Source organism: Pituophis catenifer, unplaced genomic scaffold (genome assembly GCF_029215685.1).
Source record: "Pituophis catenifer annectens isolate HBS135680 unplaced genomic scaffold, rPitCat1.0.hap2 SCAF_2, whole genome shotgun sequence".
NCBI classification, from domain to species: domain Eukaryota; kingdom Metazoa; phylum Chordata; class Lepidosauria; order Squamata; family Colubridae; genus Pituophis; species Pituophis catenifer.
The window spans coordinates 72,100,061-72,242,730 of NW_027256882.1; the positions used below are offsets into that span (position 1 = coordinate 72,100,061).

A 142,670-nucleotide genomic window follows, 5' to 3' on the forward strand; every position below is an offset into this window, starting at 1 on the left:
TTTGAGTAGTTCGGAGAACTGGCAAATACCACTTCTGGCTGGCCCCAGAATGGGGTGGGAATGGAGATTTTGCAGTATCCTTCCCCTGCCACGCCCACCAAGCCAGGCCCACAGAACCGGTAGTAAAAAAATTTGGATTTCACCACTGCTTCAAGAGCAGCATGAATAATCATAGTAGGCATCAATGTCAAAAGGAATAGAAGATGATTTGATGAAGGGATTTTCCTCTCCTTTGCTTTTTCCTTTTTCCCATAATAATTATCAATCAAGAGTAGAAAAATCTGCTACCAGTCTTTGTCCTTTTCTTCCCAGAGGAGGAAAAAAAAAAGATTTTATCCTTTCTCACTAAAATACCTTCAATTGAGGTTTTACCATGGATGTTATTTATTTATTAATTAATTTTATTTCTATACCACCCTTCTCCCGAAGGACTCAGGGCGGTGTACAGCCTAATTAAAAACACAAAGACAGACAAAATTTAAAAATAATTAAAATTATTAAATAATAGGCCCAATTTATAAAACCCCAAATTTAAAATCCCATTTAAAACCAATTAAAATCTTTACATTGATAGCTTTTAATTCTCTTAAATATGAGTGCAAATCAACAAATGCCTTGCCTCAAAACGTATATAGCTGCATTCATAAAAATGAAGGTGTTTGCATGTTGTCAGAAGGACAAATCATGCTCCAACTACTCTTTATCAGGTTGCTCTTGGGGCTTTGCAAAGGTTATCCTTATTACAAAAAAGTGGGAAATGCGTTATCTCTTGCCGCTTTGTTGAGTCCAATAGTTGACTCGATAAGGCTGTAGCCATCCTGCATTTGTCTCTCTCATGGTCAACAATCCTGTGTTTGCTTTTTGCATCACATAGAAATTACCAAATGTAGGTGTTCTGCTCTAAGACCCTTCACAGGAGGAAGGTGGTTTTACATGCTGGGGCTACATTATTGGAGGGTACATACCAGTGGTGGGTTTCAATTTTTTTTACTACTGGTTCTGTGGGCGTGGCTTGGTGGGCATGGCTTGGTGGGCGTAGCAGGGGAAGGATACTGTAAAATCTCCATTCCCACCCCAATCCAGGAGAAGGTTATTGCAAAATCCCCATTTCCTCCCAATCAGCTGGGACTTGGGAGGCAGAGAATAGATGGGTGTGGGGCCAGTCAGAATTTTTACTATCGGTTCTCCAAACTATTCAAAATTTCCGCTACCGGTTCTCCAGAACTGGTCAGAACCTGCTGAAACCCACCTTGGTCATTGACCCTGTTTTGGTTTCTATTGATTTTTTTTTACCTAATACAAAGAGCTGGAATTATTTCCAGTTTTCTTAATGTAAGATTGCACATTGATCTAGCTCTTGTTTCCAGTCATCAAAACAAAATGTAGGATTTTGACCGGAAACAGTGTTCATTTTAAAAGCTGGATTTATGTTTTGAAAAATGGAAGCCAACAATTATTTTCTTACTTCAATCTCAGAAGCCAAAAATTCCTGTCACTCTTGTACTTGAGCAGATTGAATGTTTGTAGACCTTCCTCTAAAGCTGTAATCTGATAGGCTTGCATACCAGCCACATGTTATCTTTTTTTTAACATTCTTTTTAAGATTATTCTTAATCTTGGCAACTTGGCAATTTGTTCATTATTTTGTAAACCTTCCTAAATCTTAAACATGCTTTAGTTTTGTCAGGTTTCCCTTAATCTGAATATTGTAATATTTTCTTTCTCATGGTCGGAAATTGTTTTTGCTTTTTCCTGAAGATCTCATGCTATTTTAAAGTCACCAAGAAACATAATACTCCTTTTATACTAGATCGTTGCTTATCTTACAAGGTCAGAACTCGATTTTTTTCAATTCTGTGATGAAAACTGGGTCTATGTCTCAGCTACCAAGGCAGAAATGTATACCCAACATGCATTCTCTCCCCTATAATTCACTAAGATTGCTAAACAACAATTAAGGAAGATCCTATTTTACTCCCCACACCTCATTCAGGAACAAATTAAATCATATAGTATCTGCAAAAGGACAAACTGATATTTAGGAAAAGTAGCCTATGATGAGTGGCACAACCATTCTTGGCATGTCGGGAATGATGATTAAAACTTACAAGGGAAGCATGGAAATAAGATGGGAATGGGAGCAGAAATCATGGAGCATCTGGGATTATGGCATGCTACAAATATAACCTGGATTGCAGTATTTTGTGAATCCCACTTGTACAACATTCGACATAAGTATGCATCACAGTAAGCTTTAGAGTCCATTCCAACTCTTCGGACAGGTGGCCAAATTTCTCATTTATAGTATTAATTTTTAACATTTCTGTTACTAAACTCAAAGGAAAATAATTTTTAACCCTCAAAGAGTTACTAAATTCTTACCTCCGTCTCAGCTCTTTACCACTATCCCAACTACCCCAACAGAACTATTTCAATTTTATGCTTATTTATCTGTTAATTACAGCTCTACCTTTTCTCAGGTGCCTTTGTAAGGAAATGTAAGGATTGTCCTCCCTTACCTGATAGATGTCAAACACGACTGCTGAACTGATGACACATGTTACACACAGACAGCTTTATAACTGTCTGTTTGGGCTCTGCTTGGCTCAGAATAATCCCTGACAGTGATCTTTGAGACACCACTCCCTCCTTGCCTTAATGTCACTACACTGGTCCTGCTGCTTCTCCGCTTGGTTGAGGTTCCAGAGGCATTTTGGTTGTGCTTCTTGGATCAGAGCCCTGGCTTAGCTGATGATTTGGCCCAGGACTCTGGGACTTTATCAGAGTCAAGACCGATGGATGAGGGTGACCAAATTTGAGAGGCTGCCAGTTCTTTTTCCCTGTACTTTTAAAGAAGATGCAGGCATTATGCATTTGGCTAGAAGGGGCCATCCAGATAACCTTTCCCCTGATCAGGGATAGGCTGGGCTTCTCATCACTAGCACTTATGTTACTTAATTTGGGTAATGAAACAACTGCAAGAAAACAACCAAGCTCAGATAACACGAAGGACTCTTCATTCTCAACCTTTGCTTGGATTAAGACCAGTGGTGAAATCCAATTTTTTTTACTACTGGTTCTGTTAGTGTGGCTTGGTGGGTGTGGTGTGGCTTGGTGGGTGTGGCATGGGAAGGATACTGCAAAATCTCCATTCCCACCCCACTCTGGGGCCAGCCAGAGATGGTATTTGCCAGTTCTCCGAACTACTCAAAATTTCCGCTACCAGTTCTCCAGAACCTGTCAGAACCTGCTGGATTTCACCCCTGGTTAAGACCAATCATAGCTTAGGGTGTAGCAGGAAAAGTGATGGATCACCTGACAGAATAAAGCCTTTTGCAGAGCCAAGGCAAAACTCAACGTTACTTAAAAAGAATGAAAGAGAAGAAGTCATAGATATTCAGGATCACCACCATTTTGATTCAGAAGCCTGCTAGGGAGTGAATTCTCTTCCAGAAACCTGAAAGGTGTCAGTTTGGGGAAATTGTTGTGTGGAGATTAATGGAAAGGAGCGGGGAAAGTTCAGTAAAAGAACACTCTCCTGGAAGCAGGATGGAAATGGGTTTAGATGAGAGGAGGAGGAGGATTTAGAGCAGATCTCATTAATCAGGGTGCCCACAGGCAGAAAGAGAGATGGTGGCAGTAGGGGGCAAACCACACTTGGGGAAGGGTGATTGGCTTCAAATATTTATGAGACAATCCAGTCTTGATCAGTCTTTGGCATATTTCCGGGAGGGTTCCTTACTTCAGCTAATAATCAGCATTCTCAAATATTCCCATGTACTATCTATCAGAGCAATACAATACATTTGCTAGTCATGAAAGTGAAGTACTATCTCAGCAATAGTTATTTATTAAATTTAGCCCCATCTCGCTATCCAAAGTGACTTTATACTGATACATGGAAGGCTAAGTTGCATTTATAACTATCCACGAGGAAAGGCAGGCAGGCTGAAGCACAATACAATTTACTCACCTTGACTCTTTAGCAGATAAAGAAGGAAAATGGGGATTATTTTGTGATTTCCTTTTTTCCTATTCCACCCAAGGATTTTGTTAGGGCATTGAAACATTCCAAAACAAAAGATGGAGCAGATATAAACTATTTTATTCAGTTATCTTGAATTGCCTATTGACTTCCCATTGCTTTTCTTTATCTGCTTATTTTGTAGATTAAAGGCTGCCTTTGCCACTAAAGCAAGATGGAAACATCTCTCAACTGAGCTATAAAAATGAATGTTGCAAACTCAGAGTGAAACTCAACATTTAATCTTATCTCTTTTCCTAATATCCTTCACTTTTATGTCATACTCATTTATGCATATATCTATACATCACTTTCAGACATCTTCTCTAGTCCCATTTATTGATATAAATGTGAATTGCAGACTCTGTTCAAGTTTTGACTGTCTATTATTTACTTTCTCAACTGTTGCTGCTACATAGCAGCATTTCCTTTGATGGCTGTTTTGCTATTCAATTATTTTCCATATAATTAATACTTTTAAGAATTGATCTTCTGAGTAAAATTGCTAGCAATACATTGAGAAAGCTCAGTTAGATTGTAATATCTAGATGGTTATTACCTATGATACCTATATGGTTTCTCCTGAATACTTCTCTTAGGTTTTTTAAAAAAAGTTTGGCCTTTTGACATGCTTCTGTAAGCACATTGAGATATTTGACTGGCTTTTGTTGGAAATGGGACAGAGATAAATAAAACTTCTTGCAATCTGTTCAATCAGGAATAAATTAACATTAGAATAGATGAGGAAGAGATAGTTTAGAATGATTTATAGGGTAATGGAGGGTGGATTGCATTTCTAATTGTGCTCATTAAAGAGAAATTTGTAGTGGAACAAATGGAGTAAATGAACATGGTTGCTTCTGAATAATTATGAGGGATCCTAGAGATCATCTAGCTCCTTTGCCCAATGGAGGATCTGTGATGTAGAATGCCTTTACAGTATTCCTGATGCATAGCTTCCCATTCAATATTTCAAGCAAATAGGAGTACTCCATATTCTTCATAATGGATTCATAAATACTAAAATAATTCATTACATCTCTGGATGTTAATTGTTTGTTTGCACGGCCTGGTTTCTGGCATGCTGTGGCCGGGTGCCGGTCCATGGACCAGGGGTTGGGGACCACTGATGTAGCTGTTATTTGTAATTGCAGCACACTCTGAGGAAGGGGAGTGCTTGGTTTAAGGAGTTGCCAACAAAGGGTTCCAAAATGCCCTTTTCCCTTTGAATCTCAAGTGTTCACAGATTTAATAATTAAGATCAAAGATATAGTGAATCACGGAGGAATGGAAAATGTAAAGTGTCCCATCCCCCCCCCCAAAAAAAAGAATTGTAAACCATCTTTCTTGAACTCTGTGTAATAAGTAAAAGAATATGGACTCTGGTTTAATTATATATGCAGTGGTGGGATTCAGCCAGTTCGCACCACTTCGGGAGAACCGGTTGTTAACTTTCTGAGCAGTTTGGCAAACTGGTTGTTGGAAGAAATCATTAGGGTAGAGAACCGGTTGTTAAATTACTTGAATCCCACCACTGTATATATGCATATATAGATTGGAAAAAAAATAATGTAAAGAAGCTTTTTCTAGGTATACAGTTGCTATGGCAAGGCTTGATGGACACACAATAGGACTTTTACATTCAGTACATGTGCACTTCAACAAAAAAGAAATGGATTTAATTGTCTGTATATTGCTTGGCCCAGATTTCTACTCTCTCTCATGTAGGACATAAATACAATGGCTATAAAAATGAGACACCTACCTTTTTAAGGGCTTGGTGAATAATGATTGTTTTTCTCCATTCTGGAAGGAGCGTTCAGAACAAAGACAACTCTGATCAAAGGCTACAGTGACCCACCTTTGCTCAGGGATTGAATGGAAGACTGAAATGGAGCCCTTTCCTTCCCAAAACTACAGACTGTGGAATGCATTGGAGAATAATTAAAATCTTTCCCTTGTCTCCTTTTTTTTGTCAGTGGTGGTAGGAATAGATGTTATCCACCTCTGACATTCAAAAAGTGTAAACATTGATAGTCCCCAGTATAAACATTAAGTCTACTTTGTTTAACAATTAAGCTACAGAATTCTATCATTACAATGAGACAGTAAATGGGATAGTATTACTGCTGCAAATGAACAAGAGCACACAACCAAGGAAGACTGAAACTTGAGGAACCTTATAGTCAAATCATTATAATTATAGTTACAGTTCTACTGTAAATTGGGTTCTCTCAGAGCTGGCATTCTAGACAACCATTCAGGTAGACATCAGTAGTGGGTTCCTCTTACCTTCGCTACCGGTTCAGAACCGGGAGCGTGTGTATGCGCTTTGCTTGCACATGGCGTTTCTGCACATGCGCAGAACCTTCTTCACATGCGCAAAGCATCCATAATGACATCCAGGTGGGTGAGCGGAGCCTCCCACTGCCACCACTATCGGTTTGCCCGAACTGGGCCGAACCGGTACAAACCCACCACTGATAGACATGTTGGTACAGCTTCTGTGCAAGGTTGGACTTCCTCAGGTGGCTAAATTGAAAAGCTAAATACTCTTGTGAAGTATTTGGAAAGAAAATACTTTAGGGCAGTGGTTCTCAACCTCGGCAACTTTAAGATGTAAAGACTATAACTCCCAGAATTCTCCAGTCAGTATGCTAGCTGGAGAATTCTAGGAGTCAAGTCAATACCCCTTAAAAGTCACCAAGGTTGATAAACCCTCAGTCCCTCCCTCCCCAAATCTTTTAATCAAACATTTATGACTGGTTATTTCATATACAGCCATGAAAAAACCTCTTTGTATGAGTATTGGTATCTACTCTCTGATGGGAAAGCGGGAAATGATTTCAGAACCAAACCGCAATTCTTCTCAAGAAAAGGTCACATATTCCATATTATATAATGTGTGTAATGAAAAAGAACAAATGCATTGTTGACTTCCTGGTGAAATTATGTGTCCATGATAGAAACCAGAGGAACTAATTAGATGTGATAAATTTACCTCAGTGGCATGTTGTTATGATAATCTGCATTTGTGGTTCTGGCAACTCTCCAATAGAAGAGTCAGAGCTGAAGAAGATAATAATCCAGGAGTATCTGAATGGGTACATAGTATTAAGCTTTTATTGCCTATAGTGTAACACCTTCATTCTCCACAACACAAGTATGCTCTTTCATACTGCACAGTAGCTTTCATTACTGTATTCACCTTTGTGACTTGGATGTATTCACCCTCCCAACATAAGTAAACTTCATTATCTTGGCCCATTCAGAGGTGGTTAAGACTGTAGTACTCTCTTGATGAAAAAGAAATAAATTCATGGTCATTGAAAAAAGCAGTGGTGAGAAATAAAATGCAGGAACCCATTTTAATTTCTTTCTTTCTTTCTTTCTTCCTTCCTTTCTTTCTTTTTGTACCTCTTTCATTTTGATTTTAGCTGTAATATGCTAGGAGTGCAACAATAATTTCTTCTGTTACAGTAATACAAGGAGATAACATCAAAGTTGACTTTGGCTACAAATCTTATTTTCTCCTTGTTTTTTTTTTTTTTTAATAATTATAAAGCCAAATCAAAACAGGTTCTTGAGAGACATATAATTTGCTGAAGCACCCAGAAATGCATTTGGTCTAGAGCAAAATGTATTTATCCTTCTGTAAAGGGTATGGATATAATGATTTAAATATTTAGTTTGTTTCACACGGGAAAATCTTTCATTCCAAAGAATCAACAAAAATAAATTGTGAAAAAGCACAGAGAAGTTTATCCCCCAAGGCATCTTTTTGAAGTAAATATTTTCTAATGATCCCTATTTAAATAGTAAGAATCTCAGTAGATGTGGGTTACATTGACAATATACACCACTGCAATGTGTCAAGAACCTTGGCCTGGGGAAAAAAGGGGAACATTATTTAAGGACTCCTTTAAAAGGGAAGTTTGGAAACTCATAGAAATTTCTTCTTTCTTCATTGGTGAGACGGGGCATACAAGTATCCTGAAAGAGTCAGATGAACTGAGGTTCTTCTTTGTACAGGTACTCCTCAACATACAGCCATCCATTTAGTGACTGTTCTAAGTTACAATGGCACTGAAAAAAACTGACTTACAACCAGTCCTCACACTTGCGACTGCCACCACATCCCCATGGTCACATGATCAAAATTCAGGCACTTGGCAAACTGGCATGTATTTATGACAGTTGCAACATCCTGGGGCCAGGTGATTGCCATTTGCTTCCTTCCCAGTCAGCTTCTGATAAGCCAAGCCAATGGGGGAAACCTGATTCACTTAACGACTTCATGATTCATGGAACTGCAGTGATTTGCTTAACAGTTATGACAAAAAAGGTTGTAAAATCAGGCAAAACTCACTTAACACCTGCTTTGCTTAGCAACAGAAATTCTGATTCCAATCGGGATCATAAATTGAGGAATATCTGCATGGAATTTTGACACCTTGACTATTACTTCAGCAAGATCCCCATTTAAAGCAGCAAACTGGCATGTATTTACTGGAGGCCATTTTGCTTATACATTGAGAGAAAAATCCCAATCTTACAGCTCCTTGCTGGTTATATAGCGCTATAAAAATGCACCATCAAAGGGGAAAAAACTCAATGACTGTAGCTTCAAAGATGAGTTCTACACACACACACACACACACACACACACACACACACACACACACGGTTATCAGATGCAGGCATTTGTTTTGGGGGTAAAAAGTTTGCTGGAGAGGAGGAGGGAAATAGACTCAAATGAAAAATTATTTTTAAAAAACTTACTTTCATATGTGTTTCACAGACAGCATCCAGTGCCAAAACAAATTTCAACTAAGGCCAAGTTCAGAAATATGCCAGATTTCACCCTGCTAATACAATGGACACTCCAAGGAGAGTATCAATACAACTCTGTTAGAATATATAAATACATGAGGTTCCCAAAATGTGTAACTGTTCTAGCATTAGAAAGTATACAAAGCTGTTTCGGATCCCAGGCTTGTTAGACTGGGGATATATGACAAAGCAAACGAGATCTTAGAGCCCAATTACAAATGCGCTGACTTAATTTGGTAGTAAGAATACCCTTGTCCCAGCACAATACTTGCCACTTACTGCTGGCTCATGAGGAGATAAGATACAGACATTCAACAAGACCAACCTAACACACAACCTGAAAAAAGTCTGCAAGAAAAGGTCCCTCCATTTTTCTGCCTTGAGCCTTACCGGGAAAGGCTGCATAACATTGCCTCATGCCACAATCCAAATGCATCATGGACAGCTAGAAAATAAGATTAGCATCACAGCAATGGGAACAGAAGAACCGTAAAAATAACCATAGAAATTTCTCTTCTCTCTGATTACAAAGATACAAAAATGTATAAAACCCTTCCCGCACCCATGTCTTGCAGCCATCCCACCCTGTCGTGTTTGCACGGAGTACAGAAAAAAAAAAAAAGGAAGATTTCAGTTGGTCCAGTTTGGAGATGCTATTAATGGTGAGTAGCTCCCCTCCTTCCCATTAGGGTGTCCCTTTGAATGGGGAGAGGGGCCCTGTAGCACCCAGACACCTTTCTTCCACAGTCCGGTGAGTCCATCGTGCTGATTCTCATCCCACCAAATTCTCCACCACCGAATGCTGGAGGAGAGCTTTCACAAAGCTTCCCTTCTTTCTTTCTTGTAGGCCCTCTGAGGGATCCTGGTCCTCTGCTGGAAGTGCCTGGTCCTGCAGTGCCTCTTGGTTCTTCTCACAACAGCTGGGCCCCTCAGGAATGACCCTCACTTCTTGTTAATCTTCTCAGGGAGGAAAAAAAACAAAAGGTATAACTGAGACAGCCACTTCTCTTGAGGAAGTAAAAAAAAAAATCAACACTGCATTCAAAATGAGCCACCCCTCCACTCCCACAGAAACCCAATGTGGTGACAAACATGGCGGGAAGATAATAAACAGAACTAAAGAAGAATTAAATAAGCATGCTGTGGGAACATAACCCGGGCCACTCATTCTTCTTCAAACCACATGTCAAAATAAGACAAAAGCATGACATTGTGCATTGTCAATGTGGCTTGAACTACAGTCAAATGGGCTGAAATGCACAATAGCCTCATACAATAGGGAACATAAACTGAACACCTAAGAATGGCCAGAGGTTTTTCTTATCTCGTGGTCAGCTGGAAGGACAGCCTCTCTCCAATCACATCTACCATTCCATCAGGCAGGGGAGGCATGCTCTGGGTCCTATCTGCCAGGGACCATTGCCTAGCAGGGTCAGGAAAGAAGGACTTTTCTACTACGGCATTCCCCCCCTCCCCAGAAAATCATCCTCCAAGGCATCCAATTGACCCTAGCCTTGCTGACTTTCCATAAGCTCTGAAAATTGTGTTTTGCCACCAGGCATGAGGATCTGGGAATGAGGGAGATAAACCTGGTTGCATTGCTGGTTATTGTTAGAATAGCTCAGCTATGAATTTTGCTGCATGGTTTTTATTGTTCTTCAGTCATTATTTTTACATTATTTTGGTGGTGTTTTATTATTTTGGTGTTTTGTTTCGTAATTCTTTCTGAGCCACCCAGAACCATATATTGAAGATAGACAGCTTTGGTAGTCATTGAGTTACAACCATAATTGGGATCAGAATTGTGATTGCTAATTGATGGGACATAAAATGAGACATCATGTGACCACATTACTTAGCAATCACTTAGCAAGTGGAATCCAATTTTATTGATCATTAGCTGAGATCTGTCCTCAATCCAAGCCATTTCAGGCTTGGGTCTTCCCAGCCCCAAGACCCAATAAGGTAAGGGATTGCCTTCCCTCCAACTCCCCCCACCCACCAACTTCTTCCCCAAAGTGCCGTTTTGGCTGCTCTGCATCCTGTCTTGCCCAGTCCCAGCCACCATTGCCACCCTGCATTCTAAAAAATGGGGGCAGCCAACTCACTGCAGGCAACTTGTCACAGCCAACTTGCCATGACCAACTCATCACAGCCAACTCACTGTGGGACCATGGCCAGCTCGCTGCAGGACAACTCGCAGCAGGACAATTTAGCAATTCAATTTAATTATTTAAAAACATTTTAATTTTTGTCATTCACATTTCATTCTGTCCCTCCTTTTACGTCCTTTCTTTAATGATTCTATCCCACCATTTTTTTTATATTAGTGTAACTCTTTTCCTACAGAAAATTGTCCCGTGGTGGGTTGACCATGATTTGTTTTCCCATGGTATGTTGGCCATGGCAAGTTGGCTGTGGCAAATTGTCATAGACCCCTGCCAGGCTGGGTATGTCTTGTCAGGGGCAACAAGATGGCAAAGCTGAGCTGGGGCAATGGGACACAGAGTGGCAGGGGGTTAAAAGGGCATTGATGGGGGGGAAGATAGGTGGGTGGGTGGGAGTTGTGGCACCCCTGTGGACATAAGAGTGGGCAGGTTGCCAAGTGCCCACATTTTGATTGCTTGGACATATGGGTGCTAAAATGGCTGTAACGTCAGGCACAGGTTGTAATTCCCTTCAGGACTGTCATGAATGAATGGTTGTAAGTACAGGACTACCTGTAAACTGAATGAATGAATAAATAAATGACCAAGTATTCAAGCTGCTTTTAGTTAATTTACATCCATAAACATAAACAGGTAGGTCTCAGAATTCTCCCAGGGCATTTTCTAAGGATGAACAATCTATTTAAATTTATCAGTGAGATTTACTATCAATGTGTATGCTGGATTCCTTTCTAGTATTTGTTGTTGCCAACTACTTTTGGCATATGTCTATGGCGATTTTCAGTCATCCATGTCATGACTGTCCCAAAGGTGCTTTTTTCAAGAGGCCATTGGACTTTCTGCTTTTTTTTTAGGACGTTTTGCTTCTCATCCAAGAAGCGTCTTCAGCTCTGACTGAATCCTTGCATTCCCCACCATCCCATCACAGCTGAAGACGCTTCTTGGATGAGAAGCAAAACGTCCTCAAAGAAAAAGCAGAAAGTCCAATTGCCTCTTGAAAAAAGCACCTCTGGGACTACTTTTGGCATAGCTATATTAGTTTGAGGGCATTTAAAAATGTGGCTATAGATCACAGGAAGTTAATTGAGGTTTTATGGACCAGCCAGTGGCGTTATTGAGCATCTTTCATTGTGTCAGGTCACAAAGCCTTGCAGTCAAAGCAAGAAGGAACCAGGAGCTGACATGCTAGACAGTGCTCAGCAACAAGATAGAGACACATGTGGATTTAGGGATCCACATAGAGATGAAAGGACATCTAGTAATGTCCCAACTATGAATCCCCTGAATGGGTCTCTAGGAACTGTAGTTAGTGGTGCTGGAGCTTAGCATTTCACTAATTATAATTTGCAATATTCTTTGGAGGAAGTTATGACAGATATAATGAATTATAAACAGTTGACATTTACACTGCACAGTTTGCTGACTGCTACTGGTGACTGCAGATTGAAAATTCCCACCAGCAACTAATTTTTTGTTTCTTTGTTTTTATTCTGTTTATGTCATATTATAGACATTGGCATTGGCCACCAAATTATATCATTTTCAGAAGGACCCCCCCAAAGGGAAACTTGGCAGTACCCATGCCATTCTCTGCTTATCTCTCCCCAGGGTGTAAATGACATTACATTATGATGTAGTAGCATTATTTTAGTATGTTCTGGAGGGAGTAATTAGATTGTATCCATAAAGTGGAACACTACAGACATAGTGGCAGCAAAGAAAAAAAAAAGCATTGCTGCTATGCACTCCTTTGCATAATTTTGCAGCAAGCATCTGAGGAACCATCTCACCCCAATAGAACTAATCTATCTCACTCGCACTGGTGAAAGAGGCCTGTTATGGACCTCTTGTACTAAGGAATTCCATTGGACAGGGCCAAGGAAAACAGACTTTTCCACAGTGGCCCTGACCTTGTGGAACACTGTATCATCGGAGGTGAGAATTGCTTCTACCCTTTTGGCCTTCTGGAAGGGAATTAAAACTTGGTTTGGGTGGTTGTCTTGGGATCCCGAAGGCAGTGCTTTCTGCTGAAGGGGATTTTTGGGTAAGAAGACCTCTTCCCTGTAGTGTCTCTTGCTTCTGATTTTTTGCATAGTTTTAAAATTCTAAATTGCTTTTCTATTTATCTTTTCATGATCTGTAAGATGCCCTTATTGGGGAGATGGATGGCATATAAATTTAATAAATACATAAATAAATTTATTAGATCTTGTGCTGAAAGCTTCCCAGCAAGAACTTTCAGTCAATCCTGGTTTGTGTTAGACCGCTTCAGATCATGGTGAACTTCAATTATGATCGGCATACTGAATACAGGACACACACAGAGAGAGACCTATGATAAAACCAAAGACCTTGAAATGCAATTACCTTTGCAAGTCCTACAGCCAGAAAATTAAGCTTCTTCTAATTCAGCATGTCTGTTCTTCTACAGGAAGGTTTACATTTCTAAACATACTCATTTTACTTGGGTAGTCAGTAGAGGGGAAACACTTACTCAGAATCTGGTGACAGCTCGGAAATACTGTGGGATGTTGCAGACCGAGGTGGTGAAGTGCACGGCATGGAAGGTGTAGAAGATGCCTGTGCCACAGAAGGGGTGGGGGTGGTCTGTGGGCCTGAGGGGGTACTGGATGACTGCACTGACGACAAAGCTGAAGAGTTAAAAGAGGCTAGGATAGAAGAAAGGATGTCTAATTGCTCTGTGGAAGGGTGACGGCTAGGGATTGCTTCTAGATTTTCTCTAGAAGTTGGTCTTCTGGAGAGAAGTTCAAGATTTTCTCTAGATGGTTGCTGCCTAGAAAGAGGCTCAATATTTTCCCAAGGAGCCTGCCTGCCAGGCACTATGTCCAGATGCTCTCTTGAAGTATGCCTAGCTGATGTTAGTTGGTCCCTTGAAGGTTGCCCTCTAAAAAGCAGATCCAACTGTTCTCGAGAAGTATCTCGGGCTGGCAAGGTGTCCATTCGATCTCTAGAGGCCTGCCTAAGCGGCATTGTATTAAGCCATTCTCTAGAGATTTCTCTTACTGCCCCACCACAGTCTAGCTGTTCTCGTGACCCAAATCTACAGGGTAAAGAATCCAGATGGTCTCTAGATGTCTGCCTTCTGGGTAGAGTGTTCCTGTGATCTCTTGGATCATGTTCAGTAGCTATTTCACCTATTTTTTCTCTGGACCCATGCCTGCTGGGTATGCTTGCAAGGTGTTCTCTAGATCCATGTTGATCGAGGATTGTGTCCAGGTGTTCCCTTGACCCAGGCCTGTTCATAAGGGCATCCAATTGCTCCCGGGACCTGTGCCTGCTTGCCATATTTTCTAGGCATTCTCCAGAGGTGTTTCGGCTCAGTTGATCTCTAGACATCTGCCTTCTCATTAGCAGATCAAGCTGCTCCCGGGATGAGTAACGACTTGCTGGCTGTGAGAGGCTGCCTGTTCCTGAATAGATTCTGCCATAAGAAGCAGCCGGGACTGCCCTGTGACCCAAGGTGGAGGTTTTATACCAGGAAAGATCATTGGTCATTCTGCCCACAGATGACAGGCCTTGCAAAGTTGGAGGGTACTGGAGCCGATTCTTCAGGATGCCTACATAACAGAGTAGAAGCAAGTGAGAAGTCTAAGGCCCTCTCCTCTTGGAATTATTTCCAGGTTTTTTGTATTGATGTGATACACATCCCTACAACAATTCTTTCTCTCCCATTTCTGTAACAACACTCTTTTCCTCCTTATTCTGGATCAACTTTAGTCTGAAATGCATACATGTTTTTCAGTGATGTATTCCTCTTCCTCTTCCTCTCCCTCCTCCTCTTCTCTCTCTCTCTTTGGAAATCCTTGTCATCACTGTCAGTCCCAATCACTTTTTCTGACTCTTGTTATCAGGCTCTACCTTGTTTGGAATAGCAATAGCACTTAGACTTATATACCGCTTCATAGAGCTTTTACAGCCCTCTCTAAGCAGTTTACAGAGTCAGCATATTGCTCCCAATAATCTGGGTCCTCATTTTACCCACCTTGGAAGGATGGAAGGCTGAGTCAACTTTGAGCTTGGTGAGATTTGAATTGCCAAATTGCAGGCAGCCGCCAGGCAGCAGAAGTAGCCTGCACTCTAACTGCACTCTAACCACTGCACCACCATAACTCATAGTTGTCTTTTCCCAAACTGTTTGTTTCTCTTGTCTATTCAAACCCTTATTTAAGACCTCCTGCTTTAACAGCATTTTTAAAAGATGATTCAAACCAATATCTATTCCTTTGCTTCTCTTCCTTAAAAAAACAAAGGTGAGGAGGAAGGAAGGGAAAGGAAAGGATTCCTTGTGGATTTTACTTTGCAAGTCATTTCTGACTATAGGGGGTGGCACTCGTCTCCCACTGAAGGTGAAAAGGAAAAAAACAATAAATTCACCCTGATTTCTTCCTGCTACCTGATCAACAAATGACTATTGCTGTTTTGCTTTAATATCTCAACAAACATAAAACCATTCGGCCATTTTATATGCAAAAACAAGATTTTTTAAAAAAATCAGAGCGAACATTTATTAAGGAAGGAAGGAAGGAAGGAAGGAAGGAAGGAAGGAAGGAAGGAAGGAAGGAAGGAAGGAGCAGTAGCATGATGATTCAGATTCTAGATTCTAGCACCTTGACGTAAGAAGCAAGACAAAGGAAAAAAACCTTGGTGCCTATTTCCATATCTGAGAAAATGTTGTTCTGGAGCTTCAAGCTATAAGGAAAAGTGTTTTTCACAATGATGCAGTTCAGAATTAAAGCTCACATAGCAACTGGTAACTTTATCCATTTCTGGGGTGGGGGTGGGGGTGTACTAGCATGTACTTTCCCTTCCGTATTAGTAAACTGATGTGCCAGTGGACCTGAAGAACTGGTGTTCTGCATCTATGGGCCTCTGAGAAGGGGGATTTCTGAGCATTGTTCTGCAAGACCCCAAGTGACTACAGATAGTCCTTATTTAGTGACTGCTTTGTTTATTGACCAGTTATGACAGTGATGAAAAAGTAACTTTTCAACCGATCCTCATACTTCTTCACAGTTCTTTGAAGAAAAGCTGAAATAAGATTATAAATATAGTCATGGTTTTACTTAGCAACAATTTTGGTTAATGACTGAATTGTCGATCCCGACTGTGATCACTAAATGAGGACTACCTATAGCATAGCAATCTATTTGTTGTATGAATGCTGTTTTCAGCCACTCCTTCTGCGTACATACACACTTGAAGCAATGATTCCAAATGTGGAGACACAAAACAACACTCTCTGGAACCTCTGGTGCCAGAGTTTGAACATATTCACCTGCACATTGTTATATGCTACCAAATGTAAATAAACAATGGTGTGCCAAATAATTGTTTTGGAAGCACCACTTCCATGCTGGGGTGGGTGAGGAGATCCTGTCTCTGCTGTCTTGTTTTCCTAGGCCTGGCTGTGTTTCCTGGATGTCAGGGAAGAGCCAGAAGTAGTTTCAAGTTCCAACTGAGTTGTCTTATGACACCTATGGTATTTGCTGTGAGAGGGACATTTGTCTCCTATGTTGTTGCTTTCCTCCCTTTGTTTAGTTCTGGAGGATACTTTCTTCTCACAGACCTTCTTTGCAGGGAGATTGGTAAGAGGAAGGGAATGGCTTTATAGCCATGGTGAGACAGATAGTGGGGCTAGGGTGGACATCAGTGAAGCTGATGAGTAAAGAACTTGTGGAAAATGGAAGATTGTCAGAAGGGAGAGAAACTTCAGGGACAAGCACCTTAAGAGAGAAGCTTGTAAATTTTGATGCAAATCATGGCTTGGATCCCTGACTATTTATCATTTCCTCCCTTTGCTTTCTATACCCTCATTGCTGCCTGCTCCACAAATGGGGGAAAGACTGCTGATGACACGAAACCTTGTCAGTGTTTACCTGGTCCAACGGCTCATGGGATATCATGCATTACCTGGAGAAATTGGTGGGGGTTCTGCATTCCAAGAATAGTAACTTGTTACTCTGTTGATGAATGACTGATAGTTGTTATTGAGCTGTATTGTATAGACAGGTTCCTTGCCCACACATTTACAGCCGGCACACCTGCAGTGATGGTCACTGCTTCAAAATGATAGGCATGATCAGGTGACTGAGTGGCCACTCCTTTTTATCTGAAAGTGACTGCCTACCTCAGTCATGCATGATCAGGAGCCTGAGTGGCGTAAGAGGCTAATGCCTCCTAAGGCAGCATTTAACATCCAGCTGCCTGCAATTACTGCGAGTTCAATTCTCACCAGGCTCAAGGTCGACTCAGCCTTCCATCCTTTCTAAGGTGGGTAAATTGATGACCCAGTTTGTGGGGGCAATAAGCTGACTTTGTATAAATATACAAAAGTATGAAGGCTATTGCTTAACGCATTGTAAGCCGCCCTGAGTCTCCGGAGAAGGGCGGCATATAAATCAAATTAAAAAAAAATTATCCTGCAAACAGCCGTGTAAAATAGGTTAGTCTAAGAGAGAGTAACCCCAAATTAATTGTAGGCTGATTGTGCTTTAAGTCATCTCACCTTTTCTCTGCCGTTGGGTCTGAGTGAGAGAGTTCTCATCCCCACTGGTTAAAGCCAAGTCTGGCTGGTTATTGTTGGCTGTATCCTTATTAACATCAAATCCAAGCTTCCTCTCTGAGCCCCATTTCTGAAGAGAACAGGGGTGTACCTCACATTCTCCCAGTGCTGGCCAATAGGACATCAGATCATTACCATCAACATCTAGGGAAGAACATTGCAGATGTACAGAGGGAGAGTACAGGACATCTCATAAATTAACATAACACTTTGCCATAGTATATTCTCACTCTTGAGTTGATCAAGTTGTTTTCAATGGGTGGAATGAAATTATTAGGACCGTAGCATGCTAGCATATTATGCTTCAGAATTACTAATTGCCCAACTGTATATTTCACACTTATATTACAAATAATATACTGGACATCTCCTTGAGAAGATCACAACCTTTTTTTGCAAATTTCTATAAAGTTTTTATGAATTCTATATGCAAAGGAGCCATAACTTAATCAAGTTTATTTGAATACATACTTATATTTTGCCTTGCAATAAAATGGAGTTCAGGAAAATCCGCTTATGAAAAATATACGTATTTATTTTTAACTAATTTCCAATATATTTTATATATTTAATAATATACCCTTAGTCAATGTTGAGAAAGTCATCATTCTTTCTGCTTCTCATGTGATGTTTTGCAAAATGGCCCCACAATGTTAAAAGGAGCACCAAACAGAGAGCTTTGCTTCATCATAAATGTCAGGAGTGATACATTCTAGTGTTGCTCTAGACCAGGGGTGTCAAACTCGATTTCATTGAGTGATTAAAAAAAGACAAAGAAGTAAATGTGATCTTGAATTATGAATTCCAAAATTTTGGAACCTATCAAAGCATGAAGAAGTTTGCATTTATTGTACTTGTGTTGCAGCAGTTAAAAAAGATGTTTGCTCCAATGGAATACCTATTTACATCTTCTATATATGAGCTTGCTTCCTATCAATGCTCTGGGAAATACAGTCAATGGGATTCCATTTGGCTGAGATTTGATTGGCTGTTAAAGACTTGATTTTATTATACTATTTACTTAATAGTCTTAACACACATTATCTTTTCATTTTATTTTTTGTTCTTCCTTTGCTTTTTGCTCTGCATTTTTGTTTTCCGATTTATCATAAATATACTGTGTTACTGCTTTCCTTTTCTTAATAGATGAAAAACAAATAAACACATAATTATACATATATGTATGTTTGTGTATATTGTTGTTATTGTAAAATATAGAGATTAAAATGTAAAAGCCTCATACAACACAACAAAGTGAAATCCAGATGAACAAAACGCAGCTCCTGAGCTCATATACCATGCTATGTCTAAACAGGTTGATTGCGACAAGAAGCTAAGGCAAGAGGTGAATTCCCTCTTCAATTCCCACAATCAAGTGAACCTTGACCTTCCTACTCTGATGTTAGCTATGCTATCATGTTGTGTCAACCCAGCCCCTGGCCATCCTGAGCCCTGCTCCCTCCCACCCACCCCAAATCCCCCATGACTCAGCATGTTCTCTTAGTCCTGGGACTTGCCTTTGGGTGCAGTGTCGCTAGGGTTGGTAAGGAGCCTCTCACTGTGGGCTGCCCTTTTGAACGGGCGCTGGAATCTGCCCCGGAGATGCACATTTTCCTCACTCTCTGAAGAGGGAATTGAGAGGCTGCGTTCTTCATCTAGGGAGAGGTCACTGTCGGAATCAGAGTCTTGATCTGGATAAGATAGGGGATATTTGAAGAGGGGGAAGAAGAGTAAGGAGGAACAGCTTCCCAGGATATGAATCACCCAAAAGTTAAATAGCTTGCAAAATGGAAAGGGTGGGTTGACTTTATAATCTACATTATAATCAACATTCAAAATCACAAAGCATGTCATCAGTCACAATGATGTCAGGTCAAGTCAGTGTGCCCACAAGATATTTCAGTAAGAAAGACCTAGTTAGGCATAATAAACCTGTCCTTCCTTAAGAAAACCTGCGGATACTCACAGTCTTTGGTATCAGAAATATTTGATAGTCAGCATCAGTGATATTTCTTGTCAAGTTGGGACCTCTGCTTTAGATCCTGGAGCGAGAGCCCTCTCTTTTATACCCATTAGAAGCTACCCTTACCTGGACCTGCATCACGATGGAACATGGCTACGTCAAGGTCAGTGGGGCCAGCATGGTTGAGCAAATTGTGATCCAGAGCCGAGCCTTGATGTGCTATCATGTTCTCTCTGAAACTCAAAACACAGAACGTACATAGATCCACTGAGAGCTGGCAAAACCTAAAGTCCCAGGCACTTCTGAGAAGTTTCAGAGCCAGAATCTATTCTAAGCCCTAGTTGGGCCTTAGATAAATACTGTTCAAAAGCAGCAGCTACCATTCCATCAGAACAGGGAAGGCTAGTGTGAGGAAACAACAGTAATCTTACCTCTGCTGCATAACAGCAAAGGAAGCTGATTTGTAGCACACTACCTATAGTTCTATTGTTTTTCATGAATTGGCACTGCAATGTGTCACCAGTTGGTGACTTGCTCCCTTCCTCCTTCTGAACTCCCATCCTGCCCCTCTTGGGGAGGGTGGAGGTCAGGCGTGAAATCCAGCAGTTTCTGACAGGTTCTTGAGAACCGGTAGCGGAAATTTTGAGTAGTTTGGAGAACCAGCAAATATCACTTCTGGCTGGCCCCAGTGTGGGGTGGGAATGGAGTTTTTGCAATATCCTTCTCCCAGGAGTGGGGTGGGAATGGAGATTTTGCAATATCCTTCCCCTGCCATACCCACCAAGCCACACCATGCCCACCAAGCCACGCCCACCGAACTGGTAGTAAATTTTTTTGAATTTCACCACTGGTGGAGGTAGGCAGACAATTAAGCCATATTTTAAGTACATATGTATCATCTTTTAGTTTACATTATAAAAACACAGGGCATATCATAATACCACTCACACAAATCCTATTGGTAGAACAATCATATCTGTGTCAGTTTTCAAATGACCATGAATAAAAAGATTTTCAGTATATGGTTCAATGTGCTTTCTTTCTGGAGAGAGATGTCGATGGAGATTGCCAGTCATCCAGGTTGTCCCAAAGGTGCTTGAAGAGAGGGAATTCCAAAGAAAGGGCTCTTTTCTTGATTGAAATCAAGTCAAAGTCAAAGGATGTAGAGCACGTGACATCGTTTGGAGAGCCAAATTCTCCAACTTAGTGGTTAGAAAGATCAATAAAGGAGCTGGTAAAGCATTCTCCTGCATTCCAATCCTAAATTGTTTAGGGATTCATAAGTAAATGTCAAATATGTAAATGTGACATATTTGTAAAAATGGATTATAGATGTGATGATTGATTTATAAGGGGGATTTGACATAATCATGGTCATAAAGCTACCTATGGTTACAGAAGAGTAAATTGGCTTGCTACCTTCAGGGGCTACCTGACATTTTGTATAAATTGATGAGAAACGACAGCAGGAAAAGACTGCCCCTCTGCTTATTAGCTTCCAAAGCCATCTGCCTGGTTAATGCAGGGAAATGAGATGGCTCCGATAAGCTCATATTTATTATCTTTTAAAGAGTGAAAATATATGTGAATGGGGTGGGGTGGGGTGGGGTCGAGAACTTTTTTAAAACCATTGGGTCAGAATCACAAGGTTTGCTTCTTTGTACAATTCATCTCCCTCTGTCAACATCCATTTTGTATACCTACTGTTAGGATATGGTTTGAGCCTAACTATGTTGTACAGGCAATATAAATGTACTGTTACTTTAAGCTGTAACTGTATTATGTGGCTTTAATGCTGAGTCATGCTGTAATCACATAATTACTGGTTGTGAGAATATTTAAGCAAAGCTTCTGTAACGTGTTCAGTTGCTGCTATGATCTGCTGTTGATGATGAAGCTGCAATGATGAAGCTGCCGTTGTGTATGAAGATGATGAGATGATGAAGCTGTGATGATAAGCTACCATTGAGAGGAGTTGCTATCTGTAATCATTGTTTGATGGATCTGCAACCATCGTGGTTTGAACCAGAGTGAGTTTGTTATTCTAACCAACTACTGTTTGTTGAGTAAGAAGATTCTGTAACTACTGGACTGATTTACTGGCAAAGACTTGGAATTTGTTTAAAGACTATGAGACTGTTTTTCTACTATAAAGTAAGCTTTTGATAAACCAGTTTGCTTATCTCTTATTCATTGCTCTCAGCAATGTTTCTCTGTGCAATCTACTCTGCTGGTTGGTAACACAACAACAATAACCTTAACACCTACTATGCCTCAATGAAACTCTAGCTGAGTATATATTGGGGAATGGAGGGAAGAACCATCAATAGAGCTCGTAATGATGGTATTACTGCATTATTATCTAAGTGGCTTTCAAACACTTGCTCACATGCAAAACACAATATTTAAGGCCCAGGAATCTGCTATGGACCCTAGAAGAAATGGTACTCTTACTAAGCCACAGTTAATTCTCCTTAGATAAATTTATTTATTTACTTATTAAAACTTATCCCACCTTTCCGTAGGAAAAAAAACCCCGTGCCAAATCATGCATTCAGACATGCCTTGGAGAAGCTTCCTACCTGAGGTAGCCCCGCTGGCTAGAATGAGTACGGCCTGAGCGCACACTGCTAACAGATGAGATTGTGGAGGCTCCCAGGGTGATACGAATGAGCCCGCTCTCCTCAAACAGGGCTGTGTTGTTGTAGGCATTGTGGCCCTGACATGGAAGAAGAACATAGGAAAGTGACAAGAGGCATCTATTTGACTGTCTGTATATTAAGATGACAACCTGCCTTGAGCACCAGCTTCAATAGTAGGAAGAAGGCCTGAGTCGCTCAGGAATATCAAAGCACTGGCCTATAGTAATCAAGTGAATAGATAGAATAAAGTGTGAAGAATAAATAGTAATCAAGTGAATAAATAAGGCACTGCTTAAGGACTCATTAGGGGAAAGGTCTATTTGAATGGGGAGACGTGCAACAAATGAATCTCTTTTTATCTCCACCCAGTCCATACCTGGCCACTTCTGGGAGCTTCTTCGCCTTTCTTGGCCAGGCAGGCCCCTTTCCAGGCTTCTAGGAACTCCTTGTTCAGTGCACAGAATAGAATCAGTGTTGCCAAACCCTGCAGAGAAAAAGAGAGAGAACCACTCAGGATCATGGGAAATACTTCCAGACACTAGCCTCCACTGGATTAGTAAACAAGTATGCTTCTTGTCTATGGAGATTCTCAATCATCAGGTCAGGGTTGTCCCAAAGGTGCTTTTTTCAAGAGCCTTCTTGGATGAGAAGCAAAATGTGTTCAAAGAAAAACCAGAAAGTCCAGTTGCCTCTTGGAAAACCACCTTTGGGACAAGTATACTTCTCCCCACCTCTAAATAGATTTCTTTAGATAGGAAAAGATTCAGGAAATACATGGGAGAAGAAGACTTGATTGATTTTTTTTGTTTAGTTTACTTTATTGTATTACTTTATTGTCATTGCACCTCATACAACGAAATTAAATGCCATCTCCAGTGTATATTATAACTATAAAAAATAAATATAGAATCCTTCACATTCTATACAATTCAACTAATAGTGGGTTTCAAAACCCGGTTTGCTCATGCATGCGCGGAAGCATCCGGGTGGGTGGGCAGTGTCTCCCGCCGCCACCGCTACCAGTTCGCTTGATCCAGGGCGAACTGGTAGCAACCCACCATGAATTGAACTGAAAACCCGATATTGCATTAATATTGCACTATTGTAAATAAAATAGTGGTCACCCTAAACCACTAACATAAAGCATCCAGATCAGATTGCCTATATCACCAGGCACAGGGCCATGTATACTCATGGCAGTCATTCTCCAGGGTCTCAGGCCAGGATTTAAATTTAGCTCAGCCTTCCAGCCAATACCATTCATGAGATACAGAGGTGGATTAACAAAACTGATCATCTAGCATCCTATTGTATGAATGTAACAATCAAAATATTCTTCCCTATTATATAACCCACATATAGGAATAAGAAAACTCTAGCCCTCCAAGGGTTGTTGAACTCAATGCTCAGCAACTAAAGGTGAGCATAGATAACGGTAAGAAAAGCTGAAATTTGTAATTAGGCAGTTTCCAGAGGTTATCTTCCCATCCCCATGTGTTTAAGCTGTGTTATTCTTAAATTCTGTAGCAAAAAGAAATGTAATGATTTATTTTCCACTAGAGGGAGAAATTGGTTTATTTATGAACAATAAAAAACCCAGAACAGAAGCATCTTAATCTCCTGTATGTCTGTAGCACTCAGTAGAGTCAAAGAAAGTCTTAGTAAATTAGCAAATGAACAGTACTGAAAGAAATTGACAGCCGGTTACCATCAAGTAACTTACTGTAAACTCAATGTTTACACTAATAAAAGCATAAAATGCATGCTAAAATAACAAAGTAAATAAAAAAAGCTAATGCAACAAATAAAAGTGCAATAAAAATGCAGATGGGTGCAAATAATGGCATGCCTCGATCCCCAAATGTCCTCTGAAATACTTTGGTTTTGAATGATTTTGGGAATGTCGACAGAGAGGGTGCTAATGTAGTTTCAAGAGGGAAGGTATTCAGAATATGGGGACTGCACCTGCAAAGCATTGCCTCATTTATCTCAGGAAACTGGAGGACTTTTCTAGGGTACATATAAGAGGTGTATAAGTCACCTCTATGGGGAGAAACCATATCAGGTTTTATAGATTAAACTCTTTGAGCTATACCAGAAATATACTGGCAACCAATGCAGTGACTTTTCAGTACAGTATAGGTGTTATATGATTAGGGTGACTCCTGTCTAGCAACGTACAAGCCATTGCATTTTGGACCAATTGGAGTTTGGAGTGAACTTCAAAGGTAGCCCTCATGTAGAATGTAGTGTTGTAATCCAGCTAGTGGTGTTAAGTGCATAAATCACTGTTGCCGGGGCTTCCCCTGGTGCAGCAGTTGAAGTTGGAAGAAGTCCTTTTGACCACAGCTTCCCACCTGCCTGTTTAGCAATAGCCCTGAATGCAGGATGAAACCCAAGTTATGGACTCTCTTTTTCATAAATGGAAGTTATAACTGGAACTGACAGAGAAATCCTTCTACATGACCAAAAGCTCTGCCTTGCTTCATCCCCATCAGTATTCAGATATAAAGTCAAGATTTCCAGAGCATTTCCAGCATTTTATGGGATGAAGATGTAACGCTGTGTATCATCAGTGTGCTGATTATGTCTTGCCCTAAATTAATAGATGATCCCTCCCAGCAATCTCATATAGATGCTAAACAGGAGAAGAAAGAGCCCACATGTGAACATCCCTTGGGCTGATCTTTCTTTGCTACCAGCTGGATTTTTTTTTAATTAAATAAATTTTTATTTGTTTAAAAGTAAAACAAAACAGAATTAGTGACAACAAAACATACAGAACAAAACATGTAAACAAGATTTCAAATATACATTTTGTCAAATATATATTGTCAAATAAACAACAGTAATGTATGTTCTTATTTGTTATTTCTTAAATAACAAATCTTCCTTGTTTGATCTTACTCATATATCTATCTTTATGAATCATTATTAATTTATGTTAGTGATTTATGTTCCTGTTTCTGTAACTCCAATTACTCCCTATTCTTTTTTCCTTTTTCTATTTTTCAACCAGGTATACCACTATCCCCATACTAGATAATAATCATGTTCCTCTTTATCTTGTAATTCTTTTGTAAGTCTGTCCATTTCTGCACATTCCATAATCTTATTAATTACTCTATCTTCTGTTGGTGTGTCACTACTCTTCCAATTTTGTGCAAAAATTATTCGTGCTGCTGTTATTATATGGATGATTAAATATTTTATTTCCTTTTCATATTGTCCATTTATTATACCTAGAAGAAAGGTTTCCGGTCTCATTTCTAATCTTGGTTGTGTGATTTCTTCTACTTGTGTTCTAATCATTTGCCAGTATTGTTTTGTTTTTGGACAGGTCCACCACATGTGGTAATAAGTTCCTTTATAAAATTTACATTTCCAGAAAGTTGGAGAAGTGTTGGGGAACATTCTTGCCAATCTGGCTGGAGGGAGGTGCCACCTATAGAACATTTTGTACATGTTTTCTTTATATGGTACAGACATTGTTAATTTATAATTTATTGTCCATAATTTTTCCCAATTGTTTATTTGAATATTGTAGCTGAAATTCTTTGCCCAAATTATAATATTTTCTTTGACCACTTCTTCTTCTAATTTGTATTCTCGTAAATAATTATAAACTTTTTTTTATCAATTTATCTTGTGATCCTTGTAAAATTCTATCTAATTCATATTGACCATTTTGGAATCCAAATTCAGCTAAATCTTTCTTATATTTTGATTTTATTTGTAGATATGGCCACCAGTCAATATCCATACCCATCTCCTTCAATTCTTCTCTTATTCTTAGTTCCCCTTGGTTGTTTATATAAATCTTTATATGTTCTCATTTTGGTGATGTCCATGTTCAGCTACCAGCTGGAATTCTATCCTCTCAGGAAGTTGTGGACCTATTGAAGTACAGTGCCCCCAGCTCCAATGTTTCACGGGATATTATGGTTGACAGTATGCACTCCCTCAAACCAGAACCCAACAAATATAATCAACTACACTGACCAATGTCATATCTACCTCTGGCTTGAGTTTGAATCTGGACTGATCCAGTCCAAATAATCTGCTTCTTCAAGAGTGTTCTATATCTGGCTTCTCACTAAGAGCAGGTTGGAGATCAGACCAGAATTGTCCAAAATTGGTGGATCCTCGGAGTGAGGGTACCACCCACACATTCAAGGAAGATGGCAAAGCATCATCCCTCAAAGAGTGTTGGCCACTTTGGGGGTCCCACCCATTACATTCCTTCCCACCCATTACATTCCTCCATGATACCTTAAAGGAGCCATGAGAACATGAATCAAGTTTTTCAGTGGCAGACATAACAATTAGAAACCACCCTCTTCATTTCATTATTCTTCATAGGCTGAAATGAATTTCAGACAAATTGCAACACCAGATGCTGTCAATGAAGAATTGCTAATAAGTGAATGAGAGCAATTTTATTGCCACAGTATAGTCTCAGTGACCTGGCTACAGCTCTTTCTAGCCGTCCTTCCCCAATAGGGAATGGGCAACCCTAAACAAGGCCACTGAATGCAACCCACTGATGCAATAAAAATGGAGAAGCATCTGCATTTTACCTTTCCTATTGTCAGGGTGCAAGTTCAAGCATGAATTCATACCCACATTCAGTCACATTCACATTTCATTTTCCCCCTGCTGGCTTCTGCTATTTCATCTCTTAGAGATTCTCCATTATGACTGTTACTTTTTAAAAAGATATATAGATTTTATTCTTCCCTTCCTCTTCACTTAATCCTCAATTGCTCTTTCTAATGATAATTAAATACAGTATATTCAGCATTTTTATTTCCAATTGATAGACTATCATCCTTCATCATTCCATTTGCTATGTGATTGGTGCTTGTTGTCTAATGATACTTATGAAACTAAAAATTAATAAATATTGTACTCTTTGCTGTCTTCTGCAAATATCCAGCTCAGTTTGCAAAGTGGTCATACTGTACATCATTAGCACAGAAAACTGGAGCAATCAGCCTAGCTCAGTACAGAAGACCACCCATGAAAACATGCAGGGAGATTTGCAGACACAGTGCCTTGGACCCAGGAATATTTCAATATCTTTAGCATAAGTGAAGGAGAAATGTTTCTCAGACAGCAGCTTCAAGGTTTGTCTGGAGAACTGCTGAGGATTCGTGAGCTCTGCAGGATAGTTGCCAGCAGAACAGAGACACCTTCCTCTCTTGATGGCTTCATAGTTTTCACCCAATCATCAACCTAGTCCAGAGAGTTACCTGAAGACTGCAGAGGATAGTGTAGAGGTAGTGGAAAGCCAGGACACTGTTGTTGATAGCCAAAAGACCAAAGAGCCAAGCAGTGCTAATAACTAGAAGCAGAACGAAGGAGCTTCGCATCGTCATGCTGGAGACAGACAGAGAGAAAGAACCCCCCAGAGAGGCAGACATGGAAGTTAGAATATGTGGTTAAACTACAGGTTGAGACACTGTTGCAGAAAGATCAGTAGCGTTAGCCCACTCATCATAGTTCAGACATGGACCCATAAAACACACCAGGAAATGGCTCCAACATACGTGGCTCAAGCAATAAGCGAGCAGTGTTAAGACTCACAGTTCCTGCCTCCAGCAACATCATTTTTTGAAGAGGCAGAGGACATCTGGAAGACTGGAAAGCAGAATTTCTCAAGACTGACAGCAGGCAAAGTGTTTTATATTTTTAATTAGAAGAGGAAAAAACACTTAAGGAGAAGGTGAACTTTGATGAACAAATGTTTGCAACAAAGGTTAAGCTGCAGAGCAAGTTTTTGCCTTAGCAGATAATTGTAATGACTGTAGTTAATACTCACAGCACAGCTTTCTTCTTGGCTTCCTTTTGTCCTGGTGAGCACAGCATCTTTGCCACCAGAAGAAACATAACCCCATTCATCTGGAAACAAACTCAGTGATTAGTGACAGTAGCTTTGGCACTAAGCAAAACAGATCGCTCACCAACTTTATCCTCCCTATGCCATTCTCCTCCAGACATACTTTCCTTGGCAGGATAACTAACTAGCTGGTGTAGCTAACATGATCAGACCCTGAATACAAGCCTTCTTGCACTAATTCCTTTCTAGAATTGTGATAGACCCCAAAAAGTGCAGAAAGCACAACAGAGGAGTCCCCCAGTCCTCCCAAAAGATTCATTAGTGCTAGTCTCCAGGAGTAGCATGAGAGAGATATTAAAAGGAAAATAAAGACTAAGTGGTAGAAAGTTGAAAAAAAAAGAGCATGGTGTAAAAGCCCACGTAGTCATGGCAAAGAATGGAAGCCCGGGGATGGCAAATCAGGGAGCAGATATGCTGAGAATGGAAAAGGAAGGGCTTCAACCTAGCATCCTGGCTAAGCAACTGGACACACTTGCATGGCTCCAACTATTCAGGAGTTTTGCAGAACAGATTAATATAAATCAGTTACGAGAAGTACTTACCAGAACGACAAGAGCTATGGGCCCTGCAAAACTCCAAATCAGTTTGTCATGGATGGAAATCCAGCAGAAATCTGGGTTCCCGTAGCCTTCTGGATCCAAACCAACTGATAATCCTGAATAACAACAACAAAAAAAGATAAATTCTATACTAAATTCTATACAATTTACATGCCCCTGATCAAGGTATGTTGCCTCTGGAAATGCCCCCCCCCTGGATTTTCTTGGTTCTGATGAAGAAAAAGCTGGAATGTTGCAAGCAGAACTATCTACAACTCTTGCTTAAGATTTCATTTATCTGCATAGATACTGAGATACGGTTCCTAATCACCTCATAAAAGTAAACTGGATCTTGAACTGTGAAAGTTGAGAATACAATAAAGAGTCTTTACATATTTTAAGGACTGGCAATCAATAAAATGTAATTTGGGAATGACGGATTATATGCGGTTTCTCCTAAATTTGGATAGCTTTCCAGCTGCAACATCTCTCTCTCTCTCTCTCTCTCTCTCTCTCTCTCTCTCTCTCTCTCTCTCTCTCTCTCTCTCTCTCCTTCTCTTTCTCTCTCTCTCTCCTTCTCTCTCCTGCCCTCTCTCTCTCCGCCCCCCCTCTCTCTCACACACACTACAACTGGTGTCATCTTCAACCAACCATGCTGGCTGGGAGGATAATTAGGAGGGCAGTCGAATATATCTTGACAACAGAAGCAGGTCAGGAGACCACAGCTTTACACACTATGCAGGTTTAACATATCTACTGAAGGACCTATACTGCCTTTCTGAATCAACCTTTTCCAATCCAATGTTGGGACTGTAGCTACCAATTTTCCAGAACAGGATTTTGAGGATTACTAGATGAGCTGTGGCCTGTGACTCATTGTTTTAGATATATTTCCTTACCGAATTTCTCAATAACCTTCAACAATGGCAGAGCTTCTAATGCACTTGAAAAGTTCTTAAAAATTCAGTTGAAAGTAAGCCCATGTTGAACTGTAAAGCACAGTCATTGACCATAAAACAGGAAATATTTTGTATTAAGTCATAACATGCTTTACCATAATCTTATGTCATAAAACATTTCATAAAATTTGCCAAACTTCAATTCCATAGGATTCATGGGTCCTGGATTTTGCACACATTCTGTATGTTAACCATTTTGAGTTATCTTGGTTAAAAAAAAATTGCTCTGTGATGCACCGTTTCACCAAGTTAAAGGTTACAGACACAGGAGCTTTAGTAGCATAGAGATCTGTGGAGTATGCTAGAGAAACTCTTTTGTTTTAAGCACATCTGTACTTACCAGTGATTATGGCAGGGACTCCCCAGCCAATGGCATAATAGAACCTCATAGCTCCATAGTTAATGTTGCGAGCTTCAGTCTGCATGCGGTAAATATGAAGGCCTTGCACAAAGAGCCAAGCGAAAGTAGAGAGAAAGAAGTAGTGCAGCAGGATAGCGATCACAGTGCAGAGGAACTGAAAAAATAAAATCAACACCATCCAAACAAAGTCCTCTACAAATTATGCTTCTAGATGACTAATTTGTTCTGGAATTAATATTGCAAAAACACTTTTCTTAAATTCTTCTTTAAGTTTGGGGAGGGGCTCTGTCAGATTGCAGTGCCACATTCCCTCTGATCTAAATTGTTTCATTGACATGATTACACTGGTTCACAGAGTGTGATGTTTAGTACTGACATCTACAAGAGGAGAATCAGGAGCAAGAGTCATTTCTTGCTAAAGTATACATTTGCTAAAATAATAAACAAGTAAGTAAAATGATCAGACGTGTATCATGATTTACATCCTTGTGTCAAACAACAAACTGCAAGTACATAATCACAACATTTATGCATTATATCACCATGAACATTATATTTTGGACATCACCACAGCTAGCTGCAGAGACTGCTGGATACTGAATGAGGGTTTCAAAATATCCAATAAAATGAATGTTTAATAAGTTTATATCCACAATTTGGGGAATGTGTTGATAGATTTATATACCATGTTTCTCAGAGAATAAGACTGAGTCTTATTTCCTTTTAGACTTGAAAATAAGCACTTGGGCTTATTTTTGAGTTGGTCTTACTTTTTTTGAGGTGCAGCAGGCCAGACTCGGTGAGCTTGATGTGCCATGGATGCACCATTGCCTCCATTCCGAACCTTCAGCATTCGGAATGGAGGCTTTTGGCGAACTGGAGGAAAATGGGGAGAGGTTTTTTTCCTGCCTGTCATCCATTCCTCAAGCTCAGCACAGACTGAGGGAAGGATGGCAAGCAGGAAACCCCCCCTCCCCATTTTCCTCCCGTTTGCCAAAAGCCTCCTGCATGCCTCCCAAAAACAGGGAAAAAGCAAAGCAGCTGGCCACAGGGCTGCCAGCTTTTGGGAAGTGGCCCCCAAGCCCACACCGCCATTTGTGCTGGCCACGCCCATCCCCCCAGGCTTATTTTCAGGGTAAGGATAATATTAGGCCCACCTACCCAAAAATTACGGTTGGGCTTATTATTGGGGTGGGTCATGTTTTCGGAGAAACATGGTAGATATTTGAATATATGAGCAATTTGTCCAGTCCCAAACTCACTAATTTTATAACCCCAATTTCCTACTTTTCAAGTTCTGGGAGATGAGGTCTTCTTAGGCCTATTGTTTTCCATCTAATGAAGCTCCTATTTGCTTCCTAAGATGTTACCCACCAGGGCTCTTGCTTCTCTTCTTTGTTCCATCTCACCTGATTTTCAGTGCGATTAATACCGAAGAGGAACAGTAACTCAGAGAAGAAGAGAGTGACAGAAATGTTGCAATGGATTCCCCGAGTATTGGACTTGAGACCTTTCAGGCATATCAGAAAGAAGAAGGTCAGCAGTAGACATAGAAGAGAAATAGATGTCAAGGAATAAGTCACAATGGCCAGCGTCTCCAAGTCACCTTCCAGTTGCTGTAAGAAAAAAACCAAGCACAAGAGGAAAAAATCAGGTAGCTTGTTGGCATCATAGATGTCTATTACACCAACATCTTAAAATCATTATTCCTTCACAATGAAGAAAACAGTCCATCAAACTCATTAAAAATAAAGCTTTGTATTAAAAGGTAATGCTTCTTTCAAGTCAAGTTTGACTAATAGTAAGTTTGTGAACACCTCCATGTTGTTTTTTTGGCAATGATGTAGCAGTGGTTTGTTACTGTCTTCTCACAAGGGGTGTCTTTTTGACTTATCAGTCTAGCTTTTAATCTTGATGTTTCCTGGTAGCTTCTCACCCAAGAATTAATTAGGCTTGAACTAGTTCAGGGAAAGGACCTAGGAAAGGCCAGGCAGGTGCTGCCACCTGCTGAGGCATAAATCCATATACATATTTTGTTTAAAATATTTCTATCTCTAATTTCTGCCTGATAACAACTCTGCAAATGAAAAATACATATGTATCACATAGCATGATAAATGGTGATGGTTGCAGCAAGAAGAACAAAAGTTTTTTAGAATTTAGAATAAAAGAGTTGGAAGGGACCTTGGAGGTCTTCTACTCCAATCCCCTGCTTAGACAGGAAACCCTACACCACTTCAGACAAATGGTTATCTAATCTCTTCTTAAAAACTTCCAGTGTTGGAGCATTTACAACTTCTGGAGGCAAGTTTTTCCACTGATTAATTGTTCTAACTGTCAGGAAATTCTTCCTTAGTTCTTAATTAATTTCCACCCATTGCTTCTTGTCCTACCCTCAGGTGCTTTGGAGAATAGTTTGACTCCCTCTTCTTTGTGGCAGCCCCTGCTGTGTCAGTTATGATCTTTCTAAGAAATGAATTAGACATAGAGTATGCATTGCATACTCAGGTATATGTCCTATCCAAGAATGACAAACAACATATATAGTTAAGACAGATCAGAACACACACACACACACCAATTTCAAAAGAAGAAAACCCAGGCAAAAGTCTAATTCCAGATTTAAGTTTTAATAAAACAAATTGAGCAAGTGTGCGAGTACATCTCTTATTTCTCCTCATAACGATAAGGCAAAGTTGTTTGCTGGGTTTTTTTCACACTTACATCCATCGTCCATTGGATAACCATTTGTCTGAAGTGGTGTAGGGTTTCCTGCCTAGGGAGGGGGTTGGACTAGAAGACCTCCAAGGTCCCTTCCAACTCTGTTATTCTGTCCTTATTTTTTTTTTTTAAACTGTCATTTATCTAACTACCAGTATGTCCTTTTTTCAGCTCTGTTCTTTCAGGACCAAGTGAGATGCAACATAACATTCAGTGTATATACAAAAGTTCTGATTTTATAACCAAAAATGAAAATTGTGAACAGAAGTGAATTCTGTTTTGCCCAATGATCTTCAACAGCAAATGCTGTTGAAGCAGGTTTTTTTCTCCCCATCCTGTAATAATACAAGATGTAAACAAGGTTTTAGGGTGAAAAAATGGTTCAATATTACATGGTAAGAGGAAGAAGTTACACATTTTCTCATCCTATGTAGTAAATTTAGTTCAACCTCCAATCAGCAAGCACATGAGGGACCAAATACCATATTTTTCGGAGTATAAGACACACTCCCCCCCAAAAGTAGGTGAAAATTTCTGTGCTTCTTATAGACCAAATAGGGCCTGTTTTTGGCCTCCCATCCCTCTGTGCATCGCATTTTTGCCCTCCCCAGGCCCTGGAAGCACTCTGTAGGCCAAAAATGGGCCTGTTTTTTGTGAAAATGGATCATGCAGAGCACTGCAGAGTGCTTCTGGGGACTGGGGAGGGCAAAAGTGTGATGCACGGAGGCCAAAAACTATTTTTTTTTTGTTTATTTTCCTCCTGTAAATCTAGGTGCATCTTATAGTCTGGTGCATTTTATAGTTGGAAAAATACAGTATATTCTATGATTACAGGTAGACCTCAACTTACAACCACAACTGAGACCAGAATTGTTGTTGTTAAGCAAGTCAGTTGTTAAGTAGCTTATGATTGATTTTATTATCTTTTTGCCATGGTTGTTGAGTGAATCATTGCAATGGTTAAATGAACCATGCAGTCATTAAGAGAATCAGGCTCCTCCCATTGACTGCTTATTGTGAGCCAGTTGGAAAGGTCACAAATTGTAATCTTATGACTCTGGGATGCTGCAGCCATCGTAAATGCAAGCCAAGTGCAATTTTGACCATGCAACAGTGGGATGTTGCAACAGTTTTAAGTCTGAGGACTGGTTGTAGTCACTTTTTTCAGGACCATTGTAACTTTGAATGGTTGTAAATTAAGGTGTACGTCTACTCCACTGGGGTATTTTCTTCACTGGTGTCTTCACTTCTATAAAATACTTTTTCATGTGCTGCTGAAGAGCAGATGCTCTTTGCTTGAAGAAACCCAGTTACCTCTCGGTGGGAGCTGTCCATCAGCACCCCAAAAGTACCAAATTGGGAGCAATGGCAGCGGACATGAGTGGTGTTTCGGTGCACAAGTTCACAATCCCGTGCTGTCCAGAAGCCAGTGGGCTCAATCCTGCAGTTACAAAGAAATTCATAAAAAGATACAGTTCAAAGGAAAGATTGTTAATGTTTGGGGGTTTTTTTAGAGACAAGCATACATCGCAGTACAGATACTGTGATGAATGTAAGACGATGACCGTACAGTATTTATGCCAGATGTAGCTTTCATTAAATGTAGGTTAAGTCAGGGTTTCTGAACCTTAGCAACTGGGTAGACCTCAATTGGCTGGGGAATGCTGGGAGTTGAGTTGAGGCCTCTAGCAGCAGATGCCTGAATTTGATTAATTTCATTCTCAACAGGTGAGACCAAAGAGAATCAATAATCTTGCCACTATGCTATTTTAATTCACTCCACACCTATAGTCCATAGCAGACAAAATTCCAAAACACACCTTAAAAAAGATAAAAGAAAACAAATCTATCTCCTTTTCTATTGATAAGTAATTGTTATGATGCAGACTGAAATAAAACTCACTTTTCAATTTAATTCATTATATTAATTAATGAGTTTGAAATCTGTATAGACATTTCCATCTGCATTCCAAACGAGTGGTATAATGTTGAATTATGTCACTGGTTTAAATCTAGAAGCCAATAACTTGTTAGGATTCTCTCCCTTTTTCCAAAATTGTTTCCACGTTCAGTGCAATCCAAATTGTTTTAGAAACTCTAAATAGACCAAAGATCAATATCAATCTGGAAATAGATAAAATATATAAAGTGATTATATTTTTTTCATTTTGAGCTTCAGCCTCCTTAATTTTGTCCTTACATACTTGGCCTGACAATTTGTAATCCTTAATTATTAGTGTCTGTTTCTATATTATATGCAGGTAGTCCTCAACTTACAACTATAATTGAGGTCAAGATTTATATTGCTAAGTGAGAAGTTTAAGTGAGCTTTGCCTCATTTTATAATTTTTCTTGCCACAGTTGTTAAGTGAATCATTGCAGTTGTTAAATTAATAACCTAGTTGTTAAGTATAAAAATAAAAAAGCTGGTGATTAATAAATTCTGAATCAGTACATCTCATTAGCCTGAATTCCAGAAATATTTTCCATTGTTTTCGTTTCTTCAACTTGTAATAGTTTTCTTGCCAGATTCCTACTATTTCTGTTTAGTACTTTTGGAAAATATTCTAATTGTTCATCATGGAATTGCCTCATCTTCTGTTTGTAGTAAACCTGTGTAACAAATTACCTCACTGGTATTCTACTTTAACTCCTTTTGTTCTTATCCAGGTGTATTCAATAGGATTCCAATATTCAGTGACCTGTATTTTTTCACAGATACATAGTACCTTCACCTACCATGCCCTCCCACCTCCTTATATCTTGGGTCTATTTTTTTAACAGATAATATTCTCTATTAGTTATAATTCCAAGTAGTATCATAATTCCCATTAAATTTCTGCAATATCTATATGGCCAAAATTGTCTATCCACGTTGGGATTTCCAACTCCTTATCAGTAAAATGTTTACACTCTGGAAATCAGAAATGATACTGTTTGTACTGCTGTGAGTCCCAATACATAGTGGTTCTCATTATTCAAATTTAATGTTTTTTTCAACTTGGAAGTTATGAATTACCTGGTCACTGCAGTAAAGGAGAACTCAGTGAAAGCATTTTCCATATACTTGCTACATCATACCCATTCAATATAGCGATCAATGAGTTAGCTGTCAGCAATGGGATTTGCAGTCCAATTTATTTGGAAAAGACTAGCAGGGGGAACAACAGAGTAGAACTTATGTTTTCTATCTTGAAGGACAACAACCTGGACCATGGCTTCCATAAGTCTTTCCAGAAGCCTGAAGATACATGGATACGTGGCTCCATTGAAGAGGGACTTGACTCACAGTCAACTTACTGGCTAGAGTGATTCCATTGAACGCAGAGGGGCTTGCTGCGGTTGGCTGTCTCAAGCAGGCGGAATTCTAGCATGAGTGGCTCCTCCAAATTGTTCTGCAGAAAAGTGTGGTTGCTGAACAGAGATATAGTCACAATGGGGGAGTTCATCACAGGGTTTTTGGGCAACCTGTATGGAACCAAGAAGCCTTGTTATTTGGCAACACCATCAAGGCTGGATTGTTTCAGACAGCGATACTGATATCCAGTGTCACAACAATCCGATTGTGATATTGTTGATCACAAACAAGTTTGCCTTTATCCATAAAACAAATCACAGGCATTTAAAGTTGGTAGGAACATGCCAGAGTTCTGCAAAGAACTCAGTAGAGAAGGAAGACTAATACCTAAGGTTGCGCCGATCCACCTGATAGCGGGCAGGCAAAAGTCCACCCAGGGTGCGATAAATGATGAGAATGAGGATGGTTACAGCAGGCTCAGATTCTTGCAGAGAATGCTTTGGGGGAGGACTTTCCATTGTGACATTGTTTTCAGTATTAATTGATGCCGCTATTGTCATGGTGGGAGCTGGAATCGAGACAGCAAAACAAGAAGGAATCAATAGCACAGTTGCCCTTGAAGAAAGACAAAGGCCAAGGAAGGAAAGACCTGAAACTATCAGCGTGTTATTTCCCAAGAATCTTAAATCAACCTTCCCAATCTGCCTGCTCCTGATGTGTTGGACTGGGGAAGATGGGAGATCTAGTCTAATATATCTGGAAGGTAGTTCCAGATGGGATAAGTTTGTTGTATATTCAGATCTCAGCTGTATCCTGGGAGCATAATAGGCCACATTTAGTCATTCTGAAGTAAAATGAGTCCCCCCAAAAAACTCTGGAAAGCCATCTTGCCAGATAAATGCTATAAAGCTGAGTAGGTGGTACTGATCCCAATCAGGGACCAGCAGTTCAATTAGGACCTTCTCTAATGGCAGACAAAGCTTCTGGCTCATGAGCTATTAATCACCTATGCAAGAAGTTAAGTCACAGCTCATTCTTGGTATCCAAAAGTGACATGAAAACCCTCAACTTTACATTTTCTTTCCTCTATGGCATATCTCAAAGAACAGCAAAAAAAGACAACAAAAAGGAAAAGAGAGTTTCTAAAGGAAATTTTGGGAAGGATGGGGAAAAAGATGCTATTTCTTTCAGGGTTTTTTTTTTTTTGAACCAGGCCTGGGGGAGTTCATAAAATATTGTCACTTACCTTCTGTTTTTGGGGGGGTAAGGATGGAGTGAGGGAGGACTATATGTGTGTGGGGATCCCACATGGCCTGGCCACGGAAGAGGGTACTGTGATAACGTGGATAGCGTCTTCTGAGATGGGTGTGATTCTCCATGCGATCAATACTGAGCACTGTGAGGGGGGAAAGGAAAAAAGAGGCCTCAGGCATTAGATCTGACAGACAGTGCCATCTTCTGATTTAAACAGAGCTTAATTGTATCTAAAGCTGGGGGTAGAAATGACTGGCTTCTTTCCTTTAGGAAGAGCAGGCAGTCCTTGCTTACAGACTGCTTTGTTTAATGTTCAAAGTTATGAGGGTATAAAAGAATAGCTTTGCAACTAATCCTCACAAGCAGTCACATGATTTCCATTCAGGCACTTTGCAACTGGTATGCATTTACAACCATTGCAGCATCCCATAGTCATTTGATCTTCATTTGTGTGCTTTGCAACTGGCTTGCCACAATCAGAGTTAATAGAGAAGGCGGAAGTAAAATTTAAAGCTTTGGGTCCATTCAGCAACCAAAGGGGAAGTGAGATCATAAGCCTCTCACAGCCATGTGATGCTTTGTTTAACAAACACAGCGCTTATCAACAGAGTTGCTGGTCTCAGTACTGGGCACTAAGTGAGGATTATTTATATATTTTATGTTCTCAGGCTACTTTTCAAAGTGCTTTTTTAATCGTAGAAAGCCACACAAAGAGAAAATGCACTGCATCAGGATTATTATACAACATAACATACCTAAAATGTAGATGGGAACACTGAACTGAACACTGAACACCAAACTGAAGAGGAAGATGTTCATTTCAAAGCTTAGCTATTCAGTTCACAGCTCCAAAAATAGGAGAAAAATGTCATTTAAAAAAGTGCCTAGAACAAGAACTTTCAAGAAGTGTGCAGACTTGAAAAATTGCACAAAAATATTTATATTTCAGGAATTTACATAAGCATGTGTATGAATATTTGTGTTGATTTTTTAAAAAACATATTTTATTAATTTTTAAAGAAACAAAAACATAAATACAAAAATACAAAAAAGAAGATTTTTGTGCAGAACTGAGACCTTTTACACGACATATCGCTACTAAGTTCTTATATGCACTTTATTTCATCAAATTCTATTATATCTGAATCTATTTTATTTTTCTGTTTTCAATCCATTTGTACCATTTCTCCCACGATACATAATACTCCAAGTCTGTCATTCCTTTCAATTCCAATGTTAGTTTGTCCATTTTAGTGCAATCAAAGATTTTTTTGATTATTAAGTCCTTGGAGGGCGTCTTTGCATTCTTCCAGCATTGTGCAAAGGCCAATCTTGCTGTGGTTGTTATATGTAGAATCATATGTCTTGTTTTCTTATCATAAGTTTTTTTCATTATCCCCAGAAGGAACAGTTCTGATGTATATTCCAGGTGAGCTCCGGTTATTTCCTGCAACCAATTTTTTATTTTTTTCCAATATTTTTTCAATTCTGAACACAGCCAACATGAGTGATAGAAGGTACCCTGCTTCGGTCCACATTTCCAACAATTTGGAGTTAAATTTGGATATATTTTTGCCAATCTTGAGGGAGCCAAATGCCAACGGTAGAACATTTTGTATTGGTTTTCTTTATATTTTGCCGATCTTGTTTTGTGTTGATTTTTTAAATGGGCCAAACAGAAGTCCTGTGGTCAAATATGTATTTCGATAAAAATAGAAATGAAAGAATTTCCAGTCTGTTTAATGCTCTTTAGGCATTCGTCCAAGTGCGTGGTGAGAGAGCAGGGCTATGCACCAAACCTGTGTACTCTAATAATCTCGATCTCCATATGTTCAACCAGAAGCCTAATGGATAACAGTATTTGTATTGCTTGATCCTGAGGATAGCTTTCTACTCAGATTGCAGAGTACAGTGGAGGCATTTAGATTCATACAAATTGCACATTTGCACAAGGCCAGGGAGAGTCAGGGACAGGGATAACATTTTTGCATAAGATTCTTGTGTGAGATTGCAGTTTGCTTAGGAACACTTTACATATGAGTATGAAGTTACCCCTGTGAGGTATGAATATGTACACATCTATATTTAAAAATAACTCTGGAAGTGACTCTTTGCAGAAGCTTGTCCGCAACACTGTGAAGAAATATGTTATTGTGCAGCTTAAAAGACATGTCCATTTCTGATCGCAACTGACTGAGCTTTATAGGCAATGACAGAAGCGTCTATGCTAGGATTGGAAGCATTCATCAAAACCTTGTACCACTCTAATGCAATCTCTGCCCCTTTCATGCATGTGTGCAATACCTCAATGCCAACACGAAAGGAGTGGAGTTTGCATTACAATGGTACAGTGCTGCATTTGTCATTTGGCTTCCTTCCCTCCTCCAGGTTGATTCCTTAGGATCTTGTCATGAATTCAGGAATGTCTCGTCTAAATGAGGGATGCATCTGCCTTGCAGCTTCTGAAATCAAGCATTCTTGTGCTACAGTACAAGTGTGGGGAGCAATTCCCTAAAACAAAAGGGCAAGCAATGCCCTGTGGAATCTATTTATACAACATCACTTTGCAAATAATCAGGCTGGCAGTCTCATGTGGACCAGCATAGTCGCAAATTGTAAATTAGTATCTCTGATCTGTGCCAGCTGACTGGAACCATCACCATTTTGCTAGTTATTGTATAGAAAGGGTGGTTGTCACTTTTCCTTTCCTACTTCCTCCTTTTTCATCTTTTTCAGGCCCTTCTTCCTCCTGAACGTCTAACGGCTCCTTCATCCCATGTGCTAGAAACAGATGGAGATGCTTCTTCTTTCCAATTCCATTCAAATAATAACCCTGTCTGCTCGCTTTTGATAAAAGTGCAAGACAGCAGAGAATCCTTGATAATACTTTAAAAAGGCCTGTTGTATCCTAGCATTGAACAGTTCAGCAAATCCATAGCTGCCTGGCAGCCAAGAGTTCCACAGTCATGGATTGCTAGAGAAGCACGATCAGTTCATACTGACCTCAAGAGGGATCCATGAGGTATTCTTTCAAAGTTACGAGGTGAAGATTTCCTCCTGGATTCTACTTACCAATATTGGGGGTCACCACACCAACAGGATTGAGGTAGGTGAGCTTCATGTTGCTGGCCAAAGTGCCTGAATAGTCTTTCAGTTGTTCCATCAGAGCAGCTGTTCCCTGATCATTTTGCAACAACGTGTCCCAGTGCTCCTGGTTTTCCAATGCAAGCACTGAGCTGCCAGCTTGGAGGAGGTTCTAAAGAGAAGATCAACATTTAGGTGGATTTCTCAATCAATCTAACCACCCTCTCCACCGCCTTTAATCACACCTAAAAACACAGAGACAATACAGACCAGAGTTTCTCAACCTTGGCAAAGTTAAGATGTGTGAACTTCAATTCCCAGGATTTAAACTTAGGGTCAGGGTGCCTAGTCTAATCAATATTTTCTTGGGTTTCATTCCAAGTGAAGCCTAGAATGAAGCTACTAGATAAAGAGTGTGAAATGCCTTTTCCAAGTTAATTTGTGGCACCTACAATGTGCTTGGGATGGGGCAACAGGTATTCCTAGGTTAAAAATTTTTCTGTTCTTTTTAGATCTCCTATATAGATTTTGCTATTTGGATTTTTCCTTGATTTTACACTGTTTGGATTTTAGTTGCATTTTATATCTTTATATGATGACTTGTACTATATTGTAAACTACTCCAAAACTATAAAAACTATATTCAGCAGCACAGAAATATTGTTCACAGGAGAAAAAGCAAGATGTTGGGGAATCATAGGGCAGCAATTGCTGTAGCTAATGGCCACTAGTTTAATAACATACAGCAGGGGTGTCAAACTTGTGTCATCATGTTGTCATTACATGATGTATCGCAACTTCCCCCCTTTGCTAAAACAGGGGTGGGCGTGGCTAGTGCATAACGCACTGGCCCACGGGCCACGAGTTTGACACCCCTGTCCTACAGGATTCATCTATTTATATGTATATAAATAAATGTTATCATAAGCATTTCAATACAAGCCAAAAAAGGTAATGTTTTTTTTCTCAAGGATTCTTAAGGCATTAGAAATAACCGCCTAGCACAGCTGATAGGACACATTATTTTGAATTCCTAGAGGTCTTCTATCAGTAGCATATCCTGGGCTCACTTTACTAAAATTCTACATAAATATCCACACTGTTCTTCAAGGGAGAAGCCTACTTAATAGGATTCTGTGCCACTTTGACAATAACACAACTGAAAAGGAGTTTCTTACCTCATTGAAGTGAGCATCCTGGGTAGCAGTCAGCCCAAAACCATGTTGTCTGCTCTCAAAGGCCATCAAGTGGGAAAGCAGGCGGTAAGTAATATGAATATCATTCCCAAAGTAGGATTCCATCTGTTGCGTCACTGCCCGTAGTTGATGGGCCAGCTTTTTTGCTTCTATGGTGTTCAGCTCTGTTTCGTTCTTCTCCAGGCTTTCCAGCTATCAGAACAGAAAATAAGAAGAGGGTATTCTCTCTTTATAGGGAACGTGGTGGCTCAGTTGGCTAAGACGGTTGGCAGTTCAGCGGTTTGAATCCCTAGTGCCGTGTAACGGGGTGAGCTTCCATTACTTGTCCCAGCTTCTGCCAACCTAGCAGTTCGAAAGCATGTAAAAAATGCAAGTAGAAAAATAGGGACTATCTTTTGTGGGAAGGTAACAGCGTTCTGTGAGCCTTAGTCATGCCGGCCACATGAACGCGGAGACGTCTCTGGACAGCACTGGCTCTTAGGCTTTGAAACAGAGATGAGCACTGCCCCCTAGAGTCAGGAATGACTAGCACATATGTGCGAGGGAAACCTTTACCTTTATTCTCTTTTTGCCTCGCAGAAGTGAATTTTTGTCTCCATCTACTCTGTTAAACAGGGGTACATTAAACAGAGATAAAGGAAACTTCTCAAGTTACTGATGGAAATCTGAAATCTGGATTCTGGACTCTGATATACATCATTGGCAGAAAGTACCATGGGAACTGCACTTATTATCAGTTGGCTTCTGAGATGCTGGTCATCACTTTTCAAGCCTTCTATCATTCAGGGCCTGAATATTTTTGCGATTTCATTATCTGAGCTGAACTTCTTTGTCTAGTAATTTTTGGGAGAGATGTTTTGATGATGGTCCCACTGTCAAGGAATCCAATCAATAAGGACTCTGTGGTTGAACCTTCTTGGTAATAGCTTTTTCTGTTGGAACCATCTAACTTTAGATAGCTGGGCCATGCCTACCTTTTTGGAAAACCATAAAAAAAATTCTTCAGAATGGAATTTAGGAGGAGTTCTGGCATCCCCATGGACATATGATCAAAATTCAGATACTTGGCAACTGACTCATATTTATGACAGTTGGAGTATCCTGGGGTGATGTGATCCCCTCTTGCGACCTTCTGAAAAGCAAACCCAATGGGGAAGCCAGGTTCACTTAACAACTGGGTTACTAACCTAGCAACCGCAGGGATTCACTTAACAACAGTGGCAAGAAAGGTCGTAAAATGGGGCAAAACTAACTTAGCAAATGTTTCACATAGCAACAGAAATTTTGGACTCAGTTGTGACTGTAAGTTGAGGACTACCTGTATTGCTATTAAATACATTTATTTTTGTTACTCTGGCCCTTCCTCTTACTAATTCAGTAAGCATTAATAATCTGACAAATGATACGTATGTTGTTAATATAAATATTAGACTTTCAAGGGGTATCCACAGATAATGATTTCATTGTGGGAGCTAAATTCCCCCTTATTACTCAAACGCCCTCACCCAACATAAATATCTGGCTAATTATACAAAAGAAATAGAAGAGGCTCTCTGCAAGGAGACAGTTTTCCGCTTTCCTAATTTCAGATTAACTGCCTTTTGGGACTCAATTGAGTGGCGAATTTGTTTTCCCAAGAAGACACATTTATAGCCTCATTCATTTTAATCTCAAAGACAAGCTTTGTACTTTGAATGCTCTCTTTGTACTAACAACCACTGCTTGGATTGCTAATAGAACCGATTTGCCCAGTTTTCCCAACCTTGGTTTTACAGAAAGAATTTTCACGTTTCCTACCTAAATGAGGGTGTTTTTGTACTGAATTTTCAGTAGACCATCTCATATAAATACCACATTTCTGGAAAAGCACGGTATGAGGGAAAACAGGTGAATGGAGAGAAGGAAGGAGAGAGGAGAGAGAGAGAGAGATGTACCAATGTCGAGAGCTCCTTGAAAGCAGGTGAAGTGCAATTGAACAGATCCGGTTCCAGCCAGCCTCTCTCCTGGTCACAATATCGAACCGCTGCACCTGAGTCAAGACAAAATGCCAACTTAAATATGGAAATGTACAAGTGCTAATTGGAAAGGCTCTTTTCCTGTGGTTGCTGCCCAGGAAAAGATCATCAGGGCTCAAACAACAGCACTAGACCAACAGTGTGGTTTTGGCAATGGCGTTTTGGCAATTTTACTAATCCTAAAGACCAACTAATGAAGGGAACAGATCCAGAGGAGGATTGAAGGACCACACACTTCAGCAGCAGCTATACGTTGCTCGCTATAAAGGCAGCTTTGATTTCATTTCCACTAATTTAGGTTTTATGAGACTCTCCCAAATGCTGGGTTTAATTATTATCATGCTGGGAGAATTTCTGGGAAATGAACTTATTCATCATGTTACCAACATGATGTGTCTAAGATATGATATAGCACAATACCTTCTAAGTATTTGGTGGATGAAGAAAGAAAGAAAGAAAGAAAGAAAGAAAGAAAGAAAGAAAGAAAGAAAGAAAGAAAGAAAGAAAGAAAGAAAGAATATCATGTGATATGTGAACCTGCTATTTCCTATAATTTTGTTTCAAACTGCTGGAAGCTTTACTGAATACATATATATTTACTTGCTATTTTTAAAATCAGTCTCTGATTGCTACCTTTCTTTTTCCAATTTGTGTACGCTTGAGAATGAACTGTATCTTACTGAAATTGGAGTTGCCAAAAGAAAACTTGCGTTCCCTACATTTACATCAAGGTCAAGGGTTACTGAAATTCAAAAAACACATATTCCACATATTCCATAGCAAAAATATTTGGCTGGAATGTTTTCCTAAAATAGCATTAGCAATATTTCATTGCTGATGTAGCTCATTGTATGGAGTAAATATGGTGAACACTCTCTTGATTTAAACTTAATCTTTGTCTAAGAATGAGTAAATTAGGGGAGAAATTATGTAATATATTCAAAAGGAATTATGCAATAGAGTGCTAGAAATCTGTCTCTAGATGTACATAGCTATGGGATTTTTAAAAAAAGACAAACTCACAACATCTCTTCCTATGCGTCCCTCTATCTCCCTACCCTACTTTTGCTGTCTTGGCATGTTATACCAGGTGACAAGATCTGAAGAGGGTTATATTCACTTTAACATGAATAGAGTGCCTGCTGCAAGTACCAACATCACTAGAGTTCTGGAGAAAATGACTCCGGATTCTAAACTTCGCCATCCAATGTAGGAAGTCCAATGACTGAACAGATAAGACAGGTGCACATGACAGGTTAGCATCCATACTGTGAGTGCAGCCTCATATTTCCATCCATAAGTATAAATGGGTCAATAGAACTGGACAATTTGAAGCATAAGATGTTAAGCACAGAAAAGTTTAGCATGATTTTTTTACAGTTACTCTTCCGTGCCACATCACGATCCTTGGAAGTTGCTTTTTATGCAACAAAAACATTACAACAATGAAAATAATGTGAGATATTTATGAAGGATTTAACCAAACCAGTGCCTGCATTCTTCTTTTTCTTTTTTGAAAGGGCTTAACCATTCTACAGATTCGGTATATATGAGTCTAAAACAAAGAAATGTGACAGTCCCAAATATTGTTTAAGATATAGGACGCAAGGGTGCAAGTGTCCATATCTGTGACATTGGCCCTGCAGCTTTCTAGAATATTTAAACACCACCAGGAGCACAAAAATAGAAGATGCACCCCTTCTATATCTATCTATAACTACACGAAAGTAGCACAGGTGCCTAATGGGGGCACTGTGGCATCCGTAATGCTAAAATCAGTATCTGAAACAGCAACATTTTGTGCATGATCTGCACCATCTGCTATCCCATCAGGGGTGCTAGAAGTGTGTTCGGCAATGATCTGGATGGGAAAGATATTTATACAAGAAGAGTTGAATGCTTGTTAATTCCAAACATGGCAGGTCACTTCGCTGCTTTACAAGATGAAATGTGTATGTTCTGCTAGGGCCAATAATCAATAAATGATGAAATCCTAAAAAGGCTGAGAGATGATGGATAGAGATATACTATTTTGCAATATAGTAACAATAGAAATAAGTGGAAAGTTTAAACTGGGAAAATAATAGTATATATATATATATATATACACACACACACACATATAATGGAATTTATTATAAATACAGATACATTAAGATTAGGAGAAGACTAGGATTAGGTATATTTAAAGGTATTATTATGATCAACAGAATGTAAAAATTATACTGGAAAATATAGTTTTTAAGGATTATAAATCCAGGGGATTTAGAGATATACCGTAATCCTGGGATTGATTAAATCTTATTGATAACTGGTTCTATTGGTATTTATAAAAAGTTGAGATATTGAAAATGTGGTGGAACACCGAGTGATAAATTGGGAAAATAGTAGAATATTTATTGATACACAAAATAATATATTATAATTATAATGAGCACATTAAGGTTAGAAGTTGGAAGATAAAAAATTTGTATATATAATTGTATTATTACTGTGAGCACTGTGTGAAAAATATGTCAACCCAGTCATTACACTGTCCACAAAAAATGTTGGTCGTTAAACAAAAACTGTAAATAAAACATACAAAAAAGAAGAAGAAGAAGAAGAAGAAGAAGAAGAAGAAGAAGAAGAAGAAGAAGAAGAAGAAGAAGAAGAAGAAGAAGAAGAAGAAGAAGAAGAAGAAGAAAAGAACTGATGAGACTTATTCTGAGATTTTAGAGAATCAAAACTTGTACTGCGCAATTTGGTCGCAAAACAATGCCCAACAATTTTTAAAGAAACTTTAAAGAAAAGAAACTGTTTGAGCAGAAAGACATCATCCCTCAATTAGCCAGCCTGATTATCTGAAGAAAATATCCTTGTTGTTAAAATATGAAAGAGATAATGGTGTCCAAAACTGAGTTTACAAGCAGACAAACTTCTATTTGTTCTTGGAGGAAAAAGAATTGTCAGTGTGCAGGCTTGTTCAATTTTTTTTTCTTTCCTTCTTCACTGGAAAGTGGCACCTATGACAATTTCATTTGTGGTTTTCAAAGGTAAACCCTACAGCAGGGATTGGTAGAATGTATAATATTTTGATGAAATGAAACAGCAATTTCTCTACTTTTCGTAATCAGTTGAACTCAAGATACCCAATACTATAGAAAGCTGTTCACTTCCTCATGAAGGTCTTACTTAGTTTCTTCAAGTTTTCAACAACATATGAGTGCCAAATGTCACTCTTCTCTTAACCAGAGCCCATAAACAAGCAGGGGAACCAAATGCATCCGCCACCAAAATATGACATCTGTCTATTAGAACTCCAGACTTCCCCAGCCAATTAAAATTTCTCTAAATCCATAAAAAGCATCAAGGCACTACAAATAAGCGTGAGCAGGTTGCAGATGACTACAAGGGATTTTCTGCAGATTAGTGTTTTGTGACAAGGTAAAGAAGCTGAAGGTCAGGCAGGATTACAAAGAAACCAGAGCCAGGCAAGGCAATCAAAACAGAGCCAGCAGCCCGTGGAGCATCTGAGGGAAATGTGGATCTGATGGTGCCTTAGGCAGGAGCAGGGAATGGAAAAGCCACACAGAGCAGTGCTGACAAAGCAGGGAGGGGAAAAGAGGAGAGCCACAGGCCTTACCTGTACCTCGCAAACCTGCACAAAAGAAAAATGTGGAGAAAAGGGACAACATTAAAAGCTTTTAAGCAATATATTTGATGGAGAATGACCTTCCCTGGAATGGGTTTCTGTACTGTAGGAAATTCCGATTTTTTGGTCACATTTAGTGGTGTGAACCAACATGGGATTCCAGCTCCCAAATATTTCTTGATTCAAGCAAGCAGTGGGTTAAACGAGATGATTGTACTACCTATTCTGTTGGTAAACATTCTGGAGAGTGTGTGTTTTTGGGAGCAGGGGATGGAATATCATATCCTTGGGCCTAATAGACCAAGTTAATCTAAGGCAGTACCAGCACACCCAGATTTGGGAATGCATATAGTGTGTTGTTCAATTGTCCAATTAACTGCAGCCCAGGAGCAGTGGTGGTGTGATGGTTAGAATGCAGTATTGCAGACTAACTCAGCTCATTGCCAGGAGTTCGATCCTGACTGGCTCAAGGTTGACTCAGCCTTCCATCCTTCTGAGGCCAGTAAAATGAGGACTCAGATTGTTGGGTCATACGATGACTCTATAAACCTGTTAGAGAGTGCTGTAAAGCACCATGAAGTGGTATACAAGTCTAAGTGCTATTGTTATTCCCTCCACACCATGGCTAAGAACAAAAGGAAGACAATTAATAAAGGATCACTTCCTGGCACAGGAAGGGAAAAGATGTGAAAATTTGACCCATTTAGAGGTCAAGATGGCATCATGTTGCCAATAATAACAGCAGGAATATAAAAAAATCTAGACAAATAAATCCTTTTACCACCAGTCTTCCTTGCTAACCATGACTGGTGCAGTGGCTTTAATAGGGGCTTTGATGGCTAGTGCCATCTCACTCTCTGCTTCTCAGAGCAAAGTTTTTTAGACACTTCATTGCCCACAGTCTACCAGGGCTTGAAGGTTGCAGAAGCCCTAATTGGCTCCCTTTGTACTGCTATCACCATCACCAGTAAGGTAAGAGAGCTTACCAGGGAGCTCTCTGTTACTGAGAGCTTATTAAACTATTAGTTAAATTTAATCCCTGTGAGTTTTAGCATGAGTTCATAATCTACAATATGGTACCATTGACTATAGCAATCAATCAAATAAATTGACAGGAAAACACCTTGGGTTTTACTTCACAAACTCCAAGGCCTTCAAACCTCTCTTAATAATATTAATTCTGACAATCGGGCCAGTGCTGAAAGAAGAAGCTGTGTGGAGAGAAGAAAGACATGGAGTGCCTTAGTGAAAAAGGAATGTGTACTGTAGTTCCTTGACAAAGCTGAAATCCAATGGGATACAGCTCTTCTGTCCATAAACTTTATTACAACAGGAAAGCACTTACCTAGTGAACCTTTTGGGCAAGGCAGTATAGCTGGCAGGCCAAACTTGGTTTGAGGCCACCATACTCCAGCTTTCAGAGATTTAGGACAAGCATCATAGAGTACTGTGGAATGAAACAGAGAAAGCAAATAAATTGTGATCCATAGAATAGCATTCCGTGAATAGTCTCTCACAAGGCAGGGACAGGGAGAAACCTCTTCAAAACCAACATGCAGTGATGGGCTGCTGCCGGTTTGGACCGGTTCTGGTGAACCAGTAGTTTTGACGATCAGCTGGCCCCGCCTACCCGCCCCTTCTCTATCCTGTCCTATATTTCCTTCTTTCTGGCTCAGCTGATTCACGCGGCACAGCTGATTTCCACGCCTCCACTGTTCTACTTACCGGGGCTGCCTTAGAAGGTAAGCAGCTGAGTTTCAAATTGCTGTATTCTGAATGCTCTGCACAAGTGCGTTAGGCGCGCACTCACAGAACCGGTTGTTAGACTGGTTGCAGCCCACCACTGAACTAATGTTATATTGAAAAATGTATGGAGACCTTATGATTAAATCCAAAATTTATTTGGGAAAGTTTTAGAATAAATTAAGTAATGATTAGGATGCAAAAAAAAGTGATGTGTTCTACTTTGAAACAATGTATAGAAACATAAATTTTTTATGTGTATATTTCTTGCAGCTAGAACATGTATAGTATCCTGTTTTCCCCAAAATAAGACATCCCCTGATAATAAGCCTAATCGGGCTTTTGAGCGCATGGCAATAAGGCCAAGGGCTTATTTCAGGGTTCAAAAAAATATAAGACAAGGTCTTATTTTTGGGGAAACACGGTAAGTGAACTGAAGGACGATTTTTTTTTTAATACAAATGAGTTTTTCAAAAATAAGATTGTTGGGGAAATGGTTAAAAATAGTTATTTTTAAAGAGAGGCATATATTACAAAAAGACTAAATTTTCTGTAATTTGGCCTCAGGAAACGAATGTACTGATTCGGTATGGTGTTCTGTGTTATCTTTATTGAAAGTACATAGCTAGAGTAGATGACTTTGTTTTAGAAAAGCCAGCCTCCTATTTTAGATCATTCCCATTTTAGAAGCATGGAACTTGTAGCTTCTCAATGTTGCTGAACTCCATCTCCAGCATCCCTTATCTTGTCTACGCTGGCTCAGACTATCTCGGGTTATAATTGAGCTACATGTAGAGAGTTAGCGATTTCTAACCTTTGCCCTAGCTGAAGGGCTACCCAATGCACATTATTAGTCAATTTACTAGTCTAACGAAGAAGAGAAGGATGGGGGTATGACACGTTAGCAATCTTCCCAAATTTGAGGAGCTGTCCTTAGAGAGGAGGAGTCAACCTATTCTGCAAAGCACCTGAGGGCAAGACAAGAAGCAATGTATGTAAACTTAGCAAAGAGAGATCCAACCTCTCCATCCAAGAATTAAGGAGAAATTTCCTGGGAGTGAGAACAAAATTAGTGGAATGGCTTGCCTCCAGAAGCTGTGGGTGTTCCATCACTGGAATTTTTAAAGAGATTGGATAGTGATTTTTCTGAAATGGTATAGGGTTCCCTGCTCCAAGGTCCCTTTCAATTCTGTTATTCTGTATTTTAAAGATTCCCAAAGAATGGAGAATAGGAGGAGTCTCAAAACCCTTCATCAACACACCCAGAGTACTCGCACATCTGAGCAGATATCGTATTACATTCATATGTTGTATTTTAATGTCAGTTATAGCAGTTATGTCATATGTATGTCCATGAATGTATTTTTTAAATTTGGTTTTTCAAATTTGAGGCCACCTGACTCTGCAGAAATTCTGGGCATCTTACAATCCTTCTTTTGGGTAATGTGATTCTTTTTTTCTGACAATGTGAAAATAGTCTTCAACTATATTAATTATTGGGTCTGGTTTCCAGAAAAATGAAATACTAAAGACAGTACATCAGATATTTTAGACTTAAAAGGGAATAGTTGATCTCTAAGATTGCTTCCAACCCTTTCATTCTATGTTTTAATTTTAAGATGAATGACTAAAGCTGTTCTTTTGAAGAGCCATTCTAAGATAGCTTGTGTGGCTCTACTATTTATATGTGCCAGAGCCATTGGCTCATGAGAGGAAAGGAACCACGCATTGTTCCTTCTAGAGACCTCTACCAACTGCTAGGTCCCAGTCCTTTTTTCCACTGATATGGATTTCTGACCTTTAGGTCATAATGTTAGATGTTCTGGAATTTCTTGCTCCAGAAAAAGTATAGCAATGTCCTCAATGTCCTAGGCAAAGCTGCTTATTTGGTAAACTCTCCTGTTTGATAGGGAAGGCTTCTCGCTCACTACCCTACTGCAATAGTTTGTCTGCCTGTCTGTCTGTCTGTCTGTCTGTCTGTCTGTCTGTCTATCAATCATTGTCTCTATCTATTATCATTGTCTCTATATCTATCTATCATTGTATCTATCTATCTATCTATCTATCTATCTATCTATCTATCTATCATTGTATCTATCATCATTGTATCTATCTATCTATCATTGTATCTATCTATCATCTATCTATCTATCTATCATTGTATCTATCTATCTATCTATCTATCTATCTATCTATCATTGTACTATCTATCTATCTATCATTGTATCTATCATTGTATCTATCTATCTATCATTGTATCTATCTGTCTGTCTGTTATCTATCTATCTATCCATCCATCCATCCATCCATCCATCCATCCATCCATCCATCCATTCATCTATTTATCCATCTTCAGTGCACACTCACCCCGGCAGCCACTGGGAGTCACCTCTGCAAAAGGATTATCACAACTGTTGCATTGTCGGCCGATCACACCTGGCCGACAGTGACACTGGCCCATTTCCTGATCACAGGACCGTGAGGAAGAGCCAACGGGATAGCAGTCACAAGGCAGGCAGGTGTCACTCCCTTTAGGGTGGTAATGGAATTCCTATTGGAAGAAGGGAGAGGGGCGGGGAAGGTGGTTAGAGAGCTGGGTCATAGGAGGAGGAGCAGTAGGGGAGAAGGATTGACAAGACTGCAGGCAGGGGGAAAGGGCCAAAACAAGGAGCCTAGTGAAACAGCAGGAGAAATGGGGAGGCCTGGTGGGATAAAAAGAGGGCCATTATTAGGAAAGTAATGATAGCCAATCCAACCAGTAAAATTAGGAAGATATAAAAAGCAGCACAGACAGATTTTTCTTATATTACAAAACAAAAAAAAATTCAGTCCCTTTGGAGTTCCTACAGTGCTTTCAGATATCTTCTGCTATGGCTCTTCCCCATCCATCACTATTTTGAGGCATCAGAATGAAAACCATTTCCCTAAGGATTCATTCCCACAGGACACTCAACCACTTTAGACCTCTTTTCTGAGTCCTGCGACATTGGACTGAGGACAAGGAGTAGTGTGCTGACATGGCTGGGAGAAGAAGGAAGGAAGGAAGATGGACAAAACCCCGTATGGGTTCTGAAAGGAGAGCAGAGAAGAGACAGAAAGTAAACATCAGGGAAAGGTGTAGACCCCAAAGCCAGGTATGAATGGAAGGTGAATGAAGAGCCAAGAATGGAGATGAAAGGCAATACTGCAGGTGACCGGCAAGTGATTCGTATGTTGCATCAGAATCTATCGATGGCAGAGAGTTCCAGAACAGGCATATCTCTCCCCTCACCTTACAATGACATTGCCCGTTGGTTTTATTACAGTCCGGGTCAAATCCCTTGGCCGCATCGCAGTTGCAGGGCCCACATGTTGGATTCCCCCACCAGCCCTTGGGACACTGTTGATCCATCCTGCAGGGAAAAAAGTCAGGTGGATGGATGTTCACATCCATGCCACTAGTTCATCATTGGTCTTGCAGCAAGTGGAAATATACTGTACTATGATATGTTTGCGATGGGATGTTTGATAAATTTCAATTTTTTTTTATTGTTATGGGCATTGTACTTTGGCAAACTTCTAGAATGCAAGGGAATATGGAAAAATCATCCCTTTCTGTGTTTGTCTAAGGCAGTGTTTCTCAACCGTGGAAGCTTGAAGATGGGTGGACTTCAACTCGCGCTGCTGGCTGGGGAATTCTGGGAGTTGAAGTCCACCCATCTTCAAGCTTCCAAGGTTGAGAAACACTGGTCTAAGGGGAGGGAAGCAATCACAAAAAATGCCCTGTTGAGGCCAGGAGTTCTCAAACAATGCGGTTCTATGATCATGTAACATTTTTCTGACACCTCCGACCACATGAATAAAACTAGTGATGGGAGTGGGCTAGGACTAGACAAGAAAGGAATGCAGGTAGTCCTCATTTAGCAACTACAGTTGGCACCAGCAACTTGGTTGTTAAACGAAGTGAAACTGTGTTTATGGTCTTACTTCAGCTTTGGCTTGCTTTTGACAGACCTGTGAAGGTTAGAAATGTGAGGACTAGTCACATGGTTTAATTTTTCATCACCGTTGTAAAACTGTGAAAGGTGAAAGGTGAAAGATGAAAGGCCGCTAAGCAAATCCAAGCTAAACAAGGATTACCTGTATACTTTTCTAATAATTGAATCTGATATATCAGATAAACCAAGGATAGAGCTTCACAGTTTTATAAAATATTTTTTCATTGAAAATTAACAAAGTAATTAAAATTCAAACCATATTTGAAGAGTGAGCTTGCTTAGTTTTTCATAATTCCTAAAATCTGGATTTTTGAGATGCTCCTGTGCCCATTCCATATTTGCTTTGGACTGATATTTGCTTTTTATAGAAGCAACTGTAAAAAAATATTGTAATTTTACTGTGGGCTTTTCCAGGAAAATTGGGAGCGACTTCTGAAAAGGATGCAGCACTGCATGCGCAAGCACAAAAATATCTGCAACTTCTATTCACATTTGATCATGACCTCTGTGGGTTGCAACCTACAGTTTGAGAACCCCTGCCTTAGGCATTTTTAAGAGTTTATGTTAACAGAACAAAAATATCTGCCCAATCCAGAATTAATTAGTTTCATCTCTGTATTTGTGATGTCATAATGAAATTGATTCCTATTATTTGCATGTTTCTCAGGACTGATAGGATCACTGTGGAACCCACAATCAACGGATGTAACTATTCTTGATTTTTTTATTTATTTGTTTTGTTCTTGAATGGTGCAGAAGCAACAGAACACTGGACAAATAATAGCACTAAGCAAGCATTCTTAGGGAAAATGCTTCAGTCTTGCTCAAAGCATTGTTTTTGTTCCCAACACAAAATGCAGACATTTGACAAAGCAGCAAATAACAGCAACCATGTACTCCTTGCTCTGTCTCTGGGTCAACAGAAATTGGGGATATGGTCTATTCAGTGACTGGAAATGGCATGGACGGCAACTCCAAGGGATGGCTCCCCGAACACAAAATTTCTTTTTCAGATAACTGAGTATATTCAGCATGAATAAAGACATATGTCATTGGTTTTCATTATTTTTCATTAGTATTCCCAACTTTCTCCCCATCCTTCCATTAGACCAAACAATCACCCAAGAAAGAAAAGTATTCTCAAAACAATCATTTAATTTTGCTTGTGACAACTGGGCAAGAAGGCAATGAAGGTTGATAAAGTGCAGAGACCTGTTTGCCTATTGCCTTCCTTATAGCCTGTCATCATGTCCTTTATTACCAATTATGCACATTGAAAATACTGGCTAGGGGGCTACACTATCAAGTGCAGGAAACATTTTTTTAACCAGAGGTTTATAGAATTTTAAGGTCTTTTTACATGACAATTACTACCATCTTCCTTTATTTAGTTATTTATTTGCTTGATTTATATAGCTGCCCGTTTCACTTTTATGCAACTTCTATATCATGTCATAATATCCAATCTTTACTTTACCGCAGGACCTATTAAGCTGAACACAGACCCCTGACCATGAATAGCTTGAGACTCTTCTGTTTTCGGTATTTTCGGGACACAGCTACAACAAAGCTTTCAATGTGCAAATTTATCATGTCAAATGTTATCTAAGTCAGGTGTTAGATGAGAAGCAAAAAGATACCCAGAGAGAAAATTTTATGATCAGAGGCTAATTTCCCCATCATTCTGCCCCTAACTACCAGTGACACAGAGTCCCCGGAGTAGAAAATTCTATCTCAACATGAGAATAGCATTTCTTAGATCCACAAGAGGCTAAAATCCACAAACTGTCCTTGATCTCACCTGTGCTCACAGTATTGTCCAAAATGATTTTCTCCACACTCACAGATATAACCATGGGGAGCACCTGGCTTTCGCTTACACACTGCCTTGTTTTTGCAGGGGTTCAGCTGACAGGCATCCAGACAACTCCCACCATAATATCCTAGAATAAAATCTTAGCATTAATGCCTCACATCCCCACCATAAAGAGTGGCAACATGAATAAAGCCTGATTTTTTATTATTATTATTAAACTGGGTCATAACAGGGCATTGTGAAGCCTATATTCATTCACTTTCCTTTTTCTTTTCCCAGCTTCAAATTCATCCTCATCTTTTAACCAACCCATAATCTCTTGTGAGGTGGAGTCTGGGCAACTGAATGTAGCTAGCAGAATGTTTAATGGCCGGATGCTCTTCCTGTCACCAATGCGGAGTTTTGTTCAGCAGATATACTATATTATCATTGTGCCTAGAAAGAGAAATATTTGCTTCTACCTGGGATCGAACTCCCAGCCTCAAATTACACTTATATATAAATAAAAAAAGCCAAAGGTACAATAGGTATATTATCCAAACCTGTTTAATTTGCATATTTTGGTTTATTTGATCACTGAACTGGATATTCATTCTAATTTCAGAATGGCTAGGTGTCATGTAAAAATCTTGGGGAAATGAAATTATTGGGAGATGACCAAAAGGAGGGACATGATTACACATTCAAAACTAAGCAGATATTTCCCTCGTGCTGCCTACCCCACTCCTCATCCTTGAGTCTCTGTAATTCCTGGTAGATTTTTGTCAAAAGCCAACATTCTGAAACTACAGTGTGTTCACATTTAGAAGAAAACACCATTGCGGAACAAGTTCTTTATGTCTACTCTTTTGGATAGAGATGGGTGGCCACAACATGAAACAAAATGGAACATGAAAAAAACGGGGAAATAAAGACCAAAGCAAGATTTGTAGTCTGGGCTGTTTATCCATCTCCTACCTGGCTTGCATACACAGGAAAAGCTTTGCCACTGATCCTGACATATACTGTTGGCAGGACAAGGGTTGGATTCACAAGGGTTGGAAACAGGACATCCTGCCTCAACGTTCACCGTGCTGCCGGGCTTGGGCAGTGCATTTCCCATGGCTGTGTCACCTAGGTGAATGCCCTGAAACCCAAAGGAAAAAAAGGAAAATAAAACTCAGGTTTGCGTCAAAAGTTTGGATTCTAATGGAAAGAACTTCAGAACACTGAATTATTTAGGCTAGCATAGCCTACCAAGAACACTTTCTACTGAGTTTTAGCTCTCCATTGCAATGGATGATTTAGTCAACATCTCCAAGTGGGGGCAACAGGGTGGAGAAACTACTGAGTAACTTTTGCAAAATGTTCTCATGATTTTCTGATTATTCAGAGATCATAATTATCATGAAGCAGAAAAGTCTACTGAGACTCATTGCCATTTTAAAAGGAAGGAAGGAAGGAAGAAAGAAAAAGGAAAAGGAAAAAGAAAAAAAGAAAAAGAATCAATGACAATTGTTGCCTTTCGCTTCTGAAGGGGTTTTCATTTCCTTTATTTATTTATTTTTAATTTGCTTAAGTAAATGCTTGCTCATCTCTGAATAAAAAAATTAAAAAAAATGGACAAACCTTGACATTTGGAAGTTTGCTGGAACTCACCTGGATGCAGCCTTTGAAACCATGATGCACTTTACCAGTTTCTAGGATTCCCCCAACATGGAGATGTTTCACCTTCAGGCCTTGAAGCTCATTGCCAATGACCACAGTATCCTTTAGAAAAGAAATACAAGGAATGGGAATGTTACTGCTCACCACTGTTTACTTGGATCTAGGAGTTAACCTTTTAGTTCCCTATCATCCATACTCCGTGAAAGTATGGAAACAAAATTTCCTCAAATGCCACCAAGACTAAAACAGGGACATCAGCTTTGATCCCAAACAGTTAGATAGAAAGAGAGTTAATTGTCAAACTGAGGGGCCTGAATCTATCAAAAACACCGTTGGAGGAGGGAAGATATAGAACTACAAGGAAGAATGCAAGCTCTAATCTAGATAGTTTTTCTCCCAATGAGCCCTTCAGCCTCAAAGCTTACCTGGTAGAATCCAAAATCCAAACTGAGCGTGATAATGTAACGTGCCTCATGGCCACTTCGAGCATCTTGTAGATGAAATTGGAGGTCATGCCATACTCCATCATTCAACTGCATTTGATCCAGAAGAATCTTGGCAGTGCGTCCAGGTCCCCTATTCACCATGAAGGAGAGTAGGCCGGAATCCAGCTAAAGATATGGTATAGTCAGCATGGAGCAAATTCTGTTTTATGAGTAAAGCTATGACAGTTCAGGCACTTCACATAATTCTTCACAAACGCTCTACAAACAGATGGTGACTCTTCTTAACTCTTCTAGTTAAGAGCAAATCTTTCTACTCTAACACTAAAATAGAGCAGTGCCATTAAATAGGATATTACAAATATGGGTCCCAATATTCTATTACAAAAGAGAACTATTGCTGCTATACTTGTTCCAAATCTGATACATCATAAGAGCTCAGTTTAAAAACAAACAGATAGGATTGCCTCGCAGAACATCTGATGCAAGCTTTTATAGCAGCACAGATCCAGAGCAACTATAGTGTAGGTACCTGACAGAGTATGGTGGTGTACTGGCCAGCATTTGCCTGAAGTAATACTCCATTTGCCTGGCGTGTCCGGAATGCTAGGCCCATATACCAAGGTGTGGAAATCTTAACTTCATTCCTGAAGTCCCAGAAAAGGATGCTGTTGCCATGGAAATGGTGAGGATGATGCATAGCTAGAGAAAAAGATGATAGAAGATGCTGGAATTCAGTGAAGCAGAAAGAAGCTCAAGGTGGGGGAAGCTTGAAGTCCCTACTTTTACTGCTAGAATCTCTTTACCTTCACTTCAGATACATTTATATAATAATTATCTGCATGGGGTCGGAAATATAATCTAGTTTAAAATGCCCAGGCTCCTGCAGCAGGAACTGAGGAGTATGTAATACAGATGCCGAAGGTTTTGTTCAATTTGCATTTTAAAACAACAACAGATTGGCACATTTCCAATTAACATGCAAACAGATTGGAACACTGTTAACCCCTCAGATTTCACACCTTTGCATTTTGCGATGTAGTTCTTAGCTCAAAATACATACCAAATTGCATATAAAAATGCATATTTTAAGATGAAATATGTTCAGAAATCTTGAGAGAAAATACATTCAGACTATGTGTTTTGGGAGAAAATATTTTCTTTAAAAATGTATGTATTTAAATAGTATTTCTTCAAATGGCAAATTACTGGAAGAAATGATAGAATTATATAATTGCTTAGAATTATGGATGGGATAGGCAAGATGTGAATTTTTAAATAAATAATAGGTGCACGAAACAGGTAAGGAATAAACTGTCCACTCCTTGTAGAGACACAAAGTCATAGGGAATATATCTGAAAATCTACAAAAAAACTTTTAGAACTTCAGACCATACAGTTTTAAATGACTGAGATATTTTTTGTTCTGTATTTTGTACATGCTTATGAATACCTAAGTAAACTACCATGTGCCTATTTGGTCTACAGGAAAAAGCACATAAATAGACTGAATTGCGCTTTCTTCCAGCTTCAAAATGAAATCCTTTTATGAGTGTCCAAATGTTATATCAAGCTACCAATTGTAAGCCTTCATTGATGGACTGAGGTGATGGGAAGCTAGAACTCTTTTCTAGCCAAAGTTTGCAGTCAAAGAATGAGTCCATAGAGTAGGAATTCCAACTTTCACAAAATAAACTGGGAGTTTAGTAGATGAGGTTTTCTATGTAGATAGACTCTATTGATGAAACATCTAGCAATTTATAGAAGACTAACTATGATCATGAAATATTTCTTGGAACTTTGGAAAATATTCAACAAAGCCATTTCCATTTATGGTTTTTTTTTTTTTTTTTTTGACCGATTTCAAGAACACTATTAGCTATCTTTCTCTGAAAACTAAGCTATTGAGCACCCGGCCACTTCCTTCCTTCTTTAGTTCCTAGAAAACTAAATTTTCTAGTTTATATTCCCATTACAATGTCAAACCATCTATGCTCAATTGTCCATTCAGCTTGCTCTGTATTATACTCACCATGTCTGCAGTCCTTGCCTCCAAAGCCTATGGGACACTCACATATAAAGGAAGACCAACCCACAATACAGGTGCCACTGTTCTTGCAAGGATTTGAATCACAGAAGGAGTGCTTAGCATGACAACCTGCAGACATGACAGAGGAACAGCTCAAGTGGATACAAAGGACCAAACAGTTAACATGGAATAATTTCTCTTTTTAACCTTCATTCCCAACTTTTCTAGACTGTGAAAATATGCTTTGGAATCTTTTTTTTTTTTTTAATTTGATTTATATGCCGCCCTTCTCCGGAGACTCAGGGCGGCTTACAATGTGCTCAGCAATAGCCTTCATCATTTTGTATATTTATACAAAGTCAGCTTATTGCCCCCACAATCTGGGTCCTCATTTTACCTACCTTAGAAAGGATGGAAGGCTGAGTCAACCTTGAGCCTTGGCGAGATTCGAACCTGCAGTAATTGCAGGCAGCTGGTCTTAATAACCAGCTTAATAACAGGGTGCCTTAAACCCCTGTACTACCAAGGCTCTTCAGCTTGATGATAGGCAGAAATAACTCCTGTTATCAGAAATCCCTGGTGTGAAATATTACCTTTCTTTCCAATTGGAAGGATCTAGACTTAGTTATACTTAGGGTAGACATACTGCAAACAAGCAGTAGAGACCCCCTAAGGCAGAAACCTAAGGACTGAGCTGGTAATACATTCCTGACTTGGCATATGAAGCATGTGATTCCCAAGACATTCATAATGGAGATGGAGAAGGTACAATTCACACTAGATGTCCAGATAAGATACAGTGTCTTTTGCCATTTGGTCAACTTTTCTTGTGCCAGAATTCTTAGTGAAAGAAGTCAGCTAACATTGCTTTGGTCTAAGATGATGACTTGGGAAATCACAGTTGTTGTTTCTTTATTCCAAGAATTTTTAATCCAGGTATTTGTGATACTGGATTGGAAAAAAGAGAAGATGTAGAAGAGGAAAGATCATGTATTAAGGATGATTAAACAGTTGACCTTACCTATGGAAGTCCCATTGTTTGCGATATATGAAGCCAGGTCAATGTGTTTACTATCAATGTACAAGTCTCTCATACAGCCCACAAACTCTCTGTGCTCCACTGGAAAATTTTCAGGCAGATTGGGGACCCCTCCAAGCAGCAAAGGCCCTGTAAGGTCCAGAGATCTGGAGGAAAAAAAGACCCAAGAGTAGAATTTGTAACAGTTGCTCTACACACACACACACACACACACACACACACACACACACACACACCCCAATGCAACATAAATCTGTTTTTGCAATATTGCATTTAAGTTCAAAATGGAAAAATGTGGTCAATCAGCAATTTTTGTTTTGGTTTGTTTTGGTTGCTAATGCTTATTGAAAGACAGAATCCACGTAGCCAAAAGCTGAGGTATGTGAAGAGGCTGCTGTCCATCTTTATTGAGTACACACAACCAGCCAGCTGCTTCTGAAGTGCATATAAGCCAGAGATGGAGATGTATTTCTCTCCTACCACTAACAATTGTTGACAATTGGGTGGCCTAAAAATTTGATAAATAAGTTCCAACTTCCATTTGGGGCATGCTAATTCTGACACGGTGATAATGCTGAAATCCTCAGGATAGATAACCCTTGACAGATCTCTTCTTTTATCTGATTCCCTTGTCAAATCATCCACATTAGTGGCTATCATAATGTCTTCTGACAACAAATTCCACAAGTTAATTAAGCAGTGTGTGAAGAACGGAGGTTTTCTGTCAAAAAACTTCACTAGATATCCCCTAGCCTTGGCCTTTTGAGAGAGGAAGACCCACTAATATTTAGTCAATACTGGCAAATTGGTAATGTTGGGTGAAGATATTAGAGTATTTTGTTGTAAAATAACTTTTTCTCAACCAGTTTAAGTATTCAAGCCCAAGCAATTCCATTGCCACACCAAGCAGGAAGTTTCAAGATTATCTGCCTGACAGAATAGCATATCCCCCACCACCACCTTGGCAGGTGTGGAAAAGCAATTCAAGACAAGGTCATCAAACTTCAACTACAGTTGCTTTGCAAGCTTCCTTAAGCTAGGCAAGGGTTGAATAACTGCCTGCAGAAAGCAGGCACCATATGAGTAAAGGTGAAAACATGGCTCACCCTGCAGAGCTTCCTCTTTCCCTTTTCCAGGGCTCACTTAAGCATGAATTAGAGCAGTGATGGCTAACTTTTTTTCTCGTTGTGTGCTGAAAGCGCATGCACATGCATGCCAGCACCTATAATGCAATGTGGGGGGCCCCCGTGCATGCATGTGCGACACCCCCACCCCCTATTTTGGGCCTAGTAGGCCTCCCTGCAGTCTCCTGGGCCCAAAAATGGGCCATGTGGGGACACTGCACCCCCTGCGCTCCTCCCTGCTCCTCACATGCACGTGCCCCCCGCCCCTCGCACATGTATGTGCATACCCTCCCACACATGCACACGTGTTTTCTGCATGCACCCGCCGGTGCATCCTGAAAATCAGCTGGCCGGCAGGAGGTGCGCGTACATGCGGGTTGGAGCTGAGCTGGGTGATGTACAAAGGGCTCCATGTGCCAGCTGTGGCATGCGTGCCATAAGTTTGCCATCATGGAACTACAGTGAAACTGTGAAAAAAAGACGTAAAGGAAAAAAGGACAGCACAGGACAGGGAAATGGACTCAGCACCTTTTTACTTTAGCTGAAAATACAAAAGACTCACTTTTTGGAACTGGACTGCACTCCCTCTGCTGCACAGGAATAGTTCCCAATCTCGTTGCCAAACTGTAGTGCCAGAGATGTATCACATTTGTCCACTGTTAGAATGGCCACTTTGTCTGTGGAAGGTCCTTGCACTGAACCCAGGGAGTTTATTTTGGGCTGAAATGATAAAGCAAGGCTGAATAGGTATTGCCTTAATACCAATGGTACATTTCATCTGGCTTAAGGAACACTCCACTATTCTAATTCAGAATTCATCTAGATGATACCTTTCTACTTATTTTTTTTTTTAAATAACCCTACACTTAGACAACTAGCATACACACACAAACCGGTGTTTCTTGATACTCCATAGGAAGAGCTGTCGCCATATTTGTTTAATCATTCAATAGATAGTCAGTGTGGTGTCAAGTTTCCCCCCAAAAGTAGAAAGTTTTATACATGGTTGCCACTCTCATGGGAATGAAAAGTCTTTATTCTCTCTTTCTTGCTTTAATACACAAAAAAGAAAAAAAAACATGAAAAGAAAAAGAAAACAGAAACAATAAAAACATTCAGGAACTTGTTCAGCTTATTTTAAAATAAATCATAAATGAAGTAAATCACATAAAAATATTAATTAGTATTTCCATTTCATTGGTAAAGAATCCACTTATAAAATTAAAAAAAAAACACCCTCATATATCTGTGAATTTGGATTGTACTATTTTTCTAACACTGACTGTACCTTCTTTGTTGTTCACCAGACCCTTCTTGAAAATCTATAATTTTTTCTAGATAGCTATATAAATGTAAGTATATAACTGAAAAATGCATTTACATGTTTAAACTCTGTTGATCTTCGGAATGCCATACTAACTGACTTCTTAAAAATATTGCACCTAAATAGGGCAACATGAGGACAAGCCCAAGGTGAGATAATTTAATAGGGTGAGATCACTACAAAGTACTTTCTCTCACTCCTAGCCTTGGGGTCCAATTGCCCAGTGACAGCAGAACCCGGAGCACTGAAGGCGAACCTATGACATACATGTCAAAGATGACACACCACAATGTTTTGGTTGACACATCAGTGTTCACCAACACCCAACTGTTATTGAAAGCATGTCCCATTCTCACATGGTTTTCACAGGCTACAGAAGCCATCCAAGAATGGGGTATACTCAGTGGTGGGATTCAAGTAATTTAACAACCGGTTCTCTGCCTTAATGATTTTTTCCAACAACCAGTTTGCCAAACTGCTCAGAAAATTAACAACCGGTTCTCCCGAAGTGGTGCGAACTGGCTGAATCCCACCACTGGGTATACTCTCAGTTGGCTTCTGAACCCAGTGGAAATTATGTGAGAGACTGTGTTCTTACGGGCTTCCAGACCCTCCAAAAATCACACAAGAGCAGGGTGTACTTTCATACAGTTTTCAGAGGCTGCAGAGGCCAAAAAGGAGCATTCTCCAAAGCTGCTTCAAGAAGGAAGGCCTTGTATGATCTAGAGCCGCCTCAGGCAGAAAGAGAATGTTGCCTGAAAGTAAGTGGCATATGACAGATCCTGAGGAATGCTGGGCTGCAAGGGGAATTGTGCCATTCCCCAAGGTTCACATGCCTTGGGGAATGACGCAAGGCAGACTTATGGGGTGTCAGCAGTGGAGCTAGGGCTGAAGTTGAGGGGCTAGGGCTGCTGGGCCTCTACTTCATGCCCTGCCTTGGAGTTGTTGCCAAGTTCCACTGTTTGGGATAGCCAAGAGGAAACAAAGGCAATTCTGTTTGGGGATGTGTTTGTGTTTGTGTGTGTGCGTGTATGTGAGAGACAAGCTAGCAGAGTCAAGTTTGGTATTTTTGGATTTTTAGAAATACTGAGCACAAAAGTTTCACCATCATTGACCTGGAAGAAATGCAAAAAGTGCCAGTGGGGAAGAATTTGACAGAGTGGTACTATTTTCTTTGTAGCATTGTGCCATTTGTAACTTGTATGTTTACCAACTATTTACTCTATTTACTTATCTCGTTTACATCTCACTGCCTCCTGTGGAAATCATAGTACCAAAAGGACATACAAGCATTTTTTTCCATGCTAGCATTGGCCCAAACCAATTTGACTTATTTTTATTAATGTTTTTACACCGAATACCTTAGGCTATGCTTGAGAAGGCAGTCCTTATTGACTTGGCTTAGGTTCACCCATCTGCTAAGTCATAACCAGGTTTACATCATTTTGCTTTTGTGTGTTGTGCGGACCCAGCCATTTTCATTTGTACCCAAATGAAAATGTACTCACATGAGGTCTTCTCATTATGTGTCAATGGTTTGTCTTACAAAACATAGTTTAGTATAATGTTGAAGGCTAGTCACTTTCTATGTGACAAAAGAATTTGGGAGGTGTCCTGGGAAAAAAAGAAGACTGGAAGACAACTTGTGCTCCAAATGCAACCAGCGTGAAGAAGAAAACCACCACAACACGAAAATGTTTGTGCCTACCTTGTTGTAATAATGAAGTTGCACCGTATGCCATTGACCGTCACTAACCCCTCCTGGTACAGATGGAGAAACAACAGTGCTTGATTCCCCTGCAAGGCAGAGGGATATTAGACCCACAGCAAGTAGATTGGGATGACATTTGTGTCTATGGAGATTCTCAGTCATCCAGTTCATGGTTGTCCCAAAGGTGCTTTTTCAAGAAGCAAGTGGAAGTTCTTGTTTTGTTTCACTTCTGATCCGAGAAGCTTCTTCAGCTCTTCTTCAGAAAAACCAGGAAGTCCAATCGCCTTTAGAAAAAAAACCTTTGGGACATGACATTTGTGTGTTCTTCATTCTCTACTCATGGAGGGAAAGCCCAGATCAGAATTGCAGCCCATAAGCTGTTAAAAAAGTAACACTTTTTCCTATGTAGGGCAATCCTGACCCTGAAGACGATCCGAAGGAATTTTTTAAGAGGGAATTTTAAAAAAGAAATAAAGAATGCCCCAAGTTCTTGTATAAATTCCATTCATTTGGCTTTTTGATTAATCCAAGAGAGCTACATTAATGTTTGGCAGGAACATCATTTGTCAAAGTTTGGTTATATAAATGTTCATATGTCAATACTAGTGTGATGACAATACTACCAATACTAGCGTAAGCCAACGTTATAAGAATGCTCTGTACACACACACAAATACATAAGGAAAAAAAGAGGTTGCTTGGATACACAATACTCCTTTAATGTTTTCTGCATTAAAAAATCCAGAATGTTGTGAAAGAAAGCATATTGATTTTACACTTGGTATCAATATTTATGAGCTTTACTCCATCTAGATTCATTAGGGAAAGTAACAAAAATGTCTTCCTTATCAGTGTTGGCTATATTATCCCTGTCCACCAATTTGTCCCCTTTATAGTGCAAAACAGAGGAAGTGCACCTGGTGTCCCACTTTTCAGCTCTATTCAGTTACTTTTGTATACATAAAAATGGGTTATGTATGGAATAACCAAGGGCTACCCTATTTCAGGTTGTTTGTGTTAGTTACCTACAGTACTGTTTCCAAAGCCTCTGCACCCTTTGAATGAGATTTTAGAGATATAGAGATAATGTAAATTCTTGCCTGCTGTTCCTTCTTGCCCCCTCTCTTTTGCAGTTAACTGTTTTTGATGCTTGGTAAATAAGCATCAAGGTATATTTTTTCGCTAGCTGAACTTTCATAAGTATAACTGTAGATCTCCACTTCTTAACCTATTCTTTTTCTTATTTGAGAAGGTGAAAAAACAACAGATCTGATTTTTATTTTCTGCAGCTAAGCAAGTAATAAGACTGCAGTCTGCCTTACTGACGTTTTTAACTCCCTGGAAATGAAAACCAATTTCTGAAATACAGTGGCTATATTTAGGTGAATTCCATTTTAAAGTTGAAGAACCCATCATATTTTTTTGCATAATCAGATAGGATCTTGTGAATAAAGGATGTGGTTTGGAGCATTACTATGTCGCATGACAGTAAAGGGTTCAAACCGCAGCTTAAACAGAACATGGCTTCCAGCATTAACATTTGTTTTGACAGCACTTGAGTCTTTGTAACTTGTAGACCTAATATGATATGTGGACATATAAGCAGATGAATTCAGAGCTGCATGTATAGATATACTATCTTGCCACCTTCCATGTTCCCCCCTTATCGTGTCATTCAGACATATATCTTTATGTTGATATACATGTAGTTTTAAATTTTTCTGGGTTATCATCCCAGAATCAGTGAGATGACGCAACTAAAGAACAAACTGGCATTTTTGTACAGATCATCCATGCAAATTTAATGGGTAAGAACCAGTGGTGGGTTTCAATTTTTTTTACTACTGGTTCTGTGGGTGTGGCTTGGTGGGTGGGTGAGTGTGGCATGGCTTGGTGGGTGTGGCAGGGGAAGGATACTGTAAAATCTCCATTCCCACCCCACTCCAGGGGAAGGATACTGCAAAATCCCCATTTCCTCCCGATCAGCTGGGACTTGGGAGGCAGAGAATAGATGGGGGAGGGGCCAGTCAGAATTTTTACTACTGGTTCTCCGAACTACTCAAAATTTCCGCTATTGGTTCTCCAGAACTGGTCAGAACCTGCTGAAACCCACCTCTGGTGTGAACACAGAATATGGTATATTAGCCTACAGACTAATTCTCTGCAACCCTTGCAATTGATTAAAGCAAGCAGTCCTACAAAGATTAGCAACACCTGCCAACTACAATCTTGCATAGAGAAGTTTTCTGCAAGTTGAATTATGGACCACATTAGAAGTTGCAGGCTGAAGTGCTTGTTTTGAAATGAAATGCCTGAAGGTTCACCAACCTCTGAAGCTTCAAAATTAGAACACCGACTGCCCATTGTCCACAGCAAATGACTATTTCAAAAAAAACTGTTGAAAGAGTGCCTAGTGCAAAATACAGTATTTTGTTTCTTTGTGTTTGCCTGGCTACTGGTGTCTAAATTTTCCTGTGGTTGGAAATGTGACTACCACTTTGTAATAAAGGACTATTCTATTTGTCAAGCGACTGTCAAGGGTCCCAAGTGTCTTCATTTGCTGCATTAGAAGATTTTTCAGATAATTCATCAGTAGTTACTAATTTTGAAAAAAGTGCAGCTTCTATAAGATTCTCAACATAAAAAGTCTATTTTATAGTGAGTACCATTCTTTTATTATTAAAATGGCAGCTTCTTGAGGACATCAGTGAGGAAAGCATGGACCCATCTGCCACACCCACCTGTAGAGTACTTCAGCTGGACCTGCCCATCAACAATCTCTACAGCCAGAAAGTCATGCTTCTCGTTCAGACGTCCATTGTAAATTAAGAGACCACCACGCTCTACAGTGGCAAATCTAGTGATGAAATATAAAGAGTTAGAATTTCCACAGCTAAGTAAACTAGATAAATTTTTGACAAAGTTAGGACTATAGGTGAATGATAAATCTTCTGTATTTTTCATTCAATTTTTCCTGGTACCGTACTCAAGTCAGCTGGTGTAATTGCCAGTTGGTATTATGACTGCAGAAATAATTATATTACTATCAAATCATCATTGAAGAGTAGATCTGTCATCTCTCTCCCCCCCCCCCCGAACTGACAAGATAGAACCCAACTAATCACTTTACCACATTTTAAAGAAACCCGCACTTGTTGAATTTCTGCTCGGTTTATATTTGAGCATTTGTTCAAGGAAAGTGAAAGTTGCCAACAATTATAATCATTCTCCTAATATTTTTTTTTTTAATTCTCACACATGTGGAGATACTTCAATAGAACTAATATCTTGGGAATTTCCCCCTCCCCAATATGAAAAGTCAGAGCAAATATATAATGGAGTTCAGCAAGATAAAATTCAACACCATCAATTGCAGAAAAAGGCAGTTCTTACAAAGCTGCTTCTTAGCAGAACTTACGAAAGAGAAAGGCTCAGGTGGAACCTCTGGCGCAAACCTCGAAACATGACAAAAGATTTGGGAGGAAAAGAGCGTACAGATACTTCACAGAATGGTTTTTCAAAGCCCCCTGGGGGACATTGACATTGGAAACCTCCATCTGCAGAGTTGGTGCAAGTGCCTCCATTCCTACACACTCCAGGAACACAACGTCCTGCCCGGCTATCCACTTCACAATTATCACCTATTGGGAGAGAAGAGGAGAAGAAATGAAATGACCAGAGGGCCTCTGAGACAGACTAAGGCAAAAGTTTTACAGTAAAAGAAAGAACTGGGGTTCCTGTCATATAAGAAAATACTACATTATATTCTGCTGTGTTGCATTACGTTACGTTACGTTACGTTACGTTACAACCATGCTATGCCATATTTGTATTTCTGGTGGGATCTCAATGCTCTCTCCACTGTCATAAATGGCCCATCATTTGGTTAAATGGCTACATCTCATCTCTATAAAACTACTGGACCTACTAAGATGGTTGTCTGAAAAGGCTATTAGATCTATAAGGATTCCAGATGCCCTAGGAAGGTTTGTGATTAATCCTACCAACGTTTCTATCAATACCCTAGTTGTTACATGGAATAGGGTATTTGCTGAAGTAATTGACACTATCACTCCCCAGGGTCCTCTCTAGTCTGTTTTAGAGGACTTGAGGAAATAGAAGTGATAAGACAAGAGTGTAAATGGACGACAATGTGGTTCAAATTTGATAAGGCAGTGTGAAGCCAATTTGAAATAATAAACTTTGATGAGATCTGCAGCAACTCCCCCACCTCCACTATTTCTCTGTGCTTATTGCCCCCGTTTGCAGCCTGTTGAATCATTTCAAGTTGGGAGAGAGCTGATTCACATTACTAACCACTTCCTTCCAGAATTTGATCCCCAAATTCTAATAAGTTAGTTTAGAATAGAATAGAATAAATAGAATAGAATAGGATAGGATAGGATAGGATAGGATAGGATAGGATAGGATAGGATAGGATAGGATAGGATAGGATAGAATTCTTTATTGGCCAAGTGTGATTGGACACAAAAGGAATTTGTCTGGGTGCATATGCTCTCAGTGTACATAAAAGAAAAGATACATTCATCAAGAATCATAAGGTACAACACTTAATGATAGTCACAGGGAAACAGTCAATATAAATCTTAAGGATACCAGCAACACGGTTACAGTCATACAGTCATAAGTGGGAAGAGATGGGTGCTAGGAATGATGAGAAGATTAATAGTAGTGCAGATTTAGTAAATAGTTTGAAAGTGTTGAGGGAAGTATTTGTTTAGCAGAGTGATGGCATTCAGGAAAAAATTGTTCTTGTGTCTAGTTGTTCTGGTGTGCAGTGCTCTATAGCGTCATTTTGAGGGTGGACGTTGAAACAGTTTATGTCCACGATACGAGGGTTTGTGATTTATTTTTGTTTAAGTGTGTTTGTTTGCATGAAATCTCTTCTGGTCAGACCATCCTGGTTGCTGCTAGTGAAGAAAAGTGAATTATGGGACTGCCTGGTAACTTTTTTTACTTAGTTGGATCAATTTAAGTGTTTGACACGTGGCCAAGTTGTTTGGAGGGTATGTTCTAACATCATTGCACAATGTAGCTTGTAACCTCTAGACAGAAATTGTTAGAAAATTCCTTTGTAAACATCAAAAAGACCACTCTGAGCAAAAGCAGGATGTCTCTTTATCTAAAGGAAAAATCAGATTAGACTTCCAAAAAAACCTTGCCACAACACCTTGCAGCACCAAATTGACTTTGACTTCTGATGAAAGCTTATTAAGGTCAGGCATGGTTAGGATAGGATAGAGAACCACTGGGATGTTCCAGAATGGCAGTCTAGAATGTATAGAAACATATATAGAAAATGTCAATGGCAAATTATGTCCATATTATTGTCCATGTGGCAACATGGATGTTACATGCAAGTACGGATGGGATTACCAGCAGGAATGCTTGACTCAAGGGAGTTTGTTCTTTGAAAAAGCCTGCAGTGGGTCTTTAAAAAAAAGTAATTAGAGGTCAATATTCAAACATCCACAATTGAGTAAAATGATTGAAAAAGTGATGGTAATCATGGAGGAAACATTGCAATTCAAGTGGGATTTCTCCTGATTGAACGGCCAAGTTTCAGAGTTGGCTGCTCTCATAATGGATGTCATGGATATTTTTGTTTGAGGAAGTAATATATTTAGTGTAGAAAATTAGGTACTCATATATGTGAAGAAATTCTCCAGTTAACAGCACCGGAAAATAGAATCATGATTTCTGTATAGTTAATATTGAGTTTTAAATCCTGGGCCTCTTCCTTCTGCTATTTCAACTCAAAAACTATATGCCTACTTGTGACTGTTTTAACATATTTGGGTCATCAGTCCCTTGTTTACAAAAAAAATATATATTTTCTGGTTGGCGAATCAGCAATACCTATTTCACCAATTTCAGGCTTATACTAATGGAGAAACGATTTCTCTTTCAGTCTTTCTTGAATTAGTGGTTTTTGATACTGTGGCATGCTTCTGGATCCTCTCAGAGTTCAGGAATTGAAGATACTGGTTTGCTTTGGTACCATTTAGCTCTCTGTGGTAGATTCCAAATGGTGTGACTTAAAACAGGTTTCCCTCAGAACAGAAGCTATTTTATAGGATCCTTCGGATTACATTCTACCTCCAGTGTTTTTCAACAGTCACATGAAATGGCTGGGGAAGCTTGTTGATGTGATATTGAAAGCTGTAGCATGATATTAAAATCTACCTATGATGATTTTGTCATCATCGCTACCATTCTCCATAAATGCAATTGTGAAAAAGTGATAGAGAGAAGAAGTATGAGATAGTTTTAAGTCATTGGGTAGCCGTAGAAGGTATCCTTTTCAAAGACAATATGCAATATGACAATCATGCTTGTGACTGTATAAATTGTATGATTTGTTTCTGGCATTGGACATTAACAGTGATACACCCATTAAAAGTCAAACTGTAGACTTCCTGTTTGCTGCTGGCCGCCGCCAGACGTTCCTTTGGGATCGTCAGCTTCCACTGCCTGTCAGAGCCGCCTTCACAACGGAACGGCGGCTCGAAAAAACTCCGTTTCCATGAGGAAACGGAGATAGAGCCGGCAGGGGTGGGTAGAACTCTCTGCAGAGTCCCAAAAGTTTTTCTTTTTCTTTTGGGACGGAGCGGATGAGATGCCCCATATCCCCAGCCGTCGCTCCGGGCTTTGGGAGACCTCTGCGAATGCAGAGCCAGGCGTCAAGAGCAAGCCTGTGAATTTAACAGATTACTTAAAGAAAATGTGAGCTGGATCTGTAATACTGAACCGCAAGTATTCTACTTATCTTTTAAAAATAAAAAATAACTTAAGAGAGAAGAGGAAAGGAAAGGAGGGGAAAAAAGTTTTTTAAAATGGCGTTTGCAGCAGCTGGAGAAGAGGCAGAAAGGAAAAGTCTTTCTGTTTTCTATTATTACAATGTAGCGGAATAAATACCACTGGCTACATTTGTAGACAAAACCTCGCTCCTGTGTTTTTCTTTCTTTTTTTCTTCCTGGAGACTTGATATTGTTGTTGACTGGAAAGAAGTCTTTTTTCTTGTTTTTTTTTTCTTTTTCTTTTTTTTTCTTTTTAACAAAGCCTGCCTGGGCGGAAACATGGCGCCGAGACTTACAAAGTCAGATAAACAAGAAGGGGGGGGGATTCCCTCACCCACAATTTAAAGGAACAAGTTTTAACTCTTCAGTCTCAGAAACCTGATTTTGATATAATAGAATTTCTCTTAGAGGAGATTGAAAGAAGGGATGAGATTGTGAATCAGCATCTTGAAGAATTTAAGCAGGAAATTAAAGAACTGGTAAAATCTAAGTTTGATTTTTTGGAGCAAAAAATTTTAAAAGTGGTTAATGGTTTTTCAAAATTTATGATACAGTTGGATACAAATACTAATTTACTAGAGTCTAAAATGGATGAAATTCAAGATAAATTGGACAATAGAATTCAAAAAATTGAAAATGATTTGATAAACACTCAGGATAATAGCTCAGAAGAAAAACCTAAAATGGATGCTGACCAAATGTCTGGTAATGTAGAAAATCTGCAACAGAGGATTGAAAAAGAGGTTCTCATGGTCCAATATAATTTTACAGAATATGCGATAAGACTGAGAGGTTTGCAGGAAAATAATAGAGATGATTTAAGGAAAATATCTTCTGAAATTCTAGCTGGGATTTTAAAGGTTCAACCTGAGGAAGTGTCTTGTAGGATTGACAGAGTTCTCAGAATAAATTCCTGGATTGCTAAGCAAAGGCAACTGCCTAGAGATGTGGTGATTTATTTTACGGACAAGGAAATTAGGAATAATATTGTGCAAAATTCTTTTAATTCTAATTTGCAATTGTATGGACGAAAGATATGGATTTACAAGGAACTCCCACCTAAGATATTAGCAGAAAGGAAGAAATTTGGTTTTCTGGTGTCTGAGTTAAAAAAGAGAAATATATCATATAGGTGGAATGCCCCAGTTGGTATTATACTGAGACATCAAGGAGAAAGATATCAGTTAGATACTATTGAAAGAGCGGAAGAATTTTATCAAAATAGGTTGAACATGAATTTAACTTCTTCAGGAATGATACAGGATAAGCAGAAGGAGCTGGAAATAAAGGGAAAATATCGAATTACAGAGAATGTACCAGATAAATTGCCTTTGGATTTACCGGACACCCCAGCTGGATTATCTACAAATTTGAGAGAAGTGCCATCTGATTTTAATGTGATGACATATCAAGGCAAGCATGGAAACCAATTAGGGGATATACAAGGGATAAAAAAGAAACATGAGACATCAAAACAAAATCAATACGACCAATCTACAAAGCAGAATGAAGACCGACCAGTTGACACACAATCTGTAGAAAAGAAACCAGGATCGAAGTCAAACCCACAAAAAGAAAACAAAAAAAGAAATAGGTTGTATAAAAATAGAAATTTCTAACTCAAGCAACAGTGAAGCCAGTGTCTTTAAAATATGAATGATTATGTGAAAACATAGAGGAGGCGACATATTGGTCTATATCATCCTGAGGATAGTGGCAGATCTCTGCATTGCCATAATTTTGGGACGTGGAAAGAGCCTCAAACTGATGGATTTGAATTATCTACTTTGATATTTCTTTTTGTGTTGATAAACATATTATAATTATCTTGAATCATAAGGCAAGAGAATCATGCTGGGGCATGCAGAAGATCCGGTTGTTACCCACTACGATGATGGAAATCAATAATCCTGATGAAACCCATAATTATTATTATATGGAATATAATTATAATGTCACTCGGGTGGTTGTTTTTACTTTTATACATATAAGAAGATATTTACTACTGATGGGGGCAGATATGATTGAAGATCTTGAATAAACTGTTGCATCAGCAAGCTATGTTACCCTATTATGGATGCTGGTTTTAACAATCCAGTGGAAAGACCTCAAAGAAGATATTATATGGACTATAAATTTAAAGTTATTGTCTTTTCTTTTTTTTTATTTAGACATAATGGAATATATATATATATATATTTAAGTAGTGTGGGCAGTGAATTAAAGATATTAAGAATTGTTGTGTATGGTAAATTTGTAGGACAGTGGGTGAATAAGCTAACTACAGACTGATTAGTTTAAGAAAAGGGATTTTTAAGAGATATATTTAGGGGAGTGGAGGAAATGGATAGAGTGGAATAAATGTTAAATTAGATTTTAAGGGGAGGTCGCTTTGAAATGTTATAGTAATATATATAGAAGATTAAATATTAAAGTAGGATTTATCGTATAGTTTTAAAGTGGAAGGTGGTTTTGAATTGTTGTAATAATATATAGATATAAAACACTATTATGTTAAATTAGAAGTTATTTTATAATAGTTATAGTATAATGTTTTTTTTGTTTTTTTTTGTTCTCTTCTTTTCTGAAATGTATGGATAAAGGGGGATGTTATGATATTTATAATATTTTTAGTAAGTAAAGGTCAGTATTTTGACGAGGGAGTAAGTAATCTGTTATGAATTAGGGGTTTTTTTGTTACGAAGAAGTCACAGGGGGGGATGGGTGGGGAGGGGGGGTTAGGGAGGGGGAGGGAGAGGGGGGGGAAAAGGGGGAAAAAATTTGTATTTGAAAACTTTTTCAATAAAAAAAAAAAAAAGTCAAACTGTAACTGCAATCTACAGATTTACTCTAAAATATATAGCTTCTGGGCAACTGTACCATATGAAGTAGGGCTGTATGTGGTGGAGCTAGAAGTCCCTAGTCATGGTGGCTAAAAGCAACTCCAATATATCTGCAGGGTGTCAAATTGGGGAATATTGTTCTTGAATCATTTAGCCCTGCCTATATTGTCATTTGCCTGAACAGCCATGTGATGGCACTATTTACCATTCAATATATGTGGAATTTGCAACCAAACTATCAGCGTTCACATGCATCATCCTTCTGACAAGCCAAACTCCTCACAATCTTCACCAGTATAAAGTATGTCAGGTAGCCTTGTCATATTTCCTTTCAATAAGAATGAAGAGTGATAGAAAGGAGTTTTCTCTTTACAAGTGATAAATTAATTACACTGTACCGACAATGGCTTATTTTTGGCCAATGGACAAATCAAGAAGGTGGCTTCATTTTGGCAGTCTAAAGTTTGATCTGGACAGAAGGAGGAGAAAGAGAAGGAGTAGAAGAATAGAAAGAGAACGAGAAGGAGGAGGGGGAGGAGCACAAGAGACTAAGGCTCTTTTACACAATGAGATTTCATTCTTTCAGATGATGTACTGGAAAGCTTCATTCAGCATAGTATATGTGAGGTCAGACAACTGTTTCAATTGCTAAAACTGAGAGTTTAGTCTTCTTTAATTAAACTTACATTTAACTGAATCATACTCATGATTAAAAATAATCTACACAAGATAGCAAAAACCTCAGAACCTGCATGGAAATTCAACACAGATCTAAATCCAACAGGGAGAAGGAAAAATGGCTGCCTACCAGATTTTATCCTAGAAAGATAATCAGATAGTAAATGCAAAAACTGTTCCTCTTTACCTTCCCTGAAGGAATTTTGCCCCATTTTACAACCTTTCTTGCCACAGTTGTTATGTGAGTCACTGCAGTTGTTAAGTTAGTAACGTGATTCTTAAGTGAATCTGGCTTCCCCATTGACGGTGCTTGTCAGAAGGTCGCAAAAGGTAATCACATGACCCCGGGACATAGCAACCATCCTAAAATATAAGTCAATTGCCAAGCAGCTGAATTTTGATTACATGACAACTGGGATGCTGCAATGGTTGTAAGTGTGAAAAACAGTCATGTCACTTTTTCAGTGCCATAGTAACTAAATGAACTGTTGTAAGTTGAAGGCTATCAAGGTTGACTCAGCCTTCCATCCTTCCGAGGTTGGTAAAATAAGGACCCAAATTGTTGGGGGTAATATGCTGACTCTTGTAAACTGCTTAGAGAGGGCTGTAAAAAACACTGTGAAGTGGTATATAAGTCTAAGTGCTAAGCTAAGTGCTATTGTAGTTATGGAAAGTCTAACCACAACCTCTTGGTTGGTTAATGTGTTTACTAAACCTTAAAAAAATACCCTAAGTAAATCAGTTCTGGCTAATACTTGGATGGCAGAGACAGGAACTGTGAGAAGGCATCACAAGTCACTTTCATATTCTTGAGAAGGAAACTACATGGACAAGTCCACTGAGTAGTGAAATTAAGCTTGACTTAATAATAATAGCATTTAGACAGAGGTGAAATGTAAAATTTGTTACTACCGGTTCTGTGGGCATGGCTGGGTGGGGGGGTTAATGTGATTGGGTGGGCGTGGCCAACTTTTTTTTTTTTTAAACTTTTCAAAGCATTTTTTCTAATGCTTTGAAAAGCCACTGCCGATCAGGCAACTCAGCTGGGATCATCAGAGACTTTTCAAAGCATTTTTTTTACCACCTCTTCGGCCAAAATGCTCGTGTGGCTCAGCTGGGGGGGGGCAGGAATTTTTGCTACCGGTTCTCCGAACCACCCGCTGCCATCGCTACTGGATCGGGCGATCCGGTCCAAACCAGGAGCATTTTACCCTTGCATTTAGACTTATATACTGCTTCACAATGCTTTACAGCCCTCTCTAAGCGGTTTACAGAGTCAGCATATTGCCCCCAATATACTGGGTCCTCATTTTACCTACCTCGGAAGGATGGAAGGTTGAATCAACCTTGAGCCTGGTGAGATTTGAACTGCCAAATTGCAGGCAGCCAATAGCCAGCGGAAGTAGCCTGCAGAACTGCATTCTAATCACTGCACCACCACAGCTCTTAAGGCAGTATTAGAATATGGAAGTAACTACTCAAGATGACATGAGATTTTATGTGGCTTTAAAGAGTGTTCCAGAGATAGAGGCCACTATAAAAAGGCCCATGTATTTCCAATTGAGAAAATATTCTGCGAAAATTCTCCTTGAGATGTTCAGACAGGACAAACAGAATCAACTTTGGCAAGGCGGTGCCTAGGAGTAATTATGTTGATATCAATTTCCAGAGAAAAGCAGCAAGGGTAATGGGACCAGTTAATGTCCTGTTGATTAGCTTTTCAGAAGCACTTAGTTGAGAAACTGTGATGGAATAGATGGGCCTTTAATCAAATCATGTAGACTTACTTTTCTCATGCCCTTACATCAGTTCATTTCTAAGCAGCTTGCCCGACACTAACACCATATAAAGCAATGCAGTCTGTGTTGGCAGGGGGACAGAGATCGACCTCGAGGCACCTTGTTTGTGGGGTGCCGCAAGGGTCGGTCCTCTCGCCCCTCCTGTTCAACATTTATGTGAAGCCACTGGGTGAGATCATCCATGGTTTTGGGGTGAAGTTCCATCAGTACGCTGATGATACTCAGCTGTACATCTCCACCCCGGACCACCCCAATGATGCCCTTGACATGATGTCCCGGTGCCTGGAGGCCATGCAGATCTGGATGGGGAGAAACAAGCTCAGACTCAACCCCTCCAAGACCAAGTGGCTGTGGTTTTCGGCATCCCGGTATAGCCAGCTGGCTCAATCACTGACTATTGGGGGTGAGATCTTGGCCCCCTCAGAGAGGGTTTGCAACTTGGGTGTCCTCCTGGATAAACGGCTGTCTTTAGAAAATCATATGACGGCTGTGGCTAGGGGGGCTTTTTATCAGGTTCGCCTGATTCACCAGTTGCGTCCCTTTCTGGACCGGGACACCTTGCACACAGTCACTCATGCCCTCGTCACCTCCTGTCTGGACTACTGTAATGCTCTCTACATGGGGCTCCCCTTGAAGAGCACTCGGAGGCTCCAACTGGTCCAGAATGTGGCTGCATGGGTGATTATGGGAGCGACACGGCGCACCCATGTAACACCTCTCCTGCACGAGCTGCACTGGCTCCTGGTGGTCTTCCGGGTGTGATTCAAGGTGCTGGTTACCATCTTTAAAGCGCTCCATGGCTTAGGACCTGGGTACGTACGAGATCACCTTCTGCCACCAATAGCCTCCCACCGGCCAATACGCTCCCACAGAGAGGGACTCCTCAGGGTGCCGTCGGTCAAACAATGTCGACTGGCGACACCCAGGGGGAGAGCCTTCTCTGTGGGGGCACCTGCCCTCTGGAATGAATTGCCCCCGGAGATAAGTATGATCCCTGACCTACGTACCTTTTGCTGTGCCCTTAAGACTTTATTGTTTCAACAGGCTGGGCTGGCTTAGAAAATGAATTTTAATTGGGTGTTTTTAGTTTTTTAATATAAGGGCCAAATTATTTAATATGTTTTAAACTGTTTTTAAATTTTATAGATATGTTGTTTTACTGTGGCTGTACACCGCCCTGAGTCCTTCAGGAGAAGGGCGGTATAAAAATTTAAATAATAAATAAATACATAAATACATAAACCCAAATACACAGGTTCCCGGGACTGTTGGGACATAAAACACAGCTCTTTCTAATATCTTTAAGAAAGGTGGAACATTGGGTGTAATAGTTTTCATTCCTGTTTTGTGCTTTTCTCGCCTATAGTAGTTTGCCTTACTCAGCATGATCCCACTGAGGATAATAGAAAAGAGCAAGTGATATGATCCAGAAAGGAACTGGATTTTATATGCCATGATTGCATTGTCTCCTATAGCTCAGCTCATTAAAGATGTAGGTTTGCATCCTGGCAACTGTAAGAGTTTCCCTGCTGCCCAATGGCAATCCATCCTAAAGTGCTAGATCTTATTGCTGGGTTGCTGGTGGGTTCTCCCAGGCTTACGGTGCTGCAGGATTTCAGCTGTTATGATCTTGGGATGGTGTTCAGAGGAGCTCAGGATTTCATGGCTACGACAATCCTGAATTTGTCCCAAGTTATCTCAGCTATGTCTACTAGAGATGGCCACTTGTTAGATCTAATGTTTACTTTAGAGCAGATGGCACATGATCTAGATATGGGAGGGATTGTCACTAATTCCTAACTGTGTTCAGATCATTTTCTAATTACGATGTACGTTACTGAAAATTCTGATCTCTGCAAGGATGATTTGGCCCTATTTGAACAGTCAGCCCCAGCTGCTTGATAGATCCAGATGGCTTTTTAAAAGTGCTTGGAGATTTTTCTCAGCAGCCTGGTAAACACTTCCACTCTGCATCTGGAACAAGAAGATAACCAGGGCACTAGATGTGATTGTTTTTCTCTTGGATGACTGATCCTGAGGGGCAACCTGGGTTTATCAAGGAGTTCCAGCAAAGGAAATAAGTGAAGATGATGGGAAAAGCAGATTCCTTTCAGTCTGAATTCAGAGCCAGGAATTCAGCTTTCTCCATTTTGTTCTTGATGTCTCAAGTTAGGTCCACAGGGAGGAAGTGACAGGGAAGGAAATATATGAACCCTTGACACCTTTTCTAAATGTATGACCTGAAAACCTCTTAAGGGTTCATTATTGTTGATTTGGTTACCTCTTCATAAGACCAGTACAGAGGAAAGCTTTTTGTTGCTGTCAGTGGCAATCTCAAACTCCTTTTGACAAGGGGAGGTATAGTTTGAGAAACTGATCCCTTGTTTGCTGTTCCTCTTCACAAAGTGTATAATTTTTCCTTGTCTGCACAGTAAATGTGGGAAATCAAATCCTAAATGATGCTAAGTCTGGTCAATGATATCTCAGTAGCTGTCTTGGCAACAAACATCATTGAAATGTGCTTGCTTCCCTTTCTCTAATGTTCAAAATGCCTACGTTCTTTCAAAATGCTAAAATGGAAGAAATTCTATCTTTTTAATACCCTTTTGTGTTATTTTTGTCTTCCTTAAGCATTTTTAAAATATATATTTAGAATTAAATACAATGTAATTTAGAATATAAGTGGGGGTTTTTTTTGCATTTTTAATTTAGTCTACTTTGGTTTTTAAATGTTTTTTTGAAAACAAGTTCTATGTTTTTTGAAAAATATTTCAAAATATGTGAAATATGTGTCTTTTGAAAAATATTTTATTTCCATGGGTAATTTAGTACAGGATTTTTTGCTTTTCTTTTTCCCTTCACTATATACCAGTAGATCTTTTTATATTAGGTTTATATTACATATAAAACTCACTTTTGTCTTTATTTTGGTTGTTTAACTTTACATTTACATTTAATGCACAGTCTTTCACATTCATGTGAAAAATATGGAAACTGAATTGTCTTTTTAAAATACATTTACATATTACTATAGTATTTGATTTTAGATTTTTTAAAATTAGAATATGCATTTTTATAAAGATTTTCTTGGGTTTGCCCTTGAATTTTACTTTTTTAAAGAATGCCTCCATCAAAACCTGTATGTATTTTCATATCGTATACTTAAAAATTTGTAGTGTTGCAGGCATTTCCTCTGATATATACTTCTTTGCAAACAATTTTCCCTAATGTATGTCTTATACTATGCAATTTTCTCTTGTGTATATATTTTTACACTTTTGTTTTGATGGGGAACTACATTATAAAATACAATTTACAGGAAGGTGAAAATGAATTGTACTGTATTGTACAATATATATATATATATTAGTTCAAAAGTTCAAAAGCAATATATATGCTAGTTCAAAAAGTAAAAATTGTAGGAGTGTGTTTTAACAGGCGAACCAAATCGATTTTCCTTTCTTGCTGAAAAAGCAAATAGCATATCAGCAGTACATATGTCTCAAAGAAAGAAATATTATATTTTGCCTGGATACAAACATAAAATGCCATTCATATAGATAATTCTGTATATAGATAAATTTTCGGAAATATATAGTTGCCTAAATCCTCTCATTATGCTTATTCTTATGGGAAGACAATGAGATCAAATCATTGAGAAAAGTTGGCAGCTGTAATTCAGCTGAAACTTTACAGCACTACCCAACAATGATACACTCCATATATTCATTGTTGAATTTTAATTCTGGATCTTGTCAAAATTTAGAGGAATGACTGCAGCAAAAAAATGAGCAAAAAGTACTAATAATAAGTTGAAGAAGTGGCAGTTTCCTTTGGTATTTAAACTATGCAATCCTGCAGATTGCTTTAGAGTTAAGGAATAATACATGGAATTAGACTTGGTGCTAGTTGGTTGGAATTTGGTAGGAAAGGTGTATCGTGGAGAAACCTCAGCTTGCAAAGGTCTGTAACTAGAGGACTTCAAGGGATAAGAACCTAATGGACAGAACAGCAGAACTGGAAAGGACCTTGGAGGCAGTGGTGGGATTCAGCCAGTTCGCACCACTTCGAGAGAACCGGTTGTTAACTTTCTGAGCAGTTTGGTGAATTGGTTATTGGAAGAAATAATTAGGGCAGAGAACCGGTTGTTAAATTATTTGAATCCCACCACTGCTTGGAGGTCTTCTAATTCAACTCCCTGCTCAAGCTGGAGACCCTATAATATTTCAGACAAATGGTTGTCCAATTTCTTCTTAAAAACCTCCAGTGTTGGAGCACTTGCCTTCTGGAGGCAAATAATTCCATTGATCAATTGTTCTATCAGGAAATTTCTCCTTAGTTCTAGGTTGCTTCTCTCCTTGACTAGTTTCCATCTATTACTTCTGGTGATGCCTTCAGGTGCTTTGGAAAATAGGCTGACCCCCACTTCTTTGTAGCAGCCCCTTAGATTTTGGAACATATCACCCCTAGTCCTTCTTTTCATTAAACTACACATAACCAGTTCCTGCAACCATTCTTCATATGTTTTAGCCTCCAGGCCCCTTATCTTCTTTGTGGCTCTTCTCTGCACTCTTTCTAGAGTCTCAACATCTTTTGTATATCATGGCAGCCAAAACTGGATTCCATATTCAAGTTTGGTCTTACCAAGGCATTATAAAGTGGTAATTAACACTTCACGTAATCTTGATTCTACACCTCGGTTCATTCAGCCTAAGACTGTGTTGGCTTTTTTGGCAACTACAGCACACTGCTGGCTCATATTTAAGTGATTGTCCACCAGGACTCCAAGATCCCTCTCATAGTACTATTATTGAGCCGGGCACCATCTATTTTATACCTATGCATTTGGTTTTTCTTGTCTAAATGTAGAACTTTACTTTTCTCACCACTGAATTTCATTTTGTTAGATAGGGCCCAGTGTTCAAGTCTGTCAAGATCCTTCTGTATCTTGAGCCTATCTTCCGGAGTGTTGGCTATTCCTGTCATCTTGGTATCTGTAAATTTGATAAATTTGATGATCTATCCCCTCATCTAAATCATTGATGATATTGAAGAATACTGCGCCTAAGACAGTCTTGGGGTATCCCACTGCATACTTCCATAGAATAGAATGGAATGGAATGGAATGGAGTGTAGTGTAGTGTAGTGTAGTGTAGTGTAGTGTAGTGTAGTGTAGTGTAGTGTAGTGTAGTGTAGTGTAGTGTAGTGTAGTGTAGTGTAGTGGAATGGAATGGAATGGAATGGAATAGAATAGAATAGAATAGAATAGAATAGAATAGAATAGAATAGAATAGAATAGAATAGAATAGAATAGAATAGAATTCTTTATTGGGCAAGCGTGATTGGACACACAAGGAATTTGTCTTGGTGCATATGTTCCCAGTGTACATAAAAGAAAAGATATGTACATCAAGAATCATAAGGTACAACACTTAATGATAGTAGATGCACTTAATCCATGTAGATGCAGTTCCAATAAGGAAAGAATCTGCAAAGAAATTAATAGTTAGTGATAGCTGTTGGGCAGTTTAGAGCATGTAGGGAATTTAAAATTATGAACCTCTGCTCAAATGATGTTTCTCCTAAGGAGCAGAGAGGCAGAAACAAAACCCAGTAGTTAATAAAGACATAAAAGTAAGGAGTTATGGCAGGGGTGTCAAAGTCAAGGCCTGTGGGCTGGATCAGGCCTATGGGGTTCTTAAACCTGGCCCATTGGGCCGCCCTGGAAACGGTGAAGGACTGTCCTACGGTGCCTCTGCCAGTGAAAATGGAGCTCAGGAGGGCCTCATGTGGCCCTCCTGAGCTCCATTTTTGCTAGCAGAGGGTTGCAGGAGGCTGTCGCAGCCGAAAATGGAGTTCAGGAGCCCATTTTCTCTGGCAGAGCACTCGGGACACCACATGTGCCCCTGACATAAGTCACATTGAGCTGGCCACGCCCACCCTGGCCACACAACCCCGGTCCCCCAAGGTGAAATACAACCGTGATGCGGCCTCAATTAAATCGAATTTGACCCCCCTGAGTTATGAGGTTGAATGCTTGAGATCCATGTCTGGATGAGGGGAAGGGAATAGAAGCCAAGGTTTCAGCTATGTCTGCAGGGTTGAGATTGTCAGAATTAACCACTTAATGTGTGTTGTGATATAAGTCCCCGAAGGGTGGGGCTTGTATCATGATGCTCCATCCACCTTCTTGCCAGTTCCTCCCCACCTGCCATAGATGCTGCTGCAAGGAAGCTCAGGGGCTATAAAGAACTCAGGTATATCGCTTGGCCAATGGAGTGAGAAACAGAGACTAGCAGGTTTTCACCTGTAAGGAAATTATTCAGTAAATTAATTGGGGGAAGGCTGATGCCTGATTGGATGAGATGGACCAGAATAAAGGAGTCTGAATACAGAAGCAAAGATCCCTTAAGACACTGCTACCACTGATGGGCTGGGCAGGAGAATTAATTTGTTTACATCTTGTATTGAGCCTTTAAAGTCTTAAAGGTTCTAGCAAGGGAGCACAGCTATTGTCTTCTTTTGATTGAAGAGCAGCACTCTGTGGCAGACCTGATTTGGAAACATGGGACTTTTGAAAGCACCATGTAGTGAGGAATTGCTGAACTGACATACATTAAAAAGTTTCAAGCAATTTGAGAAAGTCTCAACACACAGAATGGATTGATCAATTGTTAATTGATAAGATACTAGCAGTCTGCGTCATGTGTAATCTGCAGGGCCGATTTATTTCTGCTTCCTAGTTGCCTCCACCTTTCCCATATCTCCTCAGTGCAGCCACTCCGTGCAGCGGATGACATGAAACGCAGCTCATAACAGCTGATGCCTTCTCATAAAATTTGTTAAGTTGGACAAGGTATTACCAGACTCCCTCTTGTTTTTTGCCCCCATGGACTAATATGGCTCTTCTCCTGTCTAGGATGGTCCATCCTCTTCCATTAAGTGCACAGTTTATGGAGCAGTGGGGTGGGGGGAAGGGGACACTGGCCTAGCCAGCCTGCTCAGTTGAATCAAGCCTGTCGATCAATGCAATGACAGATGTAGCAGCCAGATGATTGTCCCTTTAAAGAGACTGCTCAGTCTGTTCATGGGGGGGGGGGGAACGGACGGGACGACACGTGTGGGGGAGGGAAAAGGCTGCTAGTTTCTCAGTTTGGTAAGACTCAATGAATTCAGTACATCAATAGCTTAATGTTGTTTGGTTCTTTACCTGCCTGGGCTAGACAACCTATTATATACCTGTGTGTCATTTGTTTTCTACTTGGATTAAGACGGGCAGCTATACAAATGTTTTAAACAAATAAATGCAAACAATGAAGTTCCTAATTAGAGGCTTGGTTTTTTTCTTTCTTCGCTTATTAGGTTTGCAAAGGTTGAGAGAGAAAAATTGCCCCCTAGAGCCTCTCCCTCCATCTGGAAATTAGATTTCTTTTAAATCAACTGCAAAGAAGTTAGTTTGCAGATGGTTTTGGGAGCCAGTTTACTGAACCCAGAACAGCTGTATCATATTCCGCAAATCAAGCAGGTTGCCCTGTTCTGCTTGGGCCTCTTTGAATTGCAGAGTACATTGCCATAGGAAAATACATAGGTCAGACGCTACCCCCGTTTTTGTGTCAAATGTCACAAATAGTAATTCCCTCACGCACCCACCCCCAGGAAAAAACAAACAAACCCACAGGATGAGAGGTTAAAAATTGCTATATGTAAAGTGTTTACTGATTAAAGCAGACAACAATTGGGGGAGAGAAAATGGCATTTGGAGACCGATCTCCAGAACCATCAGATGTTTGCTTTAATAGGCAAAAAAGTAGATCAGGGGTGTCAAATCCGCGTCGTCATGTGAGGTATCGCAACTTTTTTCCTCTTCACTAAACCGGGTGTGGGCATGGTCAGCTCGTGATGCATCCGGCCCGTGGGCTGCAAGTTTGACAGCCTTGAAGTAGATTAAAAATATATCTTTCTACTTTCCTCTGCTGCTGCATTTGTTATGTCCCCTAAAAAACAAAGGACAAGGTACTACAAAAAGAGGCATGTGCCCTGTGGAAAGCTAGAAGTACAGTAATCTCATCAGGGTGGGTGGATAGGCCATTACTACCGGTTCACAATGGGAGCATGTGTGCGCACTTCTGTGCATGAAGAGATAGTCAATTATGACGTCCGGGCGGGTGGATGGAGCCTCCCACCACTTTTACTACCGGTTTTATAGAACTGGACAGAACCGGGAGCAACCCGGTCCTACTTCCTCCCCATCACAGCTGTCCTTTTCACTTTCTTAAAAGTTGTGCTCTGCTGTCCTTTTGCTCTTCTACCAGCAATGTCTATTCAATAAACCCCAGCTTCTTTGGGCAAGTCTAGAGGAAACCTGTTACATTTTAAGTGGACTCTCTTCCCATCCACTTTTTTGTCAAACAGCGTGCTGGCCCTATCTTTGTTCTTCTTGCACTGGTGGAAGAAGATGGGAAGACAAGAAGAATAGAAAGATGGCCAAGATTTTTCTCCTCCTCCCTCTGTGCAGGGATCATATCAGAGGTGGTATTCAGATGGCTAGGACCGGTTCGGGTAAACTGGTAGCAGCAACTGAGGGTGTGCCTGTCCACCCACCCAGACGTAATGCTGTCCTTTTTAGCCATGTTTTCGAGGCTGGGCGCATGAGCAAAGCGCATGTGCAGAAGGCTGGGCGCATGTGTGGAAGGCGTGTGTGTGCACAGCGAGTGTGTGGAAGGCCGGGCGCATGCATGGAAGGCGCACGTGTGCAAGTGAAACAAGTGTGCGTGAGCGCGGCGAACCAGTGGCAACAATTTGTGAAACCCACTTCTGGATCATATTAATTAGTAGAATAAGCTACACAATAGTCAAATTCAGAGTAAATTGGTTATGAATGCCGATTTCTTCTTTCATAAGAAATAAGTATACAGTGAACAAGCAGGTAAAAAAATAAACTAGTTTATGACATAACTTAAAAAAAACAGTATAGCTAAAGACTACAGTAAGAGATAGGCTGTATTGGCCCAAAGATTCAATTAAAGATCAGTCCTCAATGTATGACCACAACTGAGGCGAGAACATCTGTTGCTTAGCAATGCAGTCACTAAGTAAATTGCATCCCAATTTTACAAGCTTTTTTTTTTTTGCCATAGTCATTAAGTGAATTGCTATGTTATGATTGGTCGTAAGTATTAGAATTTATAGGCCGTAAGTCACTTTTTTTAAAGTACTCTCATAAATTGGAATATTTATTAAATGAATGGTTGTAAGTCAAGGACTACCTTTAATCCAATGCTCATTGACCAAATAGTGGCCAACTGGGTACATCTGGGAAGTCTAAGGCATAGAGAGGAAGGTATAAGTGAAACATTTTTTCCTCCCTAGCAGCTGGTATTTAAGGACTGTTGGAAGATCCTGTATCAACTGACCATTGATAGTACTGCCTTGCTTGAGCTTTGCTGATACTGCAACTTCTCATTCTTTTCATTCCTTATTTCTAGTTGTATTCCTGAAAAAATATCACTCAACCGAGGATTCCCCACCACACCCCACCCCAGGCAATACCATGTAAAGGATTAACTCAGCAAACAGGAACTAATTATGGGTAGCAGTTGGAATTTATATTGGCACCTGGCAGACTGTACTTTTGCTGTGAAACATGAGACAGGTTGCAAACTGCTGAAGACGCTTTTAAGGGAGACTTAGAAGTATGAATCTTATTCTGCTAATGATAGCATGAGTGTTTCTATTCCTCTGATACTTTATTTTCATCCTTATAATAATGAATAACTCAAGAAAAAAACACAGTTGCTAAGATTTTGAGTAAAGATAACTTTGTCTTTTTTTTTTTCAAGAGTAAAGCTAGTTACTTTTCCAGATCACAATTAAGTCCTTGTGTAATTTACCGGTAACTACCAGCCAACCCTGTTCTGCCCACTATAATGATCCGAGATGAAATTAACTTATGAGGGCAGACATTATTGCTTCTTTATTGCTGGCTGGGTAGGGAGCACAAGTCAAACCGAAACAAAAATTAACAAAAAGAAATATTTTACTTATATCTTTCTGTTCTGATGTTTAAATCCGCAGAAAGTCATACTACAATCCTTGGATTTTGTGGGATTGTTTTTATCAGGGTGCAACATTTGTTTTGCATAATGACAGCAGTGTATTTAAACAACTGTGTTGGAACCATGATTTGAGCAATGATTGGGTCTATAAGAGACTCCAAGGACAGCAAGGATTGGTTGGGACGGCTTGCGATAACTCCACCCACGATACAATACAGTATATTATGGTTCTTTAACTTGATGGCTTTAGAAGTGTCCTTAAAGACACCTCAATCAGTCCCTTCTTCACCCCAAAATACCCAGCAGAAGCCAGCCCAGCCCAGTACATCGATCCCTTTGTTTCCTGTATAGTAAAGTTTATCAATATTGCGTACAAAAACATCAAATTGCCTGAACCAGTTGTGGGTTGCTACCGGTTTGCCCTGTGGCCAGACTGTAGGAAGCCACATGAAAAGGACTCAGATTTCACCCAGCTAGACATTGATCTGATCCTTTAGGCCAATTTCTCTTGCCATACTATCTTGGACAGGAATTTTTATTTTATTTAAGATATGGCATCTACAGAGGTCATGCAATCACTGATATACAAATTTAGTTTAAATATTGTATCAATAGATAGATAGATAGATAGATAGATAGATAGATAGATAGATAGACAGAAACAGAGAGAAAGAGACAGAGAGATATAGAGATAATATAAGTGGACAGTACAATAGAGGAGATAATATGTTAAATTAAGATAAAATCATAACAAAAACATCATACTATGGAGCCATACAATTGCAATGGGATAGTTGTTATAATTCGATATTTAAGGAAGCTAACCATCTAACTGCTTCTGATATGGCTGCAGTGATATCATCCCAGGTGCCTTGAAATTTCCTCAGGGGATGTTCTTGAACTATTGGACAGGAAGAGAAAACTAGTCTAGAAAGCAATCCGGAAAGTTTGGCCTAGTTCAAAATAAAAGTATTTAGTGAACGTGACCCTTTTCTGAGTAAGACTGCTATGGGCAATTGCAGAAATACCCAATAAGACTTTCTATATACAGAAACAAACCATCATGGAAAAACAAAACAGTCCTCACTACAACAACCAGTACCTGAAAAACCGTGTAACAAATAGTTAAGTAACAAATCTATCATGATTGTTGAAAAATTTCTTGACATGAAGAAAGTGGTAGACAACTATGCTTCTTACCATGACTACCTCTTCCTCTTCATCAATACATAACTTAATTAGTTTCTGCTTATAGGTATCTGATACACAGCAAAATCCTTCACTTACTACTAGATTTCCGTTCCCCTCTTTCCACCAAAGAAGGGTAGAACTAGCTAATTCCCAAATTAGTTGCTGTAGAATTAGTATTGCTGGGGTCACTAGTGAGCAGAGCCTCCCCTTAACAGTGGGTGTGAAGTCTCTCACGCCCAAATAGAGCCATTAAATAGGGAAGCATTTTTGAAAACTTGTAGCCAATAGCCCCAACTCCAATCCCAGGAAAATTAAAGCCTGACCTGTGAAGTGCTGGCGACAGATGCAGGTGTAACCTCCTTCCTTGCGGGTGCAGATTCCACCATTGAGGCAGGGGCTGGAATAGCAGAGGTTAATCTCCATTTCACAGTAGTCACCAGTGAAGCCTTGAGGGCAGCGGCAGCGCAAGCCTGTGATAGGGTGGATGGGTCGGAAGAGGGTGGACAGGGAGGCGATGAAAGGAGACGAGCTGTCAAACCTGAGCACCGAGATGCACTTCATATAGTTTTGGCAGGGCTCACGAAGGCAAACGTTGTCATCGAAGGGCAATACTTCCAGCATAGAGACTGAGGTGAGGGTCATGCGTTTCATGTATAACTGTTCTTGAAGCTCTTCTGAACTAAAAAAGTGGCCACTTCGGGGCGACATTGCCGAGAAACTGACATTCAGCACTTGTCCTCCGACGTCTGTGTCATTCTGGATGTTGAAGATGAAGACATCCTCCTTGGGTGTGGCCAGCACAGTAGCCACACCCTCTAGAAAGTTGGCGAGAAGAGGTGACAAGAAACGCTCCTCCCACATGTTCTCTAGGCGCACCGTGATACTGTTTGCCAACATGTCTTCAGTGATGACAATGACACGCAGGACACACTGGGCTGTCACACTGTGGATCCCATCTGCAAAATGGAGAGGAGAGGGGATTAAAAATAGTGTTCTCAAAAATGTTCCTATACAGGTAGTCCTCAACTTACAACAGTTCACTTAGTGAACATTTGAAGTTACAACAGCATTGAAATGACCATTTTTCACACTTATGACTGTTATAGCATCCCCATGGTCATATGATTTATATCGAATGCTTGACAACTGACTTATATTTATGATGGTTGCAGTGTCCTGGGATCATGCGATCCCCTTTTGCAAACTTCTGACAAGCAAAGTCAATGGGGAAACCAGATTCACTTAACAACCGCATTATTAGTTGAACAACTGCAGTGATTCACTTAACAAAGATTGCAAGAAAAGTCATAAAATGAGGCAAAACTCACTTAACAGATTTCTCAATTAGCAACAAATATGGGGCTCAATTGTGGTTATAAGTTGAGGACTACCTGTAGTACAATTTAGTATACAAGAACATGAAACTGTCATTTGTCATACAACCCACTGAAACTTTTGCGTTAGTATTCATATGTGAAACCAATCATTTGATGGGGAAAAAATATTACGCTAACGCCAAGCTAGTACCTTCCAGAGTATGGAACATTATTCAAACTCAACCATTTCAATTTTTGGTAGTTTTCTGATTGGTGATTATTGGAACTGTAGATGACTCATCAGGGCAGCTACCAGGTTGGAGAAGGCTGACATATGCTTGCCTAGACAAGTCCAGCCAATGCATACGATGATATGGACTTTATGGATAAAATGGTCAGGCTTTATAGTGTTCCAAAGTTGCAGCCTTATGATAATTTCAATGTGACCTAAGATTAAGAGATCAACCCCGACTGCTCTTTAGAAGGCCAGATCCTGAAGATGAAACTCAAATACTTTGGCCACCTAATGAGAAGGAAGGACTCACTGGAGAAGAGCCTAATGCTGGGAACGATTGAGGGCAAAAGAAGAATGAGACGACAGAGAACGAGGTGGCTGGATGGAGTCACTGAAGCAGTCGGTGTGAGCTTAAATGGACTCCAGAGGATGGTAGAGGACAGGAAGGCCTGGAGGAATGTTGTCCATGGGGTCGTGATGGGTCGGACACAACTTCGCAACTAACAACAACAACAAGATTAAGATTATCACACTAAACTATTTCAAAGTCTTTGAACAAACACTGTTTTGAAGTCTGGCTTACTATGGAGAGAGATATGTTCAGGTTGAATTGCCCGCATCAAACTGAGCTGAAATTGTTATATAAAATTTCTTTAAAATAGGATTCCCACTAATGACCTTCTAAAATCATTAGCCATTGTGCTAATATAGCAATAATGAAGATAGGTTTTATATCACCACAATAATGGTTGGGTGATGCTAAAAAAAATGCTATAGAGTCTAATGGAGAAATGGCCTATGTATAGAAAAACTAAAATACCACGATATCTTAAGTTCTCTGATTAGAAGGATCGCAGAGAGGAAATATATCACAGAAAATACTTCATCCTCTCAAAAGGACAAAATCATGCAACAGAATGAATTTTTCTAGATGACATTTTGTGTGGATTGGCTCTTCTAAATTTCAGAGTCCAATATTATGTCCACTATAAATTGTTAGTGTTAAAACCCTTTTATGGTTCTGACATTACAACCCTATCATCAAATGGGGAGCTGTTTCTTAGGACATGCCCCCTACATCAAGATCTACAATTACCAGACCAATGAATTGTTCAGTTTATGTAATATTTTCATTGATTTTTCCTGCCCACCCATGGACAGGAACATTGGTTCCCAAGGGTCTACTTTTCTTCCAAAATACAACTCAATGACAGTCTAACATATAAGAGAACAGAACAGAAATAAGGAATTCCCAGACATAGATTGAAAGTTGTTCTCACCTATAAAAGCAAAAAGCATTGGAATAGAGGATGGACAAAGAGAGAAAAGAGTGTAAATTATTAGCAATTACTTTTATGGTTACCAAACTGTCAACTCAAAATAAATTGACCCTGGCTTGCTGGTCAGCAACTAAGGGCAAAATTCTACAAAAATTCAGTTACAAAAGTTTGTGATCCTTCAAGTAATTTAAATCATAAGACATTTTTCATCTGTACATTTTTCATGGCAGGGATATATTTTATTGATTCTCAGCAAAGGGCTGGGGAAATTTACAGCACTACAGAAATGTTTTACAGCAACCCTGCAGGAATTTGCCATTCGCTACTGAACTGAGTGCTCCATCTTCAGACATAGTAACTTGTATGCAGTTTGTCACTTGTCTTGTATAGAGAATGGTTCTTCTCCTAATCACATTTTCTTGCCTAAGGATTGCTGGTTGGAAATTATATTTAGGGAGGGGACATAAAATGTGCCAGGAGAGGAGAAGCATAGAAAGTCACCCTATTTACTTCAGCAAAGGCATTCCTAGATTTATAAATTAATGTGAACTTTGGATACATTAATTTAAAAGTCATATATTGATTACATTTCAGACCAATATAAAATGCAAATAATCAGCCAGATGGTTTAGTTCAACAATCTCCAAATTAAGAGCCTAAGTGATATATTAGTAAAGATAGCTAATGTATTAAATTAGGATCAGTAAAGATAGCTAATATATTAAATTAGGATCAAAGGAATGCATTTTCAATAACTGATAGATAACATTATCTCTGCTAATTAGTCATGGTAATTATGCCCAATTAGTCATTCCTTTGAGATGTATGTTTTGAAAAATTCATGAACCTCACCCAGCCATTTTTGACAATCCATCTTTAGTTTTATTATTTTTCTGAATGTACATTGATGTAAATGGATTCCCGTTGTTAACCACTAGGTTTGTTGTCAAAATAAAAAGTGGAAAAACTGAAGTATATTTTTCTTTGAATCAAAAGTACTTAAAGATATGGAAAATTGCTTTGGCCAAAAAATAAACAAAACAGCAAGAGCTTAAACATTTAATTAAAGATTGTTTTATTTCAATATGTTTTCTGCCAGATTAACTTTGGGTAGAAATATTTAATAGAGATGTTCAAAACATTTACAGGTTTTCCATAAAAGTACACCTGTTTGTATATGTAAGCATCTGTGTGTGCAGGTGCACATGCACACACATATCCATATTGATATCTATTTTGAAATGAATATATTGTTGTACATAAGGTCCACATATTGACATTTTGTTTGCTCAGCAATTAAACAGGAATACGAATAGCAAGCTGTGGATGCACAGTGAATGTGTGCATTGTAGATTGCTTCTTTCCCATTTTGGGGCCTTTACCAGCTCTGCATCTCCAGGACTACCTTCTGCAGGAAAGACCATAGACCCGTGATGGTGAACCTATGGCACAAGTGCCACAGATGGCACGCGGAGCCATATTGGTGGGCACGCGAGCATTGCCCTAGGTCAGCTCTGGCGGGCATGCGTGTGCTGGCCAGCTGATTTTCGGGCCTTCCGGAAGTCGGCAAATGAGCCATTTCTGGCCTCCAGAGGGCATCTGGGGGGTGGGGAAGGCCGTTTTCGCCTTCCCCAGGCTCCTAGAAAGGCTCTGGAGCCTGGGGAGAGTGAAAAACCGGCCTTCCGGTCCCACTGTGCCATTGCATGCCAAAAGCGGGGGAAGTGCAAGAGGGTCGCACGTACATGTGCGGTGTGTGTGTGTGTGTGTGTGTGTGTGTGTGTGTGTGTGAAGCACATTGAATTATGGGTGTGGGCACATGTGTGCGCGACACCCCTCCCCCGCTCCCCCCCCGCTTTTGGCACACAATGGCAAAAAGGTTAGCCATCACTGCCATAGACCAAGCAGGCTCTACCAACTAGCCTGTGCAGCAGTATATACAGCAGGGCCATCAACACGATTATTTAGGAGTTCTCCTAAGGTGTGAGTCAGCCCTCGACCATTTCTGGGGAGTGCCATTGGGTAGAGCTGGAAAAAACTCCCTTCCCAAAACTTCTGCAGAGCTTAGTGCTGGCCCCAAACATGTCATTGCTTGAAATGAAGAAACAAGCTGGACCCCTCCCTTAACTTTTGACAATGGAGTCATTTTTTTCAATGCTAGTGATGGGACCACAGCTTTCACTTCTCTGAAAAATGATAGGCTATGTAGGCAGCGCAAATCATGTCAGATGGAACGATCAGCTGTCTTCATCCATACTTTGCTTCTCTCTAGCTGCATCTGCTGCTGAAGTAGGGCAAGTATAAAGATAAGGATAAATGTCTATAGAGATTTTCAGTCATCCAGGTCGTAGTTGTCCCAAAGGTGCTTTTTCAAGAGGCAACTGGACTTTCTGGTTTTTCTTTGAAGACGTTTCACTCCTCATCCAAGAAGCTTCTTCAATTCTGAAGAATTAGGTAGCTCTGAGCTGAAGAAGCTTCTTGGATGAGAAGTGAAACATCTTCAAAGAAAAACTAGAAAGTTCAGTTGCCTCTTGAAAAAGCACCTTTGGGAAAAAGGTAAGGCTAATTCCTGGAGCAGTCTTAGACTGGACAGAAGGCTGGTAGTATGACTAGAACATTGGTTTTACTTTGTCTGAAATGACATTCTGATGTTCTTCTTTTTGAGTGGCTATGTGCACAGATGCATCCTGTCACTTTGAGAGCATGTGACTCTTTCTTTGCTGGGTCCCTCCCTCAAAATTTTCTCTTTATGCCCATAACAATACCTGACATCAGACTCTGTGTGGGAAATAGGATAGGGGTAGGAATCCAGGCCCAGGATGAATGCTTGTGATAGAACAGCCCCTCTCTGGGAAAGAGGTCTCAGAAGAGATATCCAGTGCTCCAGGCCACATATATTTACCTTCTTTATACTGTTATTTAGACATAGTTCTTTATTTTTTTCCCTCCAGCTGAGAAAGGGAAGGATGGACCTATAGCTATTTATAATCAAAATGGCAAATCTAGACAGCATTCTAAAAAGCAGAGACATCACCCTACCAACAAAAGTGCATATCGTCAAGGCTATGGTTTTCCCAGTTGCAATGTATGGCTGTGAAATTTGGACCATAAGAAAGACTGAGTGCCAAAGAATTGAGGCCTTTGAACTATGGTGCTGGAGAAGACTCCTGTGAGTCCCTTGGATTGCAAGGCGATCAAACCGGTCAGTCCTGGAGGAGATCAACCCTGACTGCTCTTTAGAAGGCCAGATTCTGAAGATGAAATTCGAATACTTTGGCCACCTAATGAGAAGGAAGGACTCACTGGAGAAGAGCCTAATGCTGGGAAAGATTGAAGGCAAAAGAAGAATGGGATGACAGAGAATGAGGTAGTTGGATGGAGTCACTGAAGTAGTAGGCGTGAGCTTAAATGGACTCCAGAGGATGGTAAAGGACAGGAAGGCCTGGAGGAACTTTGTCCATGGGGTTGCGATGGGTTGGACATGACTTGGCAACTAACAACAACAAATAATCAGAATATGGGTGTCAGACTTCGATGCTATCTCAAAATAAATGAATTTCCAAACTGCCAATCTTTAAGGAAATCTTTTCTTTAATTAAGCACAGCAACCGGATCATGACTCGATGCGGACAAGACTGACCTTTTGCCCCCCAATCCCTCCCTTTCCGATCCCCAAATGTCTGCTTCTCATTGGCTATCTTCCAAGTCATTCTCCAGACTTCATGTCTTGTCATTTCCCAGGAATGTCTCCCCCCTCCTCATTTCCACGACAACCCGGCTTCAAAGGGATTTAGCAGGCAAAAGTTCAGAGCTTATCTCTCTCCTCTCTATGCCAGCGCTGAGGCACTGACAATGGGTTCCTTTCAACAATTTGGAATACTTAACTGGCGCAACCACTGCAGAGGTGGTATTCAGCAGGTTCTGACCAGGGGATGAATGAAGGGAGAGGCCAGAATCTGCTCTCTAAATAGACCCAAATAGAAGAATATTCATTGGAAAGCCTTGTTTCAAAAGAATGTAGATGTTAAAGGTCAACATATACAGGTAGCCCCCAACTTACAACCATTCATTTAGTAACAATTCAAAGTTACAATGGCACTGAAAAAGTGACTTATGACCATTTTTCATGCTTAGGACTCCTTCAGCGTTCCCAAGCATTCACATCATCAAAATTTAGAAGTTTGGCACCTGGCTCATATTTATGATGGTTGCAGTGGCTCAGGGCCACGTGATCGATCCTCTTTTGTGATCTTCTGACAAACAAAATCAATGGGGAAGCCAGATTCACTTAATAACCATGTTAATAACTGCCATGATTCACTTAACAACTGTGGCAAGAAAGGTCATAAAATGGGGCAAAACTCACATAGCAACTGTCTTGCTTAGCAACAGAAGTGTTGGGCTCAATCGTGGTTGTAAATCCAATTAATGATTATAATTGAGCCTGGAATTATGGTCATGCTGGTCATTAAGTGGGTCATCACATGAATGTGCCTGATTTTATGACCTTTTTTGCAACAGTTGCTAAGCAAACATGGCATTTGTTAAGCAAATGTGGTGGTTGTAAGATAAACATCAGTCATTAAGCAAACCCATTGTTCACAATGGGTAATTTTTGCCAGAAACTGGAAGTAAATGCTGGTTTCTGACAAAAGGATATTGTTGTAAATTGATGACACATGACCACAGGATGTTGCAAACAGCCATGAAGGCAATCTGGCTGTGGAGCACCCAAATCGGGATCATATGACCATTGGGGGGCGGAGGAGGTTGTAGCCATTGGAATTTCAAATTTGGGTCGTAAGTACCTTTTTTTGATTCGTTGTAACTTTAAATGTTCGCTAAGTGACTGGTACCTGTAGTTGTAAAAAGGTAGGCTTAAGCCATCTTCAGTAAAATAATCTCAGTTTGGCTAATGATATTTAAGGGGTGTTAGTCTGCCATAAAAAAAATTCTCATTAATTTATCTATCTGTGTAAAATATCTAATGGGGATTAGCAATGGAATCCCTCTTAAAATATACATTAATCTTCCTGTAATATTCATTTTAATAACATTAATCTTACCCCAGAGACTTAATAGAAATTTCAATCATCGAGTTATTTCTACTGAAATTGCATCTACACACTTAACCCATTTAATTCAACATATTGTGATATATTTCAGGAAAGATATAAAGCCAAGTATTTTATAGAGTCTGTCCAAATGGTAAATCCTAATCTCTTGCAGTAAGGGGTAGACGGAAAATAAAGCACATCATTAGAATTTCATAAAAGTAAGGAATTAAGGCAACAATGAAAATAAATTCAAGGCAGGCAACTGGGGGAAATGACCCACAAGACAAATGTGATTTTTATGCACACATTCTGAAGCAAATGACGTTCTCAATAATTGCAACAAATGAAGAATCAGAATAACAAACAAACAAACTTGCATTCCTTAAACTGTGATTGATAAACTGCAAAAAAAAAACAAAAAAAAAACAGTGTGACATTTTAAAGCATTTGTCTAATTCCTAAAAAATGGCAATAGCTCAAGTCAACCTTATATTAACTAGCCCGGTTCTTACACTGAGCAAAGCATAACTAACAATCCTTCCTTTGCAGGCAGGGTTTTGTAGGTGGATATTTAGGTAGCTACCTTTCCTATGATAAGATTTGCTGTATTTTTAACTTGTCATATTAGTACGCATGCTACGTTTTATTTTGTAAAATGTAGTGCATAGAAATAACTCAATGATTGAAATTTCTATTAAGTCTCTGGGATAAGATTAATGTTATTAAAATTTCCTGCTTTGCACCCACATACACATGGACACTTGTTTCATTCTTTAATAATAGTTTTCCTCCATTTTGCTGAAGAATATATGGCTACCTGAGAAAATCATTTGAGCGAATAAATGGATAGGAACAACAGAATCTAAGAATTTTGCATCTGGCACTCTTCCCTTGATTCTAGCAATCTCTGAATATCAAGCAGAACATTCTCTGCACTGCACAGCTGGAAAAGGCCCAAAGAAAATGTGTAAGTTTAATAAACATTTATGCTGAAATTAGCGTATCTAAAAATGAGTCATCAAAATGGAGGTTTTTTTACATCCAAATCCTTCTAAAGCAGTGGTCCACAGCCCTTCCAGCTTGGTGGCCCGGCCCGGCATGGGGTGTGTGTGAATAGGGGCACACGTGCGCACAGTTCCTTTTGTGTGAGTGGCATGTGTGAGCGTCCTCCATTCGTATGAATGGAGCTTTGTGCACGAGTGGGGGGTGCTTGTGTTCACACATGAAGCTCCACTCGCGTAAGCGTCAGGGCGCTCACACATGAAACTCCATTTGTGTGAATGGAGCTGTGTGCATGAACGCAAGCACTGTCCACTCATATGAGTGGAGCTTCATGCGTGTGTGCTTGACCATCTCTCCCAAGGCCTGGTTTCGAACAGGCTGTGGCCTGGTAGTGGGCTGCAACCCAGGGGTTGGGGACCTTCTACTTTTGCCTCTATTGACCTCCTCTCTTCTATCATCTTCCCTATCCTGAATTTTAGCCAAGATCTTGGCTAAGGGAAGATCTTGCTTAAGATCTTAGGAAAGAATTTACAATCTTATTCTATGTTATACATTAAGGGCTAAATGAGCAACCATGAATGAAGTGAATATGTTAATGCCCTTCTTTCAACATGCAACATCAACATACTCAATGTGTAGAACATTGACCAGAGCCAATGTGGTCTAGTTTTTAGATGTTGGTCTAGCGCCAGGGAACTCAAGTTCAAAATCCTTCTGCCACAGAAGCTCACTGGTGACTTTGGGCTAGTCATTTTCCCACAGCCTAACTTATCTTTTAGGATAGTTGTGGTAAGTAAACATTGGAGGAGGGAATGTTAGATATGCTAACCTGAAACTCTGGGGCAAAAAATGAGATATGAATCCAACAAGTGAATAAATGATTGTGATTAATAATCAAATGGGTGTGGAAAGTATGAATGGTAGTTATTGTCCACACCCTTTTTAAAGACAATGCTTCTGTGTAGATTTGACTGTAATAAAGTGGGGTGGGTAGTGGGGCTTCAAGTCCATGCACTTTTCTTGTCAAGAATTTCAGAATATTTTCTTCTTAAGGCTCAGAGAGAGTTACCCAACTGGCTTCATGCTACAGGTGGGACTAGAATTTATGGTCTTCCAGCTTCTAGCTAGGACTTTTAACCATAACACCAAACTGGCTCCCTGGAAAAGGTTTGAACTAGAGACTGGAAAGTAATATTTCTTTAGGAAATCATAACAGTGTATGTGTCTTAGCTATATTCTCTTTGTGTTTTAGAGATGAAACTTAGCAATGAAATATGGTTTAAGATGCAGTCCTCGGTTCTGCCACCTATCTTTGTTTTCTCAATAGATTTGTGATTGGAAAAATTCCAGGGTTATGAGAGTAGAAGGAGGAATATATTCAGGGCAGCACAGCAGGTCAATCCCTTTAGTTTTCTAGGCTGACCTTGTCTGACTAGGTTAAGCCTAGTTAGTACTTGGATAAATGACCTCCAGGAAACACTATAGTTAGGGAAAAACTAAAGCAAATGCTTCTGTACTGGTTCTAAGAAAACTGCACAGACATATTCATAAAATCTCCAGAAGAAAAAGATCAAATGTAGAGGGGTCTTTACCTCAAATATGGGAGCAGCAGACTGGCAAGGAATGATAAAGAGTTTCTCTTGATGTGCTGACAAAACCTAAACTTTGAGGCAGAACACGCAATTGTGTCCATTGGGGAAATGCACAAAGGGATTAATGCTTTGCTTGTCATCTTGGACAGCTCCCTTTAGACTTGACTGAAGTTGCAAGAGAGGTTCCTCTGGACAAATTCAAAATAATTTTTCACACCGCAGTGGGTGAAAGAACTCACACATACCGTCCTCCCGGTTTCAGAACAACCTTTCTAAAGCACTTTCTTCAAACTGGAGATGGGTTACATTCTCACAATCCCTCAGTCAACACGATAGCTATACCGTCTGAAGGTTACGGGTGGCAATAGAGACTCTTTAAATAATGTCCCATGAAAGGAGATGGCTTCAAGTCCCCTTCTGATTAAGATTCTGTGATTCTGCTATAGTCGGGGGTGGCCTTCAAATCAATGGAAGTTGTGAGAACTGCTGTAACAAATTAGGCCCAAGGTATGATGTAAACCACTCTGTACTATATTTAAGGATCTAGTGCAGACAGAAACAGCCTATAATGATTACTTGGGGGCAAGGCAAGCCTAATAAGCAAGGTTGCTCCCCTTTCAAGCTCTGACTGGAAACGGTCTCTTAAGAAAAAGAAAACTCGTTCTAAGAGAAAGAGAGAGAGGAAAGAAAAGAAACACTGACCCCATAGCAACCAAGTCTTGCTACAGAACATCCTTCTCTGTCTGACTTAGATCTGATTGTCTTCTTTTCTCTTTGCAACTGCTGGGCCTGACACCTGCTCTTTGAATTTCTCTAGTGTGTTTGTAGTTTACAGAACACATGGATTTAATGATTGCTGCTGTTTTTTTGCCCCCTGCTGTTGCTACTGTTGTTTCTGTTTGATTTTTGTTTGTCCTTTAAAGAGTGATATTTCAACCCTGCAAATATCCAAAAGGATCCTCTGGTGCTGACGCCAGGGACCCTGGAACTCAGGAGATAAGGCTAGGGAGGAAGGAGAATCAGAGAGAAAGCAAAAGCATCAGTGCAATGAAACAAGAGCTAATCTCTTTAGTAGCAGGCTGGACTGATGTGCGGAAACTCAGAGAGCATCAAGGACTCCATATTTCAACCCTCAGCTACAGATATTCTCTGCTATAGGCTGATGTGCTTTGATCTTTTCCATCTTCCTCTTTTGGTTTCATGGAAAGGATTGGCTGGCCTTTCTGACTCAGGGACAAAGCTGGAGTATGCATATGTTTGAGTACAGAAATGGAGTCACCCATTATTCTTCCCTGATCTGTGCCAGGATTTGCCAGAATTTGATTCCAAAATGACCAATGTTCAACCAAAGGCCCTATGGCAGAGCATTTGAAAAACAGATTGAAGGATTTTTGAGCATACACAGCAGTGGTGGATTGTCCCCGGTTCGGACCGGTTCGCAAGAACCGGTAGTAAAACTGGCAGGAGGCCCTGCCCATCTCCCCGGATGTTGTCATTAGCAATCTGCGCGTAGCGCGCGATCCCATTGTGAACTGGTAGTAAAGGTAAGTAGAACCCACCCCTGATACACAGAGTGCATTTTCCTTTTTAAATACACAAAGGGAGAAGGATTTTCTATTTTAAAAATTGGGATTTCGTGCATTTTGAAGCAGTATATAAGTCTAAGTGCTATTGCTAAAATCTTCAGATGATTCAGAACATGACAGGTGTTATTTAGGATGACACTTATGGACACTCTCCTGGAGTCCTGTCAGCTTTTAGGCTAAATTCAAAATTTCAAACTATGAATTCAATACAATATCATTATGCTTCACCAGAATTGAAGTGATTCAATTGACAGAATGCTTGGTTTCTGTGTCTAAAAAGGGAAGGGCATTGCTGTGTCCTTCTTATGCATCCAGATGACTTGAGTTGGGTCACCACAAACATGGGGACAGTGTTATAAGTGCAGACCTCTATCTGTGGAGAACAAAGCCTTTTAGAAGAGAACACCTGATGTGGTAGGGAATTCACAGCCAATGTCTCTTGCTTGCTTGCTGATTCTTTCTGAACCATCCATGACTACTTCCTATCCTTTAAAGGTGCAAAGTCCAAGCCAGTGGTGGGTTGCTCCCAGTTCGCACTGGTTCGCAAGAACTGGTAGTAAAAATTTGTAGTAGTTCCAAGAACTGGTAATAACATTGGCTGGCCACGCCCCCAAACCAGTCCCCGGCCCAGTCCCCGGCCTACCTCATCAGAGGCTTTAAAAAAAAAACTTTTAAAAGCATTTTTTCTACAACCTCTTCGGCCAAAAATTTTTTTGAATTTTTTAAAAAGTTTTTTAAAAAAGCCTCTGATGATGAGGTGAAAGTGGAGGAATTATGTAACTCTGTTGTTCCTAGTCTGTTGTAAACAGACAGCTGCTATAAACCCCTGCAGGGTAAAGGAATGGTTAAAATGATCCATCCCAATGATCCAATGGTATCTAATGAATCCAGTTTGCTAAATGCACTTGGGGAATTTTCTCTCTTATCATCTGACAATATTGCTAAAGCTTTGGCTGATCTTCAGAGAAGGCCTGGGCTGTTGATATTATTGGCTCCTTTCCTTTTAAAAGAGCTCAATTGCACATTGGTTTATCGAGGAGCTACAAGAGATGAAGCAAAGGGCTAGCATAGAAAGGGAAAAGGCTCTTATGATAGGTTGAACTGGGGTGAAATTCAGAAGGTTCTGACAGGTTCTGGAGAACCGGTAGTGGAAATTTTGAGTAGTTTGGAGAACCAGCAAATACCACCTCTGGCTGGCCCCAGAATGGGGTGGGAATGGAGATTTTGCAATATCCTTCCCCCAGGAGTGGGGTGGGAATGGAGATTTTGCAGTATCCTTCCCCTGGAGTGGGGCGGGAATGGAGATTTTGCAGTATCCTTCCCCTGCCATGCCCACCAAGCCACGCCCACCATGCCACAGCACGCCCACCACGCCATGCCCATAGAACCAGTAATAAAAAAAATTGAATTCCATTGGGTTGAACATGGAATTGGCCCCTCTTAGTATCCTACCCTGTCATGGTGGGTGTGGAGAAAAGGGATATTTCTCTGCCTTCACTGTGTCCACATAGAATACAGCACATTTTTCTATAGTGTGCAGTATCTCTTCCATCAAGATGCTGGAGGAGGGAGCCGTAACAGTTGGAAGCTCACTGTGAACAATTTATATCAATCAATCAGATCCAGCTTAATCTAGACTCCAGCGTTGGGTCAGGTCACAGGAAAATAACCTTGGCAGCTGCTTGTCAGGTTCATCTTAATTCTTTTCATCTTGTAGATCTTACGGATGGGAACGGGGGTACAGGGAAAGAATCAGGGGCCATCATTTGCTTGCTCAGGCTTTACCCACCAGAGCTAATTTCTGCTACATTAAGGAAGGTGATTGATATCTCCTTGAATGCAGGATGTGTTCCTGCATACCTAAAGTTAGCAGCTTAAAAAGCCTTCTCCTGAACCAAAATAAATTGAGATGGGTGGCCATATAAGTAAATTAATAAATAAATATGCTACTTCCTGTTGGGAGATGCTCAAAAGGTGTCCAAGGCATCTTCTGTTTTACATTTAGGTTGTTGACCTACCTCTGGTATCCCTCAGGACTCTGTCTTGTCATCCTTTTTGCTGCTTAACATCTAAATGAAACTGCTGGGCATAGTTATTTGGAGTTTCTGAATGGTGCGCTATCAGTATGCTGATGCCAGTTGGCTCTGTTATTCTCTACCTTCTAACTCCAAGGAAGCAATCAGTACTCTTGAAAATTGCCTAACTTAATAATGTGCTAGATGAGAAAGAGCAAGATGAAATTAAACTCAGGCAAGATGGAGGTAAAGGAAAGGCTGGATTTTGGAAAAGTGGATTTTGGATTTTTGGTTAAAGCTCACGGTGTGTGGGCTGTACTTCCTCAGAAGGAACAGCTTTCCAGATTTGGAGTGTTTCTTGGTCCTGAGCTAGCCATACTGCATGTGGCTAATATGGCAAGCAATTTATTTATAGCTACTGCAAGAACTGTGAGCCTTCCTGTTAGACTTAGCAATGGTTATCCATGTGTTGGTTACAACACATCCTTCCAGACTACTATAACATACATTATATGGTGTGTGAAATATGTCTGGAAATAGTAGTAGTTGCTAAATATGGTGGCCAGGCTGCTGACTGTGGAAATTATGGTATCACAGATGGTCTATATTGACTACCAGTTGCCTTCTGGCCTCAATTTAAGGTATTGTTGACCTTTGATTTGATTATCTCTAGGATCATGTTTCTTGCTATAAACTTGTTAGTTACCTATCTGTCACTAGAAGCAACTCTTCTATTGCCAGAAGCTCAAATCTCTTTTATACAGAACATGGTTTTTCTTTTGTGTGGCTTTAAAATGCACTCCCTAAGAAATATGTTGGCTCCTCTAAGAATATGATAAAAAAATACATCTTTCATCAAAAAAATTTATTTATTTTTATTATTTTAACAATAGACTCTGATTTTGGTTTTATTTTAATCTGTATTACATTTGGTCCAGTTTGTAATTTGCATTTTTACTATTATATGGGTCAGCCTGAATATTGTATTATACAGAAAAGGTGGAGAAGAAACAATAAGTCCTAAATGTCGTATTCCGTATCAGTGCAGAGACTGCTGAAAGTCATGGTATTCTAGAAGCGTTTATGTGTTGAAGAGACTGAGGCCAGTGTGTGTGTGTGCATGCGTGTGTGAGGGAGAGAGAGAGAGAGAGAGAGAGAGAGGGAAAGAGGGAGAGAGACAGAGAGAGACTGAGACATGGTGGCAACAGTGAGAGAATTAAAAGCTAACTGATGTGATCATTAGCCTCTAAGGAGGCAGACTATAGTTTTTACTGTTACAGTTTTAGCTCTTCTCCCACTGATTTCTGGTTGTTTCATCTATTTTTGATTGCTTATGCTAGCTAGGTTATTTATTCCTGCATTATTCCTGCTTTCTTTGAATAGGAAAAGAAAATGTGCTTAGAGTTTGGTATAGTTTGCTGTCAACCCTCTTTTTTTTGTGCTATATGATTATTTGGTCAGTCTGAATTCTAAACCTGACTTTGTTGTTTCATAACTTTACTCAAAGAAATGATTAAGAACACAATTATCAAAGATACCGATTGTCCAGTCCTCCACGTTAAGTGAACTGTGTAAATGCACAATAAAAGGTTTGTCCTTTTCGTTGCCATGTCATTAGAGTGTGGCTATTAAACAAAATTCTTAACTGGGTAGCAGGTTGGCAGACGTAAACTCTTGTTAAGTTTAAACAGAGAAATAGCACATTTGGGAAACTCTCTGCTTAAAGTTACCTATACTAAGTACTGCAAAGTAGTCATTAACCATTTTCAGCAAATGGTAGCATCTGACTGGCCTCAGACTGTGAAACTAAGCAGAATCGGCTTAGTTGGAGGTCCAAAGAGAAATATCAGAGCTGTAGGCTAGATAGGTCAATTAAAAAACACACCATAAAAGCAGTGGTGAGATTCAAAATTTTTTACTACCAGTTCTGTGGGCGTGGTTTGGTGGGCGTGGCAGAGGAAGGATACTGTAAAATCTCCATTCCCTCCCCACTCCAGGGGACAGTTACTGCAAATTAACCATTTCCTCCTGATCAGCTGGGACTCAGGAGGCAGAGAATAGATGGGAGCAGGGCCAGTCAGAGGTGGTATTTGCTGGTTCTCCGAACTACTCAAAATTTCTGCTACTGGTTCTCCAGAACTGGTCAGAACCTGCTCAATACCACCTCTGCATAAAAGACAACAACTGAAAATCTCTTCAGTATTGTTATCAAGAAGCTGATATAAATATGCCCATGAAAAATTAGGCATTGAGTTAATTTGAAATTGTTGTACCCAGAAGCATCATAGTCACTCTTTTTTTTTATTTAGGGCCTGATGATCAAGGAGCTATTTAATTCCCTTCCTGGAATGCTTAGAAACACGAACCATAAAACCAAGGCTCAAACTCCCGTGATCACCTTCCATGGGGTTCAAGGAACCCATAATACTTTACAGCAGGGGTGTCAAACTTGATTTCATTGAGGGCCACATCAGGGTTGTGTTTGACCTCGGAGGGCTGGGGTGGGCATGGCCAGGATGGGTGTGGCCAGTTCGACTTCACTCGTGTCGGGGACACCTGTGGTGGCCTGAATACTCTGCCAAGCTCTGTTTTCAGCTGCAACGGTCTCCTGCAACCCTCTGCCAGCGAAAACGGAGCTCAGGAGAGCTGCATGTAATCCTTGTGAGCTCCGTTTTTGGCTGCGATGGTCAGATTGACCGAAGGATCCGGGCCCCGGGCCTTGAGTTTGACACCTCTGCTTTACAGATTCAAGGGGCATATCAAATGGGAGATCACAAACTTAAGGAAAAATGCTGTTCTTGCCTCTGAGAGTTGGCCTTTAAGTTGGTGGAACATAGGACAGATTGACTGAAGATGGAGGTTAAAAAGATCCCATACATTTCTAGTCCTGATTAGGGCAAATTGCGTTCTCAAAACCATCCAAGACATTGCAGTCACTACTCTTCTTTCTTGTATTAATGAATTGAGAGTTCAGAGGGAAGAACTTTATCTAGAGCAGATGAGATATTTGGAGGTAATATTTTTAAATATTAATTACAACTGTGGTATACAGTTCTGAATATTTTTGGAGTTCCAAGAAGTCTCCTAGAATCAGCACTGGCTTTGCTGAGACCTACACACAGTAGCTTTTTTTGACTGAAGAACATTGGAAAGAATGCTGCTACAGCTGTGATTTCTTAAGTTGATTGCAATGCAAAATGCATTTTCCCCTTAGAGATTTGTAATAACAATCATGCCCAAAAAAACTATCCTATTAAAAATATCAAATGACTAACGGTGACATTTGGCTGCAACTAGGGTTACTAAAATGAGAAAAAGATTTGGTTCATGGGGCACAATCTACCAGAAAGAGCTCCCACTGAAATACACTACTTGTGTTCAAGAGTCATTATGTACTGGAGTTGCAAGACTATGGTTCTTTCTATATTAGAGCCTGTTAAAATGTCTGAGATATCATTCTTCTGTCATCAGCTGAATGAAGAATTAAAATGGTAAAGGAAAGGATAGGTTAGAGCAGTATTGGCTAACCTTTTCAGCACCAAGTGCCGAAACAGGAGCACGCGTGAACATTTTCGGCACCCTTCTCAGCTTGCCAACAACCTATAGGGGGAAGGAAGGGGAAGATAGAACTTTGGTCCCGTACATCAAGATGCCAGCCTTGAGAACCAAGGACGTTTCGGCAGGTGGTTATCAGAGCCAAAACACTTTCTCACAGCAATAAAATACTAGGAGGCTCAATTGGACAATGTGACCAGATCAAATTGGAAGGAGGGAGAACCTGAACTTTGACTTTGTGTGTTTGCATGGGAAATGGTCAGATCTGGCTTTGCCCACATCAGTGCCAAAATGATGTATTCAATAATGTTTTGCATTAAGAGATTGGATAATCTTGGCCGTGCTAACTTTGGTTGGGTTTGTCAGTCAGAACCTTGACAATGACTTTATTAATATATTTTTATTTTAAGAACTTTATCCTTAAAGGTATCATAACAAAAAAGCTAATATTTACCTAGAAGTGTTTTGTTCAGCAAAATCTCTCTTTCATTTAGTATTGGCCATTATATTCAGAGTTACCGTTTCTCCACCTAGAGTACTGCTCCCCCCTCCCTCATTTCCTTACTGTTTCTTCCCTAATCAGACAATAAATTCATGAAGGGAACAAATGGCATACAATAAGGAAAAAAGGGCTAATATGGAACAATCTATTTCACCTTGGCTGTAAAATATTCTTACAAAATGGGGATATATTTGCCGTAATTTTTATACCTGAACACATTTCTTCAGAATTCAGGGACTGGAACATCCTCCTTAAGTCTGAAAACTAATGTGACATGAGAACTACACTTCTCTATCTGGATAATTGGTTTGTATAACAGACCTATATGGGACATGGTGGCTCAGTGACAAGCTTGAATCCCTAGTGCCGCGTAACTGGGGGAGCTCCCGTTACTTGTCCCAGCTTCTGCCAGCCTAGCAGTTTGAAAGCACATAAAAAGTGCTAGTAGAAAAATAGGGACCACCTTTGGTGAAGCTAACAGCGTTCCGTGCGCCTTTGGCGTTTAGTCATGCCGGCCACATGACCACGGAGACGTCTCCGGACAGCGCTGGCTCTTCGGCTTTGAAACGGAGATGAGCACTGCCCCCTAGAGTCGGGAACAACTAGCATGTATGTGTGAGGGGAACCTTTACCTTTACCTTAAGAGAGAGGGAGGGAGCAGTGGGGATATCTTTCCTTGAAGATGTTTTTTTAGTATCTATGATATATTCTAAATACTTGCAATGCAATCCTAGCAATAGCTCAAGCCTTTCAAGTAACTCTCAATCTGTTCTGTTAAAGGGCAGCAGATGGTTAAGAGAACGACCCTTCCCCCTCCCCATCTTTCAACCTACATACAAAAGGCCCAACGTTGTCTGGAAGCAACAACCTCTTCCCCCCCCCAGGAGTAATTTTAATCAGCTACTCTGAATAAGTGCATTGCCTGGCAATTGATGAAGAGGTGGAGCTGGTGAATATTCACACTTTCTGGTAGCCTGGAGATTTCCTCACATGTAGCTTTCAAGTGACAGCAGCAATTGGGTTGGCACACAATAGTCAGTGTGCAACTAGCTTATCCCTCTTCCACTCTGAATAATAGAAAGACAAATATTCTGTGGCTTGTGGGCTACCCGGTTTAGAGAGCTGGGGAAAAGTCTATTTTGTGGCTCTTTGACTGCTTTTCTCCCAGGAAGGAATCTCTTCTTGGAGAACTAATATTTTATCGCATAGTTCATGTAGTGTACACAATCAGCTTATTCTCCACTTGGATATCTCTAGTCAACTCTTGCAGCACTGAGTTAATGAAAAACGATTTCATTAACTGGGTAGGATCAGATGTATACCCAACTAACATTTTAGTTATTTTCGTGATGTGTCTGCAGCAGCTGTTTAAAAAAAACAAAACAAATCCAATCATCAAGATGAACCTCTGGTCATTGATTAGAGTGGGCCACCTGGCACATTTAATGCAAATCCAGGGAATAGCATAGAGGTCGTTTGGGTACATTTTTTCCCTTCATTTTGCTTTAGCAAAGAATAATGCTCAGGTTGGAAATAGATTGCTGTTCAGCATCCTGACCAACAGTGTTTGGCAAGAGGCACTTGGGATATGCATATCTATTGATTGACCTGGAAAGCAATCTAGTTTCAGGTTCATCTAGTTTCTCTCTCAAAATATACACACATTAAAAAGTAAGAAAGGTAGCTACTTATCAGGATGGGAGCAAGGCCTCATATAATGCATGCTTCTGGGTAGATGTTAGTATTGTACAGTGATCTCGGCCCTCTGTGGCACAATCCCTTGTAGTCAGAGAGGGGAAGGGCTAACTCATGTGTAACACAAACACATCTGACACTAAAGATGTAGAAAACCAGCTGAAGTTTATTCTTCCCGTATCCTTAAGATTCAGGGTCAGAGGTTAAAAACAAAACAGTCTCTTTGGAGTGCCAGTAATCCAAGCCATCCACACCTAAGGAAAAAAGTTTTAAACTTAAAATAGAACAGGCAGCATGATTTGAGGCTTGATATCCTACTTCACACCAGTAGACTCAATTCGATTTTGACAGAACAATTTATCAATGGAATAGCTTGCCTAGTGGAATTATGCACGCTCCATCACTGGAGGTTTTCAAAAATAGACTGGGATTAGATCAGGATAGTAAGGACTCCTGCCTTCAGCATAGGATTGGACTAGAAGACCTCTGAGGTTCCTTCCAGCCCTATAATTCTAGGTTGAATAGACACCCCAGCCTCAGCAAAACCATGGATGCCTTCTTGTTGAAACTCTGGCCCATGTCTTTCCTCACATAAGGGATACCAGTACAGGAACTAGGTCTATTTTACAATATTGTACAGTAATTAGTGCATGACAAATGAGCTGGGTCCCAACCAGCTAGCATAGACAAGTGGGGAATATGTTTATACAGGGCATGATAAGGGAATTTCCAATGTTTCCTCTGCAGGTTTGTCTTTGTCATTGTGCTCTGGTGTCTGCTATCTTTTCCCTCCTTCTTTTCCAACTCCCACGCCTGCCTTTTAGGTAGAGCAGCCTTTAAGTTTAGCCAGACCTGAGTCCACTGGCAATTACAATCAAGACCTGTTGGCTTACTTACAAGGAGGCTGATGTTTTCCCTTCGTTTCTCTCTCCAATAATATGTCCTCGACTACTGATGAGCCCTGGCTACATTTGTATCTTACTGTTTTTTAGGTCTGAAGCACAAGTTCAGTCATGGTGCCAAACCTTCCTAACACATTCAGAAATAATTGCAAAGAAAAGTTGACTGAATTTAATCCTGTACAAATATTTGTACTAATGAGTTCCTTTCTCTGCAGTTCACATGCAATAGCAATAGCCTTTAGACTTACCATACCATAGAGAGTGCTTTACAGCCCTCTCTAAGCGGTTTACAGAGTCAGCATATTGCCCCCAACAATCTGGGTCCTCATTTTACTGACCTCGGAAGGATGGAAGGCTGAGTCAGCCTTGAGCTAGCGAGACTGGAACTGCTGGTAATGCTGTATTCAATGCTGCATTCTAACGACTGCACCACCATGGCTCTTGCAAAAGTCATTTGGGGAGATTTTGGTTTTGGGCCACCAAAATTTCCATATATTGAATCTGGTAAATTATAGTTCACCCAGGACCACTGGACTTCATTCACCCCAAAGAAGACTCAATTCTTGATAAAGCAGCACTATTACCATGAATTTTTAGCAAGTATAAACACCTAATTGACTCCTAATATGGACCTTCTAGAAGGGAAGCACTCTAGAGGATAGATACTTTCACAATGTATTATATTAATTTAATTAATTAAAGTGCTTCCTCCCTTGAAACCCTAAACACAGCGATTAAAACATTCAATCTGGGAACACTACCAAACACCAACTCAATTCACAGGAGTTGTTATTGTGGGGAAAATAGGAGGAGGAAGGTACAGTATGTTGGATATGTTTGCTGTCTTATTTGTAAAAATATTGAAGGTGAGATATAAATAAATAAATAAATAAAAACAGTTAGCCTAAATAAATGTAATTTTTAGATCTCCTTGAAAATAGCCATCCTGGAGCTATGATCATCCTACAAGGAACAAATGTGAAAGATGAGACTTCTTTATAAAAATACCTGGCAGAAAGTGAATTCAGGCCTAAAATATTTTGATTGATTTCAGTGGAATAATGCATATGGCTTTTTGATGGCAGGACAGCAAACACATGCTGGTCATCTAAATACCTAATGATGTTTAGAGAATGTCAGCTGCTTTGTAATAAATGGAAATTCAAATGGCAAATTATCGCCCCTCTCTGAGATATTTTCCTTCTATAATGGAGAATTCTAGCTGCAGAGGAATGCTGCTGGCATGCTGGAATTGCTTGCAACTACTCAAGTGATCCACCAGACTTATTCAGTGCCACAACCACTTAGGAGTTGATCAACTAGTTTCTAGCCTTTGCATGAATGATTTGCTGGCTGGATGCAATATCTGAACAAGGAAAATATTTATTCACATTAACATCAAAGGTGGGTTTCAGCAGGTTCTGACCAGTTCTGGAGAACCGGTGGTGGAAATTTTGAGTAGTTAGGAGAACTGGTAGTAAAAATTCTGACCGGCCCCACCCCCATCTATTCTCTGCCTCCCAAGTCCCAGCTGATCAGGAGGAAATGGGGATTTTACAGTATCCTTCCCCTGGAGTGGGGAGGAAATGGAGATTTTACAGTATCCTTACCTTGGAGTGGGGTGGGAATGGAGATTTTACAGTATCCTTACCCTGCTACACCCCCATGCCACACCCACCACACCACGCCATGCCCACCGCACCACGCCACGCCCACCAAGCCATGCCCACAGAACCAGTAGTAAAAAAATTTGAAATCCACCACTGATTAACATATATTAACTTCCAAAAAAACTTATCCTATATTTGGCATGCCAAATACATCTTTAGGTATTTTTATTTTGGATTATAGGTTTTTTTTGAGACATATATTTCGATCCACTTTAGACCAGTTATCTAGCTGGTAAGCATTGTAACTGTTGTGCTATCAGGAACCAGTATAAGTACCACCTGTAACCAGAAGCCTACAACTTTTTGCTTCTGGTTTCTATTCAGAATATACCATAATATATCACCGTCTGCTTAGTCAGAGCCTGTGATACAATTGCATCTCTTCTGACTCATCAGAGACCTAAAAATGAAGGATTTCACATCCAAGGCCTACAATGTCAAAGGATGGATCAACAAGATATATATCATGTACCTATGAGTAATATTTTATAGAATGGTTATAGGAAAAAGGGGCAAAACACCACTTCTTGTCATCTAAAATCCCCAGGGGAAATAATACATTCCTACATGTCATCCATGATCCTAGTAAGAGTTGCTTTCCTGTCACAAGCCTTGGTTGGGCTGCCTGTTCTATTTTTCAGACAGCTTCCCAATCTGAAGATGCTGCTCAGAATTGACAACAAGGGATGACACTGAATTATCAATAGAGGACATGGACTTTGTAACAGAACCCGAAATCTACTCTATCCCAACCTCTACTCAGCCTAAACCATTAAAGGATTGAATAAGGTCAGCCACAATATCAAGCATTCATCTTTCAATGTTATATATCATCAATTTATTGATTTATTTCTTAAATATACATCCTGCCTATCATTCAGGAGCTCAAGATAGCACACACAGCATTCCCTCTTTCATTTTCTCCCCTGGGAGTAGGTTGGGCTGAGAGAGAGAAACTGCCCCAAAGTCACCTGATGGTTTCCTTGGCTGAGAGTAAATTTGAACCTGGATCTCTCTAGTACCAATTCAACTACTATACTACAGAATTGCTATTTGTGCTTTTTATTATTCTACATAGGAGAAATAAACAGCATTCTCAATACAAAATAATAATTGTACATAATTCTGACATCAGAAATTGCAACATCATTCGATCAGTGAACTTAAAAGGGCCATCCCTTTCAAAGGAATTTTGAAGGTGAATCTAGCAAAAACCTGCCAAATTTATACTTACTAAAAAGTTCCATTCCGTCATTTGCATGGAATAACAATTATTTTTAATTCCATCACATATATTAACTATCAGTGACTGGAAATTTATTAATGTTGAATGATCACTATAATTGAAAACATATATTTACTTTTATTTTAATTGTTCCCATTTATGTTTTCTCCATTATAGTTATTTTCTCCTTACTTTTAACACTTACATGAATCTTCCCTTTATATAGAAGTTTGTTTGTACGTAAATGTGAATATAATTTTTGCATTGCAGAATATTCAATAGTTTTTAAGACACCAAAAATCTCTGCTGGGAAGATTTATCTGGGACTACAAGTTTGAGCCTTAGGCCATAGGCTCCTCAAGCAATTTTCTTAATCACTAGAGATATCTGCCAAAGCCAGGCAGATGCAAAGGAAACAGAGTTTCTTCACATCTTACATAGTAGCTGTATTAGTTAAACAGGAACCGGATTTGGCCCAAGAATCGGAACCAGCCTTCCAACTTTACTTGACCCAGCTAGATAGATGACATCAGAAGCAGAATGGAGCTTAATTGACACCACTCTTGTGAAATAGATCGATATCCATATTAGCTGCTAACCACAGTAATTTTAGCTGGGCACCAGGGTGAAATTGATGCCACATGTCCAAAGCATGCCCAGAGGCTAGAATTAATGAAGGGATAAAAAAAAAATCCCTTCACTGGAATGAAACCTACCTACATTCTAATATCAGTATTGCCTTTTTAAAACAAAAATTTGACTGCATCCTGTTTTGCAAGCAAAGGAATGTATTTCTGTTGCAGTCTAAGACTGTCATGCATAATTGAGTAATACAGCAAAGCTAGGATTTCTACCCATTAAGATCCATTTCACAAACTATCCCTTTCCTTTCTTTCTAAGACCTGACTAATTGTTAATTGATTTCAACCATTAGGTTGATCCTTGGTTCACTGTATCAAATTGGAACAGGAGCTGCTCCGTAGACAACTGAATTGAAAACATAGCAATAATAAGATATAAAAATCTGCAAGAAATCAGTTGTTCTCCAACGGAAGGGCCGAAACATCCCGAATAACTATCAAACCCAATCAGAGGCACAGGGCTGCCCCTCCCTTCCCTGCCCCTCCCCTATTCATAGCCCGAGGGGTGGTTTCTTTGCCTAATTCTCTTTCCATGCTTGTTGCCTTCCCGAGCTTAAGCTTTTCTTTCCTCATTTTCACACTGGAAAAATGATAACGTCCTCATGTGTTGTTCTGAGTGAATTTAATGCAAAGCCTGAAAATGTGATTTCTTCCCACTTTTGTGCAAGGCTTAAGTGCATTCCAGGCTCCTGGAAAGGTCAATGTAGTTCTCCAATTATCAGCCTGCATGCCTCTCCCTCCTCCCCCCTCCCTCTGGGGGCATGAATATAATATTGCACTACCCTGCAGTTACAATTAACCCCTGAGGAACCCTAATCGAACATTGAGCCTGAGTTGACTGCCCTGAACATGTCCGCCTGTCCTGTCCCTATCTTCGGAAGGAAACAGGGGTTGCCTTTTCCCATCCATTTCCCCTTATTAATCTCATGGCAGGAAGAAAAAGGAGACAGTTAACTAGGATGTGGAGATGGCCATGAATAATGCAAGCCTCCCTAGACATAGCTGAGTAACTAAGGCTGTGAGATATAGATGCAACCTTCTCTCCTCTTTCTCCTTCAAGAGGACCTTCCTGTACATGCTTTCTACCCAAGGATCTTTTTTTTTTTATTACTTCATTAGGGATCAGTTGTAAAACTTGCCACTTATTTATTGTTAAAGTGACAGTTCCACCCACATTCTATAAAACATCTCAGCATGGCTAACACGCTGAGTGCCAATTAAAAATGCAACAACATTTAAACTTTTACAAAGCACGAGGTACCACAGCACTACCTGAAGAACGCAAATGCTGGACTCATCCTCCATCCTAGCCCAAAGCTTAATGAATAGGCTGGGTCTTAATAGCCTTCCAGAAGGTAAGCAGGTTAGGACTTCCCTACATCTTGTGACCATAATAGAGTGGTGGCCTTATAGGAAGAGCTTAGAATCCTATTCTTAGCCTTGTACAGTATACATTTTGTTTGACTGTATTTGGCTACCGGTGTAAACTTCTGACTTAAAGTAAGAAATGGTTGTAACAGCTATTTCCAAGGTAGGGGAATTTTACAGAGATATATGTATTTACATAAATGCAGAACTCATGTATTATAACGATAATATGAGTTTCTATCAGCATATCCCCACAAACCCCGATAATTTGTTGGAATTTACAAGAATTTTCTAAATAGATTTTAGAAAAAATGGACAAGGCAAATGACCAACCAACAAATGATTATTTTGTATGTAAGGTGAAATAGAAGCAGATGAATAGTGAGACTGAGCAGAGAGGACAAAGAAATGATTATGGCCAAGACATAAATATTGACATGACATGGTAATCAGATCCATCACATTATTTAATCAAAAATATAAGCAAGGAGCCAAACCTTGCTTATGAGATAGTTGAGGCCTGGGCTAAATCTGCTAAGATACCTAATGGTGGAAACTGTTTCCTTCTTGCAGTATAGAAGAATGATAATTCAAGCATTTGGCTCACTAGCTGAATCCACGAGATAGCCAAAGCAATATCCAATCAGTCATCCGGAGGAGGTGGGGGGGTCAAATTATCTTGCTTTTTTGGAAGATAAGATAAATAAAATAAAAGACAATGGCTTTTGAAAAATGCACCTGATACAGAAGCTTTAGATGCATTTAGCAGATACAGTATATCCAGCACTTCATTCTTAAAAGAAAATGCACTGGAGATATAAATGTGCCTAGAAGTTATGTCCTATGTCCCAAGAATCTTTGCTCCTTAAGTCAGATCTGTGACTCCTGCTGTTTATTAGGGGAAAGAAACTGTCCAAGCTGAGACATTATCTTCATTATGAATTTATGTTTTGGGGCTGAGCCTTTCTCTTTAAGGAATTTAATGCAATGCATTCTCCAAATCATGTCCTGCACATTTATTGTCACTTAAGCAATGTGTTTAGGGGTTCACCTGAACATAAGAACCTCAGAACTGTTCAGGCAAACCCCCCAAATACACTGAATAAGTGGCAATAAATGTGCAGAGTGTGATCTTCGGAATACATTGCATTAATTTCCTTGAAGAGAAAAAGCAAGTTGTACATGGTTTTAAATTGATAAATCCCTTCATGCCACCCAAATACTTCAAGATCTGTGTGTGTGTGTGCGTGGGTGGGTGTGGGTGTGGATGAGACAGAGAGAGAGGGGGGGGGAAGAGAGAGAACATTGAAGAACTAATTGCAAGTTTTCAAATCTATCAAGGTTTCTTCCCATCCAGACAAAGAATGTTTAAGTACCAGGCAAATTACATCAATCTGCCGCTATCGATGTGAAACTCTGCTCACCTTCATGTTATTGGCTAGCCCAGAGGCAAAATAGGGAAACATAATCCAAAATGGCAATTTTAGCTCAAAAAACACTGTGCTTATTAATACTTTTTCCCCCTCAGAGTAATTCTTTTTGCCTTTTCCCGAGTTCCAATTATCTGGTAGGCAGAGAAAGCTGCAGTCAGACAAACTCCCAGTTTCATCACTTGTTGCTAACTTATGCTTCCTCTAACTCAAAAGCCATAGAGGATCATTATAACTTTCCAAGGGTCCATATTTGGTTAGACTACCCTTGCTACAGCATGAAAAGAAACAGAGAAATGAAGCAGGCAGCATCTCCATTTTCTGTGCAGCAGGCAGGTTTAACTTATCAATTTACATCCTTTCTCCCTTCCTTTGTGTGCACTTTAATCTAATTTAGACTGTAAACTCTTCAGGGCAGGAACTTGGCTCCATCTAATATATTATGAAATGAGTCTGCCATGAGATAACAGGAAGCAATCAAATCTTGCTTTTTGGTGCCCACTAGGCTATTACACCCTAAAGGAAAAAATAAATAAAAGATCTGCTAATATAATTAACTATCGAAGTCTCTTTACTCACTTGTTTTCTCCTATCTCTGGCTTCCATAGATTTAGCAAAAGCAAACAACTGTTTAATTTTTTTATATATATAATTCAAGGAAATCCAACTTTGATGCAATATATTGAAAAAAATGAAAATCATCTTTACCTGTGACAGTCACCAACATGGAGGCCACTAAGGGACGATTGTTGTCCAATTTACGGCTGAGTCTGAGTTCCCCACTAGTCTGGTTGACAATTAACAAGTGCAGTTCATTTCCTCGTTCAAAGGTGTAAAACAGTCTATCAGACACATCTGGGTCATAGGCAGGGATCTTCCCTATCACACCAGAAGGAAAAGTGTTCGATTTGTTGGAGATATAATTGTTAAAGAGGATCTGGAAATTTTTCAGAACGGGACTGTTGTCATTCTGGTCAATGAGTTTGATGTGGACTGTAGCTCTGCTGACAAGGGGGGCGGAAGTGGCCTGAACCACAATGACATACTCAGGCTTGGTCTCATAATCCAAATCAATGAGGGCAGTGAGCTCACCCGAAAATATGTCCATCTGGAAGATTTCAGGGATATTGCCTTCCACAATTTGGTACATAATCTGGGCATTGGGTCCTTCATCTGGATCCAGAGCTGTGATCTGGGCCACGACAGAACCCACAATGCTATTTTCCTTCACAAAGATTTCAAACTCCTCAGCCGGAAAGACCGGAGCATTGTCATTAATATCTTGCACTGACACTTGAATGTGGACAGGGGTTCTTTGGGGAGGCATTCCCCTGTCCACGGCATAGGCCGTAAGTTCGTAAACAGGAATGCTTTCCCGGTCCAACCTGCGGATGGTTCTAATAATCCCAGAGGTGGGCTCAATAATGAAATCCCCATCGCCATCCTCTCCATTCTGGAATGTATACTGCACACGTCCATTGGCGTGGGCATCCCTGTCAGTGGCAGAGATCTGAAGCACACTTGTGAAGGGAGGGCTGTCCTCAGAGATGACACCTTGGTAGTGAGCACTCACAAACTGAGGGGCATTATCATTGACATCGTTCACCATGATTTCTACGTAGGTGGTGTCTGCTTTCTGGGGGATCCCATTATCTTTCGCTGTAATGGCCAGGGTGTAGGTGACCTGGTCCTCATAATCCAGCTCTGCCTGCAAGGTGATGGCACCCGTGTTTGCATCAATCCGAAACTGGGGGATATTGTCTTCCAAGTAGTAGGTAATCCTGGCATTTTCTCCAACATCATCATCTGTGGCACTGATCACTACCACCGTGCTACCAATTGGACGGTCCTCATTAACGCTTACTGAATAATGGGCGCTCTGGAACACCGGCCTGTGAGTGTTGGCATCTGTAATGTTGATGTGAACATGGCAGTTGTCATGCAGGGTCCGGTCAGAGGCTGTCACTGTTAGCACAAACCGCCTCTCTTGTTTGTAATCCAGGGGCAAAGAGAGGGTGATTAATCCCACACCACCTTGAGTACTGATAGCAAAACGGTTCCGTGTGTTCCCACCTGTTATCTGATAGCTGATGGCACTATTCACATCCCGGTCAATTGCTGTTACACTAAGAACACTAGTCCCCACCGCAGCGTCTTCATTGAGGCGAATGAGATATTCTTTCTGGGTAAATTCAGGCCGATTATCATTTACATCCATGACAGTAATGGTGACACTGGCAGAAGCAGATAAAGAGGGAGAGCCGTGGTCCCGGGCTTCTACCCCAAAAAAGTAGTGCTGCACAGTCTCTCGATCCAAAGGGCCACTCACAGTAATCCAGCCTGTGGCACTGTTCACTACAAAGGGAGTATCCGAAGCGACGCCAGCAAGCTTGTAGTCAATGCGCGAGTTCTCTCCATAATCTGCATCCACGGCCTGGATGTGGATTACTGAATGGCCCAAAGGGGCATTTTCCAAGACAGATATTTGAAAGGGGGTGCTGACAAAGATAGGAGCATGATCGTTAATGTCCACTACTTGGATGCTAACCATGCCTGTGTTATTGGACAAAGGAGGACGTCCTGCATCCTGGGCACGGATCCTCAAGGCATATTCTCGCTCAACTTCAAAATCCAAAGGAGCTACCACCTGTATTTCCCCAGTCACACTGTCAATTGAAAACTGGCCCCTACTATTACCACTGATGATGTTATAATGAACTAAAGCATTGTTGTCTTTGTCTAAATCAGTGGCGGTGACTCTTAAAATTTCTGAATGGGGCCTTATATCTTCTCTTACCTGGACTATATAGCGCTTTTCACTAAATTGTGGGACATTGTCATTTTCATCAAGAACTGTTATATACACTCTAACTGTGGAGGATAGAGGGCCGGGCTCCTTACCTTGATCATTTGACTCCACCACCAAAGAATACTTCTCCATTTTCTCCCTATCTACTTGCCCACTTGTAGTGATCAACCCTGACCGTGAATCTATCTCAAAGACAGAGTGAGCGGCTTGTTCGTTGACAAATCGATATCGGATATGGGCATTGGGTGGAGAGTCCACATCGGTGGCCCTCAGCTGCAAAATGGGATAGCCTTCTTCTACGTTTTCCCGGATCGTCTCTCTGTACTCACTCTGCTCAAATACTGGATTATGGTCATTTCTGTCTGCAACTGTGATTGCAACCATGGTGGTGGCAGAGAGACGGGGAACCCCATGATCTATAGCAGTCACTCGGAAGTAGTGTAGGTCCATATTTTCCCTATCCAAAACTTCAGTGGTACTAATGAGGCCATTTTGGGAATCAATGCTGAACAGTTCCAGAGATCTGCTGTTCATCAGAGCATCCATGGAATAGACCAGCCGCCCAGCATCCCCCGAATCAGAGTCTTGGGCTGCCACCGTTATCACCGGTGTGCCTGAAGGCTGGTTTTCAGCCACCTGGACTTGGTAATTATACTGAGGGAAGAGGGGGTGACGATTGGCTGCCCTCCGAACCCTCAGCAAGGGCAGAGGCGCCTTTTCTCTTCGCCTCCTTTTCTTGGCGCACGTGGAATAGGTTATTTCACTCTGCAGAGCTGGACGAGTGGCTTTTAAGGGCAGGGAGGGAAAGAATTCCGGGATGGACGGACTCCTAAAATTCACCTCAAAACAAAGAGTTTGTAAACAGCCTTTGGTAGAGTCGAATGGACGGAAAGAAAAGAGGAGCTCGCGCCTTCTCCGGTCTACGCTCGGATTGGCTCCCAGAGAAGCACAGGGAGCTGTCCAAGCTGCTGAAACCGCCGAAACAGCTCTCGCCCAGCCTTTTCTGGTCCAAGTACAAAGGCAGCATCGCTCTGGGCTGCTCCCACAGCACTCGCCGGCGCAGCAGCTGCGGGGAATTCCACGGGGCACCGGTTGCCCCAGGCAGAGCTGAAGGCAGGTCAGCAGGGTGAACCACCTGCAGAAAGGCGAACGGGCTCCCGGGCGGGAAAAGGAAGCCAGTCGCATAATCGGGAACCACGAAGGCATGGGGGGACTGCCGCCTTTTCTCCTAGCTCGGGTGGCCGAGCGCTCGGAGCTCCTCAGCAAGGAGCGGTCGGTGCAGTTCTGAAGGCGGCGAGATGGCTTTGTACACAGGTGGACCCGCCGGAGACAGGCTGGAGTCCTGTTAAAACGGGTCGGATCCCGGCGATTTTTAGAGGGAGCCTTCATCCAATTGGACACCCCATTGTCCGGCTGGCTCCAGCCCCTCCTAGGGCGTTGATTGGAAGGGCTTGAGTAGACGCCCCTCTGCGCGGAATCCACCCCAACCACAGCGAGCCTCGCGAGGCATCCCCAGGTAGTCCGCGCACGGCTTTCTCCGAGCCTTGCCGGACTCGGGGGATCCGGAAGAAGTGCGGAAGCATTTATAATCCACAAGCAAGGGGAAGCCCGGCTGCCCGGCTCTCCCAGGGTGCCAACCGGGCAGCGGATCGTCCTTTTTTCCCAAGGTGGGGTCAGGGATCCACCACGAGAAAAGCTGCTGTTCTTCTTCCCTTGCCCCGCCAGGGATTGCGAGAGGGAGCCCGCGCAGCACGGATCGTCCTCCCGGAGCCTGGCGGACGGCGAGGTTTCCTTTAGTTCCCCGAAGAGAGCGCAGCCCGGCCAACCACCGCTCGGCTTCTCCGGCTTCGCCCGGTGGATGCAGCCCAAGCCCCCTCTGCCCGCCGGCTTCCCCAAGCTGAAGCGAAACAAAGGGAGGAGCAGCAGCAGCAGCACCAGCTCCAGGCGGCGATCCTGGCGAGGACGGCGCTGGTTCGGTCCCGGAGGTTGAGGCGGCGGTTCAGCCATGGTCCCTCGGCCCTTTCCCCGCCCCCCTGCCCGGCTGCCCTGGCCTGGCGCTGCTCCCCCGGCCCCGCCTCGCCTCGGGCTCTGCCGCCTTGCCAGGTTCGGCTGCCGCCGCCGCCACCATTTATCTGGAAGCGGCGGCGCTGCTTTTCCCGTGGCTCTCACCGCTCCGTGGCGACGGCGGAGGCAACAGCATCGCCTCCTCCCGCAGCCTCAACATGGCTCCCGGCTGCCCCGATGGTCCGTTCCGCCCTCCCTGCTACCCCCCCTCTTGTCGCCCTGCCGTGGTAGCGCCCACCCGTATAGCGTAGACGGGTGAAGCAAACCCCTCCGCCATCTTCACTGTGGGCAGGTTGGGTGGTGGGGGGAGGGGCTGGGAGGGAGAGGGTCGCGACCGTCTCGCTAAGACTGGCGCGAAGGGATGTGGATGGAAAGGCCACTAAGATCCGTTGGTGGGGGGGGGGGGGGTTAGAGATTACGAGAGGATCGCGTCTGGATTCAATAGGGGCGTTCGACCGTGGAGGGAGCTGTCCAACGTGTTGATTTAGAACTCCGGGATCCAATCAGGGATGCCAAAGCAGTTGACGGCGAATCGGTAGAGGAAGGGTGTGCGATCATCCAGGGGGGTGTTTGGTCGCATGGGCGTGTCCTAGAGAGCCTCTTCTGCCCAGGCGTCAAGGGCACGCCCCCTTCCAGCTGTGGTGGTAGCACAGGTACCAGAATCCGCAGCCACTCATGGTTGACTTTACTCCTCTGGAGGAAACCTAACGGTGCAAAGCTGCTTTAGCGCTATTTATTCCTCAGTTTATTTATTATGCACACCTTGTCAGGTTAAAGAGAGTCCCCCTTTCTTTAATACATTTACATGTGGGCAAAAGGAATGGAACCTTATATAGTAAATTAAATTAGTAAGTGTAAGGATTCATAGAAGGAAAGGGTTGAACTGTGGGCTCCTTGGTGCTCTCTGAGCTTGGTTGTTTTCTTGCAGACGTTTCTATTATCCAACTAGGTAACATCATCAGTGCTCCTGTAAGGACTCAGTTGAGAGGTTCTTACTCCTGTTGTAGAATATACAATCGTTACCTTCTGTAGGTGTTATAGTGCTAATTGTTAGAAAAGAATAGATGCGATTATGTTTTCTATTTATAGAAATACCTACATCTTTTGTTTCCACATGAGTTTCCACATGAGCCTAAAAAAAGGGATGACGAAGAAGATGATGATGGTTTTAAGGATTGCACTGGAGAAGCACTGTTTTAATTATTTGTTTCATTAAAACAAACATTTCTTTTCTGCTTCACACAAAAGCCTGAAAAATGACAGGCTACTGTAGTAGGAAAGGTGCAATATCCACACTTGGGCAAAGTCTAAACTGTTTTTTTGAAATAACTTTCAATGCTTGCATAGTCTAACATGTTCTAAGGTGCTAATATTCTGACAGGAGACAAAGCACTTTAAGTACGGTCCAACAATTATAGCCATGCTCTTGGATGATACATCCTGCAAAGACAGCAAGTGCTTCATTTGGTTCTGTTTTATTGTGCGTTCTACTAGCAATAGTTAAGACAGGTTCTAGGATTTGATCAGGGAATCAGCGTACTGAAAGCAAAGTGGACTTGATATGACTCATTATTAATAATGTTGATTAAATGAAGCAAAATCATTAAGACAGTATAAAACATGGAAAGAATAGAATGGGCAACTTAATGTGACTTTGATTGTTAGAAACCTCAAACAGCAACTTCTCTTTGACAAGTTCTGTAGTTGTTAAGCTGTCTCTCCTCTGTAAAACACTCAAGTTTTTTTTTTCAGAACGCTGGATACTAAGTTCATTCACAATTTGCTACCAGTATTGTGCGTGAGCTACTACCGCTTAACATCCTTAGAAATATTGTGACACCTGCTTCAAAGGAAGACAGAATCAGGCTGCAACTCTTCTAACAAAATTAGGTTTCTCCATACCTGCAAAATACATATAAGATAATAGAAAGCATGCAAGTAACACATAGAAGGCTGACATGATCACCTTTGCTTCTGCTTTGAGTTAATTGTATGGTTTTTTTCCCCCTTTCTTGTTTGTTTTCAATATTAGGGTTACCTGTTGCAGGTTGAAAAAGTCTTAATGGCTACCACATGATAGCAAAGGAAGTTTTAGATTTCTTCAGAATTGTCTGGATTTTTGCAGCCGAAATCTGGCAGTTCTAGTAATATTTCTGTAATGATTTTTTTCTGAGGCTGGGAAAGAGGCAGGAATTGTGGAAGATATTGGAGGTCCAGCACATATAGAAATCCCTCCTTTATCTGGTACATCTCTAGCTACATCACCTATTCATCCAACAGAAGGAAAAGAGCTCAACCCATGTAAACTCAGAGATAAAGGGGATCCTAAACATGAAAGTATTTAGTTGTCAAGGGTCTTTGTTTGTGTGTGTGGGGGGATCTAGTATTAAGTGACATCTAAAAGATGTCAAGGGTATTCAAATTTAGCCTAGAGGAGATAACAAGGCTTGTGTTAAGGCAGAGGAAGAAGTAACTAGAAAGGTGGACATAAGAAGATGGTGAAGAATAAACCTACAAGGAAATATTCAGTAGAATAAAATGAAAATGGATGCTTCCTGGTCATGAGCTGTAGACTATGGGTGTATCAAAGCTTATTTTGGGTTACAGTGGCAAATAATTTTAGTTCCCATTAAAGAATTAAAGTACAATTCTACATTACATTGTTTTTGCACCAGGAGCTGAGAATTAGGAAAAGGAACAATGAGAAGCAAAGGGGAGGAGGGAGGAGTTTATATTGCTGCTTTTAGAAAAGGTGGTTAAAAAAATAAAATAAAAAGATGCCTGTGCAGTATGGAAATAGTCCTGCAGATACGAGCATAATTTGGCTAGATTTAAAGCAGACTAATTAAAATCAATCTATCACATTTTGTAGACTACTCAGAATGACTCTGGGCAATAGTCATATTAAAATCATAAATAATCAGTCCAGAAACTAAAACCACAAAAAGGAAAAGATGCTCATAGAAAAAGACAACAGATACAATGAAACAATACCAGTCACAAACAGCAAAATCAACCCACAACCTTATACCATACCTTGGCCCAATGGCTAAAGAAAGGTCCAGGCCCTAACAATTATCTAAAAGAGAGAGAGAGGATCCACACTCTTCAGATTTCTGGGGGAATGCTATTCAGTGCTAGAAAAAGCCCACCTCCTGGGCCCCATCAGATGAATTGCTTTAATAGACAGCACTTGAAACATGCCAACTCTGTCAGATATTACGGGATGGGTAGACATTATAGGAGGAAGATGGTCCCCCGTGTAACAAGACTGAATGTTACGAGACGCTTTACAGGTGACACAGCATTTGAATTGCACTTTGGAAGCCTGTTAGTAACCAGTGTAGTTCACAAAGCACAGGTATTTTGTGGGCATACCATAACATGCCCAAAACTGCTTATGCCATTGTATTCTCAATGAGATGAAGCTTCTAAGTGGTCTTCAGGGGCATCACTATGTAGGAGAGAGGGGGGAGGGAAGAGAGGAGAGGAGAGGAGAGGAGAGGAGAGAGAAGACAGAGAGAGAGAGAGAGAGAGAGAGAGAGAGAGAGAGAGAGAGAGAGAGAGAGAGAGGGAGAGATCACACAGATTCCTGTAAAAATCTTCCTGGTCACAGCTTCCATGTACTCCTCAAGAGTTCCTATGAGGATGGTCTCCAAATTGTGCATCAGTTCTGTCTGGAAAAGTGTAACCCAGTAAACCTAAACATGGAGAATACCCAGAAGTGGGAAGTTCATGAACCTAGAGCCACTTTTTCTCCATCTAGAACACAGGTGTCAAACTCGCTGCATCATGTTGCATCACGTGATGTTTCATGACATTTTCCCCCTTTGCGGAGCTGGAGTGGGCGTGGCCTGCATGTAATGCAGCCGGTCCATGGGTCGCCAGTTTGACACCCCTGATCTAGAACTTCACAGCTTCCAGACACTGGGAGAAGACTTTGGCAACATTGCTTGGTTGATCAAGAATCCAGATATCCAACTGAGGATCATTAGCACATTGATAATCGCTGACCTTGGTTAACAAATGCTAAGAATTTTAATTACAGTAGTAAAAATTAATACAAACTATCCTTAAAGAGAATAGAATGGAAAGAAAGAATAAAAAGTTCAGGAAAAAAAGAAAGAAAAATATAATAAAGAAAAAGATAAGAAATATATAAAGAAGTAATTTTCAACCCTCGTCACAAGAAGAATAAATAAATTTAGTAACTTAATCCCCTGTAAAAAATAGGTATTTCTTCATCCCTTATCCCATCGTTTATAACCAAATCCATAAACATCAACTTTTTAATCCCAGTGTCAGCAAAAAGTCCATAAAGGGTTGCCAGAAAGTTGCAAAAAATGTATCCCCTTTACTTCTAACTTTTTAAATCTTTAATTCAATCAAATATTGATGAATGGTTGATTTCTGTTCAATTTTTCTTTATCCCACTGCCCAGATTTTTTCAAGACTAACAAGACTCTTTTTTATAGCCAATAAGAAAATATTTTCTAAGTCACTCATCATTATCATTGGCATTTCCCTTTTAATTTTTAAATCCTCAGCAGGTTTCTTTTGTATATCTAGTGAAGTGTCCTTTTCCAAATCATTATCTTGCCCTGTCATTTATAGTTCCATATTCTGTAGTTTCTCTATCTTGTCACATAAAATTTGTTTCACATCTATCTTTTAAACATAGTATATCCATAGAAGCCGATACCACTACTGACAATAGTAACTGCTTCTGTAGTACTGATATTGCAGTTGTTAACTTCTGACTCCATTCTTCAAACATGCTTTTTTAATATTTCTGATGTTATAACATTTTGTGTCGTTTTGTAAGTCCAAGTATTAACTGACATTAAAATTGTGTTATTTTTTCTTCTGCTTAAAATCTTTAGTCCCCTCTAGCATACAAGTTGTTAAGCTTGTAATTATTTTGTCTTTTCTTCAGAATTGAAGATAAACTTATTTGATGAAGATTTTTCCAACAAACAGGACTTCCTCTTGTTTGAAACAATCTTTCTTGTTTCATCTGCTGAAATACCTCGGAAAACCAAGGAGCCATCCAGGTTCAACATACAATGAGAGGTCACAGAGAAGCATTCTGATCTAAGATCTGTGTAACCATTCATTAAGACCTCAGTTAAACTCTCCAATAGATTCTCTGAGGGGAAAAAACACAACTTCTCTCTGAACCCTTCTGAGTCCATTTAGTCACCTACTGTATAGTAGACTGATATAATAAGTCTCATCTTTCTGTAGAAAGTGGGGAAGCAGCACCGATAAGCCAATAAGCAATCAGAGCATGATGTAATTGAGGATTATAGGACTGAGGATTGTGTCCTTCACTTTCAGATCATGTCAAAGTTACACTAAGATATTATATTTTATTGTATTTATGTATTACATAAATGTACAGTATATAGCCACCCAACTCACACATAGGTGACTCGATGTACCATTTCCATGATTTGTAGGAATCAGCCCTCAATAGTCTCTGACAGGACCATAGTGGCTACGAACTCTAGAACATCACATGAAGGCAAATGGAAATCTTCCAGAGCTAACCACATGATGGATTATTAGCGGGAGCAGGCAGAGATATTTCCTCACAGCAGGGAGATTGATTTAACAACAACAACCCCATCTGCTCTTTAAAACTGAACTTCAATCACAGGAATTCACATCTAGTTATTTTGGGGACAGTTCCATTGAAACCTGTTAAAACTTCCTGATTGACAACTGCTGCTCTATTCCCCCCCCCCTTATGGTTGCAGCTGGTACCATGCTTAAAACCTTAGTGGGCATAGTTCATAGAGGGGAAAATCCCTCTTCTGATTCCACCAGGCCTTGGTTATAGACACCAGGTTAGCTGTCTCAGCCACAATGAGATAGTGAATTACAACAAAACTCAGATTCAGCTCCACCACCTCCTGTGATGCTCACCAAGGCTGCATTCACATGCTGTGATTAGTCACGGTTTACTGAACCAATGTTTGCTCAATTAACCAATTTCCTGAGTTTACACAACATACACTAAGTCAAATATTAAGCACAGGCTCTGGCTTCAAATAGCACTCTTGGTTAAAATAGTCGACTAGTTCGTGGTTTAACATGCTGTGAGAACACAGACAGGTATCTGAGGCTGTCTTTTGCTATCTTAAAGTGCCCAACTTAGAGTTTGGGTGTATGATTGTGGTGGTATAGTAGGATATATGAGGTGAGAAAACCTTGGAGGTAAAATATAATAAAAGGGTTTCAAATAAATTCTTGTTGCACATAATTAATAAATGTTGCTCAGTAAAGATCTAGATCTAGAATGACATCAGACAGTTTTGTGCTTTCCAGGTGTATTGGTTAACATCTTCAACCATGGTGATGTGGATGATGGTGGAGGTTATCCTGCTTTTCCTGCATATTTCACATATTTAGTATTCCATCCTTCAATTTTTCCCTACTATCATAATCTAAAGTCTCTCAATAGGCTTCTGTATCTGAAGCTGGATTTGAACAGCTAGTCTAGTGAAGAGAAGGACCAGGGAGACATGATAGCAGTCTTCCAATATTTGTGGGGCTGCCACAGAGAGGAGGGGGTCAAGCTATTTTCCAAAGCACCTGAAGGCCAGACAAGGAATAATGGATGGAAACTGAACAAGGAGAGATTCAACCTGGAAATAAGGAGAGCAATTAACCAATGGAACAGTTTGCCTTCAGAAGTTGTGGGAGCTTCATCATTGGAGGCTTTCAAGAAGAGACTGGACTGCCATCTGTCAGAAATGGTGTAGGGTCTGGTTGGGCAGCGGGAGGGGGGGTTGGACAAGATGACCTACAAGGTGCCTTCCAACTCTGTTAATTTGTATCTGAACCTGGGTCTCCTGACCCTTAACCCACATCTTAACCACTACATAAAACTGTCTCTCTCCGAGCACATTTCAAGAGCCCTAACCTGAGGAAGGCAGGCATGGAATATCCTGATGAAACTTTGGCATCCTTAATCTGTCTTGAGTGCCTGCATGCTGCCCAGTTTATTCATTCCTCTCTACCACTCCTTATACTTACGTTTTGGCAAGCTAGCATGCAAGGAAGATGCCAGCCACTTCCAGGCCAACAATGTGGGTTTAACTGGAGCTTATCGTTTTATAGTGCTGCAGTTGGATTTCTCTTCAAAATAGATTTTAATATCATCAGAAGAGATGGGAATGGGTAAACATTAACTTTCCAGGAAGCTCATTTTTAAATTAAAATAGGGAGAAAATTGCATTTAGAATGACACGTACACAGTGTTGATTGAATATAGGAAGCACAGTGTTTATTTTTACTTTATTCCTTTTTGCTCAGTAAAATTTATATTCAAAAGTAGATTGAATTCAACTTGTTTGGCATTGTTTTTTTATGTGCATTCTACGGTTAACCATTCTCTCCATCCAGAATGACGAAGGGAAAGATAAATGCTTGTGCATTTGGTGCATTGAAGACGCAAACAATTTCTGGAGCTTTGCTTATGGCTTACATGTGTCCAATATTTCTTATCCCAGGTAAGCCTGGTGCACATGCAAGATTGTAAATTATTGCATACTTTAAGCCCCAAAATGACGAATATCAATTAAGATGGAAAGAGGATAGAAAAAACTTCAGTTACAAAACAGAAATGGGATATCAACCAATTCAATGAGTGTTCCTGCACCCTTAGACAGTAATTAGAAAGCAAGAAAGTGATCTTCAAAGTGTTTATCATTTTATTTAGCTTGCCCAACATTTTTGGACATATACTCCTTTTTTTCATTTCAAAAGACAAATGCTTCCTTCTTTTTTTGTTTGAGAACTGGACTCTTAATCTTTTTTCATCTATGGCACTTTTCATATTGAAACAAGAGCAAGGAGATTCCTCAGCATGGCTGGTGCACTCTACCTAAACTGCCTGGCTCAATCAGCCAAACAGGAAGGGAATTATATTGGTCTATAGTCATCTAAGATCCTCCTATCCATACCGGCAACTGAATCTTCCTTTAGTTTTTATAATACCTTCATTGCTTTGGTGGGCATCAGATAACCAAGAAAACAGAGGGAAACTAGATGTTTCTGTCCAGTATTTTGGAACTTCTTTTTGTCCTTAGCAAAGATCACCTCTTTCTGTTTCCCCACATCTGACAACTCCCTGATATAGGATCATTTTTTTAAAAATATCAATAACAATTATGGAGGAGCTCTATCTTGGTCAAGACTTGGTGAAGGGGGAAAAAGTTAACTGTTTGGAATCTCAGGACAAATAAACCTCCAGCTACTTTTGACACTCTCTCTCTCTCTCTCTCTCAATCTCTCTCTCCCTCCCTCCCTCCCTCTCTCCCTCCCTCCCTCCCTCTCTCTCTCTCTCTCTCTCTCTCTCTCTCTCTCTCACACACACACACACACACACACACACACACAAAGACTATGAAGATCACTGGTAACTGCTGTCTCATTCAGCTACAATAGCATTACTCTCATTCTCATGTGCATTTTTGTTAGGCATAAAAAAATTAGTCATAAATGCATGCATGCATTTATAAATGCATGCATGCATTTATAAATAATAAATGATTTTTATTACCCATTGTATTTGCAGATCTAGGGGAGATGGGTGACATACAAGTCTAATAAAGAAACAAACAAATAAATAAAAGCTGGAATCACATCTATATCTTATTAGCTACAACACCAACCTAGGTTCTTTCATATCCGTATGGCACTATGAAGAGCTCTCTTCCTTTTAATTTTCAAGGAGCACTATTCGCTTGTTACAAGAATTAAATTTCAACTTTAAAAATCGGGAGCTTGTTCTGGAAGAATTGCCAACTCCCTCAAGGCCAGTGGAAACCAGTTTCATTTACTTTCACCCATCTTCTCCCCTTGCTCCGAACAGGAGCTGATCTTGGTTAATCACTACATCTGCTGACTCCTGCACAAGGGGGCTAATTTATGTATTATTCTGAGCTCAGGATTCAGTGACATCAGATATTTCTTGGAAAAGGCCTGCTTTTATTTTCCAGACAAATTGCAGCATGAACACACCTCCTTCTTTCACTCTTGTTCCTAATACGGAATTTCACTGCTCTTTTGCAACAGCGCTAACAGCTCATTTGCTAGGTGCCAGCAACACAACTACAACAAAAAAAAGCACTGAAGAAAAATTCAATTGAATAAAAGACACTACATTTCCTGAACCATTGTTAAATGAATCAAACGTTTGGGAAATCTCTTTCATTTATGAAACGTTTCACTTCTGAACAGTGATTCTGGTTTTATGAGACCTGTGCAGCATTTTTAAATTACTAGTTTAAATTACTAGGAGATTCTGTTTTCGAAGATAGTTGGATACTTCAAATTTAAGAATCCTCAAATATCTACTCAACATAAAACAGGTTTTGAAGCGACCTCTTCAAAAACATTCCTGGTGATGTGACTGACAAAATCTTTGAGTTTTAGATTTCCCATTCAGATCCTTGTGGGGAGGTTGTTGGGTTGGGGCAATCAAGAGAGAAACCAGAAGGTGTTCTTCACCGTATATGCTCATCCAATGGTTAGAAACAATGTATAATATTGCTGTAAATGCCTCCAACCTGCAGTTGAATTGCAGAACTGCACAACTTGGGATTTTTAATCAATTTAATTAAGAGAAAAAAGTGATCATTAGAAACCAAGAGATTTTTCCTTCCCTTCTGACTTAACAGAATTGAACTTCATTCAATTAAATAGACTATTTGGAAATATATTAAGAATAGGTATAACTGATTCACTTTTTTCTCCCCCAATGTTTTGTCACAAGTGCAAGATGTGTCTAACCATTCTCACCCACAGATCAACAGTGTTGACCCATTGGTTGAAACAGGAATTGGCTGACCAGTTTGTTGCTGAGTGTTGTGGGTTGAGAGAGAGAAATTGACTGGCCCAAAGTCACCCAGTCAGCTTTCATGTCTAAGGAGGGACTAGAACTTACAGTCTCCTAGTTTCTAGCCTGGTGCCTTAAAAACTAGGCCACATTAGCTCTCCTCTCACTGCATATTTTTTTTTAAAAACTTATTTGCGTATAGGCTTCAAACATTGATCTCCTCCAAGTCTGTATTCAATGGAACATGGTTTAGATCAGGGATGTCGAACTTGCGGTGTCACGCTGTCATCATATGACGTATCACGACTTCCCCCCCCTTTGCTAAAATGGGGGTGGGGATGGCCAACATGTGACACATCTGGCCTGTGGGCTGCAAGTTTGACACCCCTGGTTTAGATGGTCACAGAATCACCATCTTATATACAGTAAGGAATCTAAGGCTTAGAAGAACATAAAACTGTAGATCAAAGAATGATTTCTTCCTTTTGACTAAGAAGTCTCCCTTATTTGAACAGAACCAGTCAAAATTTTCCTTTCCTATCTGGCCCCTCCAGATATGCTAAGTTACAAATCTGATCATCTTTCTTGTTGATGGTGAGGAAAGCTACAACTATTTAAAGGGCACCAGAATGGGAAACACTACACCTGCAGCTGAATAACAGAAAATCAGAAGAGAGTTTAGACATTCTAAGTCTTGGGCACTGATTCCTGGATCTTTTTATAACCTCAACGTTCCTGTCCCTTCCCGGCTAAGGCAGCTGATGAAATTGGATTCTGCTGCACATGAGAGGGTTAATATTCCATTGCCAGTTCCAATGATGGCTTCCAGTGGTACAGCCCTGACCACCCCTGGTTATGGCATGTGGATGGCATGAGCCAGTGCTCAGCTGGCTAATCAGATGCTGCTACAATGATTTAATAGAAGCTGAGCTTATAAGAGAATTCCAAGCAAAGGTTTATTGTCCCCATTACGACTGTGGAAGGGCAACCCTGAGATGCTCATTGTCTGCAAAACCGGGATTGTTCAGTTTAAGGCTGGCTATTATTGCAGACACCCAATCTTGTGAAAAGGCTTGCAAGTTAATTCTCTATCATGGTCACAGATGGGGAGAAAACAAGCCTTCTTCTGAGTGGCATGTGAACACTACAAAACCAGGCAAGCTTTCAACTTTGCCGCAGTGGCAGTAAAACCTAATTATTTGCTCAAGTGAGATAATATTTAACAGGTCTCCAGCCTATTTAATCCTAGTTGTCACTATTACTTTGCATTTAGATTCCCATGTTTGAATAATGGGGCGATCTTGCCAACTTACGAAAATCCAATTATAGGACCCCGATAGAGATTGCTCTGCCAAAGGCCAGCCAATTAACACCACACAAAGTTTAGCACCTGTTTAAACAGCGGGTCATTCAGAAGAGCAGAAGTCTACTGGAACTTTTCAAACGAGGGACAGGAGCTGCTTTCATTATTTCAAACAAGAGGAGAGAAAAACTAATCCGCAGAAGCGACTTCCCAAGTAGAACATGATGGAAATACGTTTTGGCACCAGTCTGACTGAATGGAAATAAGGTTAAAGATGTCCAAAAATTACCCCTAACCTCAGCAGCTGATAATAAAACAAATGTTAACTAGAGTTTATTTAGCTTGCAGTGCCTTGTGCCTTGCTTACGGCTAGCTGCTTGCAGAAGTGAAGCAATTACATGATGATAGACAAGGAACAGACCTTACTGCTAAGTGATGATCAGAAAAGCAGGACAGAATAGATAATTAGGAGTTGGGAAGAATTAGCTAGGAAAAACCTGAAATGGGAATTCAGAAACTATGCCATAGGCTGCTGCTAAGAAAGAGCTAACCCAAATAGAAGGCAGACTGGTGCTCATATATGTGAGAGAGGAGAAATGATGAACGTAGGAAATGAAGATCAAAATCATCTGGGATGGGATTGGAGAGTGGCCATGTAGGGTGAGGGAGCTGTGGCTTTTCAGAACTTCAACTTTCATTACTTTCAGCCCATGTACCCAATAACGAGAAATACCGGGCACTTACAAAACCATACCAGATGGCTTTGTAATCCAATAGCAGAAGGTTACAGTTTCCCCATCTCAATCATTACTCTCACTAGTCATTTCAATGACAAAATGTTGCTGTTGAAACCACCCAGTCACTTAGATGAGATGGGCAGTGTAGAACAAACAAACAAAGAAACAAAAATAGCAAGCAGTAGTTGAATTAATGCAATAGTTTTATCTACATGTATAGAGAATCAGTTTGGTTAGAATCAGAAGTGGTTAAGGCATCAAGCTAGAAACTGGGAGACCTAGTCTTGCCTTAGGCACAAAGGCCATCTAGGTTAGTGGTCACCAACCGGTGGTCTGTGGACCACTGGTTGTCCGTGAGAAAATTTTGATGGTCCGCAGAAATATTATTTGCATTTTTTATTTTGCACTAAATCAGAGGTCCTCAAACTACAGCCCCTGGCCCGGATACATACAATGAACATTTGTGTTGCTGCAGAGAGTCTCCCCCTTCTGGGTCTTTTGTGCGGGTTGGAGGGGGGCAGAAATTCTGACTTAGGGTCTGCTTCAGCCTCCTGGTGCGGGGCTTTGGGCGAAGAGCCGGAGGGCCTTGTTCCAGTGGGATTGCATCATGGCCTGGAACTGGCTGACCATCTCAGCCCACTGAGCCTTCAGGCACCAGTACCTGGCCTTGCACTCCTGCAGGTCTTCCCTCTGCTTGGAAAGCCTATGCTCGTAGTCCTCAGTGAGGTGCTTCTGCTGAGCCTCCTTCTTGGTCAGATCCAATTTGAACTGAGCCAGCTGTTTTGCCAACTCATTCTCATGGTGGCTGCTTAGCTCCAGCAACTGCTTCCTATTGGGGCCCTAAGAAGCCCAGGCGGGCAGGCGAGGAGTAGCGAGTAGAGGCTGGTAAGGCACCTGTCGACGTGAGTGACATCGAGTTGGCCATGCCTACCCAGTCACATGACCATCTTGCCACACCCACCCAGCCGGTCATTAGGCAGAGCATATTAGTAGTGGGCGGGAATTAAAATTATGATGTCAGGTTTCGAGCACTTCAAGCTGCATTTACTCTAGTGCTGATATATGAATTTAATCGTCCCTGAGGTCTGAAAGGTTGGTGACCCCTGATTTAGGTGACCTTGGACTAGTCACTCTCTCAGTCCTGAGAAGAAGGCATGGTAAACCACTTCTGAAATCTTCCCAAGAAAAATGCAGGGTTAGGGTTAGGTCCAGATAGTTGCCAGATGTCAACATTGGCTTCAAAGCGCTAATTAACCAACTAAAAATCTCTACATTTAAAAGTCAGTTGTTTTCAAGCTGAGGTATTCTTCATCACCACCTGCTTGAAACAATTATTTAACATTTAGTTCTCTACTCTTGAAAGGTATAGATATTTCTTAAATTTCGTAAAATTTCAAGTTTCAACTACGTCTTGGCTATTACTTTAAAACTAAATGTAACTTTCAACTTCTTGGCGGTAGCATGGCATCAACAATACTATGGTCTACTTATATAGGGAACATTTTGATTTGCAGATTGAGTTTTATGCTATTAGACAGCTGATGGTAAAGACAAGAATATCTGTTTGCTGTCAGTCACATGAAGCAACGTATGATCAGCGGAAGCCTTGTTCTCTTGAGAAAGGAAAAAGATGCCAAATCTCAAGGATCTGTCAACCTTCTCTGCCACTGGCAATTGTAGTTCCATTTTAAACAGTGAGATGGGTATGTGCACATTCATATAATTGGCTTTAAAACTTTACAAATTTGATGGAACATCAATTGTAGAAGCACTTAATAGCATATCTCTTTAGGTTTATCCATGTTTTCTTTTAGATGGATTTTATCTCACTTGTAATTGCTGCTCTAGCCATTTTTGTAGCAGGTTATATTTGCAGATAATAGTTGTGTTTGTGCTATTACTTACATTTCTTAATTGTGCTTATTCAATTAATGAAATATTCTAAGTTCACATAACCTAACTACATGAACTAAATATGGCAAGAAGACTGGAGTAAAATGTCATTGCCTGGTATAGTGTGATCAGAGCCAAAATATTAAAAACTGTAGACATATAAAGTCCCCGGAATATCAGTCTCTCTCAAAAGCTCATGGAAAGAATAAAACATTCAAAATACAACTAAATTGGTACAGACATGGATTGAATACTATGTACTTGTTTCTTCTCCTACCACTTATTTTCTGTTTTATCATGCCTGGTGAATACTTCTTGGAAGTTCAGTAAAAAAAAAAAAAAGAATCTGCTTTCAGGTGGCTACAAAAGATACTGCCTTAATTTGAATTCTAGAAAGGATGTAATGCAGCATTTCTTAAGATGACAAAAATTACCAATTTGCATCATTTAGTTTAAAAAAGCAAGCCAGCTGACAGCCTTATATGAAGATATTTTTCCCACTGTCCAGCAAACTTTTGTCATATGAGATATATTATTTGGCTTCCCATTATATCAGGTTAGAGAGTTAGAGAAAATGACTGCTTTTTATGAAACAAATGAGACTGTGAAGTCTGTTATGCATGATCAACTCTTGCCTATCAAATCACTTGAATGGGAAAAAATGAATTTAAAAAATTCAAATATTTATATTAAGATGCATGTTCAGTCCACTAGTCTCCTTTTGTTCAACTCTATTTGTCCTCTGAACTGTAAACATCAGCAATTATGACAAAAATGTTTCTATTTTTTAAAAAAATGCCAGAATATTATGGTGATGTTATAGAAAAGAAGAAATCATTTGATTAATCACAGAGTTTTATAAATAATGCTGCTGTTTGCAGATGGATAATGTGTGTGTGTGTGTGTCTCATTTAAGACACACATTAACCAGGCTCACATTACAATATTTTGGCCTTATTATGTGAAGAACATGCTCTCTTTTCCCATGACGATGGAAAAAGTGAGAGCAAAAGAAGACGACAACCAGCAGCAAGGTGAATGGCCTAAATTGGAGAAGCACTGGCTCTCCCATTGGAAGAATCAAAGGACTAGGTTGGGGTCAAAGAAAATGTATCTGTGTGGTTGCTAAGAGCTGACACTGATTTGATGGCACCTAATAGCAATAGCACTTAGACTTATATATCGCTTCACTGTGCTTTACAGCCCTCTGTAAGTGGTTTACAGAGTCAGCATATTGCCCCCAACAGTCTGGGTCCTCATTTTACCGACTTCAGAAGGATGGAAGGCTGAGTCAACCTGGTAAGGATCGAACTGCTGGCAGTCGGCAGAATTAGCCTGCAATACTACATTCTACCTAAGCGCTGCACCATGGCTCCAATCAATCAATCAATCCATCAATCAATCAAGGCTAGAGGAAGCAATTTTTGTTTTGTTTGTTTATTTGTTTCTGTTGTGAGCAGAAACCATTAAAACCCAGAATGGCTTTTCAATGTTCAAAGGGTCCCTTTACAATGTATTCCTGTTATCCATTCTGTTGGCCAACTAGCAGCATTTCATTCTGCTTCATTTATCTATATCCGGGGTCCCCAACCTTCAGTCTATGGACCAGCACAGGTCCGTGGCAGGTCAGAAACCGGTATGCGCAAACAGGTGAAGCCTCATCCGCAGGATGCAGGCAGGACACGAAACCAGGCTCTCTCCGTTCCACAGAAAAATCTCTCTCCACAGAACCAGTATCTGATGCCTAAAAGTTGGGGGCCGCTGATCTATACCCTTGACCACTTTGACATTACCCAGTGAAAATGGGAAAAGGGCCCTTGCTGTTCGAGTAAACAGATGGCATTTCATCAAGGTAAAACACTCAGGATAGCACAGTAGCTCCAAACTTCATTCTCAAGGAGGGATTATATATCTGTATTCAGCTCTCTGAAGTTGAATGGTGCACTAGTGCAAAATCTTTACATTTCCCTTACATTCATATGACTTTAAAGAAAACACTCCACTTGGATTCAAATCAATGCACATCTCTGCATTGTGGTCTCTACAGTGTCAGGGCATGTTGGCTGAGACTAGGGGGAATCGTAGATCCATTCTATTTGAAAGGTATAGATTCTTCATACTTTTCCAAGAACTATGGATTTGGGGATATTTTCTATAAACCTGCTTCCTGACTGCAGTTTTGAAAGACAACCACATGATTTCTACAAGCCTTAAAACTGTAGGGACTAGATACAGAAGCTCACAGATTATAAATACAGTATACATACAGGAAGAGCGATGGGAAACGATTATGTGTTTGGTTGTGCTGTATCTTTAGGGAAAAGTGTGGGTAAAACTTTTTTTTAATGAACCAACATGTTTGGCAATAGTCTCTACTGGCCTATTCCAATTTACTTCTCTTCCCTGTATTTCCCCCTACCTCCCCCCAAGTTCTGGACAGATCAATAACTTTCCATTGTAGTTGCTTCAGGTTAATTCTATTTTAGGATTAAGTTGGATACATCCTAGAAAGATGCAGGAATATTTACTTCCAGCAGCTCAGAGTCTATACTTGCAAGGTAATTATAAGTTCTGCATCGTATCAGCTGCCTTGAAACTGATGTTTATTGCCATCAGGAGCTGGTGTTGGGCAAAACTTGTGCATTGTCTCTTCTTCCAGCTGTTGTGAAGAAGCACCTGGTATTTAGCAGCCTAATCTCAGGAGAATACTTCTTTAAAAAGATAAGTTGGTCCTTGCTGCTTTCACCTCCACACCATTCAGAATATTTCCATGTGAAGAAATGCGGATCCAAAGTCCTTCTCTGATAAATCCAAAACAAGATTAACTGAAGAAGAGGAATGCTAATACAGACTCTTGGTGTCCTTGCCATGCATGGTTGGCTTATATGAATGCAGAGCCTTGATTTTTAATTTGATTTATCCTCTCCAGGGAAAATAACAGCCACATACAGTATATTACAACAGTATCTTCAACTATCCTAGATGTTAGGGAAGAGTGAAATAGCACAAATGTTTCCAATTCTTAATTTGCGGGTTGGAAAGGAGACAGCAATATTTTTCAGTAGTTGAGGTGAATGACAGTGTTCTCATGACATAAAGCTAGTTCAGTATCTTTCTACAATAGGGTTAAGAAAAACAGGAGCTTATAGCCTTATCAAGATTTATCCAAGTCCTTAATAAAATTAATAATAAGAACAGGACAATTGGCTAATCTGTGAAGCAATACTGACAGAAAATCTAGGAAAAGCTATGAGGTGAGAAACATGGAGGAAAGCTAACTATGTAGGAACGGGAAGGTATCACAAAGAAAGCATTTTGTCGTTGTAGCACTGTGAAACAAAGGCATGTTAGAGGAAAGTAACCAAGCTGGTGTGAGGCTTTTAAGTGGATGGGAGTCTAAGTTCCTGGTTGCTTCTTGCTTTCCTTTCTAAAAGGCAGGACATTTGGAACTGCCAGCTGGGATAATAGCGATAGCTCTGATTACCCCTTCTATTCCCATCTTTTTGCAGTCAGCACTCGCTTTTTCCTAATAACAGGCAAGCTTTGCCTTTGTCTGAATTGCTGGGCGATGGGTGAGCTTCAGCAAAAAAACCCACCAGTTTCAAAATATGCAGCAATTTCAGTGAGAAAAAAGAACCACCAAGGGATTGTGACCAACTTTTTTTTTTTCCCAGAGCCTGATTGTATCGTATGGTCTATTAATTAGTTTAACGATTTTCAGACTCGGAGGGAAGATGGATATATAGTAGAAGATCTTCTAGCAGAAATAGTTCTTGAAAACAAGATATTTTTTGGGGGGGAAAATCAGATTTGATATATTACATTAAAAAGGTAAGCTGCTACAAAGATGAAAATGTAAATATATTATGTTAAAAACAATTATTTAAAATTCTGCCATGTAACGTCGTAGAAATCAAAGGCCCTTCATTAAAGAATATTAATGAATCTGAACACAGTTCTGCATTGAAGAGATTTTACAAATGTAACAGAGAAAAATGCACTAGTTACTAATTCTACCTCAGAAGCAATTTGGATCCTGATAATTGCTTTTTTTTAAAAAAAAGGCCTCTATACAATTTGGGGAGGAAAAATACAAATTGGTGTCAATGATTTACACTGGAACCAGGACTAGAGATGACGATAGTACAGCAATTGGGTTCAGAATTCCCGTCACTAAGTGATGAGGTTGTTATCCAAGGACCCACATCTATCCAGGCCATTCTATACTTGGTTCCCCCCAGCCCCGAGCTTCAGTTCTTCCAAAGTAAGGAATTGCCTCCCCTCAACTGCCTATTCTCCCTCCTCCATCTCCGTCCATTTGGCCACCCAGGACCATGCCTTGTGGGATGGCAAGCAGCCCCACAACCGGGGCTCTGGAACTGCTTGCCACACTGTAGCTCAGAGGCTTTTTGGTGCACAGTAGCTCAGGGGCTACAAGAAGCTCCTAAGCCACAGCACAAATCTATGGCTGCTCTTGGAAGCCTCAGCTGCCCCAGGCTGGCCTAGAAACATGGTGCAAAGGAGCTTCTTGGAATACCATGGCTCTGGGCTTCAGAAGCTCCTAAATTGCAGCACAAAGCCCTTCACAGTATAAAACGCAGTGTAGCGCAAAGCCACAGCTGCCCCACTTCAGTTTCAGTCAAAGTTGCCATCAAACATCACACTCCGAGGCCCCTGCCACCCTGTGCTCTACTGCCCCAGCTTTACTGTCTTTTGCTCCTGCTCCTGAGGTATACCTGGTTTGGTACTTTATGAGGCAGCTACTGGCTTTGGGTGGCCATTTTTCTCAGGTCTCAGGAGGAAACCACCATGCGTGATCTGGGGAAGAAAGCCTCATGTGACCAGCAACTGCCTCACAAAGAGGCAGGCATACCAGCAAAAGGAGCAAGAAGGCAAAGGTCAGATAGGGCAGAAGGCGCTGGAGAGTGCAGGGGGCTAAAAAGGCAGAGATGAGGGGAGGGGAGGGAAGTTGAAATGCCCATGTGATTGTTAAGTGCCAAGCACCCAAACTCTGAATACAAACTGTGAGAACCGCAATGGCTGTTAACACTGGGGAGTAGTTGTAAGTCCCTTCATTCAGTACTGTCATAATTTTGAATGATTGCCGAAACAAATGATTGTAAGTTGAGGACTACCCATATACAGGACATCCTTGAGAAAAGGTATCCAACTCATCTATAAATGTCAATCCAAGTACAAATTGTTCTGGAGACATAGAGCAGACTTCGTCCGTTTACTACTAATGTATTAAAAGCTTCACAGTGATAAATTCCTTTCAGACAAAATCCCTTCATTTTGTACATTTCAACAAATGTTGTCCGTGCTCGTTTAGCACTTCAAGAAATACCCAATGTATAAAAGGTACAAATTTTGCAATGACAAAAAGGAAATCAAGGTGTAATGGTATGTGTGTGAATGACCTTGGGAGACAGGAGGAAGAGCTGCAGACTGGACAACCAGCACGTAAAAGGTATCTCTGTCCACAGAAGGAGGGAAGGTATAGGAAGCATTTCAGAAGGGCCTTCCCGTAGTTTCCCAGAAAGGAAAAGGGGAGAGAAATGCTTCAATCTCGCATTGCTATTGTTGATTTTGTTAATATAATCTTACAATAGAGGTAGAGTTGGTACTCATTGTTCTGCTTGTTTGAACATCCCCAAAGAGCAAATATCAAATGACATAAAATGGCTAAATTGCACATTTGTAGGCTCAATGGTAGCTGAAAAACACTCAATCTATGTATACAGAAATATATAAAGCCCCTTTATGTGGACAGCATTTAAGTTTCCTGTAGGAAATTCATTGATCCAGTTCAAGAGTTAACAGCATCTCATGAAATGCTGGGCCTGCTCTATTCCGATCAAATTGTTTGGCAAGTTGTCACCTTTGCTTTCTAACAGTTACAAAGCATTTATCAATATATAAGCACTTGCTAAACCTTTTTGTTCTCCAGTACAATATCCTGGAGGAGCCTTATCAGGCACTTCGGCAATATTAGTTCTTTCTCAACTTGTTGAAAATATTTCGCAGACATAGAGGAACCATGGTCGGCAGACAAGCACTGCAGGATTTAGCCGATTTTAAGTGCTAAAAGAGAATAAAGGTAGGGAAAGGAAAGATAGTAGTTGCTAGCTATTCAGTATTTTATTTATAAACACAAATGTATACTGTCGCCAAACACACACAGTGATTCTGGGTGGCATAGACCAATGAAAAGTTTAAAACCCCAATGCCTCATCTTCTCCCCTTCCCATGATGTCAAACACAATCAAACAAGCCATTTGATTGGCTCTGTTTCAGTCCAGGGTCCCCAAGCCTACTGACAGAACATATCTTCAGGACCATTTGAAAAAGTAACAAAGTAGGGACCAATCTTATGTCTGGGAGAATGTTTCATAGGGAGAGAGCTACTAGAGAAGCCTTTCTTCTTGGACTCAGAAATGTATTTCATTAACAGATGGGATCCACAACATGTCCTGTACTCTGGTAGGCTGGGCAGATGCAACTGGGGAAAGGCTGTCCTTCAAATAACCTGGTCCCAAGACATGCAGGTCTTTAAAGATGATAACCAGCAGCTTGAATTGCACCCAGAAGCAAAATGGCAATCAGCGCAGCTCCTGAAAGAGGCAACACATGCGCAGATTTGGGCTTTTGGCAAAACTATATGAGCCACTGCATTTTAAGCCGACATTTGAGCCATCTGGATATACTTCAAAGGCAGCCCCATGTAATCACAGTGTGGGTGACTGTGAGAAGAAATGTGCACACTACACACAGTTGTGCAAAAGCCCTCATGACCATGACTGTCACCTGCTCCTCGAACAGGAGTTGGAGTCCAGGAGAACCCTGATGATGCACATCTGTCTGAGGCAGTGCAACCCCATCATGACCAAAGATAATGTTGTGACCTCGACTCCCGAGCCTGTCCTAACAGAGGAAGAGGACTCAGAAGGTGATGGGGAAGAACTGATAAGGTCTCCCTCTCCAGGACCCTCCTCTCTGGCAATGCCTCAGGTTCCATCCGAAGGCCAAGAGGAACAGCCTGGGATATGCCAGGAGGAAAGCATATCGGAACAACAACAGATAGGGAGCGAGGATGATGAATCCTGGCTTGATCCCAGGCAGCGTCGGAGGGAGAAGTGTGCACAGCAACGAAAGAGGCATGGGAGGGCCAGAGATTGAGCTGAGTCACTGAGTCACACCCCACAAGGAATAAAAGTGGGTGTGATTGCTCTTCAGACTTTGTGACGGTCAACCTGAGAGTCACATTGCGTTACCTGAAATCTGGCTTGTGCATATTTGGATTGGACCTTGGCGAACTATTGCTTTGTGGATTACTTTTTGCTACTGAATTGGACTGAGGATAAACTCTATCTTGCTTACTGTGAGTGAAAATTGACTTGGCAGGCATTTCGCAGTTTACTGCCAAAACTCTTATCTGCAAGGGTTTCTAGTCTGATTGCTTAATAAAATATTGGCAGGCGTGGCTGGTTGTGTGTTTGCCTGTGTGGGGAAGGGGGACAGAACAGATAATTCCCCATGAGTCAAAGAGCCTCAGCACCCAAAGCCACTCTGTCTTGCTAGGTTGTTTTAACCTTTGCTCTCCATCCATACCTCAACAGCCTTCAGGCAAAGAGAGAGGGCGACCATGGATAGAGATGTACAATTGAGTATCGTCAGTGTACAAATTATATATCTCACCCCAGGATGATCTCAACCAGCGGTTTCATGCAGGAGTAGAGAAAGCACTGATCCCTGTGAGTCTTTTGCTTCCGATCAATACCCACTGGAAACAGCCTTGGAGGAAGGATCTCAACTGGGACAAGACTATGCCTTCACACTCTGGGCCCCTGAAGCTGAAGCTGTTCCAGAAAGATACCATAGTTGACAGTATCAAAAGCCGGTCAAGTAGACCAATGACGGATGCACTACCCCCATCTTGCTCCCACCAGAGATCATCATACTCAGTAGTAGCTGTTAACATTGTGAACCAATTTCTTAAATGGAACTGGTACAACAGCAATGGAAGAATTGGCCTGGAAGGCAAATGCCTGAAATATTATCTTTTAAGCAACCAAAATTCAAAGGCAACAGGTGTACTTATAGCTTTATTTCAGCATGTTGAGATTGATTGTCGTCTGTATGTCTAAATAAATTTGGGAAGAAAGGCAAGGAATGGAGTACTTCATTAGTATAGTAACCTCTTGCAGATCTAAGCAGTTCCACAAGGATCTAGATTAATTTCTGCCAGGCAAAACACTGGATAGGTCATTAGTTTGATTCATGGCCATTCCTTCCTTGCACACATTAAATCTGTGCAAAGGAAATGAGGAATTCTTTGGACTGGAACAAAATAGTATTCAGGATACATTATGCTACTCATACAATATTGGTATTATGCTGTCCTAAAAATGTAAAAGTGAACAAGTTTGTTCATTTGTTCACTTGAAGAACCACTTAACAAGTGGTTAAGGCATTAGGATAGACACTGGGAAACTGTGAGAAAGCACAAAGCCAGATGGATGACTTTAGGCCAGTTACTCTCTTTCAGCCCAAGGAAGCAGGCAATGGCAAACTGCTTACAAAAATCTTGTCATAAAATTGCAAGGACTAGTCGAGGCTGTTGCCAGGAGTCAATAACTTGACTCAATGACACACAAACTCACATTCAGTAACTGATCTTTTCTGAATTGATTGCTATACACCGTCCAAAATCAGTTTGAACTAGATGGCCTAGAAATCTATTATATAAATAAATAAGCTGTCATCTTTAGCTATATATGATGTATCAAATATAACTCATCAATTTCGAAGAGTGGGTGGTTTTCTTGCTGCATTCCCACATTTTATACCTGCCAAACTGCTCGGTGTTTTCAAGAGGAAATTTAGAAAGATGGAAAACCACATGGAAATCAGTCTTATCTTCCAGACTCAAAAATTATTCCTTTCCTTTCACCAATTACATAGCCACACAACACGAGGCAAATCTATTTCACCTTCTACACTGATAATGTGTTTTGAAGTGCAAATTCAAAACACATCACACTTTTGCCTGGATATGCAATGTTTAAAAAACCCCCACACAACATTTTCATGAGTTTTTGCATTCAGTTTTCTAACCAGGTTGGATGGTCCGGTAGGGCATTGCTATTCCACACTCATTTTTGCCCAGGCCATGCTGAATGAATCTTCATATTATTATTTCAGAATCGGAAGAATTCTAACCAAATAACAAACTGGTCCTTCACTATTTCGCTCCTCCTTGTACAAACATTGCTGGGGATGGGAAGAAGAGAACAAAGAGTGGATTTACCACAAGAGTGCTTCTTTTCCTAGGATGAAATAAGTCTAGGCTGCAGTCTCCATACACAAAGACAGCTGCCCTGTGCTTGTGTGAAACTTGTTACAAGGCCGGCTCTTCTTAAATTTTGCCATCCCACATTTCTGTTTAAAAAGAATTCTATGTCATGAACTCCCATTTTTAGGTGGCTTAAAAATATAGCTAACATACTTTTAAACAGGACAGACATGAA

At 40.3% G+C, this 142,670-nt stretch overlaps 1 protein-coding gene across 1 annotated transcript; it reads right to left on the reverse strand.

The window, feature by feature from the left end:
- Positions 1-9,786: 9,786 nt before the first annotated feature.
- CELSR3 (cadherin EGF LAG seven-pass G-type receptor 3) lies at positions 9,787-119,300 on the reverse strand. Its single transcript, XM_070933621.1, has 36 exons — positions 115,193-119,300; positions 87,740-88,372; positions 67,448-67,670; positions 66,771-66,886; positions 64,027-64,115; positions 61,557-61,714; positions 59,853-60,016; positions 58,835-58,960; positions 57,335-57,504; positions 56,785-56,970; positions 56,351-56,461; positions 55,670-55,838; positions 54,698-54,839; positions 52,191-52,311; positions 51,287-51,470; positions 48,522-48,623; positions 47,168-47,182; positions 43,462-43,556; positions 41,510-41,719; positions 40,320-40,503; positions 37,240-37,389; positions 36,381-36,561; positions 35,996-36,163; positions 34,010-34,136; positions 31,384-31,590; positions 29,954-30,128; positions 28,658-28,770; positions 28,038-28,117; positions 27,469-27,595; positions 22,590-22,697; positions 22,154-22,290; positions 19,698-19,804; positions 19,126-19,299; positions 17,552-17,752; positions 13,520-14,603; positions 9,787-9,814 (listed from the first exon to the last, which is right to left on the reverse strand). Exons 1-36 carry the CDS (start codon positions 119,298-119,300, stop codon positions 9,787-9,789), a joined length of 10,473 nt encoding a protein of 3,490 aa, XP_070789722.1.
- Between the last annotated feature and the right edge of the window lie 23,370 nt (positions 119,301-142,670).

Bases quoted from the DNA above. Each gene is read 5' to 3' on its own strand.
- CELSR3 (XM_070933621.1), bottom strand. From the start codon at position 119,300: ATGGCTGAACCGCCGCCTCAACCTCCGGGACCGAACCAGCGCCGTCCT. The intron at 36,164-36,380 runs GTATTAGTCTTC...GGTTCCATACAG, and splicing joins GTGGATCGGCGCAACCTTAG to GTTGCCCAAAAACCCTGTGA. The intron at 9,815-13,519 runs GTAAGTGTTTCC...CTCCCTGAGAAG, and splicing joins GAGCTGTCACCAGATTCTGA to ATTAACAAGAAGTGAGGGTC.